Below are 139048 nucleotides of genomic sequence, written 5' to 3' on the forward strand. Positions count from 1 at the left end.
GTGGCAACGTCAATTGCGGTCATCCGTATTCCAGACCGACTTACGCAAACAACGTAAAAATTTGAAACTCGGCGCGGGAACGATGGCCATACTTAACATTAGCTACCCCTCATATAGCAGGGGTAACTATCCGCCGGAAAAAGCCAAACGCAAACGATGTAAAAAAAAGCGACGGGCGGGCGTTCGTTTCTGAATCGGCGGTTCTCCTCATTTGCATATCCAACGCGTAAAAGACCGAGGCGACACCTAGCGGCCGGCGGGAGATTGCAGCCTAAGATCCAACGGTGTAAGTCACTTACACCAGTCGGATCTAAGGGAGATCTATGCGGAACTGATTCTTATGAATCAGTCGCATAGATTCGACCGTCGGATCTCAGAGATACGACGGCGGATCAGGAGATCCGCTGTCGTATCTCTTGATGAATCTGGCCCAGTAAGTTCAAAAAAGATCCAGATAAATGGAGCATAAAGACCAGAAAACAGAGGCACCCTACTGGTAGAGATGCCAAAAGCAGGCCCAACTGTTTATTCCTTTCCTCTTTGGGGTTGCAGTTGGTTAGCACCGTAAAGTCCACATATCCATTTCTTTTGTTTTTGCAAAAAGTGAACAGACAAAATAGCAATAAAGTGAATAAACAGTCCCAATAAATAAATAAATGCAACCATCCTCTACCAACCTGAGTGTGCTGAAGACTGTTTCCCACTGATGAGTGTGCACTCCTTACCGGAATGTCAGCCTTGCTGTCCCGCAGCAAACACAGACTTCATCACTAAAATGCCTCAACGGTCCTAAGTGTCAGACTCGGCAAAGGCACGAAATGAAGCAAATCTCATAGTGTAGTGTCTCCAATAAAATGTATAATGAATTAAAATTGCACTTACAGAGAAGATAATATCGCAAGAGCCAGCCGTGCAGGGGTATCCAGACTTTTTAAACAAAGGCCAGTTTACCGTCCTTCCGACTTTAGGGGGCTGGATTTTGGTGTTAGTAGGAGGAAAGGTACCCTATTGTTGGTCTCAGTGGGAGGGATAGTACCCCATCATTGGTGTCAGGGGGAGGAATAGTACACAATCATTGATAGTGGAAGGAATAGTACCCCATCACTGGCATCAGTAGAAAGAATAGTGCCCTATCATTGGTGTCAGTAGAAAGAATAGTGTCCCATCATTTGTGTCAGTAGGAAGAATAGTGTCCCATCATTGGTGTCAGTAAAAAGAATAGTGTCTCATCATTGGTGTTAGTAGAAAGAATAGTGCCTCATCATTGGTATCAGTAGGAAGAATAGTGTCCCATCATTTGTGTCAGTAGGAAGAATAGTGTTCCATCATTGGTGTCAGTAAAAAGAATAGTGTCTCATCATTGGTATCAGTAGGAAGAATAGTGTCCCATCATTGGTGTCAGTAAAAATAATAGTGTCCCATCATTGGTGTCAGTGGGAGGAATAGTACACAATCATTGATAGTGGAAGGAATAGTACCCCATCACTGGCATCAGTAGAAAGAATAGTGCCTCATCATTGGTGTCAGTAGGAAGAATAATGTCCCATCATTTGTGTCAGTAGGAAGAATAGTGTCCCATCATTGGTGTCAGTAAAAAGAATAGTGTCTCATCATTGGTGTCAGTAAAAAGAATAGTGTCTCATCATTAGTGTCAGTAGGAAGAACAGTGGCTCATTATTGGAGTCAGTAGGAAGAATAGTACCCCATCATTAGTGCTAATAGTAACTATGGTGCCCCATAGTTGGTGGTGTCAGTGGGAGGAATAGTGTCTTGTATCAGTGAGAGGAACAGTGCCCCAATGGCCAGATAAAGACAAGCAAAGGGCCGCATCTGCATCCACTGTTCTAGTGCATCTAACACCACCCTCTCCTCACAATGCTGCTTCCAAATGTATCTCCATTGCTCCTTTATCCAGAGTGGGGTCACTCTAAGGGTGGTAGTGTATTATTGGCTGGATCGCTAGGTGAAAATAATTGAAAAAAGCCTAAAATAAAAACCTAATGCAGCCACCACATTTAACGACTAGTAAGCCATGATATATAATTGCTTTGTTTTTTGGTTTAATACTGCTTTATATTTGATATATTGAAGAAGGTGTCTCTTAACAACGTCCTCATGGCTACTTTCAGTTCAGATGTGCTCATAAAACCTTTACATATGTATCAATAAGAAATACAATATGTTCATTTATAAAAACAAGTTTGGTTGGTTAGGTTTCCTGACGCTTGAAAAAAGTAATTATTACCTTTAGTAAGCACAATATAGTGCGTATGCGTAACGGTCCCAAGGTACTGTAGTATATTCCCATTCATTTCAACAGTAATCATCAATCCAAATCATTTCATACAATGCAGAAGTTTCAATTATATAGATTGGTAGAAATGCAGCACATTAGGTGTGTAAAAGCACTAACGGTAACTGCTAGTAGTTAACTTTCCAGGCATAAAAGCGACTTTTTGTGTTCGCAGCAATCAATACCTGGCCCCCATCATGATGGTTTTTCCCTCTACAATGCTACGTTGTAACACAATTACTGTGATGGCTGTAAAAGACATTGTGAGTCCCACAGAACACTGCGGGGAGCTGCCTGTATAGGGTTAGCTTACATTCTAACTTCCCCTCTTGTTTAGTGTGCGTCAACACAACGTACTATATACTGTGTAGAAAAAGATGATAAAATTACATTTTGCTTCTCTAATATTTACCTTTGGTACTACTCACATTCATCGTCAGAGAAAATCAAAATTGGAAATTGTTTATTGAGTCTCCAACACCACAGATGCAGGGAGTAGGGGGTTTTAAAGGTGCTCTGGGTCTGGGCACTTTAACCACTTAAGACCCGGACCAAAATGCATGTAAAGGACCTGGCCAGTTTTTGCGATTCGGCACTGTGTCGATTTAACTGACAATTGCGCGTGCGAGGTGGCTCCCAAACAAAATTGGCGTCCTTTTTTCCCCACAAATAGAGCTTTTTTTGGTGGTATTTGATCACATCTGCGGTTTTTATTTTTTGCGCTATAAACAAAAATAGAGCTATAATAAATATCCCCCAAAAATATATAAAAAAAAGTTTTTTTTCCTCAGTTTAGGCCGATATGTATTCTTCTACCTATTTTTGGTAAATAGTTTAGGGGATAGTTTTATTGCATTTTTATTAATATTTTTTTTTTTACTACTAATGGCGGCGATCAGCGATTTCTTTCGTGACCGCAACATTATGGCGGACACATCGGACAATTTTGACACATTTTTGGGACAATTGTAATTTTCACAGCAAAAAATGCTATAAAAATGCATGGTTTACTGTGAAAATGACAATTGCAGTTTGGGAGATAACCACTAGGGGGCGCTGAAGGGGTTAAGTGTGACCTCATATGTGTTTCTAACTGTAGGGGGGCGGGGCTGGACATGTGACGTCATTGATCGTGCTTCCCTATATCAGGGAACAGACGATCAATGACAGCGCCACAGTGAAGAACGGGGACGCTGTGTTTACACACAGCTCTCCTCGTTCTTCAGCTCCGGGGACCAATCGCGGGACTCCAACGGCGATCGGGGCCGCGGTCATGGAGCTTCGGAGCGCCCGCGACCCACGGCTGGGCACTTAGAGGACGTACAGGTACGTGCTTGTGCCCAGCCGTGCCATTCTGCCGACGTATATGTGCAGGAGGTGGTCCTTAAGTGGTTAAAGTGTATTTCTATTTGCTGTGAGATTTGAGAAAACCCCACTATATGTTTATGTGTTTCCATTCACAAAACATGGCTAAAAATAAAAAATACTGTATATGCCGGCGTATAAGACGACCCCCTGCTTTTCTTGTTATAGAGCTTTCTTTTGGTGGTATTTGATCACCTCTGCGGTTTTGATTTTTTGCGCTATTAACAAAAATAGAGCGACAATTTTGAAAAAAAAAATATTTTTTACTTTTTGCTGTAATAAATATCGCCAAAAATATATAAAAAAAATATTTTTTCCCTCAGTTTAGGCCGATATGTATTCTTCTACATATTTTTCATAAAAAAATCGCAATAAGCGTTTATTGATTGGTTTGCGCAAAAGTTATAGCGTCTACAAAATAGGGCATAGTTTTATAGCATTTTTATTAATATTTATTTTTTTACTAGTAATGGCGGGCGATCAGCGATTTTTATCAGTACTGCGACCTTATGGCGGACACTTCGGACACTTTTGACACATTTTTGGGACCATTGGCATTTTTATAGCGATCAGTGCTATAGAAAAGCAATGATTACTATAAAAATGCCATTGGCAGGGAAGGGGTTAACACTAGGGGGCGAGGAAGGGGTTAATTATATTCCCTAGTTGTGTTCTAACTGAAGGGGGGGTGGGACTGACTTGGGAAATGACAGATCGTCTGTTCATACATTGTATGAACAGACGATCAGGCATTTCTCCCCCTGACAGGACCGAGAGCTGTGTGTTTACACACACAGCTCCCGGGTTCTCGCTCTGTAACGAGCGATCCCGGGTGGCACCCGCCGGGCACCCCTATTGGCTGAATCGCGAGATGACGTATAGCTACGTGATCTCACGCAGCCGGCGGCTGGTCGGCGGCTCGTCGGCAAGCAGTTAAAGCAGAAGTTTATGTAGCGCCCCCTTACTTTCAGTATGGGCGCTATGCTAAATTTAATGGGAGTGGGAGAGTTAGTTTACTCCCATTAACAATCTATTGAAATTTGGGCTGTTGTCGATTCAGAACTGTCCTGTAGGTCAGTCTGCGCTCCAGGGGTGTGTTACCACCCCTGGGCGACAATAGAAAGAAGGAACCGCCGCTCCAGATGATGTACCTCAGTGGTAAATAAAATAGTCCAAAAATCCAGTGGGTGCAGGCAATGCACAGAGCATAAATGGGAGGAAAGACATTTTGGACAGCCGCACTCCAATCAAAGGTAAAAAGGTGTTGCCTTTTATTCTGGTAAAAAATACTACAAAAGCAAGAAAAAAACAGCAAACAGTGGGGTAATAGAGCTAGCTCTATTACCCCACTGTTTGCTGTTTTTTTCTTGCTTTTGTAGTATTTTTTACCAGAATAAAAGGCAACACCTTTTTACCTTTTATTGGAGTGCGGCTGTCCAAAAATGTTTCTTTCCTCCCATTTACCCCTGGGCGACAGTTGGCGCTAGAGGGGTCCTGACAGACCCACCTTCCCCAGCAGCCAATCAGAGGAGTGTTTCCCTCTTTGGGCGTGCTGGGGGGGGGGGGTATATCTGTGGCAACCGCCATGCTCTGTTCTGTTCTGTGCGGGGCCCGAGTTCCAGGTGCGGCATCCACCTTCAGGGTACGCGCATCCATGGGCCCCGCCACCATGGTCTACCTGACTGACTTGCTGGGTCCCAGACCTTCATTGAGAGGATCCTAAGCTGAGAGCTGCATGGTGGGGGAACGGCTCGGGGAGAACCTAAAGGTAGAGGTTGTCCAGGAGGCCTAGACGAACCATCAAGGATCCAGTCATCACGTTGCATGACAGGTACACTAAAGCTGTCAATTGGTGACCCTTATTTGAACTAACTGGGAGGATTAGCTCCATTCAATCCCTCATATCTAAAATCGTTAAGCCTGTGGCAGAGGCCTTGAGTCAGACCTGTGGCAGAGGTCTGTTCCTCCCAGTGATTTACAAGTGACACTCCGGCTGCCAGGCCCGTGGCAACCGCCTGTCCGGGGGCACTTTACCCACTCTAGCTGGAGTGGCGACGAGTTGAGCTAAATTATTGCCGAGAGCAGGCTTGCTCTCTTTCATATCCAAGGCCTGATACTAAAGTTCTCTCTATGCTCATCAACCTTTCTCTATTGTGTGCCATGTTGATGTTGGCCATGTTGGGCCTTGGAATAAAGCATTGAAAACTTAATTGATGTCTGGACACTCGCTCTGTACCTACACTCACATGTGTCACCCCTAGACCGAATAAGAAGGTAACTCAATACGCCGGTCCCAAACTAATCAGCGGCTCCTTCGGGGGTAAGCACTACATTTAGTTATGGCAATTTGTACATAGTTACATTAGTCCAGCTTGGGCAAATCTAAGTATGTATGTGTCATATGTGTGGGATCTGCCGGGAAACCTGAAATCACTGTAGTAGGCACCGCTACTCCAGTGATCTCCACTATTTTCTGGGTCCCATGCTGAGTGACTGTCCTGCAGGGAACGCTTTGCATTTTTCAAAAAATGTATAGCACTCTGTGATTGGATTCGCTGAGAAGTCATGATGACACCATGATGATGTAAAATTACCATATCTAAACTTAAACTTAAAGCAAAACGACAAACAGATATAAAAGAAAAAAATAATAATGCAGCTCTGTAATCATGAACACATTTTTTTTAAATGTAAGCAGTAGAGCTACTTAAAATTGATGTGGCATTAGCCTTTTGCAGTCTAAAGTACAGTTTGTATATCAGAGCTTAGAGAGGGGAAGGGAGAAGCAGCACAAGGACATGCGTTTTTTATAGCTTTTTGCAGAAACGCACTCCAGTCCATTAAAGCGGAGGTTCACCCATAGAGAACACATTTTCCCCTTAGATGAATGCTCGTTTTGTCTAGGGGAATCGGCTATTTGTTTTAAAATATGACCTGTACTTACCGTTTACGAGATGCATCTTCTCCACCGCTTCCGGGTATGGGCTGCGGGACTGGGCGTTCCTTCTTGATTGACAGTCTTCCGAGAGGCTTCCGACGGTCGCATCCATCGCGTCACGATTTTCCGAAAGAAGCCGAACGTCGGTGCGCAGGCGCAGTATAGAGCCGCACCGACGTTCGGCTTCTTTCGGCTACGAGTGACGCGATGGATGCGACCGTCGGAAGCCTCTCGGAAGACTGTCAATCAAGAAGGAACGCCCGCTCCCGAAGACCCATACCCCGGAAGCGACGGAGAAGATGCATCTCGAAAACGGTAAGTACGGCTCATATTTTAAAACAACTAGCCGATTCCCCTAGACAAAACAAGCAGGAATCTAAGGGGAAAAGGTAAAAAAATAAATAAATAGGTGAACTCCCACTTTAAACATGGTTTCCTATGGGACACCTTCACATCTATGCTTTTTTTTATTGCCTACATTTTTGGAAGGGGCCAGGGACATTTTTTAAAGTAAAACATTGGATTTTTGGTTCAATGGACTTCAATTGAGAAGCTGCAGAAAAGTCTGTAGTGTGTTTTTTCCGCAATTTGTGTTTTTTAATCCATGTAACAACAAATTGGCCAACATTTTCTTAAAAAAGCATAAATAAAATGCAAAATGCATAAAAAAAATTGAGAGAAATGCATCATAAACATTTGTGCAAAAATGCAAAATGCACAGCAAAAACTGATCAAAAGCAAGCTACATTGATATGAACCAAGCTGTAACTGAGTTTCACTTTAAAATGTTGAATTTGAATTTAGCATTTTATTATACAATAAATCTAGATGACTGTAAGGTTTCTTTTTATCTAATTAGTGACCTGCAGCATGTTAAAAGGTTCATTCACGCTTAGTGCACAGACTCCCTTCAAGCAGTATGAAATATCTCAATTAGTACGTGCAGAAAATGACAGAAAAGATGAGGACCAAGTACTCAGAAAAGCAGAAGCATATGTGGAACAGGATCTAAAAAAAGACAAGTCCAGTGCTTCCTCTTGTAGTTGTCAACAGTACCTAATGTTACAGGGTTGGTCATAGCTTTTGAAAACGTGTCCTTAAAATTTTTAGTCTCTGGAAATAGAAATGTCTATTTTCATTACTGATTGACTGCAGAAAAAAGCCACTCTTTTCTGCATGTCAGGTCAAATTTAATTCAAATTTTATGTTAAAGTTCTGACTGCCATTTAAAGAATCCTGGTGAAAAAAGGTAACAAAACTTTTTATGGGAGAGTAACATCCAGTAGCTGGGGGTCCCCATCTTAGGATCTCTATGAATTGGTTGCATATGTAACTGTAGGCTGGCAGGAGAAGGTGCAAGGGCCTTTTTTAGTGCTGTAAGTATTTCTAGAATTGCTAGAATATTGTTTGAAGGAGAGGATAGGATATGGGGCTATAGGACACTTTGGAGGGTCTTATTCTCTACCCTTTGGGGTGCTTGGTGCAATAATTGCCTTTCCTCTGGATCCCTGAACTATCCAATATAAATATAATCATGTACCCATTTATGAATCAGGTGTACCTCCACAATAAATTTCACAAATGGGTTAAAGTGTGGATATGCTCCCCTGCGAAACCGATCAAGATTCAAACCATGTATGGGTAGACTGATTGGACCAAGTTGATAGATTTTACATGCAATTATCGCTAGTAGCTGGTCATAGGTGTGCGCAGCCTATTGCATAAGGGTGTGCACCCCAAAGCCCAAACACACACTACCGATCACTCACGATATTCATTCAGAAAGGGAAGGGGCCGGTAAATTACATATTTACTGTCCCCTTCCCCACTCATAAAACATCCCAGGAGCAACAGCCAATAGGAGAGGAAGGAAGCTGGCAGTGCTGCAGGGGGAAAGATGGGAGCCAGGGAAGTAGGGGGAATGTGTGCTGCTCAGGGTGATTAGGGTGTGCCTGGGCACACCCTGTGCGCACGCCTATGTAGCTGGTATAGCCACTAGCAATAATCACTGTCTTTTCATGATGGGGATGGCTCCCCCCACCGGAAGAATACAATGGCTCAGCTGGAGGGATTCCCTGATCTGTCTGTTGCAGGAAAGAAATTTGCTCCATGTGTCGCTTGCATAAGGCTGGCTATAGCACCCAGCCAGTCCAACAAAAAGAAAAACAAATCAATTCCCCCATCCACACATTCGAGGTATTGTTTTCGGATAGTGAGACACCTGCAGCGCCAGAATATACTGATCAATTGGCTGCAGCGGTGATTGAACCCCAACTTTCCAACAGCCCTGTTCGAGAAGACAGGATCACAAGGTTGACTCCTCTTGAAAGGGAAAGAGGGATCGAAATCTGGCCGTTCTCTGATGAAAAAGGCAAATTTTGATCCATCTATGGCCAGCTTAAAGTGCTTGTAAAACCTCTCCTAAACCCAGTGATATGAATAGCCTCAGATGGTACACAAGGATGAAAGAAATCTCCCTACATAAGTTTTACATGTATATCTGCTGTCTTTCCCTTTCTACACTATTTATAAAGTGCAGATCATGTTAGAAATCTTGTTTCCTTATGGGTGTGGAGTCTAGGGTTACACTGCGTGTGAGCTGATTTGAGGAAAGACACACACCCCCACTCCACATGGCAGAGGAATAAAAGAACATATAGAGCTGTAGTGTGAATAGACCAGCTCTCTGTTTATCTCCTTCTAAGCTCCTGACGCAAATTTTCAGCTGATGCTATTTCATGTGTCGGAGAACTTGTCAGAAGTGACTTTGCTGATAACAGGGGAACGGAGCAGCAGAAAGACACCACACTTAGGGCCAGATTCACAAAGCACTTACGCCGACGTATCTCGAGATGCGCGGCGTAATTGAAAAATGCGCCGCGCGTATTTTTGCGCCTGATCCTCAAAACTAAATACGCCTGAAAACCATTTTTTTCCGTCCTACCTAAAACAATTACACCAGCGCTTCTTCGAGCGCAAAATACGCTAGACACACTATTGTTTTGCTAGGCAAAGATGCAAATGAGGGAGATAAGGCGATCCACAAAATTAAGTGTGTGCGGCGTAGGCTACGCCCTGTGCGCATCTGTTAGTTTCCCGGAGTAAAGTTACACTTTATAAAAGGTGCCTTAACTTTGCTCCAGCCGTGTAAAGGTCAGCTAAAGCAACACCATTAAGGAAGAGCTGAGCACACACACTTGCCGGACTACAATCTGTCTGCCAACATGTCAGGGGCATCCATGCTCATAACTATACTAGTGACTTTAGTAACCGAGGGTACCCCCTCTTCTGAGGGAACAGCAGTCAGGAGACGCCTCGCAGAATGCATCTTTGCACAGTAAACACACACATTAATCATGGCACAATGAGAATGCATGCATGCACACCACTGTGGTCCCTAGCACAGACACATCACATGCACATCTAATTGGATTGGACCCTAGAAAACCACATGGTATTAGGGAGCAGTAACGCCACGCCACGGCTCCAATTATGTCACTGTGCATTCATACACCTTTCACACGGACCTGGGATCACTTCTCCCTGGTCCTGGGGATCCCTAATCCACCAAAACTGAGGGTGACACCCTTTTTCACCAGAAATGTCACCCCCACATTTATACATCATTCACACACATAAAACAAATCAGAATCACACTAAAAATTCAGAAAAATAAAATAAAATAAAGAAAAGTACACCCAAAATCTCAATGGCGGCGGCGTGAGCTACGCCTGGGCTGGCCACGGGCACGGCCACGGGCCCTCAGGGGAGACTCATGGGGGAGGCAGGGGAAGGAGGAGCCTCATGGGGGGAGGCAGGGGAAGGAGGAGCCTCCCCGGGTGGCTGCCCACCTGCTGGCCTGCCCTTCAAGGCCACGGCGATCCTGGTCAGGCCCAGAGTGAGGGCTGCCGTATTGGCCTGGACAGCCTGGGTGTTGTCCTGGACAGCCTGGGTCAGGGCAGTCACCTCAAGGGCCACGCCTGTTGTGGCGGCCTGCAGCTCAGAAAAGCAATTTATAAAAGCTAAAGAATTTGTGCCCACCTCACTGACTGAATCATTGATGGAGGCCAGGCTCTCCTCCATCTGGGCCAAAGTCCGGGTGACCTGACCCAGATGTTGTGTCTGACGAGCCTGGTCCCTCTGCAGATTTGCAGGCAGGAACTCGGCCACCCCCCTGGTCTTCTGGGTGGCCTTCCTGCCTGCAGTTGAGGCTTGTGGCCTGGGAGCAGGGGATTCCCCTGGGGGGGGCAGGCCTGTTGGGGGAGGAGTGGGAGGGACTACCCCTGATGGTGGCCTGACTGCTGTCAGGCGCAAGGGAATCCTGATCCCAACACAACATCACTTCTCGGGCAATGTCCATCCGGTCATCCTCAACCTCCCCCCCTCATCCTCCTCCCCCTGAACCTCCTCATGAGGGGAGTTGTGGCCACTCCCCTGCCCTGGGGACTCCGGCCTTTCTTGGGGCTCCTCAGCAGCCTGTTGTCCTGGGGGTGGTGCAGCCTGGCCTGATGGCCCAGCAACCTCCTGGCCTGATGGCCCAGCAATCTCCTGGCCATCTGTGGAGGACACAAAACATACACAGGTTGGAGGATCCACACACTTGGCACATATTCCCCACACATGCTACTCACCAGATGGAAATAAAAAAAACTTACCTGTCCTCACAGGATCATCAGATTCAAAGCCAGGCAGGCCCACCACTTGCTGGCTGTGGAAGCAATGGGCCACCGCAAGTTCCTCCTCAGTCCACCTTACGGTGCAGGGTGGGCCTTCTCCAGTGCCCCTGGCATGGGCTGCTTGCTTGGCCATCTTGTCACGGACCAAACTCCTCAGATCATTGATCTTCTTCTTAATCCCACTGGGGGTCCTTGTCTCCCCCCCCTCCGCATTGATCCGAAACGTTATCTCCTGGATTATTGCCCTCTTCCTGGCCGGGGGGACGTCCCGGCTGTCAGGGCCATGCAAAAATCTCCCATATTGGGTGATAGCCCTGGCCAGCAAGTGCTTCTCTCGCACCGAGAAGTTTAATTTCCTTCTCTTAGGTGCCATCTCACAACACAGCACTCAGCAACAGACACAAAATTCAAACAGAACAAACAAACACAAAAACACACAGAACAAACAGACAAAAAGACACAGAACAGACACAAAAAGACACAGAACAGACAGCCAAAAAGACACAGAACAGACAGCCAAAAAGACACAGAACAGACACACACAAAAATCAGACAGCAAAAAAACAAAAACACAAGCAGACAGCTAATACAAATTCAAACAAAAAACACAGAAGAAACAGACACAAAAACACTCAGAAAATACACACAGCTTCTACAACCTCCTACTACAATAAATCTTTAATATAACACTACACTCACCAACAAACAGCCACAGACAACAGAGCAAAAGACACTTGCTTTAGGAAGGGAAACACAGGGATGTACTTTTGCAAGGGAAGTGCGTTTGTCTGGGGCTATTTAAGCACAGGGCGATTCTCAAACTAAGTATGCTTGGCCTTTTTCCTATCTCACTGATTGCGCCGAGCCGAGTTCTGCACATGCCCAGTGAGGTGCAGATTTGTGCGCGCATGCGCAGTACGGCCGGCCCTTCATTTGCATGGGGTCACGGCTCATTTCAATGGAGCACGCCCACTTCCTTCCCACTTGCAATAATCCCGCCTTACGCCTCGGTATTTACGTCGCGCTGGCCCAAATTTGGGCGCAAATTTGCTGTGGATACGGCACCTACGTCACAAAATTAAGGCGCCATAACTTAAATGATATACGTTTGGAGTAACTTAATTTGCACCGCTCTACGTGAATCTGGCCCTTAGTGCTTTGCAGAGAGATAAGTAAACACTACAGATACATGTGTTTAGAACAAATATAATGAAAGGGGTAAGCCCCTAAGCCTGACCAGCAGTCTCTTGCTGGTTCTCACAGTTATTTTACTAAATCACATTTATTTTAGGGAACAATATCTATTTTTACAGATAGACTTCAGCCCACCAAGATCTTGAAATGTCATAGCAGGTCTCACTGTTGTCTACTGAGAAGCTGTGGTAGATTTCTGTCTCGTTACTGCTGAAATAATGGAAATGCAACCAGTACATTACATACCCGAATTTTTTTGTTGTTGTTGTTGTTGCTTAACCACTTACCCCCCGGAACATATTGCTGCCTAAAGACCAGAGTACTTTTTGCGATTCGGGACTGCGTCGCTTTAACAGACAATTGCGCGGTCGTGCGACGTGGCTCCCAAACAAAATTGGCGTCCTTTTTTTCCCACAAATAGAGCTTTCTTTTGGTGGTATTTGATCACCTCTGCGTTTTTTATTTTTTGCGCTATAAACAAAAATAGAGCGACAATTTTGAAAAAAAATTATATTTTTTACTTTTTGCTGTAATAAATATCCCCCAAAAATATATAAAAAAACATTTTTTTTCCTCAGTTTAGGCCGATACGTATTCTTCTACATATTTTTCGTAAAAAAAATCGCAATAAGCGTTTATTGATTGGTTTGCGCAAAAGTTATAGCGTTTACAAAATAGGGGGTATTTTTATGGCATTTTTATTAATATTTTTTTTACTAGTAATGGCGGCGATCAGCGATTTTTTTTTCGGTATTGCGACATTATGGCGGACACTTCGGACATTTTTGACACATTTTTGGGACCATTGGCATTTTTATAGCGATCAGTGCTATAAAAATGCATTAGATTACTATAAAAATGCCACTGGCAGTGAAGGGGTTAACACTAGGGGGCGGGGAAGGGGTTAAGTATGCCTGGGTGTGTTCTTACTGTGGGGGGGGGGGGTGGCCTCACTAGGGGAAACACTGATCCTCGGTTCATACATTGTATGAACAGAAAATCAGCATTTCCCCTGCTGACAGGAACGAGAGCTGTGTGTTTACACACACAGCTCCCGTTCCCCGCTCTGTACCGAGCGATCGCGTGTGCCCGGCGGCGATCGCGCCCGCCGGGCACACGCACGGGAGTCGGGGGCGAGCGGGGAGCGCGCGCGCGCGCCTCCGGCGGCGCGCACGCGCCCCCTAGTGGCGGCTATACGATAGGACGTATAGCTACGGGCTCTCGCCCAGGAGAGCCGACCTGCCGCCGTATAATGACGGTGCGCGGTCGGCTACTAGTTAAAGGAGTTGTAAAGGAACATTTTTTTTTTTTTGCTGAAATGACTGTTTACAGGGTATAGAGACATAGGCCCGGATTCACAAAGCACTTACGCCGACGTATCTCGAGATATGCCGCATAAGTGTAAATATGCGCCATCGTATGCGTGCGCCGTGCTCACAAAACTAGATACGACTGAAAATAGGCTTCCTACGACCAACGTAACTTTCCAACGCTGGCGTATCGTAGGCGCATATTTACGCTGGGCGCATTTGCCGCTCCCATTAATTTTCTATGCACATATGCAAATGAGCTAGATACGCCAATCCACGAACGTAGTTGCGCTCGGCGCATAATATACGCGGTTTACGTAAGTCGTACATCCGGCGTAAAGTTATTCCCCATATAGGAGACACAACTCATGCAAAGGTATGGACCAGGGAACACAAGCCGTCGTATCTTTTGTCGTTTTTGTTGTACGTGAATATGACTAGGCGTAGGTTACGTTCACGTCGTAGGCAGTGATTCGATGTATCTTAGGCAGTTGTTTCGACGTGATTCTGAGCATGCGCACTGGGATGCGTCAACGGGACGGCGCATGCGCCGTACGTTATTCGTATCTTTATGACGCTCAGTCCATCATTTACATGGGGCCTCATTAGCATTGGCTCACGCCCACTTCCACTTACGCCGAGAAAACGATTAATAGTTGTCATTTGGACAGATTCTTCCACCTGAGCCGTGGATCTCTGCAGCTCCTCCAGAGTTACCATGGGCCTCTTGGCTGCTTCTCTGATTAATGCTCTCCTTGCCCAGCCTGTCAGTTTATGAAAAACAGTTATAATTTTCCTTCCAAACTTTGTGTCGGTCTATCACATAAAATCCCAATCAAATACATTTACCTTTTTGGTTGTAACATAACAAAATATGGAAAATTACAAGGGGTGTGAATACTTTTTCAAGGCACTTTATATATCATTTATTATTATTTTATATTTACCAATCCTTAGATGTGATGGCAGCATTTGTTTTCTTTATTAGGCTTCTTTTTTTTTTTACCCGGTGATCTGGCCAATAAGTCTGTTGTTTTTCAAAAGATTAAAAGCTACTGCAATGTATCAGTTACAATTTACCACTGGCAGGGGTGCTTACAATGATTAGCTTTTATTTATTCATGTAAAATCTTTTTTCCAAAGGAAAAAAAATGTTGATGTAACTGCAGTGTGAGCTGGAGTTTGACTTTGTATGTGAAGCTAAATCTGCTAGTCCATCTTTACTCCCCCTAGACTGACAATGCTGCTGTCTGCTGTGTCCATTTGCTCCTTCATCCAGATTGGAACCAGGAGGTGCGTTCTAGATCGAGAAAACAGGAGAAAACAGAGGGGGAAAAAAAGGCAACTAATTCAGCCACTACATCTAAGGATTGGTAAACTGCAATATGTTACAAGCCTTACCTTTAAGCCTAGGGGGTAGGGGAACTTACTTACCTTATTCCTTGCTTCCCCAGCTGCCAGCAGTTTTTTTCCTTCTCTTCAATGCTCCAGGCCATGGGCAGGTCACCCTCATGTAAAATTCAGGACTATTGGCACACCATCATATGTGATTATATCATACAACAGTCGGCCAGAGCATCTTACAGAAGAGCCAACTGGTCACAGAGTGTGGAGGTAGCCTGACCTAGCAAGGAATAAGCGGAGTATTTGAGGTTATTGCTCATCCCCTAAAGTTACCAGCATTTAGGAGGCCCCACTGCAGGGGTATTTTGCATTGCTTTTTCATATGTTTTAAAAAATTTGAAATAATGAGCAATCACTAAACTTGTCATAAGAGGAATACATATTATGACGGTGATGGGCTTTTTCTAAACATGTTAGTAATTGAAGAGAAAGGGCATAAAGATCCACCAGGAAGCGCCACTACACCAGTATCCCACTCGGTGTAAGTATCCCACTCTCCAAAGAGCAGAAGGGAGGTCAACAGGAAGTCCCACCCAACATGTTTCGTCTTTAAAAATGGGCATCTTTAGGAGCAGTACTTGTGGCATTTCCTCCACTCATTATATAGAGGGCAACTACCCCCATCTTTTTATTAAATATTACACATCAAATTATATGGTTCCCATATTAAAAGTACAGATCTACAGAAAAACCAAAAACACATGCATGTGGGCAGGGCAACTCGCCCTCTATGAGGGGCTATCATTCGCCTTGCATGCACTCAGTAATGCCCGGGACCAGACAGGGACTGCGGTAATGTGAGAATCAAACATTAAGGCAGTTCCGCAAATTAGATATGAGTCGTGTGCAGTAATAAAAGTGAAGAGTTCCTCTAAAATTGCTGTCTTGTGTAACCAGACACTTTAACTTGATGTATGTTGCATTGAGAGGGACACTGCTGAGCTTGTGCCCTCTCCACGGGTCCAGCATACCTCTGCCACCTCACTCCCAGTGACAGAATGGGGTCCCACTGTCCACATAGCACGGACTCACTTTATGCATTCACTTGTTAACTCTTTCCCTCTTGTACCAAGTGGACAGGCTCTGGGTCTCCAAAATGCAGGGTTTGTCCCGGTTGTTATGGGAAACTGACCCCTGGGTAGGGAGCCAGAATATCAACCCCCTTTGCTACTGGAGGACCCATCACCCATACCCACTACGAGTAAGCATCACATGATGTGAAACATGTTAGCTACCTTTTTCCTTTTGTTCACTTCATTTTGACTGCATCGCTTTGGTTGTTTTTTGGATTTTATTTGTATAATAAAGACATCGTTTTAAGGAATGCGGCAGTCCAGGACCTTTTTCTAACCAAGCTCCATCTAGCTGCAATGTACTGTGCTCTGGTTGCGGGTTGCCCATGGCAACTGCATGACTCTTCCTGCTAGTCTTGCAAAGTAGATGTTTTGTAGTAGCTTTGCTTCATAACAAACTTGCCTACATGCGACTTAAAAAAAAAACGATTTTATCACTATTTAGCACCATCTGTGGCTAAAAGTGGGAACAAAGGAATATATTCCATAAAATATCCTGGCTATATGATACCAAACAAACTGCATCATCGAATGTAAAAAAGGGAAAATACATCCAATGGCAATAATCAATCCAAATGCTCAAAACTACAATCTAAAAATCAATACAATATATATCTAATGAGCAAAATTAAGAATACACAGACTCATATGGGAGACACAAACTATATCTCATACTATGCTGGAACATATTGACAATTTGTAATAAAACAAGTAGGATCTATATCTTTGTTCAATCCCCTGGGATTCAGGGTCCCTAATTTATAAATCCGTGCTTTGGATACGGGTCTGGTATGGATTGTAGGGGGACCCCCTACGTCGATTTTTCGGCGTAGGTCTGGTATGGGTTGTAAGGAGACCCCCCCTAAGGGCCTGGTATGCTCCTGGGGGGGGAACCCATGCCGGTTTTTTATTTGAAAATTGGCATGGAGTTCTCCCTCTCAGGAATGCATGCCGAGCGACGCTGTCAAATTTTTTTAAATTTTTTTTTTCCCGAAGCAACTTTTTTTACCCGGCGCGATCCAAAAAACTCGGCGTAACGGAGCTTTGCGCATTCGAAGTACGGCCGGCGCGGGAGCGCGCCTCATTTAAATGGGACTCGCCCCATTTGAATAGGAACGCCTTGCGCCGGCTGGATTTAAGTTACACAGCCTGAAATTTCTAGGTAAGTGCTTTGTGGATCGGGCACTTAGGTAGAAATTTTAAGGCAGTGTAACTTAAATGGGATTTTTTAAGTTGCGCCAGGTTTTTGTGGATATGCCCCTGTGTTTTTAATTTTTTAAAACGCTTTCTCATATCTGTGCCCCTTTAGTTCCCTTGATGACGATACCACAATTTTTTCTGGAAGCCTTTTTTATATTGTTTATATGCTCCCCTATCTGCAGTGATGGGCACTCCAGAAGATAAGTAACATGGGTGCTAAACTTCTTTATATCATACTGTTTCATTGTGTTTTTTTTATCTAAATTCCTTCCTTTTTGGCTTCTTGTATTCAACTGTCTTATAGGGTACACACCTCCCACATCTGAAAAAAAATTTGGTCCAAAAATGTGACTGCTTTTTTTTTTCAGCCTGAGGCTTAAAATCTACATCATAATCAGTCTTCATGAGTCATATCAATTGTCCTTTCAGAATGCCCTCTATACATTTTTAGTGATGCTGCTGTCAGTCCAACTCCTGGTAACCCCATAGGACACAACTTGCTACAGAGACACCCACAGGAAGGTGTGAACAAGGTGCAGCATGATGTGTGTGTGGGGGGGGGGGGTTTAAACACACAGGGGCAGATTCATATAGATCTGCGGATCTTTAGATCCGCTAGATCTACCTGGTTTACGATCCGCCGGTGCAATTTAGCGAGGCAAGTGCATGATTCATAAAGCACTTACCTCGCAAACTGCACCGTCGGATCCTAACTCCCCCCGGCGGAATGCAAATTCCGCGGCTAGGGGGAGTGTACAATTTAAATCAGGCGCGTTCCCGCGCCGATTTAACTGCGCATGCGCCGGGGCGAAAAAGCCCAGTGCGCATGCTCCAAATGACGTCGCTACGACGTCATTGTTTGCGGCGGGTACGTCGTTTGCGGCCATCGGTATTCCCGATCGCGGTACGCAAACGACGTAGAAAATGTAAAAATCGGCGCGGGAACGTCGGCCATACTTAACATTAGCTACCCCTCATAGAAGCAGGGGTAGCTATCCGCCGGAAAAACCCGAACGCAAACGACGTAGAAAACGAGCGACGGGCGGGCGTACGGACGTGAATCGGCGGTTTTCCTCATTTGCATATGCGACGGGTAAAAAATCGCGACGACACCTAGCGGCCGGCGGGAGATTACAGCCTAAGATTCGACTGGTGTAAGTCACTTACACCAGTCGGATCCAAGGGAGATCTATGCGGAACTGATTCTTATGAATCAGTCGCATAGCTCCGACGGTGGGATCTCACAGATCCGACCGTCGGGTCTCACAGATACGACGGCGGATCAGGAGATCCGCCGGCGTATCTATTGATGAATCTGCCCCACAGAGTCCAAGTAAGGCAGCGAAAATATATTGTAGGTTCAACCACAACTTATTCAGGCCGGAGGGTAGTCAAACCCGTTCGGAGCCACTTAGTGTCAGTGGTTTTAAGACTCAAAGGTACCAACAGCATCTGCAACAGTGAGCGGAAAGCAGCCTGGTCGGTCCACACCCAAAGAGGAGGCTTCCTGAAGAGAGGTAGACATATCCTGTGCACTGTCCCTACTACCTCTAAGCACTGTCCCTGTCAGACTAGGATCTTGTCTCTACTCAATCCACCTGCATAAAGTGCACCAAACCCAGGCTTAAATTTGCTCTGCCTGACCCAAAATGGCTGCTGAAGTCACATGGACCACCAGCGTTCAATCGGACATCTGTCTTCTCTTGACCGCAGGAAATCATAGAGGAACCTCACAACTTCCTTCCCCTTCTACATTGCCACATCGACCAAGTGCCACCTGCAGTGGGAAGTACCTGCCTACAAAAGAGTGGACAGCACTAGCAGGGGATCGCCAAAAAAAGGTAAGTGACTACTCTATGCAATATTGTTGTAGTAAGTTTAACCTCTTTTTTTTTTTTAATAAAACAACTTCAGTCTTTAACCACTTGCCGCCCGCCAATGACAGATTGACGGCGGCAAGGTGGTTTCAATATCCTGAGTGGACGTCATATGACGTCCTCAGGATATTGAGCCGCTGCGCGCCCCCGGGGGCACGCATCACGGCGATCGTTGTTGCAGGGTGTCAGTCTGACACCCCGCTACACCGATCTAGGTAAAGAGTCTCTCACGGAGACTCTTTACCACGTGATCAGCCGTGTCCAATCACGGCTAATCACGATGTAAACAGGAAAAGACGGAAATCGGCTTTTCCTCACTCGCGTCTGTCAGACGCGAGTAGAGGAGAGCTGATCGGCTGCTTCTCTGACAGGGGGGGTTTGTGCTGATCGATTGTCAGCACAGCCCCCCCGAGGATGCCCACTGGACCACCAGGGATGCCCACTGGACCACCAGGGATGCAAAACAAAAAAACACAGGTATGCCACACCAGGGATGACAATGACACAATAATGGATGCCAATCAGTGCCCACAATGGGCATCACTGATTGGCAGGCATTGTTTGGCACTGATTGTCATCCATTAGTAGAACACATACGATAGTGCCACCTATCAGTGCCCATCTATGCCCATCCGTGCCACCTATCAGTGCCCATCCATGCCGCCTATCAGTGCCCATCCATGCCGCCTATTCTGTGCCCATCCGTGCTGCCTATCCGTGCCCATCTGTGCTGCCTATCCGTGCTGCCTATCCATGCCCATCCATGCTACCTATCAGTGCCCATCAGTGCTGCACATCAGTGCCGCATATTAGTGCCCATCAATGCCACCACATCAGTGCCACCTCATCGGTGCCCATCAGTGCCGCCTTATCAGTGCCCGTCAGTGCAGTACCATCAGTGCCTATCAGTGAAGGAGAAAACGTACTTATTTACAATGTTTTATAACAGAAACAAAAAAATAACAATTTTTTTCTAAATTTTCGGTCATTTTTTAATTTATTTTTGCAGAAAATAAAGATCCCAGAGGTGATCAAATACCACCAAAAGAAAGCTCTATTTGTGGGTACAAAATGATAAAAATTAAGTTTGGGTACAGTGTAGAATGACCGCGCAATTGTCATTCAAAGTGCAACAGCACTGAAAGCTAAAAATTGGTCTGGGCGGGAAGGTGTATAAGTGCCCGGTATGGAAGTGGTTAATAATACTATTAATATCTTCCAGTCCCATATCCCCTGGATATACCCCGGCCCCATGCTCCAGGGAGCCCGTGCGAAGGAAGCGGCATATATAGGAACCGATCCCCTCTATTTTTCCTCTCCATGCCGCCCCTCCTATCCACCTCCTGCTGCCCCAAGCTCTTGTGTACCGCTCCGCCACCCCCATCCCCTGCAGCACTGTTGAGTTCCCTCCTCCCCTCTCTCCGGCAGCTGCTGAGGGAGATCTGTCAGAATGGAGAGTGGTGAAGGGGCTGGTAAATGTGTCAGATTCCTATGCACTTCTCTATGCAAGTGATTATCAGTACCGGACCCCAGGTGTCACTCCAATCAGAGAACATGAGTTTGGGGGTTCTCTACATCATATCACTTTACATAAAGGAATGCATTGGGCTACTAAGGGAGGAGGTATTACAACATACCTTCTAACCTTAGCCAAAAAAAGGTATAACGAACATGTTCAGTATTTAAGGGCGGAAGCCCGTATACAAGTAACAACGAATGTCAAGCACGTAGCATATAAAATTACTGTATGCAATTAGCAATTTACTGGAGAGAGGCAACTTTAGCGTAATTGATTTGAGAATGTATGTCGCTTTTAAGATATTCCACAGCGGTCAGCTGAAGATCCCAAGCAGCAGGATAGCATTAATTAAGCCAATTTTAAATACAGTACTTGTAAAGGCTATATGTGAAGCGGGTAACTCTAGAGCAGAAATAGTACTTATCCGTTTGCAGGGATGAATGTTTTCCAGAGTATTGCAGCAGCAATGGGATTTTTTTATGTAGGGTCTCCTGGTGGGGGATAACTTGGGGTGTCCGCAGCAACTCTAGTAAGGTTGGCAGCACAGATCCAGGCATGGGATGGTTTCCAGTTTAGGGAAGGTTAGTAGCTGTAGTTGAATTGGAAAATACTCACACCAGTTGCGGAACTACCAGGGATTGCAAAGGTCAGACTTGGGCCCGGGCCCTGCCATTCTGTCACCGGTGGGGGTCAGGGGGGTCCTTTATGGTTTCTTTCACTGGGACACTGAAGGCTCTAGTTATGCCTCTGAGAAGAACCTCTGCAACAAATATCTGTATATGTGTATACCCTTTTTCCAGCATGCACCACGGACAATAATCCTCTTAGTGATTGGCCAAGAAGCCATTAATATTCATAATTCAGGTTAGGCAGAAGCAAACATTACTAATGACTTTAGGGCAGTGGTTCTCAACCTGGGGGTCAAATGAGAATTTGCCAGGGGTCACCAAAGCCTGGGCTGTTCCTGAAGGCTGCGGCCGCCTACTCAGCCTCTTCACAGCTGCCCATTTAGTTCACGGCATAGCTGGGGGGCAGGGACTAGAGGTCAGCTGACTGGTGAAGAATGTGAAGTGGGAGGGGCTGGAGGAGACCCTATCTGCTGATTTCAGCATAGGTGTCACTGCTACGAGAAATCACAAAGTCGGAGACACAGTGAGTAACACTACCTGTGATTAGAGTTGCCTTTAAAAGTCCCCACTACAGTTCTCAATTCAGAAGATGACCTTGATCAAGAGTAGGGATGAGCTTCGCGTTCGATACGAACGTATGTTCGACTCGAACATCGGTCGTTCGATCGTTCGATGAAACTCGAACAAAACGGGTCGTTCGCGCCAAATTCGAGTGACGCAAAACAACCCATAATTCACTGCGGCGTTGAGCGCTGATGATTGGCCAAGCATGCTGTATATCCCGCATGCTTGGCCAATCACGTTAGTTTCCCGTCGCTTAGTTACACTTTTGTGAGGCAGCCCTATTTTTACACAGCAGGCGTTCTGCTGTGTAAAGTATGGCCGTCCTTCCCGCGTCGAATTTTTAAATTTTACGTCGTTTGCGTAAGCCGTACGGGAATACGGAAATACGCTACGCGCCGTTCAAAAAATGATGTCACATCGCGCAATGCACGTCGGGGAAAAAAGCGTCGAGAGCATGCGCAGAACGTCCGGCGCGGGAGCGCGCCTAATTTAAATGGGACTCGCCCCATTTGAATTGGCCCGCCTTGCGCCGGACGGATTTGAGTTACACCGCCGCAAATTTCCAGGTAAGTGTTTTGTGGATCGGTACCTAACTTAGGAAATTTGCGGTAGTGTAACTTAAATCTAAAAAGTTACGTTGCGCTGCCGGGCTGTGGATCTGTGTCTTTTCTACCAGATAGATAGATAGATAGATAGATAGATAGATAGATAGATAGATAGATAGAGCAGGAAGGCTAGTCAATATAGTTAAATCTACAGTTTGTAGAGAATATATTCACATCCCTAGGAGTTGTCAATATATTTATAAACTGTATAGCTCAGCTAGATCTGCTATTAGTATCTGTCAGGCAGGAGATTGTTCTACATGCAGTGCTCTGACGTGTTGTATTGCCTGCATTAGGGTTTAGCTTAAACTTAGTACTCCGTGTTAGTCAACTTGTGCTAGTTAATTGCACATACACGCATTACCTGTTACTGCACGTGTGCAATTTATTTGCACAGAAACGCAGTCGCTGTTAATGCAAGTGGGTTATTGAATTGCACAGAAACGCAGTCGTTCTTACTGCGTGTGTGCTGTTTAATAGCAACTAAACGCAGTTGGTGTCACTGCGTGTGTGCTGTTACATAGCACCTGAACGCAGTCGCTCTTACTGCGCGGGTGCTGTTTAATACCACCTAAACGCAGTTGGTGTCACTGCGTGTGTGCTGTTACATAGCACTTGAACGCAGTCGCTCGTACTGCGCGGGTGCTGTTTAATACCACCTGAACGCAGTTGGTGTGACTGCGACTATTTTGTTACATAGCACCTGAACGCAGTCGCTCTTACTGCGCGTGTGCAGTTTAATACCACCTGAACGCAGTTGGTGTGACTGCGTCTGTTTTGTTACACAGCACCTGAACGCAGTCGCTCTTACTGCGCGTGTGCAGTTTACTAACACCTGAACGCAGTCGGTGTGACTGCGCCTGTTTTGTTACATAGCACCTGAACGCAGTCGCTCTTACTGCGTGTGTGCAGTTTACTAACACCTGAACGCAGTCGGTGTGACTGCCACTATTTTGTTACATAGCACCTGAACGCAGTCGCTCTTACTGCGTGTGTGCAGTTTACTAACACCTGAACGCAGTTGGTGTGACTGCGCTTGTTTTGCTACATAGCACCTGAACGCAGTCGCTCTTACTGCGTGTGTGCAGTTTACTAACACCTGAACGCAGTCGGTGTGACTGCGACTATTTTGTTACATAGCACCTGAACGCAGTCGCTCTTATTGCGTGTGTGCAGTTTACTAACACCTGAGCGCAGTCGGTGTGACTGCGCCTGTTTTGTTACATAGCACCTGAACGCAGTCGCTCTTACTGCGTGTGTGCAGTTTACTAACACCTGAACGCAGTCGGTGTGACTGCCACTATTTTGTTACATAGCACCTGAACGCAGTCGCTCTTACTGCGTGTGTGCAGTTTACTAACACCTGAACGCAGTTGGTGTGACTGCGCTTGTTTTGCTACATAGCACCTGAACGCAGTCGCTCTTACTGCGTGTGTGCAGTTTACTAACACCTGAACGCAGTCGGTGTGACTGCGACTATTTCGTTACATAGCACCTGAACGCAGTCGCTCTTACTGCTTGTGTGCAGTTTTTTGATGCAATACTTTGCACGTGGCTCCTTGTTGCGCTCCAATTACAGATATTGGGAGGGGTTGCAGTGTTGTATTGTGCCTACGGACACATTTTTGTGCCCCTGTGTAACAGGGGCGTCTAATAACAATTTTTGATGCAATACTTTGCACGTGGCTCCTTGTTGCGCTCCAATTACAGATATTGGGAGGGGTTGCAGTGTTGTGTTGTGCCTACGGACACATTTTTGTGCCCCTGTGTAACAGGGGCATCTAATAACAATTTTTGATGCAATACTTTGCACGTGGCTCCTTGTTGCGCTCCAATTACAAATATTGGGAGGGGTTGCAGTGTTGTGTTGCGCCTACGGACACATTTTTATGACCCTGTGTAACAGGGGCGCCTAATAACAATTTTTGATGCAATACTTTGCACGTGGCTCTTTGTTGCGCTCCAATTACAGTATGTTTGAGGGTATGCCCTTTTTTCTACAATTTTGCTTTCACAAAAAAATAATGGCCCCCCCACCACCCCTAAAATAATCGAGATATTGTTGCCACACAGCACGTGCGCAAGCAGTATTAAATTACTTTGTTCTCATAATAATTTCATGTTTTGCAGGGACATTTCTAAACACGTGCCACTACTATAGACACACAGCAGGTGTGATATTTGAAGGAATGTTTAATTTTTTTTTTTCACTTTAAGCATCATTAAAATCGCTGCTCCGGAAAAACGGCCGTTTTTAAAAAAAAAATTCCATTGATACATGTTCCTTGGGGCAAGACCCGGGTTCTGAAAGACGTTTTTCAACATTAAATTGAATATTGGTCTTTAAAATGATCGTTTTTGAATTCGAACGTTCGAGTTCCATAGACTTCAATGGGGTTCTAAATGTTCGTGCGAACCCGCGGTCTGTTCGAACGTTCTGGTGCGAACCGAACCCGGGTATGTTCGGCTCATCCCTAATCAAGAGCACCCAAGTTGGCTGATCCCAACTCCCCACCAGCACTGCCACTGATCCCATACTCCCCGCCAGGGAATAAGAGAAGGAGTAAAAATAGAGAATACATGGAAGGGAAGGAAAAGAGTGGGAGGAACAAAGAAAAAGGGAGAGAAGGAATAAAAAAGAAAGAACAAGAAAGACGTCTAGAGAGGGATGGGGATAACAAGCACGAAATTAGGATAGAGAGATAAAAGGGAAAGAAAGGAGAACAAAGAGAAAGAGTGGTACATCCTAAAATGTACTATAAGGCCCGGTACACACGAGCAAACATGTACGGTGAAACCGGTCCGTCGGACCGTTTTCACCGTACATGCCTGCCAGAGGGCTTCTGTACGATGGTTGTACTAACCATCGTACAGAAGTCCGCGCGTAAACAATACGCGGGGCGTGTCCGCGTCGTCGCCGCGACGATGACGCGGAGACGTGGGCGGGCCTGCCATTTAAAGGCTTCCACGCATGCGTCGAAGTCATTCGACGCATGCGAGGGACAGCGGGCGCTCGGACATGTACGGTAGGTCTGTACTGACGACCGTACATGTCCGAGCGGGCAGGATTCCAGTGGACGGTTTTAAAACACGTCCAGGAATATTTGCCCGCTGGGAAAAGGCCCGGCGGGCAAATGTTTGCTGGAATTCGGCCCGCTCGCGCCTACACACGACCGAACATGTATGCTGAAACTGGCCCGCGGACCAGTTTCAGCATACATGTTTGGTCGTGTGTACGGGGCCTAAGGGGTTTTAATATTTCGTACGAGTTGAAGGGACTCAGGGAGTGCTAAATGTCCGTGGGTTAGGGGCGCAAATTACTTGTATTACCTTGGGTGCCGACAACCCACGATAGGAAAATAATTTTACCGTTAGGGGTCCCCACAACTTGGGAAATGTTATCAAGGGGTCACAGCACTAGACAGGTTGAGAACCCCTGCTTTAGGGGAAACCAGAGAAAAGCAGAACTATCAATCCATGCTCAGGCTGACTACAGCCCAGCAAGCACTAAGTTTAGGCTAGGCCAGGGCCGTTTGAAGGAATTTGGGGGCCCCAAGAAAAATGGACATGGAGGCCCCCCCGCAAAGCCTACAGGAACCACAGCACAGCAATCCAAATACGAACAATTGAACATTTGCAAAAAAACATCACTGTACCATAAAATCAGCCACTGTGCCCCATCAAATGCAGCCACTGTGCCCCATCAAACGCAGCCACTGTGCCCCATCAAACGCCACCAATGTGCTTTTGAAGCCTATTAAAGTCTATGAATTCAGCCACCCGGCTTCAGAAAAGGGGCCGGATGCATGAATAGGGGGTGGCGGTGGTGACGGTGTCCATGGATAGATTCATGCAATGCATAAATCTATCCATTATTCATTAAGGGGGTTGCTGGAGAGAGGGGGCAGCCTTAATGGGTGCACCGCCATTGCCTGGGTGGTGGACACAGAGAAACCTCCCCATCAGACCAGCTACATAGCTGTGTTTGATAATAATTGTCACCTTGCAATCCACTTACACCCCTGTGAGAGGAGTGTACATTTCTGGCACCCTGAGCTGGTCTGATAAGGGGAGGGGTGCACTGTATAGATAATATAGCTGTGTCTAGCACCCCCCCCCTCCCCTTATCAGACCAGCTCAGGGTGCCAGAAATGTACACTACTCTCACAGCACATAAAAAAATATAGCAGTCACAGCTATATTAGCTATGTAAATTATATAATACAGTTATATATATATTATAAAAATATAATATAAATAATCTGTGACTGCTATATATTATTATATATGTATAAATAAAAATAATAGCTGTACAGCATCAAAAACTAACATCTCATCATCAAGCCACCAGCGCCCCCCCCATCCCCCCCCCCCCACACACACAAAAACAAGAACAGGGCACCGGAGCTTGACACAAACACTGCACTTATTATCCAACCAAGTTCTCTGAGCGGCTCAACCCACCCAATCACCCATCACAATACCTTGGCTCGGACGGCGAAAAACAGGACACCCCACGGTCCCCACCCATCGCAAGCTGACCCCCGCCCGTTACTGTCTGCACCAGGTACACAGAATGCCCGGGCGGCAGCTGTAGAGGACACAGAGCGTGCAGCCGCGCCGCCCGGGCAGAGAATAGATAGTTACACAGGCTCATCAGCGCAGGAGTGAAGAGAGGAGGAGGAGGACACAGGCTGCGGCGCTGGAGGCGTGTTCCGGGCTGGCTGAAAAAGACTGCCTAAGGGAGCCTGGGCTTGTTAGCTTCATGATGGTGTCACTCCTCCAGCCGGACCACACCCGCCTAGCAACGCCTGTGACCGCAAGGGCCCTGCTTGGGGGGCCCCAGGCCAGCTCGGGGCCCCAAGCAATTGCTTGCATTGCCTCTCCTGTTCCGACGGGCCTGGGCTAGGGACACAATTTTATACCAATACCTTCCAACTTTCTGAGATGGGAATGAGGGACACCTATTAGCAAAAGTATGCAGGCATAGGACACATCCCTTGCCACGCCCCCTTAAAGGAGAATTGTACAAAAAAATAAGATTGGTTAAACATACAAGTGCTTTTTTACCACTACTATTCCTTTATATTGGCTTTTGTAAATTACAAATGCAGACATTTAGATGACAGGTTTTGCACTGGGAAACACTTTTTGATAGATAAAAGGTGCATTTTATATACAGCTTTATAGATCAGACCAAAATGAGGGACAAATGAGGAGGAATGAGGGACAGAGGGACATTGCTCCAAATCAGGGCAAGTCAATCAAAATCAGGGACAGTTGGGAGGTATGCATACCTCCCAACTTTTTGAGATAGGAATGAGGGACAACTATTATCAAAAGTATGTAGATATAGGACACGCCCCCTGCCACTCCCCCCCCCCCCACCCCCCCTTAAAGAAGAATTATACAAAATAAATTATTTTTTAAACCCACAAGTGCTTTTTATAAAAAAAAATTACCACTATTCCTTTATACTGAATGAAAAAGAAAAAGTGCAGCGCTAAATATTCAGTGAAGTGAATCAAAAAATGTGGTAAATAATCAAATTCAGTGAAAAATCAATGAAATTAGAAAAAAAGGGGGAGGAGGACACACCCCCAAGTGGTGTGACAAGTAAAACACAGAGGGTGATGACCATGTGGTAACCTGGAGAACAACTAGGGGGTGGGATCTCTCTGGATAACTATATAATAGGAACACACCGTGATGAGTGATGTGACACAAAAATAAATAATAATGTGAACCTCAAATGAAGTCCATATAAAATATATGTGTAAATCCAAAATGTAAGTGTGATAGTCCAAGGTCAAACTGGCATATACAATCCAAAAAAAAGTGTTTTTTTGAAGTTGGTCAGAAGTTCTTTGTGGAAAGAAAAACCGACAGCAGAGGAATGGAAGATGATGTGATCTTCTCAGGTGTGGAATTCAGGTATTCTTGGTAAATAGTGGGGACCTCATCAGCAATCCATAATGGTATCCAAACAAATAAATATAAAGATGGGTACTCTTACCAGAATATGTGGACATACACGTCAGCGACGGTATGTCAAACGAGCATGCACGAACTCCTAGGCAGCAGTGATGTCAATAGGGAAGCCGTTTGATATGCCAGCCTTTGATCCACCAGGGCGGGTTCGATCCAATGAAAGGAGACAACTCATGCAGGTGAGGTTCTCAGATGAAGGTGTATAATATGCAGGCCAAACGTAGAACCATGTAAGGGAAAACGTAACTCACATAGTGCGGTTAATCCCAAAACAAGCCTTTATTAGGCATAAAAAAGTAAGCCAAAATTAACAGAAAACTGGATAAAAATAAATGTATAAAATAGATAAAAAAAGTACAAGCCCGGTGAAAGACGAGTACAAGTGATCACAAGTAAAAAATGGCGCAATGGGCGAGTAGCGTATGAGCTATGTACCCGACATGTTTCGAGCAGCAGAGCTCTTCAACTGGGGCAATTGAAACTGTCGGTTTTTCTTTCCACAAAGAACTTCTGACCAACTTCAAAAAAACACTTTTTTTTGGATTGTATATGCCAGTTTGACCTTGGACTATCACACTTACATTTTGGATTTACACATATATTTTATATGGACTTCATTTGAGGTTCACATTATTATTTATTTTTGTGTCACATCACTCATCACGGTGTGTTCCTATTATATAGTTATCCAGAGAGATCCCACCCCCTAGTTGTTCTCCAGGTTACCACATGGTCATCACCCTCTGTGTTTTACTTGTCACACCACTTGGGGGTGTGTCCTCCTCCCCCTTTTTTTCTAATTTCATTGATTTTTCATTGAATTTGATTATTTACCACATTTTTTGATTCACTTCACTGAATATTTAGCGCTGCACTTTTTCTTTTTCATTCCTTGTACACAACATTGTCTTTTGTTGGTGCTGGCGGCTACAGGTTAATATTGTTTATGGTTAGCGCAACTTTTTTTCCTAATTTAAATTATTCCTTTATACTGGCTTTTGTAATTTACAAATGCAGCCATTTAGAAATTGGATGAAAGGTTTACCACTGGGAAACACAATTTTAAACATAAAATGTGCATTTTATATACAGCTATATAGATCAGACCAAAATAAGGGGGAAAGAGGAACAGAGGTACTTTGGGCCAGATTCACAGAAGAGATACGACAGCGTATCTCCTGATACGACAGCGTATCTCCTGATACACCGGCGTATCTCTGAGAGTATCTATGCGGCTGATTCATAGAATCAGTTCTGCATAGATAGCCCTAAGATCCGACAGGTGTAATTGACTTACACCATCGGATCTTAGGATGCAATACTTCGGCCGCCGCTGGGTGGAGTTTGCGTCGTTTTCCAGCGTCGGGTATGCAAATTAGGTTTTACGGCGATCCACAAAGGTTTTCGCGTGCGTTACTTCGTCGCAAGTCTTTTTTTCCCGTTGCAAAGTTAGTCATGTTTTTTCATGCCTTAACTTTACACAGCCCATGTTAAAGTATGGCCGTCGTTCCCGCGTTGAATTTAAATTTTTTTTTTCCGGCGTAAGTACGTTCCGCACGTCGCGATTCACAAACAGGTCGGCCCGCCGTAATTTGGCGCAAAGCATGTCGGGAAAATTGCGAACGGAGCATGCGCAGAACGTCCGGCGCGGGAGCGCGCCTAATTTAAATGGTACACGCCCCATTTGAATTGGGCGGGCTTGCGCCGGACAGCTTTACGTTACACCGCCGCAAGTTTACAGGTAAGTGCTTTGAGGATCAGGCACTTACACTGAAAACTTGCGGCGGTGTAATGTAAAGACGATACGTTACGCCGCCAGAGTTTTTTTGTGAATCTGGCCCTTTGTTCCAAAACAGAGACAGTCCCTTGAAATCATCTTTCACGGCAGGTGTCCTTTTGGTTATTTTTTTTGTGTTTTACACATATTTTAGGTAGATCCCTAATGAACCTAATGACCTTTCTGAGCCAATATATGACATGCTTTGTATTATATTCCTTTGGATGCAGCAGGTACTACTGAGATGCATTTGTATTGCAGGCAAAGCAGGTCAAGCGCAGCCTTTTCCTCGCTTTAAATGCATGCGGTTGAGGAGTGCTGCTATTAAAATGCAAAGGACACCATCTACACCTGCCCTTAAAATACTGACGGTAAGTATGAAAAGGGTCAAACGATTTAAATATGTCAGGCTAACGTTGGCACCGAAAATTCCTGGGAAATATCAACATCTGGAACTGCGTCTTGAAAAAGCCGCAGCTGGTCAATACTAAATGTAAAGAGCAGTATCAAAAGAATATGTAAGCACAAGGCTCCCAGTCCCACCGTCTGCTGGTAAGAAGTTGTATGAGCTGGTCGTGGCCAATAATATCAGAGGGTGGGACAGTGCACAATATGAGTTCTACTATCATCACAGTCTATGAGCTGCACAGGCTGCCCACCTCATTGCTAGAGGCATGCTGTATGTAGAGTGCAAAGACTGGAGAGGGTGCAGACACTTCTCTATCAGGAATTCCTACAGCTGATCCAGCATCTTCCTCCAGGAGGCATGGCAAGAGAATAGAAAGCTTTCTTTCCAGCACACAAAGCATTGGGATTAGCCTGCGAATCATGGAAACGGTGTATGATCTGCGAGGGGACAATGACACCGGTTACAATGGGATTCTATGTGAGGTCACAGACAGTGGAGCTATCATCAGCTGTCTGGAGGACTATCCACACAATGCAACTCTCCCTGACAAAGGTATGTACTGACTAAATTGGGGCTTTACAGTGCACAGGGAGCTTTAGCAGTCACTGCTGGGACTTGTAGTACCACATATCCTCACTCTCGCTTAAAGGTTGCTTTTGAGTGAGGTGGCAGCACACTTTAACAAAACAAAAAAAATGCACCTGCCAGTCTAAAAATGAATGTTTGTTTTGCAAACTACAAAGTAATGTGCGTGGCAGCAAACGGGACGTTATACCGCTTATTACCAAAAAAGCATAGCTGTGAAGACTTATGCCGCGTACACACGGTCGTTTTTTGTCTTGGAAAAAAACGTTGTTTTTTATCATGAAAAAAAAACGACGTTTTTCAAACTTCATTTTTAAAAACGACGTTGCCCACACACCATCGTTTTCTGAAAATGCTCCTGCAAAGCGCGGTTACGTACAACACGTACGACGGCACTCTGTTCCATTCAAGCTCGCGTCATAACTTGCTTCTGAGCATGCGCGGGTTTAAAAACGACGTTTTATTTCATCACAAAAAACGACCGTGTGTACGCGGCATTAGCCCCTGTTCAATTTGCCATGCGTTGGCCAAAGCGTGACAATGGGGGTTATTTACGAAAGGCAAATCCACTTTTCACTACAAGTGCAAACTACAAGTGCAAAGTGCACTTGGAAGTGCAATCGCTGTAAATCTGAGGGGAAGATCTGAAATGAGGGGAAGCTCTGCCGATTTTATCATCCAATCACATGCAAGCTAAAATGCTGTTTTTCATTTTCCTTACATGTCCCCCTCAAATCTACAGTGGGGTGGATTCAGTAAGCAATTGCGTCTGCGTAACCATAGTTACGCAGCGCAATTGCTTAGTTGCGCCGGCGTAACGACTTTTCTGTATTCAGAAAGCTCGTTACGCCGACTGCAGCCTAAGATATGACTGGCATTAGGCTCTTATGCCGTTGTATCGTAGGCTGCATTCTTACAATGGCCGCTAGGTGGCGTTCCCGTAGTGGTCAGCGTAGAGTATGCAAATTGCATACTAAGGCTGCATTCACACCTAAGCGACAGCCGCGTACGCGTGTAGCGGCAGATTTGCCGCGATTACAAATGTTTCTTTTTTTTTCTAAAGTATTCCCATTGCTGTCTATGGGAAAACGCGCCTGTCGCGTGAAAAAAAGGGTCCGGGACTTTTTTTCAGGCGACAGGCGTTGCGCGTCTATGAGATGTGAACCATCTCCATAGACGGCAATGGGAATTCTCCCCTCAAGCGACAGAAGCGTCCCGCGTCGGGCGTTTTGTCGCTTAGGTGTGAATGGGGCCTTACGGCGATTTACAACCGTACGCGCGCCCTGCGTACGCAGTTTACGTCGTTTGCGTTCGTCGGGTTCCGCGTAAGGCTGCTCCTGCTATTAGCAGGGGCAGCCAATGCTAAGTATACCCGTCGTTCCCGCGTCGCGATGTTTGAAAATTACGCCGTTTGCGTAAGTGAATCGTGAATGGCGCTGGACGTAAGTAAATGACGTCCTTGCGACGTCATTTGCCGCAATGCACGTCGGGAAAGTTTCCTGGCGGAGCATGCGCACTACGTTCGGCGCGGGAACGCGCCTAATTCAAATGATCCACGCCCCCTACGGGATCATTTAAATTACGCGCGCTTACGCCGGCCATTTTTACGGAGCGCCCACGCAAATTACGGAGCTACTGCTTCGTGAATGAAGCGTAGCGCAGGTAATTTACAGAGGCGCAGTGTTAAAACGGTACGCTGCGCCTCCGTAAGAGGGCGCAAGTCGTACCTGAATCCACCCCAGTGACTGCACTTCCAAGTGCACTTTCAGTGCAATTTCAAGTGCACTTTGCACTTGTAGTTTGCACTTGTAGTGCAAAGTGGATTTGCCTTTAGTAAATAACCCCCATTGCACGAAATGAGGTTGACCGGCATTGACTATGGGGACCGTTCGCACCTGTGCATTTCTTTTCTGTGCAACTTGGAAAATCAATGCAGGTGCTTTATTTTTATTTTTTTTTTGGGTGCGACAATGCACGTTTTTGACCCCATAGATTTCAATGGGAGCATGAGAATTCAGGTGTACAAGTGTGAACCTAACACCTGTACGAAACTGGAGCTGCTGTCTATAACATGCCCCCGTTTCCCAGTGTAGGTCCACAATGAAAGCCGAAAACCTGTTATGTTTTTTTTTTTAACTGATTAACTTGTATTATTTATACAGATTTCTTTTTATGTTTTAGATAAATGTTTGATTGTGATTGACTTAATGGAGTGAAATGTGTGGCCTGATATTGCTTTTTAAAATGCTATTTGACGCAATGACTGCCTATATGTTTTTCTCAGCACGGGATTCTTTCATGTAAATATTCATCTTAAAAAAAAGATTGTTTCTTTGTACTGGTTGTAACTACTGTATATATTTACATTGGATGCAGACATATTTGTCTATTACATATGCAGGCTCTACTTCCTGTTTAGTAGTGATGCATAGTGACCATTTTACCTCTCCTGTACTAAAGTATAAGTAAAGGCAACACTTTAACCCCTTCAATACAGGGCTTTAATACCCACCTCCCTGCCTATTCTGGTACTTCTCTCCTACATGTACAAATCATCATATTTTGCTAGAAAATTACTCAGAACCCCCAAACATTATATATGTTTTTTTAGCAGACACCCTAGGGAATAAAATGGCGGTCTTTGCAACTTTTTATCTTGCACGGTATTTGCGCAATCATTTTTCAAACGCCTTTTTTTTGGAAACAAAAATGGCTTCATGAATTAAAAAATAACAAAACAGTAAAGTTAGCCCAATTTTTTTGTAAAATATGAAAGATGATGTTACGCCGAGTAAATAGATACCTAACATGTCATGCTTTAAAATTGCGCACACTCATGGAATGGCGCCAAACTTCGTTACTTAAAAATCTCCATAGGCGACGCTTTAAATTTTTTACAGGTTACCAGTTTAGAGTTACAGAGGAGCTAGAATTGTTGCACACGCTCTAACACATGCGGCGACACCTCACATGTGTGGTTTGAACGACGTTTACATAGGTGGGCGGGACTTACATGTGCGTTCGCTTCTGAGCGCGAGCTACCAGGGACAGGGGCGTTTTAATTTTTTTGTTTTTTTTTACTTATTTATTTATTTTTTACACTTTATTTTACATATTTTTTTTGATCGCTTTTATTCCTATTACAAGGAATGTAAACATCCCTTGTAATAGGAATAGTGTGTGACAGGTCCTCTTTAAGGAGAGATAAGACCCCACATCTCTCCTCCAGGCTGGAAAGCATGAGATCGTGAAAAAAAATTCACAGATCTCATTCTTACTAGCCGCAATTGCGGTTTGTTTACTTAGGGTACCCGGGCGTGACATCATCACATCGCGCCCGGGCCTCCGACGGTCATAGAGATGACTGGTGGACCATCTGGTCACCAGTCATCTCTATGCCTCCCATCCGGCGATCATCTCTCCGGGCCCCCGATGGCACGGGAGAGCCCGGAGAAGCACCGGATGGCGGCGGGAGGGGGGGATGTCTGAATAATGTGTCCGGGTCTCAGACAGTCTGAAACCCGAACTGTCTGGGTGAATTCCGAACAGGTGGCAACCCTACTGACCATTGGAATGAAAAGTGCTTTGAAAACACTGCAAAACTGGGGTTTAAAGCGCCCCTCTAGTGGCCGAAAAGTGGCACTTAAACAGCGGTAAAGTGCTGGTAAAACATAGTTGCATAGTTACATAGTTAGTCAGGTTGAAAAAAGACACAAGTCCATCCAGTTTAACCATAAAAAAATATATATATACCGTATTTATCGGGGTATTGCGCGCTCCGGCGTATAGTGCGCACCCCTAAAGTGGACCAGCATTCCTGTAAAAAAAAACATTTTAGTACTTACAGTTTTGGTGTCTTGCGCGGCGGCCTCGTCGGGTCCGGCGTCCATCTGCGGCTTCGGGTGTCCTCTTCGTCGGGTCCGGCGTCCTTCTGCGGTGTCCTCCCCGCTCGATCCCTGCTTTCCCGCGCCGAGTTTGAACACTGCGCCGGCATATACCGAGCGCAGTACACTAGTGTATAGTCGGGCAGGCTCGGCTACTCTCGCGCTCACGTCCTGTACGTCCAGGACGTGAGCGCGAGAGGAGCCGAGCCTGCCCGACTATACACGAGTGTACTGCGCTTGTGTTCAAACTCGGCGCGGGTATCGGCGTATATCGCGCACCCACTATTTTGCCCTGATTTTCAGGGCAAAAAAGTGCGCGGTATATGCCGATAAATACGGTATATATATATATATATATATATATACCTCTCATTAGGGCCGAAACAACTAATCGATTAATAGACAACTAATCGATTATGAAAATAATCGATTACAATTTTCATAATCGATTAATCGGCCAGTAACACAATGGGGTTAAAAAAACTAAAATTAGCCCTATATAGTACAAAAAAGCAAATCGCTACTGTAAATATTACTTTCACTGTCCCACAGTAAAAAAAATGAACCCCTTATAGTATCTATATTGCTCTTTTTGTACTTATTTTTGTTTTTTTAACCCCATTATGTTACTAAACATCTCAGGCCTGGGGTCACACCTCTGCTTTTTGGTGCTTTTTGCAGAAACACACTACAGTTCATTTACATGTTCACATGCATGATTTCTTTTCAGCTGCTGCGTATTTGGAAAGGGCAAGGACTTTTTAACGCAAAACGGTGCTATTTTTTATTTTTTTTTGTTCAATATGGAGAAGCTGCAGAAAAGCATGTAATGTGTTTTTGCAGCAATTTACCATTTCCTTTGATTCCCCTTCTAATTTTTTTTTTTAAGGCTATTATCCGATTAATCGAAACAATAATCGGCCAACTAATCGATTATGAAAATAATCGTTAGTTGCAGCCCTATATCTCATACAATCCCATATACCCAATTCTTTACCCACAGTTGATTTAGAAGAAGGCGAAAAACGACTGGCGCTTTAGTGCTAACGTGGCCACGGCCCCAATGTGAAAGGGGTCTTATGGTGAAAATGGATTTAAATATCTGTCAGTTTTAATTGATGTCTGTGCTCCCTTGGGGAGGTTCATGTCTCTATTTGTCCTGTTTACTGTTATCACTAAGAGTGAAAGTGAAAGAAAATCCCAAATGTTGGGTTGTCTCTTGAATATGAATTGGGGGAGGGGGGGGGAACCTGACCCTGGTGACATCAAGGTATTTCACTTGGAGGAATTTCCTCTTACTTCCTGTTTTGGCTATGGGACAGAATGTGACGGGAAGTCTCCCCAATGGGACACAGAAGAGAAAAAATAAAAACTGACAGGCACTATAACAAAATAGTTCTATTTTAAAGTGGTTCTAAAGGCTGAAGGTTTTTTTTTTTTACCTTCAAGCAGCCCCCCCCCCCAATCCTTTCTCAAGTTCCCTCTGATCCAGCAATGTTCACAATAGCTTTGTCTCTCCTCCTATTGGTTCTCACTGCTGTCAATCACAGCCAGTGAGCCAATGAGGAGAGAGAGTCTTATGCACGCATAGAGCAGATAAGTATAACATTTAGAAAACAAAAAAACAAAACTTTAATACTACTTGAACACAAGTCTTAAACTAGCCTTAGGCCCCATACTCACGAGCAAACATGTCTGCTGAAACTGGCCCGCAGGCCAGTTTCAGCAGACATGTTTGGTCGTGTGTGGGCGCGAGCGGGCCGAATTCCAGCAAACATTTGCCCGCCGGGCCTTTTCCCAGCAGACAAATATTCCTGGACTTGTTTTAAAACAGTCCGCTGGAATTCAGCCCGCTCGGACATGTACGGTCGTCAGTACAGACCTACCGTACATGTCCAGGCGCCCGCCGTCCCTCGCATGCGTCGAATGACTTCGACGCATGCGTGGAAGCATTTTAAAGGCGGGCCGCCCACGTCGCCGCGTCATTGTCGCGGCGACACCGCGTCATCGACGCGGCGACACCGCGGACACGCCCCGCGTATTGTTTACGCGCGGACTTCTGTACGATGGTGTGTACAACCATCGTACAGAAGCCCTCTGGCAGACATGTATGGTGGAAACGGTCCGACGGACCGCTTTCACCATACATGTTTGTCCGTGTGTACCCGGCCATACACAAATAGATTTTTTAATAGATTCCTCAATCCACCATGATTTTGCAAACTCAAGCGGCCCTGCCACAGTAAATGTATGTGGGGTGGTCCCGAAGTGGTCAAAAGTGGTTCTAAAGTCAGAGGATTTTTTTTTAACCAAAGTGTATTACCTGCATTAACAAAAACAGAATAATTCTGCACTGTCTAGTGAGCGGGGGGGGGGGGGGGGGGGGATAGTTGTACTACCGCGGGACGGCGACATTTTTTAAGCTGCAATTTCAGTTGTTGAGCGGGGGGGGGGGGTTCTACCGCGGGGGACGGGCGGGGGGGGTGTCACGGGAAATTTCTGCCGATTGGTCAACATCACAATTGGTAGGGGAGGGAGGTGCTGTTCTACCTCCCCCTCCTGTGCTGCCACCACTGGCTCCTCTTCCTGTGCAGGAAAATTACCGCTATCGCGGGACTGTGGCAAAGAAGTGTCTGTGCGGGCAAGTCCCGCAGAATCCGTGCGGGTTGGGAGGTATGTCACTAGGGGCACGTGCGATGCTGGAGCCGATGCGAGTGCCTGGCGGGCATGATGATCACCCGGTTCTCTCAAGGGAAAGAAAACACAGATCTCTCTCTCCTCCTAGTCAGTCCCATCCCCCCACAGTTAAACCACTCCTGGGGAACACAGTTAACCCCTTGATCGCCCCCTAGTTTTAACCCCTTCCATGCAGTGACATTTATACAGCATTTTTATAGCACTGATCGCTGTACAATTGTCACTGCTCCCAAAAATGGGTCAAAAGTGTCCGATCGCAGTCCCGATAAAAATCGCTAATCACCGCTATACTAGCAAAGCGACCAGCGTTAATATGCACCTTAGATCCGACGGCGTACTAAGACGTACGCCAGTCGGATCTAGCCCAGCTTCAGGGGTATCTTGTTTTGTGGATACAAAACAAAGATACGCCGGAGCAACCTAGCAGTTACGCGGCGTATCAATAGATACGTCAGCGTAACTTCTTTGTGGATCTGGCCCATTGTGTTTTTATTTCAAAATTGTCACTCTTCTTTTGTTTATAGTGCAAAAAAAAAAAATGCAGAGGTGATCAAATACCACCAAACGAAATCTCTATTTGTGGGAAAAACAAGGAAGTTTGGGTACACAAAATGGCCTTGCCATTGAGCAGCAAAATCTTCCGGGGCTGAAGTGGTTAATGTAAAAAAAACTTCCATGTGCTGTTCTACCCAAGCGCCCCCGCCCCTTTCAATACTTACCTCTTGATCCAGCACTGTGCCTGTCTCTCTGAGATCATCGGAAGCAATTGGCTTCTGCTTCTGTCAGCCAAAGCCTGTGAGGAGGGAACGGGGGACTTGGCTGAGCCAGGCTGTGTGTGTCTATGGACACACGCAGCCCGGCTCAGGACCATGTCTGCATGTGTGCCCCCATAGCACACCACTTGCTATGAGGGCAAATCGAGAAGAGGAGGATCGGACAGCTCTGGCAGGGCACCACAGAAGAGGAGGTGAGGGTCCACTCTGTGCAATATCATTGCACAGAGCAGATAAATATAAACCTCTTTTTTAGGTTTGGAGTTTAAGGGAAAAAACAGGAGCCTTTAGTGTCACTTTAAATATGTGTAATGCTATGTAATTATATAATAATAATAATAATAATAATAATAATAATAATAATAATAATAATGATAATAATAATAGTAATAATAATAATTATAATCATATTAATTATTATTTTAATGGTAATAGTAATAATAATTGTTAGTAGTAATTGCTTTAAAGTGGAGTTCCACCCATAAATATAACATTACATCAGTAGTTTAAAAAAAAATCATTAGTCCTTTATGAATTTTTTTTTTTTTTAGATGCCTTCAAAGTGTTGTTGCTAGGCAGAATAGTTAATCTTCCCACTTCCTGTACCTAGGTGCTTAATGCTTCCTAACCTACACCGCACAGACTCCTGGGAATGTAGTGGGTGTAACTTTCCAGGAGTCTGTGCACTCCCCAGTCTCAAAGAATCATGTGACTTGGACAGCACAAGTGGTGAAACCTGATCTGACACTGCTTGTGCAGCACTGAGCATGTGCGAGATCTGCAAGGCTGAAATCCAGGAAGTTATACAGTCTGGCTTCATGATGCCCACACTTAAGATGGCCCCAGTCAATTTCTATTTTATAAAGTGTCTAAATGCTGTAACAACCTAACAAAACGGACCTTAGTTTACAGACTAACTTTACTAGAATACATTAAGCTTGTGTATTACAGGGGTATTTGTATTTAAAAAGTGAAATTGTGGCCGGAACTCCGCTTTAATATGCCATTAAATATATGTAATATTTAGCAATTATAAAATAATAGGAAGAAAATAATAATAATAATAATAATGATACATTGTATTAATATGATATTAAATATACAGTATGTAATATGTGTAATTTTATGTAATTATATAATAGTAATGATAAATTGCCTCAATATGATACAAACTATATGAAATATGCTGTATGTAATTTAGTAGTACTATATATTCATGTGTAACACATAAAAAGGTATGCATGTATAGACAAGACTGGATATGGCTGTATATCACACAGGCAAGCTAAACAGATGTAATAATCATCTACCAATGGAGGATATAAACATACTGAATAAATGTTTTAGTCTTCTGCAGCCCTTAGGTTCCAGTTTTGTAAGATCATATGCCAGATATGGGTATCTGATAGAAGACATTACCCTGCTGTGTGCCTCCTGGGAAATGTTTTCCATATCCCATTTATAATGAAGAGCTTAGTGACTGCTAACTTTTAATTAACTTGCCACTATGGTTGGCTGCAGTTGATCTTTATAGCTTGAAGCCATACGAAGAAATTCAGTACATTGCAAATTCAGAGACAATGTATAAGGGCATAGCTAACAATCCATAGAACGTGATTGAAAACAAGGCAATTTAGTCGTGTAAAGAGGAATCCACAATCAGAGCTTCCATTTATTTTGTATAGCCAATGTGATTAAGATGATAAGTTTCAGTTATGTAAAAACCGCTCATTTGGCACCAACCGCTGTGAACACGCTGCAATCAAAATCACTCCCGTGTCCAAGACATAAAGGCGGCGTGAGCTAAAATCTAAGTCAAGTGATTGTACAAAGTCATTTGATATAAAGTGATCAAAACACATTGTCATAAGGATTGGAATTTTTTCATGTAGCGCCATGCTCCCATTGAGTAGGCGCTATGTGTTAAATTTTAGTTGCCCGAGCTGTAGTTTATTTTAGAAGGATTATGCTAAATTGTTGGTTCTGTTTCAGTTCAGCTGAGTTGCACAATTTTCCGCTTGACGGTGAGTGTCGCTGTTACCACAGGTCAAGGTTGAAAAGGCAGCAAGCTGGATGCATTGGGTATCTCATTTCCAGAAGCAGCTCAGGGGGCGTGGTCAACCCACTGGGCATTCTGGGGAGGGGTACTTAAGGAACAGACGCCGTTTTGGCGGGGTTCTTCCGATCCTGACCTGATGGCCCTCCTGGCCTCAGGGATGAGTGAGCTGTTTCGTAGCCTCGGGGCCGGCTGGTCCGAGGCCTCGCAACTGAATGTAGGCCCAGGAGTTTCTGGGGCCTACTAATCCAGGGATGGCCCTTCGCTACCTTACCTACGGAAGGAAGCTGAACCAGTGGGATTCAATTGAAGGACGTATCCTGGAAAATATACCTCACTGTGCTGCCGGCCTCGCTGAAAGATTCTTGGCACCGTGAGTTGTGTACTTTATTGGAACTATACAAAGTGGTTACACGATCTTGTGGCAGAAGATCGTGGGATGGCCTGACAACCAGCGCCGATCCTGACCTCCCAATTATTTGTCACATCACAGTTGAGAAGAGGGGGGGGGGGCTGCCGAAAATGACATGTCACATTAAAGATTAAAGTTGAGAAGCCGGGAGGGGGGGTGTTCTGCTGTCGGAATTGTCTGTCTAGTAATTTGGGGGGCCCGTCCCGCAGCTTTTTTGGGGCCCTAAGCGGCTTGCATAGTGAGCCTATAGGGCTCAGACTTATCAAGTCTGTGGCAGAGACTTTGATGAGCTTCAGACCAGCTGCTAGGCCAGTGAGAGTAGGCCTATCCAGGGCCGTCTTAATAGCATCATGGGCCCCTGGGCAAAGTAATGCTCTGGGGCCCCTACAATGATGACAGTGCAGGTAAACAGACATCAAGTTGGTAGGAGGCAGACTCAGTGCCATCATGGGGCCCCCAATTTTGGGGCAGCGTGGGCTTATGGACCAGCTGCTTTGGAGAAAATGCAGGGGCCCCCCATGCTGCTTGGGCCCCTGGGCAGTGCCCAGGTGTGCCCTCTCATTAAGGCAGCCCTGGGCCTATCTGGTGAGTTAATCCTCTGGATCTAAGTTGTATCTGTGATCCACAAAGCAAAGGTACCCGAATCTTTCCCTATCCCTCTACCCCTCTGTTGGAGAACTTTATTCAATAAAAACCTTGAAAGAGACTTTGTGTTTGGTGCAGACATTTTTGTGGACAACTCTTCAAGGTGAACCCCTGAAACGAGCGTATGGAACAGTAAGGTAATGGCAGGTCCAAATCTAAACCAGCAGCTCCTTCGGGGGTAGTGCTACATTCAACTATATGACTGTCATTGTCAGCTCTCACTGGTTCTGATTGCTGAAAATAATTATAGTTTAGAATATATAAATATTCTTATCAATAGTTCTGGAAATTTCCACAACTTTTAATTTCAAAAAGTAGTCAAATGGATTAGTGCTACTTACTAGGATCCCTGTCATATAAATATTCAAACTGTTGGCGTTAGATTGTCTTAATCTGTTTTTGTGATCTAAAGCATGAAATTGGTAGAGAATTTCTTCATGTTGGGTCCTACTTGATGGTGGGCGGTCCTGGATGGCGCAAAGGTCTGTGCTGACTTGATGACATTAATACAGTGCAAGGCTCCCTACACTCACAGTCTTTCCTCAGTTTTCTTGGTGTAGTGATGCTGATTCTGATTTAAAGTGGTTCTAAAGCCTGGGCATTTTTCTAAAGACTGGACATTTTTTACCTTGCATTAAGATAAAAAAATGTCCCAGTGTTTGTATTGCACCCTCACCCCTCTAATACTTACCTGAGTCCTATCTCGATCCAGTGATGTGCCTGTCTGTAGTGGCTCTCTCTTCTCTCTCTGCTCACAGAGGCAGCATCGGGAGCCACTGGCTCCTGCTGCTGTCAATCAATTCCTGTGAGCAAACGGATACAGTATCAGAGATCTGGGTAAGTGGTTAATGAGCTAGAAGTTTCTGATATAATCAAAGTGTATGTACAATGTCTTGAAAAAATATTTCCTACCCCTTAAAATTTTCCACATTGTATCATGTTACAGCCAAAAACATAAATGTATTTTATTGGCATATTATGTGATAGACCAACACAAAGTGGCAAATAATTGTGAAGTGGAAGGAAAATGATAAATGGTTTTCAACTTTTTTTATAAATAAATATGTGAAAAGTGTGGTGTACATTTGTATTCAGCCCCCCTGAGTCAATACTTTGTAGAACCGCCTTTCACTGCAATTACAGCTGCAAGTCTTTTTGGAGATGTCTCTATCAGCTTTGCACATCTAGAGAGTCACATTTTTGTCTATTCTTCTTTGCAAAATAGCTCAATCTCTGTCAGGTTGGATGGAGAGCGTCTGTGAACAGCAATTTTCAAGACTTGCCACAGAGTCTTAATTGGATTTAGGTCTGGACTTTAACTGGGCCATTCTAACACATGAATATGCTTTGATCTAAACCATTCCATTGTAGCTCCGGCTGTATGTTTAGATTTGTTGTCCTACTGGAAGGTGAACCCCCGCCCTGAACCTCCCGGTGATGAGCAGTGTAGTTTTCTGCCACACACAGCGTTTTGCTTTTAGGCCAAAAAGTTAAATTTCGGTCTCATCTGACCAAAACACCTTCTTCCACATGTTTGCTGTGTCCCCCACTCGGCTTTTCGCAAACTGCAAATGGAACTTCTTATGGCTTTCTTGTAACAATGGCTTTCTTCTTGCCACTCTTCCATAAAGGGCAGATTTGTGGAGTACACGACTAATAGTTGTCCTGTGGACAGATTCTCCCACCTGAGCTGTGGATTTCTGCAGCTCCTCCAGAGTTACTATGGCCCTCTTAGGTGCTTCTCTGATTAATGCTCTCCTTGCCCGACCTGTCAGTTTAGGTGGACGGCCATGTAAGTTTGCAGTTGTGCCATACTCTTTGCAATTTCGGATGATGGATTGAGCAGTGCTCCGTGAGATGTTCAAAGCTTGGGATATTTTTTTATAGCCTAACCCTGCTTTCAAATTCTCCACAACTTTATCCCTGATCTGACTGGTGTGATCCTTGGCCTCCATGATGCTGTTTGTTCAATAAGGTTCTCTAACAAACTTCTGAGGGCTTCACAGAACAGCTGTATTTATACAGAGAATAAATTACACACAGGTGGACTCTATTTACTAATTAGGCGACTTATGAAGGAAATTGGTTCCACTAGATTTTAGTTGGGGGTATCAGAGTAAAAGGGGGCTGAATACAAATGCACGCCACACTATTCAGATATTTGTTTGTAAAAAGTTTTAAAAAACATTTATCATTTTCCTTCCACTTCACAATTATGTTCCACTTTGTGTTGGTCTATCACATAAAATCCCAATACATTACATTTATGTTTTTGGGTGTAACATGACAAAATGTGGAAAATATCAAGGGGTATGATTCCTTTTTCAAGGCACTGTATCATCAAAACTGTTCTTATTTTTGAAAAGCATGGAAAGCGATTAGAGCTTGTAGGGTTTTTTTTGTTGTCTGTGCCCCAGCTGGATGACCATTCTCAATGTGACATAAAGTGATAGAAAAACCAAGAAGGAAAAGGAGGCGTGAGGGTAAATCTTCAAACAAGGGCACTCATTCTGGTGAATGGTACGGGCAGGACCATTAATAAGGCAGTACAACCCGTCCTGTTGTACTCTCCCCAAGCCCCATCAGCTAAACAGGGGGGCCCAGAGCTGCTGTACTGTTCTTTTCTGCCTAAATCAATAATTGGATTTTACTAGACCATACCCCCACTCTTACTTGCTTACCAGAGCTTAAATTACATTTCCCCATCAGGCCAACAGGAGGTGGCAGCAGAAGAGGGACTTTTTTCATTTTTGGGGCATAGGTGGATAAAGTCAGTGGCACTGTTCTACTGCACCCCAAGGGGGGGTGTAGGCACGGTCAGGGGGGCCCGTCAGGAAGGCTATACGGGACCCCACAAATTCTTATAGTGGTCCTGGGCAGGGCCGCTGATAGAAATCATGGGGCCCCGTACAGCCTACCTGACAGGGCCCCCTTCAGCTCCACCCCTGGTCCCGCCTTTAGCTCCACCCCTGGCCCCGCCTTGAAACTGTCTCTGCAGCACGTTACGGGATTGGCGGCATTGGTAGGCACCTGTAGCAGAGAACTGGGGGGGGGGGGGGGGCTGCCGTCTGAAATTGAAATTGAGAAGCGGGAGGGGGGGGGCTTCCGCGAATTGAGAAGCGGAGGGGGGCCCTTTACAAATTATTAAGAAAAATTAAAAAATTAAAATAAAAAAATATATTAAATAAATAAATAAACATTTATAAAAAAAAAAGGGGGGGGGGGTTGCAATTCAGGGCCCTGGGGACCTCTGGGCCCTTTAATTTAAAAAAAAAAAACATTTATAAAAAAAAAAAAAGGGGGGGTTTGCCACATGGAGACCTCATGAGCCCTTTAATATATATATATATATATATATATATATATATATATATATATATATACATATATAAGGAATGAAAAAAAAAATGAAATAAAATAATATGAAAAAAAAAAGAATTTATAAAAAAAAGGGGGATTGCCTCCGGGGCCCTGGGGACCTTTAATAATATATATATATATATATATATATATATATATATATATATATATATATATATATATATATATATATATATATATATATATATAAAAATGTATTTATTTTTTTATAAAAAAAGGGGTGTTTTCATCCCGGGCCCTGGGGATCTCCGGGCCCCTGGGGACCCCCGTACCCCTAAGAAAAAAAAATTGTCCCTTTAATAAAAAATTAAAAAAAATATATATTAGAAAAAATATATTTTTTTTTATAAAAAATAAATAAAAAAAAGGGGGGTTGCCATCCGGGGCCCTGGGGGCCTTCGGACCCCTGGGGACCCCGGACCTCTAAAAAAAAAAAAAAAAATGGCCCTTTAATAAAAATTTAAATAAAAATATATTAAAAAAAATCTATATATATTTTATAAAAAATAAATGAAAAAAAGGGGAGTTGTCATCTGGGACCCTGTGGGCCTCCGGACTTCTGACCAATGCTCCTTTGCTTGATACCCCGACCATGGCTTCTTTTGGACTTCTCTTCAGCCTCCTCCTCCTGTCTCTGCTTAATCTGTCTAAATGTTACTGACCCAACTTGTCTCACCCTAGGCCTCTTTATCTTGTCCACTACGGCTTCAGCTCATCAAAGCTCACCTCGTTCCTGCTCCAGTTGTCTACGACGGTCTGCCATGGCTCTGGTTCTGCCTACTCACCACCAGTCAGCCTGCTGTACATCTACCTGTTGTCGTCCTGCCACACAGACTACCAGAATGATCTCAGGCACTCCTATGCCACCGTGCTTCTGTGACTGCTGTCTCACTACCAGTAACCCACAAGCCGGTGAGGCTGTCCTCTACACATCAGGCTCACTGACCACCAGGTACATGACAGTACCAAACAGCCATTGCGGAGCCTGCAAGAGGACCCTCTTGAGATATGCCAGCACCTCGCTTCACTTACTCAAGCAGTTACATTCCTGCAAGAGGGTTATGCTCGACTGGAGGAATGCATTCAGTCGTTGGCCACACCAGCAGCAACTTCTGCTGCGACTTCCACTTCATCCACACCTACTTCATCAACCAAAGCTCCTGCAAGCCTGCAGGTAATGATGCTACCCCCAAACCTCGAGTGCCAGCCCCTGAGAGGTTCTCCAGCGATCAAAGTACGTTTAAAGCATTCCGCAATGCCTGTCAGCCAGGGGAAGAATTGCTAGGTGGCAAAAAGACCAGGGTCTTAAGCCCGAGGTCGAAGGCCAGAAGCGGGGGGGGGGGGATGGTGTATGTGATGCAGGCTTTTTTTTTGGCTGGCCCGTGACCTACATACACTGACCTACATACACTGACGGTAGTGACCTACCTACACTGACGGTAGTGACCTACCTACACTTATGATAGTGACCTACCTACACTGGCGGTAGTGACCTACATACACTGACCTACCTACACTGACGGTAGTGACCTACATACACTGACCTACCTACACTGACGGTAGTGACCTACATACACTGACCTACCTACACTGACGGTAGTGACCTAGATACACTGACCTACCTACACTGACGATAGTGACCTACATACACTGACCTACCTACACTGACGGTAGTGACCTATATACACTGACCTGACCTACACTGACCTGACCTACACACACTGACATTTACATACACATTACACTGCGTGTGCTGACTGTAGTGACCTACATACACTGACCTATCTACACTGACGGTAGTGACCTATATACACTGACCTACCTACACTGACGGTAGCGACCTACATACACTGACCTACCTACACTGACAGTAGTGATCTACATACACTCACCTACCTACACTGACGGTAGTGACCTACATACACTGACCTACCTACACTGACAGTAGTGACCTACATACACTGACCTACCTACACTGACGGTAGTGACCTATATACACTGACCTGACCTACACTGACCTACACACACTGACATTTACATACACATTACACTGTGTGTGCTGTCTGACCTACCTCCGCTCAACGGTGTCACAGCAGGCACTACTGCAGTCAGACAGTCATTCCATGAGGGGAGGAGAGCCGGGGGGAGAGGAGAGGAGAGCTGCCCGCCCGAGCGCCGAGAGGGGATGTGGCGCGGCGGCCACATTGTAATTCCCGCCTTCTGGAGTCTGCAGCGTTTATGATGGACGTCACACATTACGCGGTTCCGACATTGGACCAGTGGGACGTCCATCATAGGCGTTGCCCAGGCTCCAGAGGGCAGGACCTGCTATGAAGCTCGTTGAGTCGGCAGGACTCGGCCACATTCGGCAAGGCTCGGGTCTGGTCCGGATCAGCTCGGTCCCGGCGACTCGGCCGCACTTGGCGGCTCTCGGGATCAGATCGGTCCCGGCACTCGCCGCTTGGGGGTAATAATGGAGACCTAAATGCCGGAGACTCTGGGCTTTTCGGGGACCCATTCGGGGCTCCAACCTCCCAAGCCCGGGTCTCCCGACGCCCCTGCTGTCAGCTCTACTTTGCGCTTCAGCCAAGGACATTTTCCCTAGAAGCTACAAAGGTGGGGTTCAGCATTTCCCTACTCCATGGATGCTCAACCTGTGGCCCTCCAGCTGTTGCAGAACTACAAATTCCATCATGCCTCTGTCTTTGGGAGTCATGTTTGTAACTGTAAGCGGCTTGCAATGCTTCATGGGATTTGTAGTTTTGCAACAGCTGAAGGGCCACATGTTGCACACCCATGCCCTACTCCAAAGTTAACCACAGACCTGGAGAAAAACAGTGCACAGCTAAAATCACCACAGCTGAAGCCGCTTTGCATTTACTCCAGCAAAGCCGCAGAGCAGTTAAAGACTACGTCACGGATTTCTGACGTTGGAGTGCAGACACTGCTTGGAGCGATGCAGCCCTGTGTCACCAGTTCTGTTTGGGCTTAAAGATGAACTTGCTTGAGTTGGCGTACCAAACTCACTGGAGGCTTTAATTACACTCTCTATTCAGATTGATCGTCGCCTATGCAAAAGCAGATCTGAAAGATCCTCTTGACAGTTCAAACCATTATGGATGTTGCCCAAGGCACCCGTTACTTCTAACCCTGTGTTTGGAAACTCTGCTCCATCTGCTCTAGAGGCACCTAAACCGATGCAATTGCACCTGATCCGCCCGTCACTGACACCGGAGGAACGCCAACGCCGATGTCTGAACAATCTCTGTCTCTACTGTGGGGCAGCCAGTCACTACGTACGCACCTGCCCTGCTAAACTACATAAGTGTCTTTCACTTTCTTCAATTAAACACCCCAACATGTCTGCCCGCTCTGCTCACATAGCTCTGCCTATTTTACTCCAGTTCCGAGAAAGAACCCTGTCAGTGACCACAATTATTGACTCAGGAGCTTGCAGTTGCTTCATCGACCTGTCCTTTGCATCTCAGCAGCACATCCCACTACGACCTAAGACACAAGGACTCACTGTATTTCTGGCTGACGGTTCTTGCATCTGGACTTGTGACCAAGGAGACCCCACTGCTCCTGACCATCACTGCTCCCAACCATCAGGAACTGACGTATCTTTCCTCTGTCTGAGCGTGAGTTTGGGGTGTAAAGGATTATATTGAGGAGAAACTACAGAAAGGATTCATCCGCCCCTCTACCTCACCGGCCAGTGCAGGTATATTCTTTGTGGATAAAAAAGACCAGTCACTGAGGCCATGTGTGGACTACTGTGATATAAAGAAGATCACATTAAAGAACCATTACCCCCTGTCTTTGGTTCCTGAACTTTTTCAAAGGCTTAAATCTGCAAATGTCTTCACCAAATTTGACCCAGAGGGGCCTATAATTTGGTCCGTATCCGAGAGGGCGATGAATGGGAGACCGTGTTCTGTACTATGCAATGCACCGACCACCTTCCAGTACTTCATTAATGATATCTTCAGAGACTTCCTAGATATTTTTGTCGTCGTTTATCTAGATGACATTCTGATATTCTCCATATTATTAGAGGTGCACTGGGGACACTGAGACTGATCTCAGGCACTCCTATGTCACCGTGCTTCTGTGGCTGCTGTCTCACTACCAGTAACCCACAAGCCATTGTGGTACGAGAGGCTCTCTTCTACACATCAGGCTCACTGACCAGGTACATGACACTTGGGTTAGGCCCCAAGTGCTTTTGGGGAACCAACTGCTAGGAAGGAGATAAGAATACCGACCCCCTTGCTACCGAAGAACCCATCACCCATGCATGATACCACTCTCTGCTGTCTGGTTGTTATTACACTCCCATTAATTCATGACTACCTATAGCAACTACATTCCTCCCTCCAACTCATTTGCTGAGGCCTTCCATGCTTTCATCTTAACCCCCTATATACTTACAGGCCCTGTTCTTCAATACACTGTGTGCCACCATGCACCCCTTTATATTAACTTCAGACCAGGCTTTTTAAAGTTTAACAACTTTACTTATGACACTGCAACAATGCACTCCAAGTGCTTGTAGTTCCTCTCTGATTATCTAGTCTCAGGCTGCCCAGGCATACCTTTCCAGTTGTACTGCCAATGACTCCTTCTGCTGCATGAAGGGAAAGTTAGAGGAAAAGCAGCGGTGTACAGTGCTGGATCTCTTCTGCCCTCTCTTCTTCCTCACACAGGCAAGGGGGAGGACAGAAAGCTATAAAACATTTTTACCTTAATTCAGGCAATGCCTTAAAGCGGTTGTAAACCTTGTGTTGTTATTTTTACTTACAGGTAAGCCTATAATAAGACTTACCTGTAGGTAAAATGAATATCTTCTAAACGTGCACACTACTTGCAAACTACTGCTTTAAGGTTAAAAACATTTTTTTTAAGGTTTGTATCATAAAAACTTGTAGTAATTTACAAAAGAGAAAGGAGAAAAAAAAAAGAAACAAAAACTCAATTACCAACATGAAAATTTACAATAAGATCCATAGATGACAGAATTACAATTCCAAAGGCAGGTAAAAAAAACTCCCACCTATGCATCCTGCCTGTAAATGTGCTCCTATCTTATTTGTAAAAGAGCTCACATATATGTACAGTATCTTATCTGTATCTTTTTATGTGTGGAGTTAGTCTACCGGGCATCATCAAATATCAAAATGTCAATATATTTTGTATTACAGATTTGCACACGGCAGTTCGGATAGTCCTCTATTCTCTGATCTTTCTGCTGGGAGTTATGGGGAACAGTCTGGTCATCGTGGTACTCATAAGGAATAAGCGGATGAGGACAGTCACTAATATCTTCTTACTCTCTCTGGCGGCCAGTGACCTCATGCTCTGTCTTTTTTGCATGCCCTTCACTCTAATTCCTAACTTGCTGAAGGACTTTATCTTTGGGAGCACTGTCTGTAGAGCCGCCTTCTATTTCATGGGTAAGTCACCAGCCTTCAGTGTTGTAAATACATATCAACATACAAAGAGCAAACCGAAAAGACCTTGACTTGTACAAAACTTAGTAAAGGCGTTCAATAATTAAACAAGCTGTCCATCAGCCTAGCCAACCAAAAAACGTAGTGCTGTTATGTACTGTATTTTAAACGACATAAACATAGTGTAGCTGTGAAATATTTAAGCTGGCCATACATCTATTGAATAACTTGTATACAACCATCCTGTTGAGTTTTTCCCGAATGACCCTTTTTGTAGCCTCAGGGCAGGGAAGTTTCCCCACTGTCAGAAAACAATAACACAGCGGTAAGGATTCCCCCATTCACCTCAAATGTGTGATTGGATATTTTTTTTTCATTCAACTCGCTGGCTAAATGAAAAAATATGATCAATGTACTGTATGAGCTCAGAGCTGCGGTTAGAAATCACGGGGCCCTACCTGGCAGGCTCACCCTTAGACCCCTTTCACACTGGTGCCACCCAGCCTATAGCATTGGCGGTAAAATAGCGGTAAAACACCGCCATTTTACCGTTGGATTTGCGGCGCATTTTCGGCTGCTAGCAGGGCGCTTTTAACCCCTGCTAGCGGCCGAGAAAGGGTTAAAACCGAATGCAATGCGCCGCTACAGCGGGTTGTAAAAAATGATCGTGTGTGGGCTAAAACGACGTAAAAAAACCCGCGCATGCTCAGAAGCAAGTTATGATACGGGAGCGCTCGTTCTGGTAAAAATACTGTTCATAATGGAGTAAGCACATTCGTCACGCTGTAACAGACAGAAAAGCGCGAATCGTCTTTTACTAACACGGAATCAGCTAAAGCAGCCCAAAGGCGAATGGAACTTCCCCTTTATAGTGCCGTTTTACGTGTTGTACGTCACCGCGCTTTGCAACGTCGTTTTAATGATGGAGTTGGGAAAACGTTGTTTTTTGGACATGCTGAAAAACAAATTTTTTTTTCATGCTGAAAAATGATCGTGTGTACGCGGCATGAGAACCAGTTACACTCCTTTTTATGGAGGGAAGGAAGCTAATATTTGACTGTGTGTGCAGCACATTGTACCATCTGCCAGTTCTGAGACGAGACCACAGCTGTTCCCAGCCATCCAGTATAGATGGCCAAACATTTCCTCAACTGTCATTCAGAGTGAGCGATCTGATCATTTGTGGTAACCCTAAGATCCTATACACACAGGTGTCAAAAGAGTACTCATGGCACACACATCATGTATCCAACAAGCACTTCTCAGATAATGAATCTGATAGGATGAAAGTTGCTAGCTGCCCTTACACTTACCCTTCCACGTCGATTTCTCCACTGGGTGCTTCTGCACCTACTGTATGTTTTTTTATATAAATCCCAAGTCAAGGCAGTGAGCACCCACAGAAAGTATAATTTGTTTAGTTACCTTTTGTCTATACTGATTCTTAAAATATCTATTATGCCTGTAAATGTCACTATTTGCCTATTGTAATGTCGTCTAAAAAATGAAGCCTTTTCTGCAGAATCTTCTTCTAACAGTTCTCAGCATGCATAACCACCAAATACACCTGAATTCAAGATAGATTTAAAAAATTGCTATATAAGGGCCCTTTCACACAGGCGGACGAACGGACCGTTTATTAAAAGTCAGTTTACGGACTTGTAATGTATCCCTATGGGATTGCAGACGTTAGCGGATGATGCATCCGCTAACGTCCACCACGATCCGCGTCCGCAAAGTCCCGCTTTTTCAGACGGAAGAAAACCCTATTTTTCTTCCGTCTGACGGAACGGATCGGATGAATACGGACACACGGTCCGTATTCATCCGATTCCCCATAGGGGAGAGCAGAGCAAAGACAGGGCGGTCTCTGCACAGTGTGCGGTGACCGCCCCTGTCAGCCGACAGCTCAGCGGGGATTAACGGAGGAATCCCCGCTGAGCCAAATGGGCTAACGGAGCGGATCAATACGGATCCGCTACGTGTGAAAGAGCCCTAATCCTCATACATCCTCTCCATGATAAGGGCATGTGGCCTGGTATGGTTCAGGAGGGGGGGGGCGCTCTCTCGTCCCCCTCTCTTTTCCTGCAGCCTGCCAGGTTGCCTGCTCAGATAAGGGTCTGGTATGGATTTTTTGGGGGAACCCACACCATTTTTTTTTAATTTGGTGCAGGGTTCCCCTTAAAATCCATACCAGACCCTTCATTTTTTTTTAAATGGTGAGGGGTTCCCCTTAATATCTATACCAGACCTGATGGGCCTGATATGGAATTTAGGGGGTCCCCACACTTTTTTTTTTTGGTTGGTCAATATTCATACCAGACCCAAAGGGCCTGGTAACGGACTGGGGGTGGGGGGACCCCTGCTGTTTTTTTTTATTACTTTGATCTGTATTGCCGGGACCGACAGTTCATTAATAGCTGCGAGTAGTTTTAAATGACTTTGTTTTCCTTTAGAAATTACATTTTGTGCAGGGACAGTTCTAAACACAGGAAACATGCGCTACTTTACAGGCATACTATACACACCCCCCGGTACGAACTTTAAAGGAATATTTCATTTTTATTGTTTCACTTTAAGCACCATTAAAATCACTGCTCCTGAAAAAACGTAAATTTGTAAAACTTTTCTCTGCATTGATACATGTCCCCTGGGGCAGGACCCGGGTCCCCAAACACTTTTTATGACAATAACTTGCATATTAACCTTTAAAATGAGCACTTTTGAATTTTCATGTTCGTGTCTTATAGACTTTAACAGGGTTTGCGTTTTTGAACAAATTGTTTGCCGGTTTTGCATGTTCTGGTGCACCCGGGGGGGTGTTCGGCTCATCCCTACTCCTCTCCAGCAATGCAATGCCCCAAGCCTCTTGGCTAGCATTGGCATATTTATCAAGTCTTTTTCTGGGTTACGGCTTGTTTTCCCATGTTCAGGATCATGCAACAATGTCGCGACAATAACTTGCATATTAACCTTTAAAATTCCCACTTTTGATTTCTCCCATAGACTTTTAAAGGGTGCTCCGTGGCTTTTCAAATTTGCAGCGAACACCCCAAATTGTTTGCTGTTTGCCGAACAGCCAATGTTCGAGTCAAACTCATGTACGACTCGAACATAAAGCTCATCCCTAGTAGTTAAAGGAGTTCTCTAAGCTAAAACTTTTAACCCCCGCTGTGCCCGGGCTGTAAAACTATACAAAATAAACTTTCACTTACCTGCCTACGATCCCCCGTTGTTCCGATATCGCCGTCCCGTTCTCCGGTCCCGGTCTGTTCCACTTCCTGCGGGTCGGTGACTCACAGTGCGCTCAGCCTATCAGCAGCCGCGACGGGACATTGCTGCGGCCGCTGATAGGCTGAGCGCACTGTGAGTCACCGACCCGCAGGAAGTGGAACAGACCGGGACCGGAGAACGGGACGGCGATATCGGAACAACCGGGGATCGTAGGCAGGTAAGTGAAAGTTTATTTTGTATAGTTTTACAGCCCGGGCACAGCGGGGGTTAAAAGTTTTAGCTTAGAGAACTCCTTTAAGTACACATAAAGCTACATTACAACTATATGGTAGCAACTAAAATATGTGCCATTGGGGATACAGATACTTTTACAATCTTCTCAAAAATCTGTGCTACTTTTCAAACTGTATTATGTCAATGAGGGGCTTTACAATATTATGGAGAGGGAGGTTGGGCTTTAAATGTATTATCCAATGAACTTCCCGCCAATCATCATTACATTTAATGTCAGCAAAGTTATGAGATGAAAATGAAGTTGAGTGATCACAATAATAATAATAGCAAAACAGATAAGATAAATGTAATTACACGCTCCAACTGCTATTAAGTCCATCTGACATTCAGTGAAGGTTATGCTAATATTGGATTACGTCGTTTATATGTTACATTATCTCCTTTGAACTAATAGATGGTGCTTGTTTACACCTATATAGAAATTTCCGTATATTTATTTTCAGAGAAGATACAATATATGACACTTTTGGAGTGGCCAATTAGAAAAATGTACTCAATTTAAATTTAACTTCTGCCATTTAGATGGAACAAACTGATTTTAGCATATTTATAGGAGAAAGGTAAAGCTTTCACATCTAGGTAAACTATGCATTATATACAGTATAATAAATTGTAATTGTGAATATGTTATAAAATATGTTATAAAATAATATAACGTAGATAAGAGATCCAGTGGCATGACAATAGATGTTGCAGTTATGATAAGCCCACACCAGGGTTACCAACCAAGTTTTTGGCCTCTGACGTTTCAAATTGATGTAAGTTCCTTTCGTCTACAGGCCAGTGCTGAGACCTGGCAGGTGGCAACTCGTGTCTGCACTGCACCTAGAATCCCTATTCCTGTAAGCATAATAACTTCAACCTTGTTGATTGGGAAGTGTAACATTTGACTGTATTGTGGCATAATAAATATGTTTTTTTACAAGGAAGGCATGTATATTGTTTGATAAAACTTCTGACTATTTTTGGCTGATAATCTGAAGCCAGAATTGTTTAGGTTCTTACAACTTGGTTTTGTTCAGCGCTGGTAGCATGACTGCTTAAAGCAGGGTTTGACAACATTGCTTGGAATCTAGGAGCCAGCTAAAAAAAAGTTAGGAGCCAGAAAACGCACCCCGTCCCACCAAACTCGCACGCAGAAGCGAACGCATACGTGAGTAGTGCCCGCATATGTAAACGGTATTCAAACCACACATGTGAGGTATCGCCGCGATTAGTAGAGCGAGAGCAATAATTCTAGCCCTAGACCTCCTCTGTAACTCAAAATATGCAACCTGTAGAATTTTTTAAACGTCGCCTATGGAGATTTTAAAGGGTAAAAGTTTGTCGCCATTCCACGAGCAGACGCAATTTTGAAGCGTGACTTGTTGGGTATCAATTTACTCGGCGTAACATTATCTTTTACAATATAAAATAAATTGGGCTAACTTTACTGTTGTCTTATGTTTTAATTAAAAAAGTGTATTTTTCTCCAAAAAAGTGCACTTGTAAGACCGCTGCGCAAATACGGTGTGACAGAAAGTATTGCAACGACCGCCATTTTATTCTCTAGGGTTTTAGAATAAAAAATATATAAAATGTTTGGGGGTTCTAATTAGAGGGAAGGAGATGGCAGTGAAAACAGAAAAAACACATTAGAACTGCTGTTTTACTTGTAATGCCAACGGCCACCACAAGATGGCGCCAGATCACAGAAGGAAGCTTAGGCCTGCAGAAGGGCGCAAAGCCGCGGCCTCAATTACCGGCGGGCGCGGGCCCGCTGCGACTGCGCGGCGGGGGCGCGCGGAGACACAGGATCCTGTGTTTTCGTGCGCCCCCACCTCCCCTGCAGCGCGATCGTGGCGGGCCCGCGTGCGCCGGAAATTGAGGCCATGGCTTTGCGGCCGTCTGCAGGCCTAAGCTTTCCCGGGCGCCAGGTCACAATTTCTTGTAGCAATTGCAACCGGGCGCCCGGATTTTGTCGAGGCCTGGCTTAAAGGGTCACTAAAGAAAAAAAAAATTTTTGTTTAAAATAACAAACATGTTATACTTACCTCCACTGTACAGTTCGTTTTGCACAGAGTGGCCCCGATCCACGTCTTCTGGGGTCCCTCGGCGGCTGTCTCTGGTCCTCCCAGCACGAACTACACACATTAATGCGAGAGAGCTCGCATTGTGTGTAGTCCTTGCGGGCGTGCTCCCGTGATACAGCGAGCGGCCATAGCTGCTCACTGTATTACTCGGCCATGCCCTTGGCGCGCCGTGTCATTGGATGTGATTGACAGTAGCGCCAGCCAATGGCTGTGCTGCTTTCAATCCATCCGCTCTAGCCAATCAGCGGCCAGGCTGAGCAGCGAAGAGGATGCCGGGGGCCGAGCGTGAGACTTTCGAGGGGTCAGGTAAGTATAACGGGGGACGGGGGGGCTGGTATACACTGAAGTTTTTTCACCTTAATGCATAGAATGCATTAAGGTGAAAAAACGTTTTCCTTTACAACTCCTTTAAGCTATGTAAAGCTTTAGTTTCATGCAACTCTCAGGGTTGTTCCAAGAGCCACACATATCTGAAATTAAAATTCTAGTCACTTGGTAGTGAGAGAATAGGCACCCCCATTCTGCATCCCTTAATGCAATGTTCCATGCCTTAAAAGGGTTGTTGCATCCTATGCATTAAGGTTAAAAAAATTCTGGCAGTGACCGGCCCCCCAGCCCCCTGTTTTACTTACCTGAGCCCCGTATTTCTCTCGGCGGAGACATGCTGTCCCTCTCTGCACAGGGGGTCCTGGCTCTTGATTGGATAGATTGAATTACACTTTGCCACTTTGCTACAATGTAAAGTAGTGAGTGTACAGCTTGTATAACAGTGTAAATTTGCTGTCCCCTCATTTTTCTTACACAAAGCCACAGGTTTTTATTGTGCAGCATTACAACCTTGGGCATTGTGTGGACCGGCCACTGGCATCCTAACTGACAATGATATCATTGGTTGATAAGGAGGACATCAGGCACTTGCACATCGTTTTGTTTGCCCCTCCCCCTCTCCATCATCACTGGGGTAAAAAATGCAAAGCAGGCCATAGATTATGCATTTTATTTTCCTGCAACCACAGGCTGGAGTCGCCCCTGCAAATAAACAATGTTTATTGCTAGTGGTTATAGCTGCTAGCAATAATTAGCCTTGGGTACAATCAGCCTGCCCATGTATGGTTCGAATCTCAGCCAGTCCCTGCTGAACCGGCAGAGATTTGACCCATCTATGGCTGGCTTGAAGTGGTTTTAAAGTCAGTCCATAGCATTACTGCCGAGTTTCAATGTTATACACAGTGTCAATGTTTTTTTTAAAACGATGCAGCTTATTTTAGAGCGCCGCTGTGCGTTCACGTGACCTCCCACCACTCTCCCCGATCTCATACCTCCAAATTCTTTGAGATGGGAATAAGGGACACCTATTGGCAAAAGTATATAGACATAAGTTACAACCCCTGTCACACCCCCTTAAAGGAGAATTGAAATAAAAAATTGTTAAATCCACAACTGCATTATTTTTACCACTACTATTCTTTTATGCTGTCTTTTGAAATTTACAAATGCAGCAATTTAGAAATTGGATGAAAGGTTTAGCACTGGGAAACACTTTTTGTAAGATAACAAGTTAATTTTATATACAACTATATAGATCAGACCAAATTGAGGGACTAATGAGGAGGAATGAGGGACAGAGGGACTTTGCTCCAAATCAGGGACAGTCCCTCGAATCTAGGGACAGTTGGGAGCTATGCCCAATCTAATAACTACAGTGGGAGGGGCTGAGATTGCCCTCCGATGTCAGCTGGTAGGTCACATGACTGCTGTGCTGTTCACTCAGACCCTCCAGCTGTAGTCTGAGCGGCGGGAGGTCATGTGACCGCTCGGCTCGTGTATTAACCTTGTTATAACAGAGGGCCTGTCAGTAATGCTATTCACTGACATTAATGCCACACTAAATAGCAGCAGGAGGGGAGGGCATGAGTTTAGAAATCACTCACACACTAGGACTGACAGGCAGGGAGGGAGGGGGAGACTCTAACACAGCCGAATGATGATGGAGGCGTGTAAACTGACCACGGTATCATGGATCAGCAGCCATGATTACCGTGGTCAGTTCACATAGGGGACACAGGAACAGGCAGGATCAACCAGGTTTTTAGCAGCATAGAAAGAAACAAATTAGACAGCACAAGCACTATGCTGTTTAACCTGTTTTAAAGGAACAATGGCCCAGATTCAAGTAGAATTGCGCGATATTTGCGGGGGAGCAGGGCAACGATTTTGCCCTGCGCCCCCGCAAATATTTTGCGCTGCCCTCGATTCACGGAGCAGTAGCTCCGTGAATTGCGAGGGCGCGCCGGCAAATTTGCCCAGCGTAAGCGCGCGCAAGTTAAATGATCCCGCCGGGGGCGGGAATCATTTAAATTAGGCGCCCTCCCGAGTCGAGCGTACAGCGCATGCTCCGTCTGGAAACTTTCCCGACGTGCATTGCGGCAAATGACGTCGCAAGGACGTCATTTGCTTCTAAGTGAACGTGAATGGCGTCCAGCGCCATTCACGTTTCACTTACGCAAACGCCGTGAAATTCAAATTTCAAGGCGCGGGAAGGCCGGCTATATTTTAGCATTGGCTGCCCCTACTATTAGAAGGGGCAGCCTTGCGCTCAAAGTAGCCGTACGGAAACTCCGTACCTGGCTTGCGCAGGGCCCGCGCAAGCTTGTGAATCAGTGGTAGTATGCAATTTGCATACTACACGCTGATACACAATGGGAGAGCCCCCTAGCGGCCCCCGCAAGAATGCAGCCTAAAATCTGCGAGGCATAAGAGCCTTTTGCCGCACAGATTTTAGCCTGCAGTCGGTGTAATGAGGTTCCTGAATCAGGAGCACTCGTTACACCGGAGCAAGTAAGCACTTGCGCTGCGTAACCTATGGTTGCGCGGGCGCAAGTGCTTCTTGAATCTGGGCCAATATCTTTATTTTTTTTAATTTTTTTTAGATCTTTAAGGGGGAGGAACTGAGGGAGAAGAGAAACACTGGGACATTAGTCTTTACCAGTGTGCAAAGATGTATTTGCTTTGTAAGAATAAATCACCTCTAATGTTGGGTGTTCTATGTGTGTGGATACCGCTGCATTATGTAAAACTATTAATTTAGTTTTTTATATTTTAGAATGAAGTGCCTAATTTTAAAGGGTGCCTTGACTAAAAAAGGTTGAGAAACATTGATTTAGCTCTTCTGATGAAACGTACACATGCATTCACATGCAGTACTACCTACTGAATATTAATGCCCTGTACATACGATCGGTTCATCCGATGAAAACGGTCTGATGGATTTTTTCATCATATATCCGATGAAGCTGACTTTCATCAGTCTTGCCTACACACCATCGGTTAAAAAACTGATCGTGTCAGAACGCGGTGATGTAAAACACAACGACTTGCTGAGAAAAATTAAGTTCAATGCTGCATGCGTCGACTTGATTCTGAGCATGCGTTGATTTTTAACCGATGGATTTCCCCACAGACGATCGTTTTTCGTTTTTTTAACCATCAGATAATTTAAAAACAGGTTCTAAGTTTTTTCACCGATAGGAAAAAAAACAATGGGGCCCACACACGATCGGTTCGTCTGATGAAAACGGTCCATCAGACCGTTTTCATCAGACGAACCGATCGTGTGTATGCGGCATAAGAGTGACCCAAACGCAGGAAATCATACTTTTTGGAGAATTCTATATACAAGACATTATACAGAACAGCACTGTTGCAAGGGTTGCCCTGGTTATACAGAAGCAAAGTTAATATTTTTGGTTTGTAAAAAAAAATCAGGTGGGTTCCGAGTGGAATAAAAGAAAAACCTTTAATAACATTCCATAATCAATGGCTTAGTTGGCAAAAAAATATTAACCACTTAAGGACCGCCGCACGACTATATACGTCGACAGAATGGCACGGCTGGGCACATGGATGTATATATACGTCCTCTTTAAAAGCCCAGCCGTGGGTCGCGAGCGTGCCGGCGGCAGCGCGCTCGCGACCCGGTCCAAAGCTCTGTGAACGCGCCCGCGGGTGTCCCGTGATCGGGTCACAGGAGCTGAAGAACAGGGAGAGGCAAGTGTAAACAAACCTTCCCCATTCTTCTCTGTGGCAGTGTCAGTGATCGTCTGTTCCCTAATATAGGGAACGACGATCACTGACGTCACACGTCCAGCCCTGCCCCCCTACAGTAAGAAACACACATGAGGTCACGCTTAACCCTTACAGCGCCCCCTAGTGGTTAACTCCTTCACTGCCTTTGTCATTTTCACAGTAATCAGTGCATTTTTATAGCACTTTTCGCTCTGAAAATGACAATGGTCTAAAAAATGTGTCAAAAGTGTCCGATGTGTCCACCATAATGTCATAGTCATGAAAAAAATCGCTGATCGCCGCCATTACTAGTAAAAAAAAAATATTAATAAAAATGCCATAAAACTATCCCCTATTTTGTAAACGCTAAAAATTTTGCGCAAACCGATCGATAAACGCTTATTGCGATTTTTTTTTTACCAAAAATAGGTAGAAGAATACGTATTGGCCTAAAATGACGGAAAACTTTTTTTTATATCTTTTTTGGGGATATTTATTATAGCAAAAAGTAAAAAATATTGCATTTTTTTCAAAATTGTCGATTTTTCTGCTATTTCCCGCTATTTGTGGGGAAAAAAGGACACCAATTTTGTTTGGGAGCCACGTCACACGACCGCGCAGTTGTCAGTTAAAGCGACGCAGTGCCAAATCGCAAAAAGGGGCAAGGTCCTTAACCTGCATAATGGTCCGGGTCTTAACCGGTTAAACAAGCTCCCTTAAAATGAGGAATCCATATTCTTTAAGCTTCTCCAAACCCTTTGACATAGAGCAACTTGGTATTATTAGATAAAATATATTGTTATTCTTGTGAACTGGTATGTTGCAGTGTAGCAGTGAACCAGAATAGGAAATTTCTGCTCTTCAGTTCCGCAACAGATGGAGAGCAGAGTATTGCTTTTCTCGCTGTATTCATTACCCAGGGGCTTTCTTCTATTCTATATGTACTGTATATGCATACAGATTCTTGCTAGGAAATCATGACAAAAATGACCTGTATTAGTGTACAAGTGAATCTGTCAGAAGAGCAAATATTGGACCAGTCATTGATGAATTGGTCTGTCATCCTGATCTTGGTTTTACTACTTAGTGAGTCTCTGACCAGTGGAAGTTGTAAATTCCATCCACTTTGATTTTTAGAGTTTAAAAAAAATACGTACTCAGCCAAACGATCAGCCAGGTAATATCTAACTTGCAATTTTCCAAACAGGTGCAATGTTAGAAAAAAACAGGCCTAGGTTGTAAAGAGCATGTATAAAGGACACAATAATACAAATAATACAAAACAGATTATAAAAGCTGCTCAAACGTAAACTCATCACTGTAATAACTCTGTGGTCAATGTATAATGCTCTATGTGGTTATTTCAAAGTACCGGTGCTATTTAAATTTAGAGGGAGATCAGAGTGTAGTTAAACTCTGATCTGGTTAAAATGTTCAAATTGGGTCTCTGTCTCAGCTTGCCTGTACTGTGGGCTCATTCTGTTGTACTGGGGTGTTCTTCCCACCCCAGTGCAGTAGATGGCAGCAGTGGAGTTAAGGTTTGTGTGCTCTTCCCCAGCAGCCAATCAGGAGGGTTGAGCCCCGCTGTGCATGCTGGGGGAGGGTATTTACAGGGCAGACGCCATTAGTTATAGGTCTTTTTCTTCAAGTGCGGCATCCACCTTCAGGATGTCTGCACCACGTTATGGCCAACCTGGCCGGGGTGTGCTTGCCATGCAGAGTTTCTGGTTCCGGGACCATATGGGTCCAGAACATTTGAGTCGTGGTGGACTGGGTTCCCAATCCTGAAGATCCCAAGCGGTATAGCTGTTCGGTTGGGAGTCCATCTGAGGAGAGCCAATGAGAGGCTGGCAATCCAATAGGGTCTCGACAATCCACCGGGGATCGAGGTATCCGGACACTGGGAGGCTGTCTACAATCAGGAGGGCCTGTGGCAGAGGTTCCTTACTGAATTCATTCTAGGAGGGTCTGTGGCAGAGGTTCCTTACTGAATCTATTCTAGGAGGGTCTGTGGCAGAGACTTCTTCTCAAAGGTTCGAGCGATACCCTGGCTGCCAGGTCAGTGAGAGAGGCCTGTCCAGGTACGCTATTCCCAGTCAGGCAGGAGTGGCGCAAAGAAGTGTTACATGTGGGAGCAGGACTGTTTCCCTATTACTACGCCTGAATTTGCTATTCTTCTTCTTCCTTCAACTTTACCTTCTTCACTACAAGTTTATTGTTTTTACCCGGCTGGGTAATAAAGAGCACAGCAAAAGAACACCTGTTGCGGGCATTCCTTTATTTCTGCTATATGCACCATTCACCCCTAGGAATTCCGAGAGCCACGAGGTAAATGTGCCACCCAAAACAAACCAGCAGCTCCTCTGGGGGTAGTGCTACATCTATAACAGTCTTTTTTTCAACCAGGGTGTTTATAGGTTCCTTCAGGGATACCTTGGTAAAATGTCTAAATAGTGGCCAAAAATGGTATACAAGCCAGTGAGTGGATCAAGCAAGGATCAAGCCTGTCTACACAAAGCCACGGGTTTTAATTGTGCACCATTACAATCTGTGTGAAAGTGATCGACAGCTATGGAGCCACGGCATCACTTTCACTTTGAAGCTGGGAGCCGGCTGAACAAAACACACACAAGCTGATGGTTGCTACTGTAGCCATCAGCTTGTGATTAATGGTTTACAAAGGTACATAGTACGCCCAAAGAGCTGAACTAGTTCAAGAGATTTTGTATTTTTTTCATGGATACATATTTTGAGTTTTTAATGTCTGTTTAAAAGTGTTTTATGTGACTTTTTACTGTACTATTTTTTTTTATTTGGTATATGTGCATAGGTGTCAACTGACTATTTAGGGACTCTCTCTATATTGGGGCATCTATGACTGTTCAAGACTGGCAATAACTTAGACACTAAGGGCCCTTTCACACTGGGGCATTTTTCAAGCGCTTTAGCGTTAAAAAAAGCGCCTGTAAAACGCCTGAAAGAAGCTGCATCTGCAATCCCAATGTGAAAGCTCGAGTGCTTTCACACTAAAGCGCCTGAAAAACACCCCAGTGTGAAAGTGGTCTTAGCGTTAAAAAAAGCGCCTGAAAGAAGCTGCATCTGCAATCCCAATGTGAAAGCCTGAGTGCTTTCACACTGAGGCGCTGAGCTGGCAGGGTGTCAAAAAAAGTCCTGCATGCAGCTTCTTTGCAGCGCTTTAGGAGCGGTTAATACACCGCTCCTAAAGCCCCCTTCCCATTGAGGAAGCTTTTTTTAACGCCAAAGCGCCTGAAAAGCGCCTCAGTGTGAAAGGGGTCTTAGCAGCGCTTTACCAGCGTTTTTCGGGCGCTGGCAGTGTGAAAGGCCTCTGAAAGCACTTGTGCTTTCACATTGGGATTGCAGATGAGGCTTCTTTCAGGCGCTTTACAGGCTTTTTTTAAACGCCAAAGCGCCTAAAAAACGCCCGAAAAACGCCCCAGTGTGAAAGGGGTCTTACAGAAATGAGCTAATATGACTGTCTCCAATTACTGTATATATATATATATATATATATATATATATATATATATATATATATATTGTAAGATTGGGGTTAGTAGACTCCAGCGATAGATGCGTTTTCCAGTGAGTACGCCAATCCAGAACTGAGTTTTCAAGGGCCTGGTAGCCCACTTTTATTTAAAAGCACCAAAGTTCACAAATACAATAGCAGCCCTCGCAGGGTGTTCCACCATTCCTGCATCTTGCAAACTCAATAGATTAGCCTCCTGGCTTTCACACTTGCCATCCGTCAGTTTCAGGCCTCTAGCTTAGGCCTAAGGTTCTGTTCCTTCAGAACAACCAGTTTCCTAGAATTAAGCACACACCTAGCTTACTCCTGTCAGCGTCTTGCTGTTCTAGCACAAATGACATCTGCCTCCTGCAGACATGCACACAGCCTCTGACTCCACTCAGAGGGATTGGGAGTCCTCCTGAGTCCCGGGAACAGACTTTCTGTCTGTTGGGTGGGGCCCTGGGCTATAGTCAGGTCAGAACTAAATAGCTGAACACACAGCTGTGTAATTAGTGCGTCTTTCTCTCCAGAATATGGTGTAAACCAACAACCTTTCACATAGCACAGAGTCCCACCCTCACAATATGTACACAGATCAGGCATAACATTATAACCACCCACTTGATATTGAGCAGGTTCCTCCTTTGCCGCCAAAACAGCCTTTACCCGTCTAGCCCTCACCCAAGAAGGTCCTGAAGGGTTACAGTTTTCTTTTGCTGGCCAGGTTTTCCTGGTTTTCCTGATCACAAGACAGGCTAACTCTGTTAGTGTAGCACACACCACGTGGAGCTGCTGAGGCAGGAATCCCCAATGCTACATGGCCAGACACACAGCATTTCCTTTATGCATTCCAACACAGAAAACAGTCCTTGTTTTTGTTGTTTAGGGGTTGATAATTTGGATGGGGTAGGGGATTTATGGAATGCCCAACTTGAAGAAATGTCCAAACTATGAACAAAGGGGACAACTCCCTTCTTATTTACACAAAGGTCTCTTCTTCCTGCACAAACTTGGTCCACATGTGCAGCTCCTTCTGATCACTCCAGGGGAACTAACAATCTTTAATGTCAATTCAGCGACTGCCTATTATAGGCTGGAGCATCTGTCCCTTTGTGAGTTAAATAGCACAATGTGGAGTGAAGAGCATCTCCTTCTGCCTTCCTCTAGTCCCTGAGTCTAGTCCCAGTTTCAGAAGATACCAACCCACCTGGCTGCTTGCTTACCCAGTTCTCCTGACTGACCACTTCCATGGAGATTCCCCAGGGCTAGAGAGCGAGAGCGACTTCAGGAACTTAATATGTATGTATGATAGACTACTCCTTTTTCTGCTGTCACTTTTCTATGTTTCTAATATAAATAAAATATCCATAACATCATATTATGTACAGTATCTCCCAAAGGTGAGGACACCCCTCACATTTTTTAAAATATTTTATTTTATCTTTTCATGTGACAACACTGAAGAAATGACACTTTGCTACAATGTAGTATGTGTACAGCTTGTGTAACAGTGTACATTTGCTGTCCCCTCAAAATAACTCAACACACAGCCATGAAAGGGGTTGCATCCTATTAATGCATCCTATGCATTAAGGTGAAAAGTCTTCTGACACTGACTGGCCCCCTAGCCCCCCCATTTTACCACCTGAGCCCGTTCGTTCTCTCAGTGGAGACACGTTCTTCCTCTCTGCCAGGGGTTCTCGGCTCTTGATTGGATAGATTTATAGCAGTGCAGCCATTGGCTCCCACTGCTGTCAATGAAATCCAATGATGCGGGTGCCAGGGGCGGGGCCGAGTCCGGCATTCTGTGTCTATGCACGCAAATGCTGGACTTGGGAGCGTGCCTGCAAGGTAACCCCCAGGGAGAGCGCTTCTCCCAGGGGGTTTACCGATGCGAGGAGGAGCCGTGAGCAGGGGACCCCACAAGACGATGATTTGGGCCACACTATGCAAAACGAACTGCACAGTGGAGGTAAGTATGATATGTTAGTTATTTTAAATAAATAGAAAAGAGGGTTTACAATCACTTTAATGTCTAAATCGCTGGCAACAAAAGTGAGAAACCCCCAAGTGAAAATGTCCAAATTGGGCACAAAGTTTCAATATTTTGAGTGGCCACCATTATTTTCCAGCACTGCCTTAACCCTCTTGGGCATGGAGTTCACCAGAGCTTCACAGGTTGCCACTGGAGTCCTCTTCCACTCCTCCATGACGACATCACAGAGCTGGTGGATGTTAGAGACCTTACGCTCCTCCACCTTCCAGTTGAGGATGCCCCAAAGATGCTCAATAGGGTTTAGGTCTGGAGACATGCTTGGTCAGGTCAGTCAATCACCTTTACCCTCAGCTTCTTTAGCATGGCAGTGATCATCTTGGACATACCTCCCAACTATCCCCGATTTTTCGAGGGACTTTCCCTCATTCCTCCTTATGTGTCCCTCATTTTGGTCTGATCGATATAGTTGTATATAAAATACACTATTTATCTTTCAAAAAGTGTTTCCCAGTGCTAACTCTTTCATTCAATTACAGTAAAACCCTGATGTGCGAGCATAATTCGTACCAGAAACATGCTTGTCATCCAAAGCACTTTTATATCAAAGCATTTTTTTTTACAGAGTATAAAAGAGAAGAGAGGTACCTCTAAGTGCAGCAATAAGTTGCTAATTGTTGTATCTTCATTAAATGTAACCATATTGCTACACTTAGAGGCTCCTCTCTTCTTTTTTATACTCAGCTGTGACATGACGCTACTCTTATATCAAGACATCGCTTGTATATCAAGGCAAAATGTATTAAAACATTTTGCTTGTCTTGCAAAATGCTCTCAAACCAAGTTACTCTTAAACCAAGGTTTTACTGTACTAAATTGCTGCGTTTGTACATAATAGCTAGTTTTTTTTCCTACCTCTTTTAGTTTTTACAGCATGTGCATATGAACTTTCCTTCAGCTGGCAAAAACGGTCCATTTTCAGTTTGAAAAGTTTCAGGGGGTGTGTACATCTCCACCAACACACCCCCTGCCTCTGTCCCCACTCCCCTAAGAGACGTGGCTGTGCTGATAGATAGGGAGGGGGAGGAGCTATGCACTGTGAAGTCTCAGAAACAAGCAGAGGGAGGAGAGAGGACAGTCAAGCAAAATGACAGGGAGGGGGTGTATCCAGACTCTATATTCACACCATTGTCTGGATGATGCTGTATGAAAATCTGTAGAACCTCCCACAGGTATTTATCTTGATCTTAACAGAATAGGGGCACTTCTGAGAGGGCTGGATAGATATCAACAGTTCACATAGAATAGATGTAAGCAAAAAAAAAGGAAACCCATACTTCTCTTTTAAGGTATAGTAGTGGTAAAAATAAAGCTCTTGTGGGTTTAACTCAGAATTTATTTGTATAATTCTCCTTTAAGGGGGCGTGGCAGGGTGTGTGTCAAATGCCTACATACATTTGCTAATAGGTGTCCCTCGCTCCCATCTCAAAAAGTTGGGCGGTATGATCTTGGAGGTGTGTTTGGGGTCATTATCGTGTTGGACTACTGCCCTGCGGCCCAGTCCCAGAAGTGAGGGGATCTTGCTCTGCTTCAGTTTGTCACAATACATGCTGGCATTCATGGTTCCCTCAATGAAATGTAGCTCCCCAGTGCCGGCAGCACTCATGCAGCCCCAGACCATGACACTCCCTCCACCATGCTTTATTGTAGGCAAGACACACTTGTCTTTGTACGTACCGCCACACATGCTTGACACCAAATAAATCTATCTTGGTCTCATCAGATCACCAGACATGATTCCAGTAATCCATGTCCTTAGTCTGCTTGTCTTCAGAAAACTGTTTATGCATCATCTTTAGAAGAGGCTTCCTTCTGGGATGACAGCCATGCAGATCAATTTGATGCAGTGTGCAGCGTATGGTCTGAGCACTGACAGGCTGAACCCACACAACCTTGGCAGCAATGCTGGCAGCACTCATAATTCTATTTCCCAAAGACAATCTCTGGACATGCACTCAACTTCTTTGGTCAATCATGGTGAGGCCTGTTCTGAGTGGAACATGTCCTGTTAAACCGCTGCATGGTCTTGACCACCGTGCTGCAGCTCAGTTTCTGGGTCTTGACAATCTTCTAATAGCCTACGCCCTCTTTATGTAGAGCAACAATTTCTTTTTTTCAGATCCTCAGAGAGTTCTTTGCCATGAGGTGCCATGTTGAACTTCCAGTGACCAGTATGAGAGAGTGAAAGCGATAACACCAAATTTAACACACCTGCTCCCCATTCACACCTGAGACCTTGTAACACTAACGAGTCACATGACACCAGCAAGGGAAAATGGCTAATAGAAAAGTTTAGCTCATGTACAGTGGCATGTGGTTGCCATCATCCCTTAAAGGAACACTAAAGGTTCGTTTTTTATTAGATCAATTGATTGCTATAAGCAAGAGCATTTAAATATCACTTACCTCGTTTTTACTTTTGACCTCTAAAATACAGTAATCCAGGTTTGAAAATGCCATTTCCTGTCTCTCCTCTTCTTGCTTTCCACCAACATCTGAGCCGTTTTGCATGGTGGAAAGCAGAATGTGCTCACCCCCTCCCTATGACTACAGCCCTGCGTGAAGATGCTCTCTTATCCATCACAGGCATGGAGGCTAAGCCTAATGGGAACTGTTGTTCCCATTAGGCCGTGATGTAGCAAGAATGAATGCGCACCGCAAACCAGGAAGTCAGTGAGAATAACAATTCAGGAGTGCTGGAGGTGAATAAAACGGTTCGATTTCAACAGGTATCAAACTAGTTATAATGCAAAACATTACTTTTTACTTTATCAGCTACTGTCAGACTTTAATTTAAGAGGAAAATATTTTTGTCTTTACAACCCCTTTAAAGCAGGATTCCACCCACAATTTTTTTTTTAAAGTCAGCAGCTACTAACAGTGTAGCTGCTGACTTTTAATAAGGACACTTACCTGTCCTACTTGCCCGCGCTGATGGCCTCCCGATGCCGATCCCACGATCGATGCAGGTCCCTCCCCATTATTCACACTAGGGGAAACAGGCAGTAAAGCCTTACGGCTTCACTGCCCACTTCCTACTGCGCATGCGCGAGTCTCGCGCCGACTTGTGAATGGGCGGCTGCTCTCTGAGAACACACACCAGAAAGCAGCACGCCCCATTCACTAGGAGAAGATGAAGAAGAAGACGGACCGTGGCTACGGAAGAGGCAGATTACGAACTTCCGCATAGCAACAGGTATTTCGGGTGAATATACATTTTTTTTTTTAAATTTTTTAAAGATTTTTGGGCAAATGTTGTTTTCCTGGGTGGAACTACAATTTAAATCAATTATAAACTGAAAACCTCGATAGGAATGGGATTTTTAAGGCAACAAATATAAAACAACAAGATCATAAAAAAAGTATACATGTATTACAACATATAAACATATTATATTAGAAAAAACAATATCAATAATGATTATAAAAACTTTTCGAGAAAAAAACTGTCCGTCACCGCATGCCCAGCGCTGTAGGCGTGCAGGACAGAACGCGTTTCGAATGATTGACATTCTTCTTCAGGGTATTTTTACAGTATCAATTTCTACAATAGAGAAAACATAAAGAAAAAAATCTAATAAATATACATATTTGTTAGGCACAAGAAGAGGGCAATCATCATTACGTCTCACCACCAAAAGTTGACATAAAATGTGACTCACCCTCTCCTCAAGGGAAACATGTGTCAAGGAGCTCGGGTGTGCATCTCAAAGGACCCAAATGATGATCATCATTTGGGTCCTTTGAGATGCACACCCCGTGCTCCTTGACACATGTTACCCTTGAGGAGAGGGTGTACTCACTTTTGTGAGATACTGTATATCTGTTTGCATTCTTTTAGTGGAGTGGAGTTCTCCTCTAAGACAGTAATGTCACTGAAGCACTCAGGCTATCTCGGTTCTGTTTTTCTATAATATGCAAGCATATGGCTTTATTTGTATGGAAAATTGTGTTTGCTTTCAGCGATGGTGTGAGTCCATTAATTGAGAGAGCTGCACATCTCCTATCAGGAGCCTGAAGACATGAAGAATCATTTTTCCTTTTTCCACACCATGCCATTATATCTACATCAGAGTTAATCTTTACAATTTATTATCTATCAGGTTTTCCACGGATTTGTATCCTGAAACAGTGTTGCTTTCTGCTGGTGGATAGTATAATAATATCACACATATTAATGTAAAATGTCTGTATTGCATCTCAGCATCAATACAATATACAGCGTGTACAGTACCTATACAATAGAAGGCAACTAAATGCCTATTTTAAAATTATATATATATTTTTTTCAATACATTTTTATTACATTTTTTCACATTAACAGAATTAAGATAAGAGGGTTACTGATAACATATTACAAACATTATAGTATTACAGAAAAGATATACTACAACATATAATCAATAGGCATGTGCAATTTTTTTAGTTACGAATACGTTTTCCGTCAATTTTCGTTATTTTAGTTGATTCGTTAACATACGAATGAACGAACGGTTTAGCGCAATTAATAACGAATAATGATATTTTCAAAATAACGAATATGGAAAACAACGTAGATACGAAAGAAGAAAGAAACGAAAACATAGAAACAACGAAAATACTGAACCCAAAAAAAAAAAAATTACGAAAAACAAAATGAGCGAAAATGCAAACTTACTAATATTCGAAGACCGAAAAGAAAACAACCGAAATGCCGAACAAAGAATAAAAAACTAAAATCAAAACTAACGAAAAATAAATTACGAATCTTCAGCTTTCGTTAGTACTGAAATATTTCTGGACATTGACCAATAGCCACTGGGCGCTGTCCCTTTCCTCTGAAGAGGTTTGTTCCTTCCCCCAATGAGCTTCTTTCTCATTACCTCCTGGCTCCTTGTGTCTTTTTCTGTGTTAGACTGCAGTGCATCTAATTTCTAGATTTGTATTTGTAATATCTGACATATTTTAGTTTTCTTCTACGTCAGACTTCATTCTAGACAGGGTGTGTGTGCTAACTAAGACAGTCAAGTCAATCACAGTAAAGTACGAATTACAAAATTACGACGAGTAGTGTGTCGAATAAACGTAAAATGTATTCTAACAGAATTACGAATGCAATAAAATCTACAAAAGTACGTTTTTACAATCAAAGGAAATTAGACACGAAAATACGAATGATCATAAAGCAACGAAAATATATTTCTTACGAAAATACGAACGCGGCATGATGGAAAATATAATGTAAATATGAGTAGCAAATCAACGAAAATTAAACCAACGTAAAAACGAAGGAACAAATAAAATCATTTTAAAAATACGAACGCGGCAGAATACAAAATATAACGAAAATACTAATCTCGATTCAACGAAAAATAAACTAACAGAAAAAAACGGAAACGGAAAAAAGAGTGTTACGAAAATACTAAAGAGTACGAATACGATAACCAACATCTTACGAAATTACGACTCGTTACGAATCACGATAAACGAACAGAAACGAAACAGAAATAAACGAAAATTTTTGCTGTGCACATGTCTAATAATCAATTTTAAAATAATATTAACAATAATAATAATAATAATAATAATAATAATAGGTACAGTGTATACAGTAGTTTATTTGTTAATATTTATTGTCGTTTAGTGTTGAAAGTGAGATTTATGATGCACTTGGATAGTTTTGCCAGTCGCTGGGAAACGTATGTAGTATACAGAGTAAAAGTAATTTCCCAGTAATTACATGGAAAGATTTAACAGACTGCTGGTCATTTAAAATATATTGCCAGCACATTTTAATCTTCTGCAATAAGAACCATCTTTATTGATGTTCAATCAGCATGTCATTCAGCAAAGTGCAATATTTCCAGCCATCAGGGGTCAGGCAAAGTGACATCATGTCTTCTTGTCACTTTGCATGATGAAGAGACCCCAGTGGTTCTAAAACGTTCCATTTTGCTGTATGACATGCTGAACGAATATCAATAAACAGTGGCGGCTGGTGCTCAAAATTTTTGGGGGGGGGCGCAAACGAAAATTAAAAAATTGCAGCCTCACTGTGCCCATCAAATGCAGCCACTGTGCCATCAATTGTCACCACTGTGCCATGCCATCAAACGCAGCCATTGTGCCATCAATTGTCACCACTGTGCCATGCCATCAAATGCAGTCACTGTGCCATGCCATCAAATGCAGCCACTGTGCCTTTAATTGTCACCACTGTGCCATGCCATCAAATGCAGTCACTGTGCCATGCCATCAAACGCAGCCACTGTGCCATCAATTCGCACCACTGTGCCATGCCATCAAACGCAGCCACTGTGCCATGCCATCAAACACAGCCACTGTGCCATGCCATCAAACGCAGCCACTGTGCCATGCCATCAAACACAGCCACTGTGCCATCAATTGTCGCCACTGTGCCAATTGTCACCACTGTGCTCTTTAATTGTTGCCACTGTGCCCATTGATGTCACTGTGCCCTTTAATTGTCACCACTGTGCCATGCCATTAAATGCAGTCACTGTGCCATGCCATCAATTCGCACCACTGTGCCATGCCATCAAACGCAGCCACTGTGCCATGCCATCAAACGCAGCCACTGTGCCATGCCATTAAACGCAGCCACTGTGCCATCAATTCGCACCACTGTGCCATGCCATCAAACGCAGCCACTGTGCCATGCCATCAAACGCAGCCACTGTGCCATCAATTCGCACCACTATGCCATGTCATCAAACGCAGCCACTGGGTGTACATCAGTCTGGTGTGTGATGAAGATATAGAAATGCAAAACGAACCAGTAGTGGTTGAGACTTTGGAAGCACCTCCAAAACAATGCAAAAAGAAAAAAAATTATATAAAAGTTTATAAATTCCTTACAAAAAACATGAGGATATTCCTCTCTGGACCTCCACTGATGCAGTTGCTATTTGGTCGTCAAAAACAAATTAAATTTTTCCATATAAAAGCTTATACATTTACAGTAAAACCTTGCTTTGAGAGCGTTTTGCAAGACAAGCAAAAAATGTTAATACATTTTGCCTTAATATACAAGAGATGTCTTGATGTAAGAGTAGCGTCAAGTCACAACTAAGTATAATAAACTGTAGCTCCTGCTGGGTTTCGCGTCTAATCCACTTGTGGAGGCTTCCATTTGTGGATGGACATTTTATGGTTACATAACCGGGTCACATTGCTATAATCTTTTTATATGGACTATAAACTGAAGGACCTATGAATAAATGGTTGTGGAACAAATCATTTGAGTTTCCATTATTTCTTATGGGGAAATTTGCTTTAATATACAAGTGCTCTGGATTACAAGCATGTTTCTGGAACAAATTATGCTCACAGTCCAAGGTTTTACTGTACTGTAAAAAACATAAAATCCATAAAACACAACAAAGATGGCTAACTCATCATATGCATTAACCCTTATTAAACATTCATATGACCTATCCACTTTGGAATTATTGTCCAAATATTTCTCATTGTACAAAGTAGATGGCTCCATTGGAGCTGACTCAACACATCTCAATATAACATCTTCCTCAGGGGTTTGAAATAGTCGGCCATTTGGAATATAAATTATATATATATATATAAGTGTAGCGGGATATGACCCTTTTATGTGATATAAAAGACTACCATCTGCTGATCGTGAAGGATCTCAGCCCCCTCCTGTGGCCGAGTTGTGATATAGCCACCTGCTGTTCGCTTCTTGTCCTGGTACCGCAGAGGATGTTGGGAATTTGAGTACAGGGAGAAAAGAGACTCCATTTGCTCTGGCTTGTTATGAACTACGTTACCCAGAGAGCAACTGTGCGATCCCAGACTGCTTTGCTTCTCGCAAAGCCTGCTGGGGGAGGTAATTTAAGGAGGAGGGCGTGTTTGGCGCGCTCTCTCCACACCGCCTCTTCAACCCAGGAGGACACCTGTGGAAGTGTCCCACGGAAGTCTAGGCCGGAGTGGAGGCCTACCTACGCCCGGGCCGAGTGCCACTCATAGAGAGAGACAGACCCCTGAAGAAGTGATCGGACTGGTTCCTATTACCCCAGTCACTTGTCTGAGGACCGGAGGCTGTCATCTTGAAGGACTGTGATCGGAGATCGCGGACGGAGTGTTTCGGAAGGACAAGGCCTGTACTGGCTGGGTGAGACGGCACCTGCCCAGAACCTACTCACTGTGTTGTTGGAGGGTGGATCGTTCACATTAGCCACAGGCTTCCTTCACATTTTTTTTTTTGCTACCCTAATGGAAAAAATATACTGCGCTTACTCTAAATAAACTAATAAAAAATACGCAACATAAAAATGTTATACAACATCAAAACACAATATACAAAAAAAAAGCTGCGCTAATGTGCATATTAATAAGATGCACTGACACCAGCGCAAAAACAGTATTACAAAAAGTGAATGACAAACAGTGATCACACCGTGAGCTTGATAAAAAAAGACAAATGAACCCTTATGGGTAGAGTTGAGCGAACCCAAACTGTACTTTGGGTTTTTCCCAAACCCGGACCCGAACCCGAATAATTGCTGAAAGTTCGGGTCCGGGTTCGGAGTTCGGGAAAAAAAATGCGCGGAGGTCCCCCCAAATTCAATAACCAGACCCTTTAGGTCTGGTATGGATATTAGGGGAACCCCGCCGTCAATTTAAAAAAAAAGATGACGTAGGGTTCCCCCTAAATATCCATAACCAGACCCTTCAGGTCTGGTGTGGATTTTAAGGGGAACTCCCCCCCAAATTTAAAAAAAAATGGCGTGGAGTTCCCCCTAAAATCCACACCAGACCCCTTATCCGAGCACGTTGACCTGGCCGGCCGCAGAAAAGAGGGGGGACAGAGTGCGCCCCCCCTCTCCTGAACCGCACCAGGCCACATACCCTCAACATTGGGAGGGTGCTTTGGGGTGCCCCCCAAAGCACCTTGTTCCCATGTTGATGGGGACAAGGGTCTCATCCCCACAACCCTTGCCCGGTGGTTGTGGGGGTATGCGGGCAGGGGGCTTATCAGAATCTGGAAGACCCCTTTAACAAAGGGGACCCCCAGATCCTGGCCCCCCCTGTGTGAAATGGTAATGGGGTACACTGTACCCCTACCATTTCACGAAGGAAGTGTAAATAGTAGACGTGTGGCCCGCCTCCCCTATAAAAGAAACATCAAAGCATCGGCGCGTTATTCGCTGAGCTGTGCTCTGAATGGATGGATGTTCTCATCGCTGGACCAATCGCTGGAGACATCACCCGTCGCTGGAGACATCACCCGGCGCTGGAGAGATCACCCGACGGTGGATAGAGACAACGATGGAGCAGCGAGCAGCACCGATCGTCTATTTTCACCGCTGGATTTTTATTTGGTTTAATTAATAAAGTAATTTGTTCTACTGTGTGTGTGTGTTTTTTTTCTGAAAACTACTATTTACACTTCCTTTGTGAAATGGCAGGGGTACAGTGTACCCCATTACCATTTCACACAGGGGGGGCCAGGATCTGGGGGTCCCCTTTGTTAAAGGGGTCTTCCAGATTCTGACAAGCCCCCTGCCCGCATACCCTCACAACCACCGGGCAAGGGTTGTGGGGATGAGACCCTTGTCCCCATCAACATGGGCACAAGGTGCTTTGGGGGGCACCCCAAAGCACTCTCCCAATGTTGAGGGCATGTGGCCTGGGGCGGTTCAGGAGAGGGGGGGCTGCACTCTGTCCCCCCCTCTTTTCTGCGGCCAGCCAGGTCAACGTGCTCGGATAAGGGGTCTGGTGTGGATTTTAGGGGGAACTCCACGCCATTTTTTTTTTAACTTTGGGGTGGAGTTCCCGTTAAAATCCACACCAGACCTGAAGGGTCTGGTTATGGATATTTAGGGGCAACCCCATGTCATTTTTTTTTAAATTGACAGCGGGGTTCCCCTTAATATCCATAACAGACCTAAAGGGTCTGGCTATTGAATTTGGGGGGACCTATGCGCATTTTTTTTTTTTTAACTAAAAGCCTGTGTCCCATTGACTTCAATGGGGTTCGGAGTTCGGGTTCGGGTTCCCGAACCCAAACTTTTTTTTTAAAGTTCGGGTTCGGGTATGAACCCGAACATCCAGGTGTCCGCTCAACTCTACTTATGGGTTAAATCACAGTCCACCATAAAGTCCATAACAGATTGAATAATCATGGTCTCCAAAGTGAAAGAGAAATATTCCCAACTCCTGAAGAAAGTGATGATAGAAGCACATCCACCTTAGTCACACACTGCCTCTTACCGGAACTCTATGATCTCTTATTACAGGAGATCACAGACAGCTTGTAATAACAGTATCCTCACAGCATATCACCAGACTGGGACAGTCACAGTAATGGATGGCCTCAAGCAGTGTACCGATATATATTTAAAAAGAAAAGAGCTCCCATAACATAAAATCCTCAAAGTTTTTTAATAGGTTAAAAAAGATGTACACTTACATCAAAGTAGTTGTCATACAGCATATAAAAATCGAGCTGGCTGGCTCCTCGAACGAACAGCCCGTATTTTCCGGGTGTAAACACTTGACGCGGTGACATCAGAATGTCGCCTCCCAACGTTACGTCTCGATGGGGACGTGGTCAGGCGGCATTCTGAATCACCGCATTTTAAACACAAATGGTATAGTGCAGCCTCGCTGTAAGTCCCAAAACAGCCGCACCAGCGCCATTTTAACTGAAGAAAAAGTATGTATGTGAGTAAGTTTATACTGACTAACCTACCCCAAAAAAAGGGCAAAAAGAAGAAGAGAAAAAAAGGCCCAGGCAATCGCACACACGATCACCTAGCATCCACATATATCCCTATATCGAATGAACAGCATAAACAATGGATAAACATATATATATATATATATATAAAAAAATATCTTATTAAAACTAAATATTTAAAATATATAAAAGGCAAGTTATATTAAGGTCCATCAACCTATATAAATCTCCCAGTTTGGTAGATCCACATGAAATTTGCATATTAAGCCATGTGGATCCTGACATGCCAGATGTGTTTAGGCAGATCAAAGCAGAATTCAACAACTGCCAATAATTTCTAATCTAATAAAAATGCTAGAAGGAGAGAAAAGGGAGCGCAAAAAGAAAGTATATATTAACCCCCTGCGCTCAAAAACATCCCATCATGTCATAATAAATTAAATTTTATTGTAATTCCAAAATCTAATAACAGCTGGATGGGACTCACATCAAGCTCACATATATTATAAATACTAATTCATATAATTATCTCCCATGCCAGTGGGTGGCATGGAAAGGACCAATTCAAGGGAAATCAATTAATATATTGAATAATATCAACAAATACTATAAAAAAAGTCAGACATTGTATAAACCCTATGAATTGTCAATTAAACAGTTGATGTCATAGTCTATGTTTAAGCCGAAGGGTGTATAACATTTAAGTTTGTACAGACATTTCTAATTTAGAAATGCTACGCACTAGATTACTGCACCTCCAATGAGGGCTAAACTTGTCGATCCCCAAGAAAATAGTATTAGTCGGATCCCTACTATGTGCAGTCAAATAGTGCTTGGACACTGAATGCTTGGTGTAACCTCTTCTAATGTTGTTAATATGTTCATTTAGGCATACCTGCAAGGGGCGTTTGGTTCTGCCCACATATTGCAGGCCGCATGGGCACTGGATCATATATACTACCCCAGTGGAAAAGCACGTAATGAATGGCTCAATAGGATAGCTCTTTAAAGTGCACGTAGAACTAAACATAGTAGTTCTTCTATCCCTGCATCCATTTAGGGAGAAAACCTGGCATCTTCTGCATTGATAATATCCAGTGAGAACCTTGAACCAATACTGGGAGGATTCAGTATGTTAGGGACTAATTTGTCTTTCAGAGAAGGTGCTCCCCGAAAGACCACCTGAGATATATCAGGTAATATGTTACTAAGAATTTTATAATTTTTTAAAATGTGCCAATGTTTGTTAATTATATGTTTCACATTGGCATGTTGGCAAGAATAATTAGTAACAAATGGACTCCTGAACTTCTTATCTCTCTCTCTGTCCATTTTTTCTCTCAATAAATCAGCTCTATCCACATTGTTAACTGAATCCAAGGTGTTTGACAAAAAGTCAGTGGAATAGCCCTTTTCCACAAACCTCTTTGTCAAAACCTTGGCTTGTTCCACAAAGGTTCCTTGTTCAGTGCAGTTACGCTTTAATCGGAGATATTGGCTTTTGGGCACTGACTTTAGCCACGAGGCATGGTGGCAACTTTCTTTGGGTATGAACGCATTCCTGTCTGTAGCGTTAAAAAATGTTGATGTAACAAAGCTATCATTGCTGACAGAAATGGTCAAATCCAAGAAGTTAATCATCTCTTGACTTGCCGCGTAGCTCAAATGGATCCCCCTATCATTCCTATTGAGGGATTCCATGAAGATAGATAAGTCACTCTCCCTGCCATCCCATAGGTGGAGGATGTTGTCTATGTACTGGGCCCACAGGCCAATCTGGGGCCTAGTTTGAACACGGACGACATCCTCCTCCCACTTGGCCATGAAGAGGTTCGCTAGGCTGGGGGCATATTTAGCCCCCATAGCGACACCCCTGTCCTGCCTATAGAAATGTCCATTGAACCAAAAAAAGTTATGAGTAGCTGCATATTCCAGCAGCTCCATAATGTACAATACCTGCTTTCTTAATAAACCAGAGTCCCTGTTCAAAAAATGTGAAACTGCCTCCAAACCTAATTAAACCCGATAAAAGCGTAACTGCACTGAACAAGGAACCTTTGCGGAACAAGCTAAGGTTTTGACACAGTGGTTTGTGGAAAAGGGCTATTCCACTGACTTTTTGTCAAACACCTTGGATTCCGTTAATGTGGATAGAGCTGATTTATTGAGAGAAAAAATGGACCGAGAGAGAGATAAGAAGTCCAGGAGTCCATTTGTTACTAATTATTCTTGCCAATGTGAAACATATAGTTAACAAATATTGGCACATTTTAAAAAATGATAAAATTCTTAGTAACATATTACCTGATAAACCTCAGGTGGTCTTTCAGGGAGCACCTTCTCTGAAAGACAAATTTGCCCCTAACATACTGAATCCTCCCAGTATTGGTTCAAGGTTCTTTTCCGGTCTCACTGGATATTATCAATGCAGAAGATGCCAGGTTTTCTCCCTAAATGGATGCAGGGATAGAAGAACCACTATGTTTAGTTCTACGTGCACTTTAAAGAGCTATCCTATTGAGCCATTCATTACGTGCTTTTCCACTGGGGTAGTATATATGCTCCAGTGCCCATGCGGCCTGCAATATGTGGGCAGAACCAATTGCCCCTTGCAGGTACGCCTAAATGAACATATTAACAACATTAGAAGAGGTTACACCAAGCATTCAGTGTCCAAGCACTATTTGACAACACATAGTAGGGATCCGACTAATACTATTTTCTTGGGGATCGACAAGTTTAGCCCTCATTGGAGGGGCAGTAATCTAGTGCATAGCATTTCTAAATTAGAAATGTCATGGGTGTACAAACTTAAATGTTATACACCCTTCGGCTTAAACATAGACGTTGACATCAACTGTTTTATTGACAATTCATAGGGTTTATACAATGTCTGACTTTTTTATAGTATTTGTTGATATTATTCAATATATTCATTGATTTCCCTTGATTTGGGCCTTTCCATGCCACCCACTGGCATGGGAGATAATTATATGAATTAGTATTTATAATATCTGTGAGCTTGATGTGAGTCCCATCCAGCGGTTATTAGATTTTAGAATTACAATAAAATTAAATTTATTATGACATGATGGGATGTTTTTGAGCGCAGGGGGTTAATATATACTTTCTCTGTGCGCTCCCTTTTCTCTCTTCCTAGTTTTTTTTTTTTAGTTTAGAAATTATTGGCAGTTGTTGAATTCTGCTTTGATCTGCCTGAACACATCTGGCATGCCAGGATTCACATGGCTTAGGCCCCGTACACACGAGAGGATCCATCCGCTGAAAAATCTCAGCGGATCGGTTTCAGCGGATAGATCCCCTGGTGTGTACGTTCCAGCGGATATTTATCCGCAGATATTTCCGATTTCCAGCAGATAAAAATTTGTAGACATGCTTACAAATATATCCGCTGGAATCGGCACCAGCGAATCGATCCGGTGGTCTGTACAGACTCACCGGATCGATCCGTCCGAACCCATCCCTCGCATGCGTCGTAATGATTCGACGCATGCGTGGATATCCTTATATGACAGCGTCGCGCACGTCGCCGCGTCATCATCGCAGCGACAGCGCGACACGTCACCGCGATGGGAATTCGGCGCGGATTTCAATCCGATGGTGTGTACACTCCATCGGATTAAAATCCGCAGAGGATTTATCCGCGGATACGGTCCTATCGTGTGTACGGGGCCTATATTTAGTTTTAATAAGATTTTTTATTTTTTATATATATATGTTTATCCATTGTTTATGCTGTTCATTCGATATAGGGATATATGTGAATGCTAGGTGATCGTGTGTGCGATTGCCTGGGCCTTTTTTTCTCTTCTTCTTTTTGCCCTTTTTTTGGGGGTAGGTTAGTCAGTATAAACTTACTCACATACATACTTTTTCCATCAGTTAAAATGGCGCTGGTGCGGCTGTTTTGGGACTCACAGCGAGGCTGCACTATACCATTTGTGTTTAAAATGCGGTGATTCAGAATGCCGCCTGTATCCCGTGACCACGTCCCCATCGAGACGTAACGTTGGGAGGCGACGTTCTGACATCACCACGTCAAGTGTTTACACCCAGAAGATACGGGCTGTTCGTTCGAGGAGCTGGCCGGGTCGATTTTTATATGCTGTATGACAAATACTTTCATGTTAGTGTACATCTTTTTTAACCTATTAAAAAACCTTGAGGATTTTATATAACAAGCTCTGTTTTCTTTTTAAATATATATCGGTACACTGTTTGAGGCCATCCATTACTGTGACCGTCCCAGTCTGGTGATATGCTGTGAGGATACCTTTATTACATACTGTCTGTGATCTCCTGTAATAAGAGATCATAGAGTTTCGGTAAGAGGCAGTGTGTGACTAAGGTGGAGGTGCTTCTATCATCACTTTCTTCAGGAGTTGGGAATATTTCTCTTTCACTTTGGAGACCATGATTATTCAATCTGTTATGGACTTTATGGTGGACTGTGATTAACCCATAAGGGTTCATTTGTCTTTTTTATCAAGCTCACGGTGTGATCACTGTTTGTCATTCACTTTTTTTAATATTTGCGTGTCAGTGCATCTTATTAATACGCACATTAGCGCAGCTTTTTCTTTTGTATATTATTTGCTACCCTATTGGATTACAAATTACCCCTTGCGCGCCACTGCATGCCAACGCATCAGTGCACGGACTGTTGGGATAATTTGAACTGAGGTTTGGTCTGATCAACCAAACCACACTAGTTAGGAATACTATTTAAAGACTGCCTATTTAGTCATTGCAGACTGTTGATGTCCATCTTTATGCTCTTTGATTGAGTAATCTTGTCTATAATACTGTGTAGTATTGTTAGTAGTGAGAGCTGGGTGAGGCTTGGCAAGGAGGTGCTTCAGTGTGGATGTTTTATTGAGGGGGTCCTCTTGCTTAGTGCTTACCCAGGTCTGCATAGCCTTTATAACTTAACGTGTGTTTATTGGTTATTACTGTTTCTGACTCTTGCAGGGCTCTGCAAGCAGTCCTTTACTGTTTTACCTTTGTTTCATTTGCTTTATCCTTCCAAGTAAAGAGTTACATTGCTTAAGCTGAGATTTGTGTACAGTCTCTCTGTCATCCTGCGGCATCCATTCAACTCAAGGTAACCATTAATTTACATAATTTACTGTGGTGTGCCAGGGTATTGTGCCCTCCAACAAGTTATTGGGGTCCACAATTCCCACTATACCAGTTGTATAGTGGGAAGGGAGGGTTTTGAGCCAATTTCAGGGGTTGATGACCAGAGCGTAGACCCAAAACAAACCAGCAGCTCCTTCGGGGATAGTGCTACACAAGCCTTTAATACGACATAAGGCAAGAGCATACACATGAATGCAATCCCTCACCATCTAAATAGGCTTCAGTAATAGTCACACTTACATCAAGATAACATGGTATATCGAGTCCGACATAAATATAAAAAAAAAAGGTCCATCTCTCCACATAGAAGGCAGAGAATCCTGTCAACGGCTGGGGAATACAAGGGTATGCACAGGAATCACCAGACTTCAGGAGAGGCCCAATCTTGTGAACTGCAAACCAAAACAAAATGTATATTACAATGGAACCTTGGATTACAAGCATAATCCGTTCCAGGAGAATTCTCGTAATCCAAAGCACTCGCATATCGAAGCGAGTTTCCCCATAGAAGTCAATGGAAACAAAAATAATTGCGTTGACTTCAATGGCATGCAATACTGCATGTGGCCAGATGTGGGAGGGTCCTGGAGAGCGTCGGAAACACTCGGAAAGGCCAGAGGACCGCTCTGGAACAGAGTATTTTTACGAGTATTTCCGAGCATTTCCTGAACAGCTCTGAATAGCTCCGCTCGGCTCTGCTCGGCTCCCCGGCACCTCAGGCCAAATGCGTTACTGCACACCCCATTAGCTTGAATTACGCTCATTTTTTAGAAAAAGTTGCTCGTCTTTCAAAATGCACGTTACTCATAAACTGAGGTTCCACTGTATATGTAAAACTTATGTAAAATGGGCTCCCATTCACTGTATGTAGTGACTCCTGCCAAGTTCACAGTTAATAAATCTCAAATGTAGCTCATAAAATTAAATAAGCATACTTCTAGTGGATGTGGTCATATATGTTATATCAGACAGAAATGGTTTGGACCAAATAGCAACTACATTGGCGGAGGTCCAGAGAGGACCTCCTCCTGGGTAAGCCTCATATCTGGAAAATCTTAAATAGCCTCTGTAGGGGAGAGTGTACAAACCATGTGATCAATGAGGTCAAACAATACTCCAGGGTGTGGTCTCCCATTTTCTCTACTGTCATCAATGGAAGAGATGGAAGACAACACCCCAGAGTATTATTGGGTTACATTGATCGCATGTAAACCTCTCCAAACCCACGAGGAAGATGTTATATTGAAACATGTTGGGTCAGCCCACACGGAACCATCTACTTTGTATAATGAGAAATGTTTGGACATTTCTTCCGTGTGTCATGTGAAGTGGAAAGGTTGTATAAATGTTTAATGAGAGTTGAAGCAAATGATGTGTCAGCTGTTTTCCCTGGCCCAGATTCAGGTAGAACTGCGCTATATTTGCGCGGGCACAGGGCAACGATTTTGCCCTGCGCCCACGCAAATATTTTGCGCTGCCCTCGATTCACGGAGCAGTAGCCCCGTGAACTGCGAGGGCGCGCTGGCAAACTTGCCCGGCGTAAGCGAGCGCAAGTTAAATGATCCCGCCGGGGGCGGGAATCATTTAAAATAGGCGTGCTCCCGCGCCGAGCGTACAGCGCATGCTCCGTCGGGAAACTTTCCCGACATGCATTGCGGCAAATGACGTCGCAAGGACGTTATTTGCTTCAAATTGAACGTGAATGGCGTCCAGCGCCATTCACAAAGCACTTACGCAAACGACGTGAAATTCAAATTTCACGACGCGGGAGCGGCGGCTATACTTTAGCATTGGCTGCCCCTACTATTAGAAGGGGCAGCCTTGCGCTAAAGTTGCCGTACGGGGCCCGCGCAAGTTTGTGAATCAGTTGGTAGTATGCAATTTGCATACTACACGCTGATCACAATGGGAGCGCCCCCTAGCGGCAAGCACAAGAATGCAGCCTAAAATCTGCGAGGCATAAGTGCCTTATGCCGCGCAGATTTTAGGCTGCAGTCGGTGTAACGAGGTTCCTGAATCAGGAGCACTCGTTACACCGGAGCAAGTAAGCAATTGCGCCGTGTAACTTATGGTTACACGGGCGCAATTGCTTCTTGAATCTGGGCCCCTGTGTTTTATTGTTTTTATACTTTATTTGCAGTAAACCTATACATTTGTATATGGAAACATTATATTTGTTTTTGCATTGTTTTGTTGATGCCTCCAAAGTCCCAACCACAACTGTTTTTTTTTGTGTGATATGATAGAGATATCTCCAATGCCGCGTACACACGATCGGAATTTCAAGACTAGAAAAGTTTGACGTGAGCTTTTTGTCGGAAATTCCGATCGTGTTTAGGCCCCATTGGACATTTTCTATCGGAATTTCTGACAGCAAAAATTTGAGAGCTGGTTCTCAAATTTTCCGACGGGAAAAGTTCTTGTCGGAAATTCCGATCGTCTGTATGCAATTCCGACGAGCAAAAATCCTACGCGTGCTCAGAATCATTGAACTTCACCGCGTTCTTGGCGGTCGGAATTTCCGACCACATTTCTGTGACCGTGTGTATGCAACACAAGTTTGAGCCAACATTCCGTCAAAAAAAAACCCCAAGGTTTTCTTGTTGGAAATTTCGATCGTGTGTACGTGGCATAAGACTGTTGGAGGTGTCACGTTCAGCTTCAGTTATCCTCCAAAGAACTTGAAATCAGGTGCATTTATTAACGTGGATATTTACCCATAACAACTTTATAAAAAAATATTTTTAGCAAGGAACATGCATTCCAAATTAAAGCGGTTGTATAGTCTTTTTATTTGCTTTTACCGACGCCTATAATAAGGCTTACCTGTAGGTAAAATATATCTCCTAAAACTTTACCGTTTAGGAGATATTCCCCTTGCAATGAGCCGCTGAATGACACCGGACCTTGCCGGAAAGAAGTCTCCCGTGCGCATGCGCGGGAGTGACGACATCGCGGCTCCAGCCACTCACAGCGCTGGAGCCGCGATACACGGAAGACACTCCGAGGGAAAATGTAATCTCCCCTCAGGGTGGACCGGCAGAGATACCGACGCCTCGTTCTAAGGTAAGTATTTCATAATGAGCTAGTATGCGGTGCATACTAGCTCATTATGCTTTTTCCTTTACAGGTGGCACTATACAACCGCTTTAATAAATATGCTACCAAAATGAGTGTGTGCTATAAATTGCCTCCAGCATTGTTCCTGTTTCATGTCGCTGGAAGCTGCCATTTTGCTGAAGCCCAGAGCCCCTGAGCAGAAATAAATCATAAACAGTAACTTAACCTAACGATTTACCTGTTTTAAAAAACAGTTACATTCCTGGAATGCCGAGGATGGTTGCTAACTGTCACATTTGGTTGTTTCCTCAACCAAACCATCAAATGTCTGGTGTCATAACTGATCACAATTGCAACACCATGGCAGTGAGGCCACGTACACACGGTCGATCTATCCGATGAGAATGGTCAGACGGGCCATTTCCATCGGTTCACCGCTGAAGTGGCCTGATGGTCTGATGTGCGTACACACCATCAGTTCAAAATCCGATTAGGTCAGAATGCGGTGACGTAAAACACACGACGTGCTGAAAAAACCGAAGTTCAATGCTTCCGAACATGCGTTGACTTGATTCTGAGCATGCGTGGGTTTTGAACCGATGCTTTTGTGTACTAACATCGGTTTGGACCTATCGGTCAGCGGTCCATTTATTCGATTTTAAAGCAAGTTCTCTAATTTTTGTCCGAAGGACAAAAGACCGATGGGGCGTACACACGGACGGTTTGGACCGATGAAACTGAACTTCGGTCCGTTTTCATCGGTTTGGACCGATGGTGTGTACGCGGCCTTACAGATCAAACAGAAGCAGCTTTCTTGGTTGCAGAGGCTAGGAGGGTTTAATTCCGCTTTAATGCCGCATACACACGATCATTTTCCGTCATGAAAAAAACTTTGGCAGCGGGAGAGGGCCCCCCCCCCCCTTCCCGCTGCTCTCCTGTGCCCTCCGCAGCGGCGGAGGTGATCAGGTGCTTACTGTGGCTGGGTATGGAGATGAGTGAGGGGAAGATGGCCCCCACCCATCTCCATACCATAGCAGGGTGTAAATATGAGATGTGAGGTCTTTTTGACCACAGATCTCATATTTTAGAGGACCTGACATGCCTTTTTCTATTACAAGGAATGTTTACATTCCTTGTAATAGGAATAAAAGTGACACATTTTTTTTTAAAGCACAGTGTAAAAAATAAAATGTAAAATAAATAAATAATAATAAAAAAATAATAATAAACGCACACGTGAGCAGCGCCCACATATGAAAACTGTGTTCAAGGCACACATGTGAGGTATCGCCGCGATCGTTAGAGCGAGAGCAATAATTCTAGCCCTAGACATCCTCTATAACTCAAAACATGCAACCTGTAGGATTTTTTAAACGTCACCTATAGAAATTTGTAAGGGTAAAAGTTTGTCGCCATTTCACGAGCGGGCACAATTTTGAAGCGTGACATGTTGGGTATCAATTTATTCGGTGTAACCTTATCTTTCACAATATAAAAAAAATTGGGCTAACTTTACTTTTGTCTTATTTTTTTATTACAATAAGTGTATGTTTTCCAAAAAAGTGTGCATATAAGACCGCTGCGCAAATACGGTGTGACATAAAGTATTGCAATGACCACCATTTTATTCTCTAGGGTGTTAGAAAAAAAATTATAATGTTTGGGGGTTCTACATAATTTTCTAGCAATAAAATTTGTATTTTAACTTGTAAACAACATATCTGAAAAAGTGGCTTGGTCCTTAAGTGGTTAAATTATTTTATGCAAATGTGTAAGGGGGGATGGGGGGAGGCAAGAGAGAGGACCTTGCTAGAATGGGTAAAAGTCAGTTTTAAAGAAGATAAAGATTTCCCTTAATGTATAAAAGGGTTTTAATTAGGGCTGTGCAAATTTACTTTTAATTAATCGATTAATCTTTAATTTTTTTGATCGAGCAAAATCTTTTTGATCAATTACAATTCTTTTGATTGGTACTCACCTCTCCGCCGACTTCCGGGTCTTCAGGGAGTTCCGTTGGAGATCCAGTAACGTCACGGACACCGGCGGGGCTTGCCGTGTCCATCTGAAGGGCTCCTTTGCTGTGCCTTCATATCTGCATGCCGGTGGGACCTTCCTATCTGCCACACGCAAGGGCTGTTACACTTCCCTCTATCACTTCCCTCTATCAACCTGGGATTCTACAACCATCCACTGGGAGTTGTGATAGTTCCCTTCATGGGACATCTACATGCCGATGGACTGATGTTAACCCCTCCTCATCTGGATTCAGCAGTGGTATCGTTGTACACATTTTTATACCAGTATCATACTTAGCTACATGTTTTTATGACTGCTTTCGCTACCGTTTGGTATTACTCGCACCATTTTTACAGTTTATGTAGCTACATCGATTTTATCTTTAGTGCAATATTTATTTGGTTACCTACTTGAAGACTATAAAAGTTTTAATGCTATTCCCATCGAGCGCTGCCTTTGTATCCTGCTATCCATTTTTCCAGTGGTTGATAGCTGCACTGGGAATCAGCCTGCAAGGAGATCATCTAAAAGTAGTTGGATCTGTATGTGCGTTATAATTAATCGAAATTAGTCGATTAATCAATTAAAAAAAACGATTAATCAAACAGAAAAATTTTGATCAGTAACAGCCCTAATTTTAATGTGTTAAAACATTGTTATTCAGCTACACTGCAAAATTATTGTGAAAGGAAACATCAGCTTTTAAATGTAAATGAAAAATTCCCTTATTTTATCCAAAACGCGTAAAAGGTAAAATGTTCAATATTTGCTTAACACAAAGTGTATTGTTTTTAGTAGGTCAGGGTACTTATGGACATTCTCAGAAGAAGCAGCGAAGCACAATCACTGTGTGTTACTGCAAAGCTGGATGCAGAGCCTTAGAATCTAATAAGAAAAAAAAACACAATATAACGAGGGCTCAAAGTCCACAGTGGGGGCTCAGTGATAAAAGGCAGGCAGATTCATCTTGACCACATATATAATTATTGGAGGTCCATAGCCAACATGTTTCAATGCAATTACAGTGTCAATTACTGAGCTGTTTGCTTGGTTTTTTTGTTCCAAGCAGATGCAGGGGGCTGATCATGCGTGAGATGTGTATACACAGCACCAAAGATAAAGAATACAGCACAGGCACCATCATATACATGAGCCATCTGAGACACAGAGTTTTAGTCCAGGTAGTAGATATTAACTATGGGCGATGCCTATCCTGTGAAGAAAGGGGCTTTTTCAGGGTGAGCATTGTGGTCTCTCTGAGAGGTAATAAATATATATAAAGCTTACTCTTATGTATTATCTTTACAACTGCTAAGTCCAGTTTTAAAGGTAACAGGTAATGATGATACACTATATTGTCCAAAGTATTGGGACGCCTGCCTTTACACGCACATGAACTTTAATGACATCCCAGTCTTAGTCCGTAGGGTTCAATATTGCGTTTTCCCACCCTTTGCAGCTATAACAGCTTCAACTCTTCTGGGAAGGGTGTCCACAAGGTTTAGGAGTGTCTATGGGAAATTTTGACCATTCTTCCAGAAGTGCATTTGTGAGGTCAGGCACTGATGTTGGACAAGAAGGCCTGGCTCGCAGTCATCCCAAAGGTGTTGTATTGGGTTGAGGTCAGGACTCTGTGCAGGTCAGACAAGTTCCTTCACCCCAAAGTCACTCATCCATGTCTTTATGGACCTTGCTTTGTCCACTGGTGCACAGTCTTGTTGGAACAGGAGGAAGCCATCCCCAAAACTGTTCCCACAAAGTTGGGAGCATGAAATTGTCCAATATGTCTTTGTATGCTGACGCCTTAAGAGTTCCCTTTACTGGAACTAAGGGGGTAATCCACAAAGATCTGGCGTAACTTAATTTTTCCCATTTAAGTTACACTGCCTTAAAATTTCTACCTAAGTGCCCGATCCACAAAGCACTTACCTAGAAATTTACGGCTGTGTAACTTAAATTCCGCCGGCGCAAGGCGTTCCTCTTTTCATGGGGGCGATTCCCATTTAAATTAGGTGCGCTCCCACGCCGGCCGTACTGCGCATGCTCGTGACGTAATTTTCCCGACGTGCATAGCGCGAAATGACGTTACGCCGAGCTTTGTGGATTGCGACGGGTCAATAAAGTTGCGTCGGGAATAAAAAAGGATATGGCGAAAAAAAAAATTCAAAACAAAAAAAAATCGCGTTGCTGGACAGAAGGGTCTGTTTTTACAAGGTGTAAACAGTTTACACTTTGTAAAAGCAGCCCTAATTTTGCGTTTGCAAACTAAAACTTACGGAGAAAAAACAAAGCGTAAAAGCTTCGTGGATCTCCGTAAGTGCTAATTTGCATACCCGAGGCGGCATTTCGACACGAAATGCCCCCAGCTACGGATGCGGTACTGCATCCTAAGATCCGACAGTGTAAGTCCCTTACACATGCCGGATCTTCTGCTTAACTATTGGAAACTGATTCTGTGGATCAGTTCCATAGTTAGAAACAGGGATACGACGGCGTAACAGCAGTTACGCCGGCGTATCCCTTTTGAGGATCTGGCCCTAAGAGACCAAGCCCGACCCCTGAAAAAACAGCCCCACACCATAATTCCCCCCTCCACCAAATGATTTGAACCAGTTGACAAAGCAAGGTCCATAAAGACATGGATGAGTGAGTTTAGGGCAGAGGAACTTGACTGGCCTCAACCCGATAGAACACCTTTGGGATGAATTAACGCAGAGACTGAGCCAGGCCTTCTCCTCCAGCATCAGTGCCTGACCTCACAAATGCACTTCTGGAAGAATGGTCAAAAATAGTTACATGGTTAGTCTGGCTGAAAAAAGACACAAGTCCATCTAGATCAACAAATAAAAAGGGGGGGACTTGTGGACTTCATAACCTTGTGGACAGCCTTCCCAGAAGAGTTGAAGCTGTTATAGCTGCAAAGGGTGGGCCAACTCAATATTGAACCCTATGGACTAAGACAGGGATACCATTAAAGTTCATGTGCATGTAAAAGCAGGCGTCCCAATACTTTTGACAATATATTGTACATGCAGATGAACATTGCAGCAGAGTCTAGTAGTAGGGGCCTCTGAAGATGATCACAGTGCTGCGTCCACTTTGGCATCGGAGATCTAAACACAATAGAGCAGTGATCCGGAGATCCTCCAGCCATTGTCCAACCAGTCTGGAACACCATGAAAGAAGGACCTCAAACTACAAAAGTGTCCGGCAAACACCTAATATATCCACACAGCCATGTAATCTTATAACCTTATCTTGATCTGTGCTTTAAGAGCTGTCCTTACCGACTTGCACCAGTAAACACATTGGGCCAGATCCACGTAGCGGATCGTAATTTTCAGCAGGCATAGCATATCGTATTAACGCTACGCCGCCGCAACTTTGCGAGGCAAGTGCTGTATTCACAAAGCACTTGCCTCTAAAGTTACGGCGGCATAGTGTAAATCAGCCGGCGTATGGGCGCGGAATTTAAATGTTAAAGATGTGGGCGTGTTTTATGTTAATTTTACTTGACCCGACGTAAATGACGTTTTTTTCTGAACGCGCATGCGCCGTCCGTAGGGGTATCCCTGTGCGCATACTCGAAATTAACCTGCAACAAGCCAAAGCTTACGACGTGAACGTCATTCTACGCAAAGCCATATTCGCAAACAACGTAAAATTTGCAAAATTCGTTGCGGGAACGACGTCCATACTTAACATTGAGTACGCCTCATATAGCAGGGGTAACTTTATGCCGAAAAAAGCCTTATGGAAACTACGTAAAAAAATGCGCCGGCCGGACGTACGTTTGTGGATTGTCGTATCTAGCTAATTTGCATACTCAACGCGGAATTCGACGGAAGCGCCACCTAGCGGCCAGCGTAAATATGCACCTTAGATCCGACGGCGTACTAAGACGTACGCCAGTCGGATCTAGCCCAGCTTCAGGCGTATCTTGTTTTGTGGATACAAAACAAAGATACGCCGGAGCATCCTAGTAGTTACGCGGCGTATCCAGGGGCGGACTGACCATTGAGTCACTCGGGCACTGCCCGAGGGCCCCATGCCGCTAGGGGGCCCCATCAGGGTTGCCAGGCTCAGTAAAACCAGGGACAGTATGTAAAAATCTATGTTTTTTTTAGATCTGTCCCTGATATGTCCGAAACCGACATGCTTTTGATGTGAAAATCCTCGAGATTTTAGCTGCCCCCCCTCTGCACTGCCTCCTGGCGTGGTGGCCATCTGTAAGCCCAGGGGCCCCATAGTCTTCTATTGCCCGGGGGCCCCATGAGTTGTCAGTCCGCCCCTGGGCGTATCAATAGATACGTCGTCGTAACTTCTTCGTGGATCTGCCCCATTGCATTGTTTACACTCAACCTGCCTGCAGTCTGTGCTGTACATTGTAGAACTCGGCAGCATGTAGATTAGGAATGAAAATAAAAAAGAATGCATCAGTTCCACATGCCTGTTTGTTATCTCTATTGAGAAGAGGCATAAATGATTATTTCTATAGTGCATTGCATTGCAGCCATTGAATATTGAACCCTGCGAACTAATGCTACAAAAAGTTCGATGGGAGCTTTTTCCGTCAGAATTTCCGATTGACTTTAGATAGAGAGCAGGTTCTGGGGTGCCATTAAAGTTCATGGGCCAGATTCACGAAAATGTGCGGCCGTGAAACGTAACCCGTTTACGTTACACCGCCGCAAGTTTTCAGTGTAAGTGCCTGATCCTCAAAGCACTTACCTGGAAACTTGCGGCGGTGTAACGTAAAGTCATCCGGCGCAAGCTCGCCCAATTCAAATGGGGCGTATACCATTTAAATTAGGCGCGCTCCCGCGCCGGACGTTCTGCGCATGCTCTGTTCGCAATTTTCCCGACGTGCTTTGCGCGAACTTACGGCGGCCCGACGTGTTTGTGAATCGCGACGTGCGTAACGTACTTACGCCGAAAAAAATTATAATTCAAAAGCGACGCGCGAACGACGGGCATACTTTAACATGGTGGAGTAATTTTACACAATGTTAAAGCACACCTAACTTTGCGACGGGAAAAAAAGACTTGCGCCGACGTAACGACGGGAAAAACCTTTGTGGATCACCGTAACTGCTAATTTGCATACCCGACGCTGGAATACGACGCAAACTCCCCCCAGTGGCGGCCGAAGTATTGCATCCTAAGATCCGACAGTGTAATTCAATTACACCTGTCGGATCTTAGGGCTATCTATGCGGAACTGATTCTATGAATCAGCCGCATACCCTGTTTCCCCGAAAATAAGCCCTACCCCGAAAATAAGACCTAGCTTTATTTTTGGGGATGGCTGCAATATAAGCCCTACCCCGAAAATAAACCCTAGTTAAAGTCGTCTTAAAAACATGTAATCCATTTTGTAAAAAGATTATATAATAAGAAAGGGGGCACATTAGGAGCCCACTTGAGTGGGATTGTGGCCAGCACGGGGTTAATAGGTGATTAAGTGCTGAAGTTAGCTTGTAATTGGTTAATGTTTGCCTTGTAATTCCTATGTACTGTGCCTTTAAATTTGGGACCATCAGCCAGCCAATGGAAGGTGTCGGAAGCTTCTGGGAGCAGCAGAGGCTATAAAAGGTTTGGCTGGGCTGGGAATCTCCCTCTTTTCCCCTGGCAGCAGCAGCTGAAGAACTAGGACTTTTGGTTCCTGCTGCCCCCCTTCTCTTGGTAAAGTATGGAGTCTCTTTTAAGAAGCTTTTGGAGAAGGCAGGCAGTGAGGGGGGTGAAGAGTGGCTGAAGCGCTGCTTAGTTATGGGGGACATTGTCCCTGCAGACCAGCCAGCTGAAAGGGCTACAGGCTTTGGGTCTGTGTCTCCCTCAGAACAGCTGAGGGAGAGCGCGTCAGTGAGTGGGGTTTCCCCTGTCAGAGCGCGGAGGAGCCAGCCTCCGGAGCGTGCAGGGGAATCCCAGCAAGCTGAGGAGGCGGAGAGAAGGCGCGGCGCGTGTGAGGAGGAAGATGGCGGGGGCGGTCCCACAAACGTGCGCCGTTCGGTACGGCAGAAGAGGAACATGTCCCAGTCCCCTGCTAGGGGAAACGCCAGGAGAGGAAGAGCGGTGCAGCCCGCAGCAAGAGTGGGGAGGGGGCGTCCGCTCCCCCCACGTTCACCTAGGCAGCCACAGGTCTCCGTCTGGGGACAGGAGCAGCACATCTCACCTATCAGGCAGGAGCCTGCAGCAGGCATGCTGAGAGAGGAGCCTGGTCCAGCCATCAATGCACAGCCTCCAGCAGTGGGTGAGTGTGTGCAGCTGCAGACTTTAAATGCTATTATGGATTCACTGTCTTCCCTGGTTAGAACACTGACCCCTGCTGGTGCTGTGTCTGCAAGTCCTGTGTCACATTTGAACAGTAATACTATACATAGCACACATTCTGCTATTGCTCCAGTGATTCAAACCCCCAACGTGGTTATGGCCCCGGGGGCTTTGGCGGGGGAAGTTAATTCCCCCGGGAGGGTTAGCGTGCCAGAGGCATGCATGAAGGAAGTTATGCCCTGCGAAATGTCTCCCCTGGGGTATCACCTAAGCACGTCAGTGAAGGAAAAAATTTGGAGGGGGGAATTTATGGACATTCTATCCCTGTTACCCTCACAGAAGGATTTTATGGCTAAATCAGAGAAAAACGACAAACATGAGGACGACAGACGCAGACCCATACCGAGGTCATTTAATAACTGGTTGCAAGCGTTTTGCGTTTTTGCAGGTGTCATGACGGACAAGTACCCGGAACGCAGTAGTGGTTTGTTCCAGCATGTGGATCACATTCTGGAGGCTTACAAGTGTTTTGGCGGACTCGGTTGGTTTTACTACGACGAGTCTTTTAGGCAGAAATTGGCGGTCCACCCCTCGTTGCGCTGGGGTATGAAAGACGTTGGCCTGTGGCTAAATCTGCTGGCTCCGCAGAGGTCTGCCATGCCAAAGCCAGCTGCGGTTTCCAATTCCGGCGCAGTTTTCAGGAAAGGGAGCTGTTTCGCGTTCAACGATAGCCAGTGCCGCTGGAATGCGGCTTGTAAATACAGACACGAATGTTCGTACTGCGCAGGGGCTCACCCTGCGGCCAAGTGTTTAAAGAAGTCGGCGAATGCCGGGGCTAGCTCGAGCTCTAGGGATATTTTTCCAAAAAGCCTGCACGCCAGTGAGGCTGGAAAGTATGCGCCCATGGCTGGAAATGTATCCAGACCAGGTGACGGCGCAATTCCTCAGTAGAGGTTTTGAATTTGGTTTCCCCCTCCCTTCATTCTCGGGGGCGGGATGCACAATTGTGGGTAATTTAAAATCAGTCAGTCAGTTTCCACAGATCGTGAGGGAGAAGGTTGGCAAAGAAATTGCAGAAGGGCGCATTGCTGGTCCCTTTGAGCACCCCCCGTTTGATAATTTCCGCATATCGCCCCTAGGGGTGGTGCCTAAGAGGGAGCAGAATGCTTATAGGATTATACAGCACCTATCATTCCCTAAAGGGGATTCGCTGAACGACGAGATTAATGGGGAGCTTTGCTCGGTCACGTATGCGACTTTTGAGGAGGCGATCGTTAAAGTGCGGCAGTGTGGTCCCGGTGCGTTGCTGGCAAAAGCCAATATAAAATCGGCTTTTAGACTGTTGCCCATAGCCCCTGAGGCATTTAATTCTTTAGGTTTTTATTTTGACAGGGCCTACTTTTTTGACAGATGTCTGCCTATGGGGTGTTCAGTATCATGCTCGTACTTCGAGGCGTTTTCGTCTTTCCTGCATTGGGTGGTTGGTTTTCAGTCAGGTAGTGACAAGATAGTCCACTACCTGGATGACTTTTTGTTTTTAGGACCTCGGGATTCGTTGTGTTGTCAGGAGCTATTGCAGGCTTTCCAGGAAACGGCGGCGCAGTTTGGCGTTCCGCTGGCGGAGGAGAAGACATGTACCCCGGTGACATCGCTCGAGTTCTTAGGCATTTGCATAGACACATGTAGGATGGAGTTTCGTTTGCCGGAGGCAAAATTGGTGAAATTAAATTCATTAATATCTTCCTTTCTGTCAAGAAAGAAAGTGCTGCTCAAGGAGATGCAGTCACTGTTGGGCGTCCTGGCGTTTGCTGGCAGGATTATGCCCGTTGGGCGGATTTTTTCGCGTCGTCTGTACTTGGCAATAGCGGGTTTAAAGTCGCCGTTTGCCCACGTTAGGCTGACTAGTTCGATTAAGGCGGATTTGTTGGTCTGGGCACGTTTCCTCGAGACGTATAACGGGAGATCGTTTTTTCAGGAGGAGTTTGTGGCGGCGCCGGATTTCAGGTTATTCACGGACGCGGCGGGGTCCAAGGGCTTTGCTGCAATATGGGGAACGCACTGGTGCTGCGCAGCATGGCCAGAATCTTGGGTGGTTCAGGAGGTTACAAGAAACATCGTTCTGTTAGAGCTGTTCCCGATATTAGTGGCGTTAACTTTGTGGGGAGCTCAGTTTGCAAACAAAAGGATTCTGGTGGAAACAGACAATAAAGGGGTCCTCTTTGCCATAAATTGCCTTTCATCAAAGTCTTTGCTGGTGGTCAAGATCTTACGGCAGGTTGTGTTTCTTTGTTTACACTTTAATGTGTGGCTGAAAGCCAAGCACACGCCGGGAGTGCAAAATAATCTTGCCGATGCGTTATCTCGGTTTCAGATGGACCGTTTTCGCCAGCTGCTGCCAGATGCGGATGTGGAAGGGATTCGTTGCCCGGAATATCTGTGGGACCTAATCTGGACATAGTTTCAAGAGCAATACAGGGTTCGGTGGCACCCAAGACATGGTTGTGCTATGCTGCTTCTTGGAAGAGCTGGTTGTCCTTTGCAGAAGGGTTAGGAGTTAGTGATGGCCGCCCTTCCGAGGGGTCATTATTGGCGTTTGTGGCTTCCCTTATGGAGCAAAGTTTTTCTTTTAGCCATATCTCAAAAACCTTGGCGGGAATATCCTTTTTTTGCCGGCTGCGGGGTTTTCCGCCGTGCACGGCTTACTTTTCAGTGAAACAGGCCTTAAAAGGGTACAAGAGGGCTCATTTCGTTCCAGATGACAGAAGGCCGATTTCACTGGATCTTTTGGGTAAACTGTGCGAGATAGCGTCGTCCGTTTGCTTTTCGGGTTTTGAATCCCTGCTTTTTAGAACGGCGTTCGTGCTCGCTTTTCATGGGGCTTTACGGATATCAGAGCTACTCCCAAAATCTAAACGGGGTGGGTCGGGAATTTTAGTCGATCACGTAAGGGTAGACCCCACGGGAATTCAGTTGTGGTTAAGTCGCTCCAAGACCGACGCGTTGGGTAAAGGCGTTGGGATTCGGTTGGTGGCGAACAACGATAAGTCGATTTGCCCCGTGGACACGGTGTCTCAATTTTTAAGCATTAGGCCCCCGGTTCCGGGTTTGTTCTTAATCCACCAGGATGGAGGGCCACTTACCAAATACCAATTTGGTGCAGTGCTGCATAAGTGTCTAAAAATTTTGGGTTTGCAGAACATGCGTATATCCTCCCACTCATTTAGGATAGGCGCTGCATCAGAGGCGGCCCGCAGAGGGGTGTGTGAATCGGCCATTAAAGAGATGGGGAGGTGGAAATCAAATTGTTTTAGGATTTACGTTCGCCCTAACCTGTTTATTTAAATTTTTCAGGTCAGCCCCGCACAGTTTGGATTCTGGGACACTCCTATATTCACTGGGCGCATAAGAGAGCGGCCTTGCGTAGGTATTCAACTAATTTATCTTTTCGTCCGGAATCATTCCAGGTTTATTGGAAAGGTGTGCGGGGACTTCAGTGGCATCAACTTTATTTTCACTTAAGTGGGCTTAGTCAGCGATGGCCTAAGCCGGATGTATTATTAATTCACGCAGGTGGGAATGATTTGGGTAAAGTAAGGACTTTGGATTTGTTATTTATGATTCAAAGGGATTTGCAGCGGTTTTCACTAGCCTCTCCAGGTACAATTTTGATTTTCTCAGAAATCGTTCCGCGCCTCTCTTGGCTCTCCTCTACTCAGAGGAGGGCCATGGAGAAGATGAGGAAGCGTATAAATCGGGCCATGAGCAAGTTCATGCCCCAGCTGGGTGGTCTGGCATACAGACATGTGGATCTAGAAGGGGGTTTTACCAGGTTATACAGGCAGGATGGCGTCCACCTCTCGGACGTGGGGATTGATATATTTAATTTGGGATTGCAGTACGGTATTGAGCAGGCCGCGGAGGTGGGGTGGGGCCGGGCATGATGCTCATGCCCGGCTTGTGGGACGTGATATGTCAATTAATGAGTTAAATGCTGCTTGAGTGACAAAAACTGAGCAGTTGCACTTATTTGGTTTTGCTTTATTAATGGCAATTTTTGATGTTGAAGTTATGGAATAAAATTGATATGATGATTTGAAATTATTTTGTGTTTAAACCAATAAAATTACCGCGGCCTTTATTCGCCAATGATGGGTCAGTGTATTTATTTATGTTTGTACCTGGAGTATGGTTGTTGGGTGGAGTGTATGGCCTACAGTCCCATAAGAAAGGGGGCACATTAGGAGCCCACTTGAGTGGGATTGTGGCCAGCACGGGGTTAATAGGTGATTAAGTGCTGAAGTTAGCTTGTAATTGGTTAATGTTTGCCTTGTAATTCCTATGTACTGTGCCTTTAAATTTGGGACCATCAGCCAGCCAATGGAAGGTGTCGGAAGCTTCTGGGAGCAGCAGAGGCTATAAAAGGTTTGGCTGGGCTGGGAATCTCCCTCTTTTCCCCTGGCAGCAGCAGCTGAAGAACTCCCTCCCTCCTCCCCTGTCGCGGTAAATTTATGTGGTAGGCGTCACCTTGGGATCCAGGGGGGACGTGATATGTCAATTAATGAGTTAAATGCTGCTTGAGTGACAAAAACTGAGCAGTTGCACTTATTTGGTTTTGCTTTATTAATGGCAATTTTTGATGTTGAAGTTATGGAATAAAATTGATATGATGATTTGAAATTATTTTGTGTTTAAACCAATAAAATTACCGCGGCCTTTATTCGCCAATGATGGGTCAGTGTATTTATTTATGTTTGTACCTGGAGTATGGTTGTTGGGTGGAGTGTATGGCCTACAGTCCCATGTGCAGTGTCTCCTTTTGTAACTTTGTTTTGGAAAATACCTTACTTACAGTGCCGCTGGGCGCTCACGTGACCGGCTGGAGATCTTCTCCTCTCCGACGTCAGCGGTCCCTTCCTCTGCAGTGCTCAGAGTGGAGAAGAAGAGCTACGGCGGGTCACTGTGCTGGCTATCATGCTTTAAAGGTTCAGGATATATTTTTTTCTTTTTGGGGTTACAACCACTCTAAGATCGTCATGATGACATGACTGTATTTGAATAAATGTAGATTATTGTACATACCGTAAACAAATAAGACATCCCCTGAAAATAAGCCCTAGTGTGATTTTTGTACCCAAAATGAATATAAGACCCGGTCTTATTTTCGGGGAAACACAGTAGATACGACAGGAGATACGACGGTGTATCAGGAGATACGCCTTCGTATCTCCTCTGTGAATCTGGCCCTATGTGCCTGTAAAGGCAGGTGTCCCAATACTTTTGACAATATACTGTATATGACTAGCCTTGAACATTTGTGCACCTCTGTGGCCTGCCATAATCATCGTCCTAATTCAGCCCACAGATCGCTATGAAAATGATTCTGTAATAGGGGACTATCAGCTTTGTAGTAAACTGTAGAAAAAAACCTTCATGTGCAATAATGATCAGACCTGTAGCGCTACATAGCCAGATTATCACAAGTGTTGCTTAGATCAGTAGCAGCCAATTTAACAATCCCATGTATATCCATGTACACGGCGACCCACGTTGATCCTTTGATAGAAGCTGAAGACCTGATTGTTTCTTGTTCAGACACCATGTCTTATTAATCTGTGCTTACCAATGTCCTTTGATAACATCAGTTGTGTTTGCTAATAGGGTCGCGTGATGTCAGTTTGTGATGTATGCTGTGTAGATCTCTCGTTTTCTTCTGTTAATTGACCAGAGGAGATAACAGTGTTTTCTTGTTTCCTTGGATAGGCATCTCTGTGAGCGTGTCAACATTTAATCTGGTTGCCATATCTTTGGAAAGGTACAGTGCAATTTGCAAGCCATTACAGTCACGAGTGTGGCAAACAAAGTCACATGCCTTGAAAGTAATCGCGGTAACCTGGTTCCTCTCCTTCGCGATCATGTTACCATACCCAATTTACAGTACATTGGTGCCATTTCCAAAGTCTGAGAATGTGACAGGCAACAATTGTAGGCTGCAGTTGCCCAGCGACCTCACACAACAGTCATGGTAAGTGTGGATCATTATTATACTATTGTTATATATTATGATATCCACCACATTCTACAGTAATGCCTCGTACACAAGATCGAAATCTCCAATGGAAAAAGCCTGACGGAATTTTTTCATCTGATATTCAGACCGTGCGTATGCCCCATCGGACTTTTTCCGGTGAAAATTCCGACGGAGTTATGCCCCGTACACACGATTATATTGTATTTCCCATCGGAATAAACTCGGAACTCGGAATTCCGCTGAAGCTGTCTTGCATACACACGGACACGCCAAATTCCGACCGTCGAAAATGCGGTGACGTACAACACTACGACAAACCTAGAATAATGAAGTTCAAGGCTTCTGAGCATGCGTCCAATTGTTTCCGAGCATGCATGTTTTTTCTCCATCGGAATTCCATACAGACAAACGGAATTTCCAACTAAAAAAGTCCGATGGGACATACACACGGTCGGAATATCCGATGAAAAAATTCAGTCTGACTTTTTCCATCAGAAATTTCGATCGTGTGTATGAGGCATTAGAAGTAGAACATGTTTCCGACGGAAAAAAAATTTCGATCAGAAATTTTGTTCGTCTGCATGGAATTCCGACGGAGAAAAAACCATGCATGCTCAAAAACAATTCGACGCATGCTCGGAAGCATCAAATTTCATTATTCTAGGCTCGTCGTAGTGTTGTACGCCACCGCGTTTTGGACGGTCGGAATTTGGTGTGTTCGTGTCAGCTTGAGCGGAATTCCGTCAGAAAAAACAGTCAGAGTTTTTTCCGACGGGAAATCCGGTCGTGTGTACGGGACATAAGAAAGTTTACTGGCACTGTTCTGTTATGGTTCCCCCAGTTTATTTTGCAGTAGAGAGACATAGCTCCCAACTGTCCCTGATTTCGAGGGACTGCCCCTGATTCGGAGCAATGTCCCTCTGTCCTTCATTCCTCCTCATTTGTCCCTCATTTTGGTCTGATCTATATAGGTGTATATAAAATGCAATCTTTATCTATCAAATTGTGTTTCCCAGTGCTAAAACTTTCATCTGATTTCTAAATTGCTGCATTTGTAAATTGCAAAAGCCAATATAAAGGAATAGTAGTGGTTAAAAAAAAAGCACTTGTGGGCTTAACCAATCTTGGCCCGGATTCAGATACGAGTTACGACAGCGTATCGCAAGATACGCTGTCGTAACTCTGAGTGTGCGGGGTCGTATCTATGCGCCTGATTCTTAGAATCAGTTACGCATAGATTTCCCTAAGATCCGACCGGCGTAAGTCTCTTACGCCGTCGTATCTTAGTTGCATATTTACGCTGGATGCTAGGTGGCGCTTCCGTGTATTTACGCGCAGAATATGTAAATTAGGTAGATACGCCGATTCAGAAACGTACGTCCGCCCGGCGCATTTTTTTACATCGTTTACGTAAGGCTTTTTCCGGCGTAAAGTTACCCCTGCTCTATGAGGCGTAGCCAATGTTAAGTATGGACGTCGGGCCAGCGTCGAATTTTGCGTTGTTTACGTTGTTTGCGTAAGTCGTTCGCGAATAGGGCTTTGCGTAAGTTACGTTCACGTTGAAACCAATGAGGCTTTGAGGCGTAATTTGGAGCATGCGCACTGGGATACGTCCACGGACGGCACATGCGCCGTTCGTAAAAGTGTAATTTACGTGGGGTCACGAGTAATTAACATAAAACACGCCCACCTCCTCCACATCTGAATTAGGTGGGCTTACGCCGGCCCAGTTACACTACGCCGCCGTAACTTACAGCGCAAGTTCTTTCTGAATACGGGACCTGCCGCTGTAAGTTACGGCGGCGTAGTGTATCTGAGATACGCTACGCCCGCCGAAAGATACGCAAATGTATCTGAATCCGGGCCCTTGTTTTTTTTGTACAATTCTCCTTTAAGGGGTGTGGCAAGAGGTGTGTCCTATGCCTGCAAACTTTTGCTGATAGGTTTCCCCCTTATTTCCATCTCAAAAAGTTGGGAGGTATGGAGATACATTACTATCACCTTGTCAATGCAGGGTACTGTGACGTGTCTCTGTAAAGTTCCCCCCAACCCCCTATATTTAGCTTGCCTGTGCCCCCTTGCTGCTCTTCTGGGTATAGGGGAGCATGTGACCTGCTGTCCTGTGACTATTGTCACATGTCCAAAGGCGTGACATCATTGCTCCCCCAGGTCACCAACATTGCTGATTTCAGAGTGGATAGCAACAGAGTAAGGAACATCAAGGAAGCATGGGCAAAGTGAGAATAGGCTGGTCAGGGGTACCCTTTGCAAAGACAGTGTAAGTTTGCCCTGCATTGGCAAGGTGATAAGGTCTTTTCGAATGCTGTATATCTATAGTTTCCAAACTCTAGCCAAACCTCTATTTTTTACTTGAATGAATGAATGAATACAGTGAGAAATGCTAGAACTTATATTAGATTTTGTTGCTGTCCCTAGTCAGGAGATTTTCCCTCACTTCCTGTCGAGGACAATAATATTGTCTCTGGGACAGGAAGTGGTGGATGCAATCAGCAATAAAATCTAAACAGAGGTAGTTTAGTTTTTGTCCCCACTACTGGGACAAGAACTAAGGTGACTTTCCTAAATGAGAACATGGACAGCAATGGAAAAAAAAACTCTACACCTTCCCTACACTGTACAAATGAAAGAAAAAACTTTCTTTCGACTGGACTTTGACTAAAAAAGCTATTCCACTATTAATATATAATATATAGGGCCAGATTCACGTAGATCAGCGGATCTATAGATCCGCTCGATCTACGTGATTTAAGATCCGCTCCCGCAAGTTTGAGAGGAAAGTGGCTAATTCACAAACCACTTACCTCCAAACTTGCGGCGGCGGATCCTAAATCCACCGGCGGAATTCAAATTCCGCGGCTAGGGGGAGTGTACTATTTAAATCAGGCGCGTTCCCGCGCCAATTTAAATGCGCATGCGCCGTCCGCGAAATTTCCCGGCGTGCATTGCTCCCACTGACGTCGCTAGGACGTCAGTGGTTTCGACGCTTACGTAAACGACGTTCGTCCGTATTCGAGAACGACTTACGCAAACGACGTTAAAAAATTCAAATTCGACGCAGGAACGCCGGCTATACTTAACATTGGCTGCGCCTGATAAAAGAAGGGGTAAGTATACGCCGGGAAAGCCGCTACGGAAACGTCGTAAGAAGACTGCGTCGGGTCCGCGTACGTTCGTGAATTTGCGTATCTCGCTGATTTACATATTATTCAACGTAAATCAGCGGGAACGCCCCCCGGCGCCATTTTTAAATGGAAAAAAAGATCCGACAGTGTAACACAGTGTAACACTGTCAGATCTTAGCCCTATCTATGCGTATCTGATTCTATGAATCAGGCACATAGATAGGACCAGTGTAAGTCAGAGATACGATGGTGTATCTGTAGATACACCGTCGTATCTCTTTGTGAATCTGGCTCATAGTGTCTGCATAATATATATTAGTTAAAGTGTAACTAAACCCACAACAGTAAAATCAGTCTGTATATGCAGTAAAGCATGCGTATTCTACTCACTGTGGAACCTAAGGGGTTAATCCTCTGCATTGTGTAAAAAGGCTGCTTGATCCTGTCTTCTCTGATCCTCCTCTTCTTCCACAGTGCCCAATTCATCTGCACATGCTCAGTTTGGTATGTATTGCTAGAGAGTTTTTTTTTCTTGGGAGGGTGCATGTGATCAGCATAGGGCGAATCAGCAGGCTCCAGACAGAGGGTCAGGGGTCATACAGCCTCATAGGACAATAAGAGGAGAATGAAAACTCCTCCTACAAGCTTTACCAGTGCTCTGCCGGATGAGCAAGACTGCTATTTACTGCGGATGAGAAAAGGTATTTAGAAGTTTATATTTACTAAAATAAAGATGGTTTACTTCCTCTTTATTTGTACTCATCATGGGCACAATTACATACAGCGCCAGCACACTCCCACTCTCAGACTGTAAGCTCAAACACTGAGCAAGAAATTGACAGCCCCCTGAAATGGCATAAAATGTCACTATAGACAGACCTTGATCAGCCATGAAGGACACACAGCAGCACTGCATTGTAATTATAGTGGAGGTTATACTCATTCAATAATAATTGCTGATAAAAAAAAAAAATGTTTAATTTACCAGAATGGCATAACTTATACAAATCAAAGTGTTACTAAACCCAGCACTCTGCATTCACTATATTTGGTCTCCCACAGTACATAGAACATGGAAATTCCATTTATTTTTTTAAAACACCCTACAAGGCAAAGGCATTATGAAGTACTTACCTGAGATCGAAGCCCCCACAGCAGGGCTCTGTCACGGTCACCTCCTTTGTCAGCACCATCTCTCCATGATTCACTTCCGCATATCGCGGCTCCGGCGCTGTGACTGGCCGGAGCCACAATGACGTCACTCCCGCGCATGTGCCGCCACTAACGGCATGATCGCCTTCAGTAAAGGCACGCTCAGTGCACCTGCGCCATAGACATCGGTGTCTTTCTTTTGCAAATATCTACTAAACCGTGTAGGTTTAGGAGATATTTGTTGCACCTACAAGTAAAGCCTTAATATAGGCTTACCTGTAGGTTAAAGTGGTTGCAATGGGTTTACAACCACTTAAAAACTCATCGGCCTCCATAAGCATGCTTTATATTTGTCAAATATCTCTTAAGCCCTAAGTTCATCCTCTAATTTAGGCTGAACTAAAAATTCTGGGCCAGATTCTCAAAGAGATACGACGGTGTATCTCCTGATACTCCGTCGTATCTCTGAGTTAGGCCGGTCATATCTATGCGACTGATTCATAGAATCGGTTACGCATAGATATGCCTAAGATCCGACAGGTGTAACTGTGTTACACCGTCGGATCTTAACTGCAATTTAAAAATGGCCGCTGGGCGTGTTCTCGCTGATTTAAGGGGAGGATATGTAAATCAGCACGATACGCCAATTCACAAACGTACGCGGGCCAGACGCAGTCACTTTACATTGTTTACGTAAGCGTTTTCCCGGCGTATACTTACCCCTGCTTCTATTAGGCGCAGCCAATGTTAAGTATGGCCGTCGTTCTCGCGTCAATTTTTTTTTTTACGTTGTTTGCGTACGTCGATTCACAAAAGCGCTGGACGCAAGTTACGCTCACGCCGAAACCAATGACGTCCTAGCGACATCATTGGGAGCAATGCACCCCGGGAAAATTCGCGGACGGCGCATGCGCATTTAAATCGGCGCGAGACGCGCCTGATTTAAATACTACACTCCCCCTAGCCGCGGAATTTGAATTCAGCCGGGGGATTTACGATCCGCCGCCGCAAGTTTTGAGGTAAGTGTTTTGTGAATTACCCACTTGCCTCTAAAACTTGCGGCGGCGGATCTTAAATCAGATTACGCGGATCTAAAGATCCGCTGATCTATCTGAATCTGGCCCTAGATCTTTCCTTTTTCTAATGCTTCTTTTGACCAATCCTAATATATCTGGCCAGAGTGTCTGTTTCTGACACATTTTGAAACTGAGCCTACCATATCATTGTATGGACATTAGGAAACAGTGGCATTATGATCACTTTCATTGGCCAGTGTGGTCATTTTACAACTGTATCTGCTGTCAACGCAGTATGTAAGCAGATGTTTTTTGGCTGCTGTGTGTACCACATATATGGATCGTTGAATGCCAAATGCACCGCAGTGATAATTTGTCCATATACGAACATTTTTAGCTGATCACAGTTAATGTGGTTAAAGAGCTCTATATAACAGTCCAGCCTCTGAGCTGCTTCGTGCTATCCACGTAGAGTGCAGAACTGTTCATGTACATTGTGTAAAAAAAAAGTGCTGAAGTGCCCAAGCAGAGTGAAAAAATGCTAATGTCGCGTACACACGATTTTTGGGTTTTCGGGTTGTCAAAAATGAATACATTTTTTTTTTTAAATGTCATTAAAAATGATCGTGTGTGGGCTCCAGATCATTTTTCACGATGTAAAAAATGGCCATTAAAATTTAGAACATGCTCTAATTTTTCACGACGTTTTTAACGTTGTCGTTTTTAACGTTGTAAAAAATGGTCGTGTGTGGGCTTTGACGACGTGAAAAAAACACACATGCTCAGAAGCAAGTTACGAGACGGGAGCACTCGTTCTGGTAAAACTAGCGTTCGTAATGGAGTAAGCACATTCATCACACTGTAACAGACAGTAAAGCACGAATCGTCTTTTACTAACACAAAATCAGCAAAAGCAGCCCCAAGGGTGGCGCCATCTGAATAGAACTTCGCCTTTATAGTGCCATCGTACGTGCTGTACGTCACCGCGCTTTGCTAGAGCATTTTTTTTTCACAATCGTGTGTAGGCAAGACCGTTTAAATCAGTGGTTCTCAACCTCTCTAGTGCTGTGACCCCTTGATAAAATTTCCCAAGTTGTGGGGACCCCTAACAGTAAAGCGTGGCGTGGGTTGTCAGCACCCAAGGCAAGACAAGTAATTTTAAACCCTAACCCACAGACATTTAGCGCTCCCTAAATCCATCCAACTTGTACAGTATTAAAACCCCTTATACGTCATTTTAGAATGTACTACTCTTTTTCTTTGTTCTCCTTTCTTTCCCTTTTATCTCTCTCCATCCTAATTTCTTGTCTCCCCCCCAGCCTTCTCTCTGGCCATCTTTCTTGTTCTTTCTCTTATTCTTTCTCTCCCTTTTTCTTTGTCCTCCCCCCTCTTTTCCTTTCCCTTCCATGTATTCTCTATTTTTATTCCTTCTCTTACTCCTTGGTGGGGGGGGGGGCGATGGGTGAGCGGCAGTGCTGGTGGGGGTGGGATCAGTGGCAGTGCTGGGGGGGAGTTCTGATCAGCCAACTTACTTGGGTGCTCTTGATCAAGGATATCTGATCTGAGAACTGCAGTGGGGATTTTTAATGGCAACTCTAATCACAGGTAATGTTACTCACTGTGTCTCTGACTTTGTGGTGTCTCGTAGAAGTGACACCTATGCTGAAATCAGCAGATAGGGTCTCCTCCAGACCCTCCCACTTCACATTCCTCACCAGTTAGCTGACCTCTAGTCTCTGCCCCCCAGCCAAGCCATGAACTGAATGGGTGGCTGCAAAGAGGCTAAGTGGGCGGCTGTGGGCTCCAAGAACAGCCCTGTTGTGCGGCCATGGGCTCCAAAGACAGCCCTGATGGGCGGCCATGGGTTCCAGGGACAGCCCTACTGGGCGGCCGCAAAAAGGCTGGGAGAGCGGTGAGGGCTTCGGCAACAGCCCAGGATTTGGTGACCCCTGGCAAATCGTCTTTCGACCCTCGAGGGGGTCCCGACCCCCAGGTTGAGAACCACTGGTTTAAATGATCGTGTTGAAAAAAACGTTGTTTTTTCTAGACCATTAAAAATGAAGGGGCAGATCCACGTACCCCGGCGGGGTATTTCCGCCGGGCGCAGCGTATCTAAGATACACTATGCCGCCGTAACTTTTTTTTTTTTTGAATCCTCAAAGAATTTGCGACGTAATTTACGGCGGCGTAGTGTATCTTTGGCGGCGTAAGGGCGCGGAATTCAAATGGATGTGATGGGGGCATGTTTTATGTAAATACGTTGTGACCCGACGTAAATAACGTTTTTTTTTAATGGCGCATGCGCCGTCCGTGGGGGTATCGAAATTAAACCGGAACAAGCCAATGCTTACGACGGTGACGTCATTCTACGCTAATCCCTACGCCGGATTAGCGGGGCAACCAATGCTAAAGTATAGCTGCGCTTCCCGCTCGTGAAATTTAAATTTCACGTCGTTTACGTAAGTGAACCGTGAATGGCGCTGGACGCCATTCACGTTCACTTAGAAGCAAATGACGTCCTTGCGACGTCATTTGCCGCAATGCACGTCGGGAAAGTTTCCCGACGGAGCATGCGCTGTTCGCTCGGCGCGGGAGCGCGCCTAATTTAAATGATTCCCGCCCCCGGCGGGATCATTTACATTAGGCAGCCTTACGCCCGGCTGTTTAGCATATCGCCCGCGCAATTTACGGAGCAACTGCTCCGTGAATCGCGGGCAAAACGCAATATTTGCGTGGGCGCAGAGAAAAATATTTGCTCCTTGCCCACGCAAATATTGCTCGGATCTACCTGAATCTGGGCCTATAACTTTTGCGCAAACCAATCAATAAACGCTTATTGCGATTTTTTTTTATGAAAAATATGTAGAAGAATACGTATCGGTCTAAACTGAGGAAAAAAAATGTTTTTTTATATATTTTTGGGGGATATTTGTTACAGCAAAAAGTAAAAAATATTCATTTTTTTTCTAAATTGTCGCTCTATTTTTGTTTATAGCGCAAAAAATAAAAACCGCAGAGGTGATCAAATACCACCAAAAGAAAGCTCTATTTGTGGGGAAAAAAAGGACGCCAATTTTGTTTGGGAGCCACGTCGCACGACCGCGCAATTGTCAGTTAAAACGGCGCAGTCCCGAATCGCAAAAAGTGCTCTGGTCTTTGGGCAGCAATATGGTCCGGGGGTTAAGTGGTTAAAGCCCAAATGAACTTGTGCATCAAACCAAAAGGTGTGTAAAATGTTGCAGTTCATTTTCTTTAGAAAGTAGCCACTACCTAAGTAGAAAAGCCTATCACCTACCAGAATGCTCCAGAGAGGAACCAGTAGTCTCTCTGCAGAGGTCTGACATGCACCCTGCTGAATCCAAGCGAGAATTATCCAATAAGAAAGAAGCATGAGATTTGCTGATTGCAGAAATATAGGTCTGACAAAGCATTGCTGGACCTCTGCAGACCACTGCTGTTCTGCTTTAGCTGATCTGTGGTGTAGCTAAAGTCCAACAAACAAAACATGTTTTCCCCTACGTGATTTTTCCTTACTGTGTATAATGAATGGCTTGGTGCCATGCAATGTACATTATTCTTGGCATGCTGAGAATAGAGTCAGTAACTCCTGCATTGGCATAGCATGCATAGGCGTTACTTCATCAGTGACCACTGACCACCCAATTACCAAAGAAGATTGAACCTAGATGAAACAGCAGCAGGGGACACAGCAGTGATAAGACCCTTGACCCATCATCACTGGAGGAGGCCACAATAGGATGTAGGTGTGACATCATGTGTAAGTTGGCTGTATATACTTAAAGGAGTTGTAAAGGAAAACATTTTTTTACCTAAAATAAATGTCTGCAAGGTAGACAGACAGAATAGTGTAATGATTCTGTTAAAAAACGAGTTAATACCTATTAAATTCCTTCATCTATATCACCTCCGGCATTCTAGTTTCTGTTCTCTCATTCACTTCCTGGTTTGCATCGCTCCTTCATGTAAGAACTACATTTCCCAGTATGAATTGCGGCACGCCCAGTAATTCACACCATCTTGAAGTCTCTAACACGTAGAGAGCGTCCTGCCGCACAGATGTAGTTCCCAGGAGGGGGTGAGCACGTTACTGGCCACCGCAGTAAAGCCTCCCCTTACGGTGGTCAGTAAAATCAGACAAGCAGGAAGTGAACAGAACAGAGAAGAAATAGAGCAACTTCTGAGCAAAAACGAACAATGAGGAAGTGAAAAGAGGAATGTCTGCAGGTAAAGGATGCTTATTATGAAAAAATGTTTTTCCTTTACAACCCCTTTAAAGTGTTACTAAACCCAGGACCCTGCATTCACTATATCTGGGCTCCCAAAGTACACAGAGCATGGGAATGCAATTATTTTAGTAAATATAGGGCCAGATTCTTAGAGGAGATACGACGGCGTATCTCCAGATACGCCGTTGTATCTCTGCGTCCGGCCGGTCGTATCTATGCGCCTGATTCTTAGAATCAGTTACGCATAGATATCTATTAGATCCGTCTTGCGCCGTCGGATCGTAACTGCATATTTACGCTGGCCGCTAGGGGCGTGTACGCTGATTTACGCGTCAAAATATGTAAATCAGCTAGATACGCAAATTCACGAACGTACGCCCGACCAACGCAGTACAGTTACGCCGTTTACGTTAGGCTTTTCCCGGCGCATAGTTACCCCTGCTATATGGTGGCATAAGTGCGGCGTAACAATGTTAAGTATTGCAGTCGTTCCCGCGTTGAAATTTGAAAAAGTTACATTGTTTGCGTAAGTCGTCCGTGAATGGGGCTGGACGTAATTTACGTTCACGTTGAAACCAATGACGTCCTTGCAGCGTACTTTGGAGCAATACACGCTGGGAAATTCCACGGACGGCGCATGCGCCGTTCAGGAAAAACGTCAATCACGTCGGGTCAAGCCTGTTTTACATAACACACGCCCCCCTCTTCACAATTTGAATTAGGTGGGGCTTACGCCGGCCTATTTGCGCTACGCCGCCGCAACTTTTTTTTGAGAATACAGCACTTGCCTGTAAAAGTTGCGGAGGCGTAACGTAAATAGTATACGTTACGCCCACACAAAGTTACGCGATTCTACGTGAATCTAGCCCATAAACTTTTAAATAACATTTCTGATCAGCAGTATATAGCAGACTTCTATCAGTGTCTGGCTAAAGTTTGTAGGAGGAGTTTTCATTCTCTTCTGACTGTCCTATGAGGCTGCATGACCCCTGACCCTCTGTCTGGACAGTGGTAATTAGCCCTGTGCTGATCACATGCACCCTCCCAAGAAAAGAAAATAACTCTCTAGCCATAAACACCAAACTGAGCATGTGCAGAGTGCCCCCAAGGCTCTGTTCTCTTAGGAAATGTACTGGGGACAGTGGGAGGAGGAGAGGATCAGAGAAGACAGGATCAAACAGCCTTTATACAAAATGCAGAGGATTTACTCCTTAGGTTCCACAGTGAGTATAACAATCATGCTTTACTGCATATACAGACTGATTTTATTGTTGTGGGTTTATTAACACTTGAATGTCAAAAGTTTACCCCACCAATGAAAGTTTATTTACACCTTAACCTGAAAGTTAATCTGAGTTTTAAATCATCTGACAGTTAAAGTACCCCTGGCAATATATAGGCATATGGGGGGGGGGGGGGGGGGATTTCGAAAATCGGAAATGACAGTTGTTTGGCTGTGTTTGGCTTCAATGCTTTTTTTTTTTTTTTTTTTTACAATCAGGAGTGCTTTATTGAAGGATAACATACACAATAATATATCAGCAGTACAGACATTTCGTCAAGTAAATATGGCTTAATACAAAAGCGTGCTAAAACACAGGTTTCACATACTACTCGTTCACCAGTACAACAATACAAATCAAAATATATGAGGAAAAAGGAAAAAGAACTGAAGGAGCCTGGCCAAAAACTCCGAACCCAGTGAGAGCGAGAAGAGGGGGGGCAGAGGAGAGAAGAGGGGGAAAAAAAGGGGATGAGGAGAGAAAAAAAAGGGGGGGAGAGGAGGGAGGAGGAGGAATCACAACCATGGCAGCCGTCCATGGCAGCCAAACCTTGACATACTTCCAGGGACAGACAAGACTAATATATCTTAATTTATACAAGGGTAGAGCTGCATTGATTTTGTTTTCCCATGAGGACACAGAAAGGGGGACAGAGGAGGTCCATTTACCTAATATTTCCTTTTTGGCATAAAACAGAAGAATATGAAATCAACAACTTACTATGGTGGGACCGTTGCTCGTCATCAATGACATCTAGCAAAGCTAGTGCAGGTGTCATGAGGACGGAAAGCTCAAGGCGGACATTCAAGTGATCAAATACCCCCGACTAGGGTTGCCACCTCATCCCTTTAAAACCGAACACATATGAATTACACAGGTTCTGAGGCTAATTTAATGCAGGTAAGGCACCAAATGAGTCTAATTACCACCTTAATTAGCCACAAAACCTGTGTAATTAATATGTGTTCGGTTTTAAAGGGATGAGGTGTCAACCCTACCCCCGACCAAAAGGATACCAGAGCAGGACATGTCCAAAACATATGCAGGTATGTGCCCCAATCCATTTGGCACAGCGGGCATTGTGGCTCTCTATCAGGATAAATCCTGGAGAGGCGCTCCGGGGTAAAATAAACTCTATGTAAAAATGTTGTTTGTACAAGCTTATCACCAGAGGCTGGACCAGGATTGACATCGTTCCCTGAGGAGCTGGAGCAAAGGGAGTATATTAAGTGGATAGTATTGGGAAGGAGTCCTAGCTACCCTTACCCCAAGATACTTGAACTCTGTAAACCCATTGCAACGGTGTGGGCTGGACAAGGCAACAGTTTGAGTTACCAAAGGGAAAAGAACTGACTTCGACCAGTTAATACGGATACCGGATAGGGAACAAAATTTATCAAACAATTCCAGAGCAGCAGACAAGGACGGGCCCGCGTCATTCAGGTATAGTAGGGTATCATCCGCGTAGAGGGATATCCTCTCCTCTAGCCTACCGATCCGCATTCCCCAAACCTCCAGAGACTCCCAGGGGCTCCAGTGCCAGGGCAAACAGACCGGGAGACAAAGGGCACCCCTGATGCATGCCCCAGTGCAGGGGGAAGGAGTCAGATACCCAGTCATTGGTACGCACCCTAGCCCTCGGCGCCCGATATAGCAGCTGGACCCAGCTGAGGAAACCTGGGCCAAAACCAAAGATATTCCCACTCCACCGAGTCAAATGCCTTCTCGGCATCGAGGAGGCAATGACCCGGGATCCAACATTCTCATGTTGTATAGCAAGGTTTAAAAAAAAAAGAGACGCCTGATATTGATGTCGGTGCCCTTGTCCGGCATGAACCCAGTCTGATCAACATGAATCAGCGTGAAAATCACCGTAGACAGGTGGGTGGCCAGTATCTTCGCCAATATTTTTGCATCAACATTAAGTAACAAGATGGGCCTGTATGATGCACATTCCTGGGGGTCCTTACCAGGCTTAGGGATCAGGACAATGATAGCCTCCTCCAGAGACTCAGGCACTGCGATGGTCTCCGCAAGTCCAGAGAAAAGGGCTTTAAGCCTAGGGACAAGGATGTCCGCATGCAGAGAATAAAACTCAGTAGGAAGGCCGTCTGCACCTGGGGTCTTGCCACTCTGTAGACCCCCAATCGCAGCCTGAACCTTCTCCAGAGAAATGTCCCCAACTAGTCGTGTCCTATGCTCCTCTGACAAAGTAGGGAAGGGAATGGCATTCAGATAGTCCTGCAGTTCTGATGCAGAAAAACAGGCCCTAGAAGAGTAGACACCCTGAAAGAACTCAACAAACCTAGTATTGATATCCTCAGGGGATGACACCAGCCCTCCCCGGGCATCCCGGATACCAGCGATGCGTGTGGAGGCCACCTGGGCCCTCGTCAGCCAAGCCAACAGCCTTCCATTTTTATTGCCATACTCAAACAGTTTTTGCCTGGAATACAGCATAGATTTTTGAGTTTGTTCAACATTGTGTAGGGAAAGATCCAGCAGAGCCCCCTGCCACGCCAGGTGAGTAACATCGCTGGGGGATTGAACATACCTCCTCTCACATTGTCTAGCTTCCCCCTCCAGCGCCCCCAGCAGTGGCGGTGCATCCATAGGGACGCAGGAGCGCCGCCCCCTCTGGCTCGCTCACAGCCAGTAAAATATACAGATTCATACACTGTATGAATCTGTATATTTTCGCCGCTGCCGTCCACTATTCAGCTGGCCGGAAGTTGAGCGCCGGTCAGCTGAATAGCGGCAGCTGACTGGCTGTGTGGAAGTGCCTATCAGGGCCAGCGGCCCTGATAGGCTGTCCGAGTACAGCCCTGAGGCTGTAGTCGGCTTCCTGAAGCTCATCCTCGGGGCGTACCGGTGCATTGATGCACCGGCCGTACGCCCGAGGATAAGACTGACAGGCGTCTCAGCCAATCAGGTAACCTGATTGGCTGAAGCGTCATCGAGGGCGGGACGAGGGACATCGAGGGACATAGAAGCCATACAGGTAAGTGCCGGGGGGGGGTACTGGGCACAGTGGCTACAAGTGGGGGCATAGTGGCTACAAGTGGGGGCACAGTGGTGACAATTGGGGGCACAGTGGCTACAATTGGGGGCACAGTGGTGACAATTGGGGGCACAGTGGCGACAATTGGGGGCACAGTGGCGACAATTGGGGGCACAGTGGTGACAATTGGGGGCACAGTGGCGACAATTGGGGGCACAGTGGCAACAATTGGGGGCACAGTGGCGACAATTGGGGGCTGTGTTTGATGGCATAGTGGTGACAATTGATGGCACAGTAGCTGCGTTTGATGGTATGGCACAGTGGCTGTGTTTTGATGGCATGGCACGGTGGCTGCGTTTTGATGGTACGGTGGCTGCGTTTTGATGGCATGGCACAGTGGCTACGTTTTGATGGCATGGCACAGTGGTTGCGTTTTGATGGCATGGCACAGTGGCTGCGTTTTGATGGCATGGCACAGTGGTTTTGCGTTTTGATGGCATGGCACAGTGGCTGCGTTTTGATGGCACGGTGGCTGCGTTTTGATGGCATGGCACAGTGGTTGCGTTTTGATGGCATGGCACAGTGGCTGCGTTTTGATGGCACGGTGGCTGCGTTTTGATGGCATGGCACAGTGGCTGCGTTTTGATGGCATGGCACAGTGGTTGTGTTTTGATGGCATGGCACTGTGGCTGCGTTTTGATGGCATGGCACAGTGGTTGTGTTTTGATGGCATGGCACAGTGGCTGCGTTTTGATGGCATGGCACAGTGGTTGTGTTTTGATGGCATGGCACTGTGGTTGCGTTTTGATGGCACGGTGGCTGCGTTTTGATGGCATGGCACAGTGGTTGCGTTTTGATGGCACAGTGACTGCATTTGATGGCATGGCACAGTGGTGACAATTGATCGGTACAGTGAGGCTGCAATTGTTTTTTGTTTTTTTTTCGTTTGCGCCCCCCCAAAAATTTTGAGCACCAGCCGCCACTGGCCCCCAGGGACCTAGAGGCCTCTCTCTGCAATGAAGAAATACAGGAAATATATTCCCCCCTTATCCAGGATTTAAATGCATCCCACAGAGTAGCAGCATTAGCAGAGTCCCCATTCATCAACCAATACTTACAAATGGCCTCCATCATAGATTCTTGTATTCTCTCATCTATGGCCCAGAACCTGGACAGACGCCAAAGTTTCAAACTCGGGAACCTAGTCAGGGAAATAGTGAGGTGGAGCGGGGCATGGTCTGAAATCCCACGAGGCGAGTGTTTGGCCCCTCTTTTCCAACGCATTCCCCCGGAGGAGGCATACGCTAGGTCAATACGGGACAGGGCCCGGTAGGAGGTGGAGTGACAAATGTACTCCCTGTCCCTGGGGTGAAAGTGTCGCCATACGTCGTGAGAGCAAATGTGTTAGCCCAATTTGGCAAACCTGAGGAGGGGCGGGTTGCAGCGTGCAGTCTGTCCAGGTCCTGTGAGGGCACCATGTTAAAATCACCAAAAAGAAAGACTTCCTGAGTATTGAAACCCAACACGATCTGCATAATATCATACACTATTTGTACATTTGCAGGAGGAGGAAGGTATAGGCCCACCAAGATCATTTCTTTATCATAAAGCAGGGCATGTATAATCACAAATCTGCTGCCAGGGTCCGTCCAGACATCCAGCACCTGGAATGGGAGGGACCTGCGGACCAGTAAGCTCACCCACCTGGCATAAGTAGAATAGGTGGCATGGTAATGGGCCCCCACCCACGCTATATCTCTGGAGGTACTTAAAAACTAACGACCTTTTAGTAGCTGAATTTAGGCCCTGAACATTCCAAGAAATTATAGAGATGTTTGCCATAGGTCAAAGAGCGTATACAATGAGCATGATCCACAAGTCCCCCCCATCCAAACCAGACCCCAGAAGCGCATAGCCAGACCAACACACATTTCCACTTAAGTAGAGAGGCAGTTCATGAAATTCAGCACTGTAAGCATAGTATACACATGAGGCAGCACAACTATAATTGCGGTAGGGCAACTCCTGACATAAAAAAACAACAAAAACTTCCCCCAATGTCTGCAACGGCAGAAACCTCCCCCTCCCACCCCGCACCCCCAATAAAGTTTGGCGATGCTTCATATCCCCCAACCCCAACATGAACAATAGTCAAAAGAGGGTGTGCTCTTAGAGCGAAAAGTATACTCCAACAGGTCAACAGAGATGCTGGTAAGCAAATGCATAGTCATTCTCCTGGGTGATCCCAGGGTAACAAAACGTGGTTACTCATCCACTTGTAGAACAGTAGAGCAGTCACTTGTGTCATAAAAAAAAAAAAGAGGGGCAATTTTCATGGCATAGAAACAAGGGCCAAAGGGGCCCTGCAGTCCCGTATCTACCAAGGCGAGTCCCGGCAGCCAGAGCCCTGACGCCGGTGACACGCTCCATCAGCTACCCGACCTCAGCATCACCCCCCCCCCAACCACCCAGCACCTACCTGGCAGTCCCAAGTCTGTTCCATGTATTCCGGATCTGTGACCAGGAATAGTGAGTTTAGGAGCAAGGTGGTTTCCGCGAAGATGTTAGGTGATACAAACATAGGCAAGGAGGGGAGAGAGGCAGCACGAAGCGATCTACAACAAGGACAAGTCTCCGACCGTACCACCTCATGGACCACCACCCCTCGTGCGATCAGGAAACCTGAGCCTGGGTAGCGGGGCCCTCCAGACTGGCATTGTGACAAAAGGAGAACAACGAGGTCATCCACAGGTGTCACGGATGGCGCCGCCAAAGTCCAACAGCAGTGCAGGAAAAAAGGAGACAGTAACGATGCTGCAGCACCGCGGTCCACAACCTGCAGAGCCGGGAAGGGAGTTCAAAAGGAGATCACGGGCTGGTAGAACACTGCAGCAGGGATAAGTCCGGGTCGGTATAGCCAAGAACTGCACTCAGAAACAAGTAGGTTGAAAACGCCCAAACACTACAATGTGAGAGATGAACTGCCACCCATCAGCGAAGAGGAGGCAGCGACTCCAGCCAGGCCGTGACGGCTCAGGGTGCAGTGAAGAACTTGACTGTCTCTCCGTCCTAGACCCTCAGTTTGGCGAGAAAGTGGGTGCTATACTTAATATTCCACGGTCGCAGCCCCACTTTGACCTGATCAAAAGATCTGTGGGCTTTCTGAGTCTCAATAGAGTAGTCAGGGAAGAAAAGTAGGGTACTGTTTTGAAGTTTCAGTTCACCCGCCTTACGAGCCGCCCGGAGGATCTCGTCGAGGTCCCTGAAATTGAGCATCCGAAATATAAAAGTACGCGGACGGGTTCCAGATGGTCCAGGCACTGGGGGATCCGATGAGCATGCTCCACCGTAAAATGCGGCGAGAACTGGGCTGCCGGTAATAGGCCCTTCAGCAGGTCTTCTACAAATACCGTAGGGTTTTTCCCTTCCACACCCTCCGGCATGCCAACAATCCGAAGATTGTTCCTCCTATTACGGTTTTCTGCATCGTCCAACTTAAACTCCAAGGCCCGGACCCTCGTCTGGAGAGTGCGGGAAGACGCGGCATGCTCCTGGACGGTGTCCTCTGTCTGGCCAGTCCGCCGCTCCACCTCCGACATCCTCGAGCGGAGCTTGTCAAGGTCCTGGCTGACAAGGCCCACATCCAGCTGCATGGCCTTGATTTTGCCAGTCAGTGCAGCCTGGCAGGTAGCGATCGCCGCCATCACCTCCTGGAAGCCGGCTGTTCCTCCATCTCCGTCTGCGACGCAATATTGCGAGCTCCTGTAGCGGGGGCCGCCACGTGCAGGTCCACTAGCGGTGTCACAGCGTCCACGTTCAGCGGAAAATACAGCTTCTTTCCCCTGTGTCTAGTTTTAGCGGACATCCGGAGGCTAACAGGGTGGTTTTGGCACAAAGAATCAGACAGGAGCAAGGATAATAGACGATCAGTCAGCAGAGCTCTGGATCCTGCTACCTCTTAGATCGCCATCTTGACTACACCCCGGCTTCAATGCTTTTTAATTACAGAACCAGAAAAAGCCTGCAGAAAATTTAAATTGAAAGAAACTCTATTCTTGTTTCAAAATAGTGACTTAGAAATTATCAGATTCCTTTCACACAAATTGTGTCCAGTCCGTTTTTGAACAGATGCCCTGCTGAATTGGAGCAGAAGGGGATGGCTGTTACTTTGTGATCTATAGGTAGTCATTTAAAAAGGGACTTGTATATATTTTGACAAGTTACTATGAACATCTCTATTTAATGTTTTATTATAAATACGCCTTTTTGTATGTTGTTGGTGTTCCTGAGTCACTGTACAAATAACGGAATATTATCCTTGATTTCTAGGTATATCTTCCTCTTGTTAATTCTGTTCCTTCTTCCTGGGATTGTAATGACTGTAGCATATGCTTTTATATCCTTGGAGCTGTACAGAGGAATCAAGTTTGAGGTGAATCAAAAGAAAGGTATGTACTGCTATATTCCAAGAAGCATTAAAGAGGATCTATAACCTTAATTAATCTTATCTTTTATTTAAAACATTTTTTATTTTTGTATAGTTTGTAATTATATGTTCATAAGGGTATACTTTTATTTTTTCTAAAAGTAGTTTTGTATCCTGCTGGCACTTATCTCGTTAGTAAAGCTTGGCTGATAGCAATGTAGAGTGTAATGCAAAAAAAAGTCAAAACAATATTATACCCAATTTTTGGGTTATGCCCCTGGAATTGCAAAAACCTATGGTACCCAAAATTTCCCATAAAAAATGCTTTTAAGGCCTTTACAGGTACAGGTGATCAATTTAAAGTCAACCATGAACTATGGCCCTACAATTATTGCTCTTACACTTGCGACAATACCTCACATGTGTGGCACAGTTGATGTGTACATTCACATGCTCACCCTATGCTGTGCTTTTTAGATGGGGTGTGTAAGCGGGTGATGGGGGTGCTTTAAAATATATTTTATTTATTTTATACAATCAAAGTATGCTAAAGTATGACGGCACTGAAATCTGGCCAGGACAGGAAGGGGCGAAAAGTGTCTGGTATTGAAGCAGTTAAGAACATTTTTCACATATGTGGTTTTTAGTTCAATCTAATTTTATTAGTTTTATAAATTTCAAAGAGGCCATCCATCACAATTTTCAGAAAGTCTGAAAACACCACACAACAAGTATGAGTTACAGCGATTTGAAGCGTTCTAGCGACTTATATCAGAACACATTCAATAAAATATGTAACACTAAGGGCTCTTTCACTCGGAGCGGACCGTTTCTGGGTCCGCTCCGTGTGTCTCCGTCGGCTCTGCGGGGATCCCCGCTGAGCTGTCGGCGGATAGGGCGGTCCCCGCACACAGTGCAGAGACCGCCCTGTCTCAGCTCCGCTCTGCCCTATGGGGAACCGGATGCAGACGGACCGTCTGTCCGTCTGCATCAGTTCCGTTCCGCCGGACGGAAGAAAAATAGGGTTTTCTTCCATCCGAAAACCGGATCCCGACGGACGCGGACGTTAGCGGATGCTCCATCCGCTAACGGACGCGATCCCATAGGGATGTATTACAAGTCCGTTAACGGACTTGTAATAACGGACAGGCGGAGCGGACGTCTGAAAGGGGCCCAAGAGATAAGCTCGTAAGCTTATCTTACGAAAGTGGATTGCCACAATGCCACCAACCCACAAACAATGGTGCAACAAGGTAAATTATATATTAAAAAGAGAAAGACTAGCTTACAAACATAGAGGAGCTCCCCATAAATGTAATAAAATATGGTCTTATTGGCTCGATTTGAGTAACTTGTTTCATGATGGTGTGTATGAGGAGAATGGGGAGGAGGGGGAGGGAGGAGAAGACTAGATGGGAGTGAGGGGATCGACTTATAATAAATCTAGAAACAGAAAATAGAATGAAAACTGACTCCTATATAGAGGTGTATGTTTTATGGTTATTGTCGTACTGCCCTGTTAGTTTTTTTTTGTAAACTAGATATCTATTATAGTTTTTGATTCTCACACAGCATAGAGAAGGTGAAACAGACAGCCCCACATCTTAAGGCCCATACACACGATCAGACTTTTTAACAACAACAGTCCGACGGATGTGTTTTATTGGACAATTCGACCGTCTGTATGCTCCATCGGACAATTGTTTTTGTTTTTTCAACAGACAAATGTTCGCTGTGAATGCTCTCAAACATTCCGACAACAAATGTCCTTTGGAGGATAATCCGATCGTGTGTAAACAAGTCCATTGGGCTTAAATCCAAAGTTCAAACGAGCATGCTCAGAAGCAATGCTAAACATCAGACAACAATAGCAGAAGTTGTCCAAAGGGTGGCGGTAAAGAGCTGAAAAACCATGTGATTTGGTGAATGTTGGCTGAAAAAGTTCTGCCGTGTGTATGCAGAACAAGGTCACGGCCAACGACCCCTTCGGACAAAAATCCACGGAAAAGTCTGATAGTGTATATGAGGCTAAAGACACCTCTGCCCTTCTTGTAACAGTTTCTTTATATACCAGTGGCCAGATTATCTGGATAGAAATGAGGGCTTAGCTACTGACTTTTGACAAAAAGTCAACGTTTATAGATCAGTAACAGTTCTGTTTAGTCTGTTTAAGCTGCACATTTTGCTGAAAGGAAGAGTTCATATAGTTGAAATAGCAGATTATGATGATGCCACTATGTTTACGTACTTGGAAAAAGGAAAGGTTTACTTTAAAGAGAATCTTCATGGCATATGGACCTTTATATTACCAAGAATAAAAGCAACAGTAACAGAACTAATATTGTTATGATTTTTATGCTTCCTCTTTCTCTTTGTCCTTTTTATTATTATGTATATTATTTATTTTTCTCTGTATTTCCAAAGCATATTCAAGTTATGAATCATACTGAAGTTGTGTGTAGGTCATGCTGCTCTTTACTAAATATCAGGCTCATTATTTTCATTGAGTTTGTGTTGCAGAAATTGTTACTTTCTATATAAACAGATGCCCGGATGTCTGTGATTGTGCATACTGAGAATAATATATTTTCTCTTTGTATTTTCATTATTCACGGTAATTGTTCTGTTTTTTTCCCTTGTCTGAACAGAACGGACAAGCAGTATAAGCAGTAATCAGTTTGAGAATGGAGATGGTTGCTATCTACAGAAAACAAAAAGGAAGAAAAAAGTGGAAATGCGCCAGCTTTCCGTGCCCAACAGCACCAAGATTGAGAGAGTGAGGAGCAATAGCTCTGCTGTCAACCTAATGGCCAAGAAGCGGGTGATCCGGATGTTGATTGTCATTGTAATATTATTTTTTCTTTGTTGGTCACCAATATTCAGTGTGAATGCCTGGAGAGCCTTCGACGCTACCACTGCAGGAATTCTGCTTTCTGGAGCACCGATTTCCTTTATTCACCTGCTGTCCTACACATCTGCTTGCGTCAATCCCATCATCTACTGCTTCATGAACAAGCGTTTTCGTGTGGGGTTTCTGGCTACTTTCACCTGTTGCTCAGGCAGAAATGTACAAAGCAGAGGGATGGTGCAGGGGGTTGGAGAAGAAGAAGGAAGGACCACAGGGGCTTCGCTGTCCAGGTACACCTACTCCAACATCAGCATCTCTGCAACTGCATCGGCTCCAACATGAAAAATGAACTCTCACCATATAGACTACTTTACGGGCATGAGAAATAGTATCATTGAGTTGCTATCCGAAAAGACTGCACAGTGCCGTGGATTATGTTGCCACTTTTGGGGCCACTGCCACCCTCTGCACTTTAGGACGCTACATAAACTGCACCTAAAGTGCTTGGATTGTTCTTTATCATCATCTTCAACAACAAAGTTCTCAGCTAAATGTTTCATTGGGTATTTTTTTGTTGTTTTTTTTTATGTCCTGCTCACTTTCTTCTTTGAGCAATTTGGAGCAAGCACATTTTTTTTCTTTTTTAGATGAATGATGCCCTATGTAAAACACACTACAAATAAGTTTAACATATGTTTGAGGGCACAGAGATGCATACCCTACCTCTGGAAACCCATCGAAAAATGCTTCAAAAAGCCACCACATTGGTTGTCCCATGTTGGAAGACCTCTCCCCCCCACCCCTTCTTTTTACTGGTCCTTTTTTTCTTTTTGCCCCATGTACTGCCCATTCTTCCCTTTATTGTTCGAGACTTATGCCGCATACACACGGTTGGAATTTACGACAACAAATGTTCAATGGGAGCTTGTTGTCGGAAATCCCATCCGTGTGTAGGCTCCAGCGGACATTTGCTGTCGGAAATTCTGAGCATGTGTACACAATTCCAAAGCACACAATTAAACACATGCTCGGGAATCAAGCAGAAGAGCCACACTGGCTATTGAACTTCATTTTTTTCCGCTCCTCGTACATCTTGTATGTCACCGCGTTCTTGACGTTTGAAATTTCTGACAACATTTGTGCGACCGTGTGTATGCAAGACAAGTTTAAGTCAACATCCGTGGGAAAAAAATCCACGGAATGTCCGATCGTCTGTGCACAGCATTACACTTTTATTACTTGTACATGGGATTTTTATTGCTCATAGTTCTTATCTCTTGGTGTTACATATTTTATTGAATGTGTTCTGATATAAGTCGCTAGAACGCTTCAAATTGCTGTAACTCATACCTGTTGTGTGGTGTTTTCAGACTTTCTGCAAATTGTGATGAATGGCCTCTTTGACATTTATAAAACTAATAAAATTAGATTGAACTACAAACCCACCACATATGTGAAAAATGTTATTAACTGCTTCAATACCAGACACTTTTACCCCCTTCCTGTCCTGGCCAGATTTCAATGCCGTCATACTTTGAATGACAATTGCACGGTCATGCAACACTGTACCCATATGACATTTTTATAGTTTTTTTTCAAACAAATAAAGCTTTCTTTTGGTGGTATTTAATTACCACTGGGTTTTTTATCTTTTTGCTAAATAAACTAAAAAATACTATACATTTTGAAAAAAATATGCATTTTTCTTTCTTTCTGTTATAAAATTTTTCAAATAAAAAATCTTTCTTCATACATTTAGGCCAAAATGTATACTGCTATATTTCTTTGGTGAAAATAACCCAAATCAATGTATATTATTTAGTCTGTAGGAAAGTTAGTCCACAAACCTATGATATATATACCAGGAAATCAATCAGTATTGGTACTTATGTGAAAAAACACATAGTAAGAGGCATGACAAGTTTTTCAAAGTTGTAATTGTTTTTGTCTCAATTTTTTGGAAAATTAAGAAATTAAAAAAAAAAAGTTTTTTTTTTCAAATTTTTTTAAAGATTTTTTACATACTATCATCAGTCCAGTACAGCATCATCATACTATTGGTGTGGCGGTGGTCAGGGACAATGACTGGTGCCAGTATGTAACAAAATTAATCTTCTTTCCTTTTTTTTTTTTTTTTTTTTTTTTTTTACATACAGTGACCAAAGAAATACTGTGTTACCACAGTAACACTGTACTATTCTGGGGAGGTGATCAAGATTATTATTATTATTTTACACACTTTGCTTATAACTGTAAATTTTACAGTTATAAGCAACCATTTTTTCTGAATGAAAACTATTAATTCAGTGTTTACTATTGTGATTAGCTGCAATTGGCCACAGCTAATCACATGGTACAGATGCGCTTACTATGTAATCACAGAGCTTATCACAATAGTATAAATGAATGGCTTGAAACAAAGCCATTGGGGTTGATTTACTAAAACTGGAGAGTACAAAATCTATTGCAGCTCTGCATAGAAACCAATCAGCTTCCAGGTTTTATTGATAAAACCTAATTGAACAAGTTGAAGTTGAAGTTAGAAGCTGGTTGGCTACCATGCACATCTGCACCAGATGTAGCATTCTCCAGTTTTAGTGAATTAAACAATTGTCATATGATCTGGTGTGATTGGCCACAGCAATCACATGGTACCGGCAGCGGGCCAGTACAGTGATCTGTCATCAACCGTGACAGAGCAGATGACAGAGGCGTGATCCTGGGAGGACATCACCTGATGTCCTCCCAGGATCTGTCATATTACAATAGGCAGGGCAGGAAGGGGTTAAATAGAAAATCATATCTAAAATGGTAGAGGACTGGTGTGACTGAGCCTGTATAACTGTGTATGTAAGGAGTGAAAACACAACCAATGAGTCCTTTGCAATTTACTTTTATTTTACCGATACAGAAAAGGCCACTATAGACCACCTCCATTGCCACTGCCTTGTTGGTAAGTTGTCTTCAGTGAGCTATTTAAAAGTAGTATTAAACCCTTATACAAAGAAAAAGAGCCGCTGCTCCTGGTGTATAATGAGAACCTGAGGTGGAATGTCTCGTAGAGTGCTAGCCCCGACCCGCCTCCGTAGGAAACTTGTAAGAAAAGAAATGGCTGCACATCCAGGAATTCCGATTGCCTTTTATTGTTCAAAGTGATAACACCAAAGACACCAACACAAGGTCACGTAGGACACGTTTCACACATACATCTTGTGCTTAATAATGATTAAGCACAAGATGTATGTCTGAAACGCGTCTACGTGACCCTATTTTGGTGTCACTTTGAACAATAAAAGGCAATCGGAATTTCTGGATGTGTAGCCATTTATTTTCTTATAAGTATTAAACCCTTAGCGTTGTTTAGCTTAACACATTGAGAACAAAAAAAAATACATTTCCTGGTGAACTATCCATTGCGGTCTATTCCTGCTCTCTTAGTACTGCTTCCATAAACTTCCAATATTCACAGGAAAAGGTTAACAATGCACTTTCCAGACAATCTTTTAATTAGGAGAAGAGAAAGTGGAAGGAAGGAGGGGCAAGAGAGTGCCTTACCATCCTAAGATTTGGATCTGTGTGTTTCTATTGATGCACACAGTGTAGGGAGACACGTCTTTAGTCCCTGCATACAAGGGTGACTACATAGGATGTTGCAAGAAAAAGGAGCCACCCTGAAATGCAAAACCCGGAGCGACAGTAATTGCACCAGCCTGGAGTATAAGGTGAGTCACTGCATTTCAGGAATCTGTGTCCCCTTCATAAAAATGAAAAATACAGCAAGACAAGGATAAAAGATCAGTTTTGGGTCATACTAAATAATGACACTGTAAAAGACAAAAGCATCATTTCAATGTAAGTATCTAATTTTTACATACTTTTAAGGAGATACATACCGTATTTTCCGGCGTATAAGACGACTGGGCGTATAAGACAACCCCCTAATTTTCCAGGGAAAATGTTGGTTTTGGGATATACTCACTGTATAAGACTACCCCCTTCCTACCAGTCTTTCTGGAAGCTGAGGGGTAGCCAGAACCGCTGACAGAAACAGGCTTTTTTCAAATCTCACTGTGCCATTACATTACATTCCTCATTGTGTCATTACATTACATGCCCCGACTGTGTCATTACATTACATGCCCCAACTGTGCCATCACTTGCCCCCACTGTGCCATCACTTGCCCCTCACTGTGCCATTACTTGCCCCTCACTGTGTCATCACTTGCCCCTCACTGTGCCATCACTTGCCCCCTCTCTGTGCCATCACTTGCCACCTCTCTGTGCCATCACTTTCCCCCTCTCTGCGCCATCACTTGCCCCTCTCTGTGCCTGAACTTGCCCCTCAGTGCAATCACTGCAAACAGTGCCATCACTCACTTTTTTTTTGAATAGGCGGTGCAGTGACAGTCTCCGTGCTGCGAGCGTCAATGATTTAAAAGACGCGCCTTCTCCTCAGACTGTCCTTTGTTAGGCGGAACACAAAATTTCCCAGTAGCGCCTCTGTTCTGTGTTCCGCCTATCACGGACGTCTTCTTATCTCGTCCGAGGATGAGAAGGCATCTGTGATAGGAGGAACACAGAACAGAGGCGCTGCTGGGAAGATTTGTGTTCCACCTATCACAGAACACTCTGAGGAGAAGGAGCGTCTTTTAAATCATTGACGCTCTCGCAGCACGGAGACCGTACCCGGCGTATAAGACGACCCCCGACTTTGGATGCATTTTTTTGCATCCAGAAAGTCGTCTTTTACGCCGGAAAATACGGTATCTATCTTTTTATAAAGTGTCCAGAAAAAATGATAATATATTCACATGGTTTAAATTAGGGTTGTCCCGATACCACTTTTTTAGGACCGAGTACAAGTACCGATACTTTTTTTTCATGTAGTCGCAGATACCGAATACCGATACTTTTTTTAAATGTCATGTGACAGTTTTCAAACCACAATACAGACTAAGGATATTTTCTTTAGAATTATGAAGAACTCTAACTCAAGACATTATAAAAGAATAAAAATGAGTAAAAATGAATAAAAATATTTTATTTGCTTGTCACGCAGTAGTAAAAAACTCAAAGAATTTTCATAGAACATGTTGATAAATACAAAAAAAGTATTCTATTTAGGTATCGGGAGCATTTGCGCGAGTACGAGTACTCCCGCAAATACTCGGTATCGGTCCCGATACCGATACTAGTATCGGTATCTGGACAACCCTAGTTTAAATATAACAAAAAATCCAAAAGTCCAATCCAAAATCCAAAAAGTCTGTTATTCAATGAGATAAAATACATAATACAAATATTAGGAACAAGAAATCCTATTTTTATGTTGATTTTAATATTGGTACAATTAAAGAGGAACTATCCAGAGTTGTCCACTGCAGTAATTTCCTTTTGCCACTAGATGTTGCCAATCTTCTTGGTGAATGATGGGCAGTGTCATTCAACCCACTTCCCGCGAGCCCAGGCTGTCATAAACCTGCCTACTGGGTGGTGTCATCAGATGGCCGTGGCTCACAGTACTGATCATAAGTTGAGAACCACTCAGTCAGGTAGGAAAAACCACCCACTGCTCCCGCCAAGCAAGAAGAGAAAGGGATATCAACGGACTGGCCTGAAGACTGCAGAAAAAAGTAATTTGGGGGGGGGGGGGGTTAAATAAAATAGGGGGAGATTTACCAAATCTGTTGCACACATAATCTAGTGCAGCTGTGCATACTAACCAATCAGCTTCTAAGTTTTAATGTTAAAGCTTAAAGTGACTGTAAAGTCCCATTAGTCCCTAATGTTATACTTACCTGCTCTGTTACAGTTGGTTTTGCACAGGGAAGCCCAGATCCTCCTCTTCTCGGGTCTCTGGCTGTAGCTCCTACCCCCCCCCCCTCCTGTTGCATGCCCCCACAGAAAGCAGCTTGCTATGGGGGCACCTGAGCCAAGCTGCAGCTTTGTGTATCTATTCAGACATGGAGCTGCCCGTGCGATTTTGTACCCAAACAAAGTTGAACTCCTTGTTTTCCTCACAAATAGAGCTTTCTTTTGGTGGTATTTGATCACCTCTGCGGTTTTTATTTTTTGCGCTATAAACAAAAAAGAATTGTAAATTTGGGAAAAAAAGCTATATTTTTGACTTTTTACTATAATAAATATCCCCAAAAAATATATAAAAAAGTTTTCCTCAGTTTAGGCCGATGTGTATTCTTCTACATATTTTTGGTAAAAAATAAAATGCAATAAGCGTATATTGATTGGTTTGTGCAAAAGTTACAGCGTCTACAAAATAGGGGATAGTTTTTTGGCATTTTTATTAATATTTTCTTTTTACTAGTAATCATGGTGATCTGTGATTTTTATCGGGACTGCGACATTATGGCAGACACATTGGACACGTTTGACACTATTTTGGGACCATTGTTATTTACAGGCATACCCCACTTTTAAGTACACAATGGGGTTTATTTACTAATGCTGCAAAGCACAAAATCAAGCTCACTTCTGCATAGAAACCAATGAGCGTCCAGGTTTTATAACCAAAGCTTAATTGAAAAAAGCTGGGGTTAGAAGCTCATTGGTTTCTATACAGAAGTGAGCCTGATTTTGCACTCTCCAGCGATAGTAAATAAACCCCATTGAGTACTTAAAAGTTGGGTATGCCTGTATACAGCGATCAGTGCTATAAATAGCCACTGATTACTGTATAAATGACACTGGCAGGGAAGGGGTTAAACACAAGGGGCGATCAAGGGGTTCTAGGGAGTGATTCTAACTGTGGGGGGGATTGGCTACCACTGACATGACAGCGGTCACTGCTCCCAATGACAGGGAGCAGTAGATCCCTGTCATGTCACTAGGCAGAACAGGGAAATGCCTTGTTTACATAGGCATCTCCCTTTCTGCCACTCCTCACCGCAATCGTGGGCCACCGGCGAACATCGAGTTCGCAGGACCCGCAGGCACACTCCTGAGACGTGTGTCCCTGTTCTCTATTTCAGGGAGGAATCATGGCCGAATCTTTGCCCTGAAGGTATGTGAATCGGCTCCATAGAGACGGTCACATTCTCCTGCTATGTGAATTGGATGCGTTGAAACCCACATCCAATTCACATAGGTGTGAACCCAGCCTAAGTGTTGGTTGGAAGATCATTATTATGTTGAACAGGTGGAATATAGTCACTTGTAAAGGACTTAAAATGGTGGAATTTATAATCTAAATAAGCAACTGAGGGGCTGCAGCCACATCTTTCTACTAACATGAACCTTTGTGGAGCAAACATTTGGAGTTGGAACTTTGCATAATCACTATACATCACTTTATAAATAAACACTTTTTATACAGAAGAAAAAACACTGATCTATGCTGAAACCAAATTCTCCTAAATGATTTGCTGAGACTGGCATTTAGAGAAAGTCAGCATTATGTCATAGAGCTCCATCGTCAGCACCATGGACAAGACCTCACTTTCTACAGGACTTATATGTACAGTATTTGTGAAGATTATTTTCTATGCATATTTTTTTAAACAGATTTTCTTGGTTGTTTATGAAGTAATACTATGTTTGTTCATTGGCTTATTCCAATAAGCTGCATATGCATGTGCTTGTAAATATCAAGGCTTGTGTCACCTTATATGTCAACCTCAAGTTCTGTAATAAAGTTTTATCGTGTTTGAATGGAAGATGCATATTTAGACAAATAATAAATCTTGTTAAGAGAGAAGAATTGCCTCTACTCCTGACCAGCCCAGGTAAATAAACGATAAGCCTACATGTCGCCTACATGTCTCCACCAAACCATACACCTTGATGCATTTGCCCTGCCCACTGGGGGCTTAGTCATAGGGTAAATAATATAATCTTGGGACATAAATTATGTGAATATGCGCCACTGCATTACAGTATATACTGTTCGGATTATATTCTTCTTAAATCTTGAAGGTTAACACCATAGCATTACCAATAGGGTCTAGATTTGGGTGAATCTCCAAAATTCACTGCAAAGTTTGGATCAACAAGATTGCAGGTTTGCCACCAGAAACAAGGAATAACCTATAATACAGAGCATATCGTTTTGCCTTGGGGTAACAAGTGCCAATAATCTAAAGCAGGGGTGTCAAACTTAATTTAATCGTGGGTCACATCAGCATTATGCTTGCTCTTAAGGGCTGGATATATCTGTAAGACCAAATAAATATATCCAGGGCTTTATTTCAAGCACGCTCCTCCCCACATCGCATTGCAATAAAATTGGGAGGATCCCAAAGGGGCAATATATTCCAGGAGTGGATTTTGTGCAGAGTTCAGGAATTTGCTATGTACAGAGTGCAGTTTCAGGGGTGTGCTACGTACAGAGTGCAGATTCAAGGGGTGTGCTACGTACACAGTGCAGAGTTAGGGGTACGCTATGTACTGAGTGCATGGTTAAGGAGTGCACCATGTACAGAGTGCAGAGTTCATGGGTGCCTTAATGCACAGAGTGCAGAGTTCAGGGGTGCACTGTGTACAAAGTGCAGAGTTCAGGGGTGGCCTATGCACAGAGTGAAGAGTTCAGGGGTTCCCTATGCACAGAGTGAAGGGTGCCCTATGCGCAGCATTCACTGTGTACAAAGTGCAGGGTGTAGGGGTGTGCTATGCACAGTGTGTAGGATTCAGCTTTCTTTTACAGGCTGACCCCTGCAACACTTATCCCCCACCTCTACATATATCTCCCTTCCATAAAAAAAGTGGGCTCTCGCCAGCCATGTTGTCAGTGTGTAATGGAGTTGATAGAGAGAGCTAACAGTTCTGTGTAGGGAGATGGGTACATGCCCATATGTTCCTGGGCTTTCATGCCCTTTGCTTGCTTTGCTTATTAGCCCTATAATGCCAGAATTGAATATGTTTCACTCCTATAGGCTTCAGTAGGGTTCTCTGCAAAGTTTGCAATCTCCAAGCAAATCCAGCACCCAGGCAAATTTTCTCATCTCTTATTAGAAATTAGTCCTATGTTCTGAGGGACGCCTAATCATAGGATTATTGAGGGGAAAATGACAATAAAGGAGAAAATTGGTGCACATGGAGAACTATATGCAAAAGTTTTAATAATTACTCAAGTGTTTGTAAACTGTTAGCATTTATTGTGTGAGTTAACGCCCCATATGGCTGGCCACTGAACCGTTACACTGGGCCCCACATAACTTCCTTCTTCCTGCCAGCGATACCTGTCCTGACACTGACTACAAAGCTGTTTTAACCACTTCAATACAGGGTACTTTTACCCACAATTTTCTTCCCACAATTCTTGGAAAAATTAGGAAATATATATATTTTTGTTATTATTTGTAACACACAATTGTCGTAATAACAAGTTATTTCTCACACACAGCGTATGCATACTTGCAATTACACCTCAAAATACATTTAGCAATTCCTCCTGAGTATGGCAATACCACATGTGTAAAACTTTTTCACAGCCTGGCCACATAGAGAGGTTCAACATGCAAGGAGCACCATCAGGCATTCTAGGGGCATAAATTACACATCTAATTTCCTGGAGGAGAGTGGAATTACCCACAAAATTACCCCATTTTAGAAAGAAAACACCTCAATGTATATTCTATGATGCATAATGAGTCTTGAACATGTAATTTTTTTTTTACAAATTTTTGGAAAGTTTGAAAAGAAAATTAAAACTATTATTTTTTTTACACAAAGTTGTCAATTAATAAGATATTTCTAACACATAGCATGTTCATAGCAAAAATTACACCCCAAAACACATTCTGCTACTCCTGAGTATGGCGATACCACATGTGTGAGACTTTTACACAGCCTGGCCACATACAGAGGCCCAACATGCAGGGATCACCATCAGGTGTTCTAGGAGCATAAATTACACATATAATTTCCTGACAACCTATCACACCTTTGAAGGCCCTGGAGCACCAGGAAAATAAAAATAACCCAATTTTAGAAAGAAAACACCCCAACATCTATTCTTTGAGGCATGGGCTGTAGATAGGTACTCGGGCACTGTGATGGGCTGCAGATAGGTAATGGGGTTGTCTAATGGGCTGGAGACAGGTACTTGGGTACTCTGATGAGCTTCAGATAGGTACTTGGGTACTCTCATGGGCTGGTGACAAGTACTTGGGTACTCTGATGGGCTGTATATAGGTGCTTGGGTACTCTGGGCTGGAGACAGGTACTTGGGTACTCTGATGGTATGCAGATAGGTACTCAGGTACTCTGGGCTGAAGCTAGGTACTCTGGACTGGAGACAGTTACTCGGGTACTTCGATGGACTGGAGATAGGTACTTGGGTACTCTCTGCTGGAGACAGGTACTCAGATACTTTAATGGGCTGGAGACAGGTACTCAGGTACTTCAATGGGCTGCAGATAAGTACTCGGGTACTCTGGGCTGGAGACAGGTACTTGAATATTCTGATGGGCTGCAGATAGGTACTTGGGTACTCTGGGCTGGAAACAGGTACTGGGGTACTCTGATGGGCTGCAGATTGGTACTAGGTACTCTGGGCTGGAGACAGGTACTCGGGTACTCTGATGGGATGCAGATTAGTACTCATTCCCAAACTAGCTGCTTCTCCTTCCCTTAACTTGACATTCTCCATACCCCGGGATTAACAGTAATGCCGCGTACACACAATAATTTTTCGGCATGAAAAAAAACATTTTTTAGCATGTCCAAAAAACGTTTTTCCAACTTCATCATTAAAAAGACGTTGCCCACACACCATCGTTTTAAAAAAATGATGAACAAAGCGCGGTGACGTACAACACGTACGATGGCACTCTAAAGGGAAAGTTCTATTTGACTTTGGGCTGCTTTAGCTGATTCCGTGTTAGTAAAAGACGATTTGCAGTTTTCTGTCTTTTACAGCGTGATGAATGTGCTTACTCCATTATGAACGGTAGTTTTACCTGAACGAGCGCTCCCGTCTAATAACTTGCTTCTGAACATGCACGTGTTTAAAACGTTGTTTTAGCCCACGCACGATCATTTTTTACAACCCGAAAAACGTCATTTTTTAAAACGACGTTAAAAAATGCAGCATGTTCGATTTTTTTTTTGTCATATTTCAGAAGCCGAAAAACGTTGTGAAGCACACACACGATCATTTTAAATTACGTTTTTAAAAACGTCGTTTTTTTTCATGCTGAAAAATTATCGTGTGTACGCGGCAATAGGCATACACTTCATTCCCCATTCCCATACACTGTAGGATTTCGCTTGCATTTTGTGTTCACAATAAATCAGACAATTTACTTACCCAGCAACTCCATTTACTGATATATTGGCATGATGAAACAACTTGTCTCCACACACATAGTTCCCAGCTGTCCCTGATTTTGAAGGACTGTCCCTGATTTGGAACAAAGTCCCTCTTGTCACCCTTTCCTCCTCATTTGTCCCTCATATTGGTCTGATCTATAGAGTTGTATATAAAATGCAATATTTGTCTGTCAAAAAGTGTTTCCCAGTGCTAAACTTTTCATCCAATTTCTAGATTGCTCCATTTGCAAATTTCAAAAATCAGTATAAAGCAACAATAGTGGTAAAAAAAAACAATTGTGAGTTTAACCAGTCATTTTTGTCTTGTATGATTCTCCTTTAAGGGGGCATGGCATGGGGTGTGTCCTATGCCTACATACTTTTTGCTAATAGGTGTCCCTCATTCCCATTTCATGAAGTTGGGAGGTATGCGTACAGTTTGTTCCAGCAGGCACATGGCAGTGCAATAGACATTACATAAACAATGTCCCCCTTTAACACATGACTGAGTCTTTAGAGCAATGCTGTGTTGTCTCATACCTTTGGCTTGTATTATTTCCCATTTATCGGTGGTTTGCTCAGTCACTGACAATCCCATTCAGGGTCCTGCCAAGATATGGCCCACTTTGGTGCAGCACTACATTCCTCCATGTATGGTCTCCCTCTGTCCTATGACCAGCCCTACAGGACCGACCTCCTCCCTTTAAATAACCCAGCTAGGCCTAAGGGCAGACACAACACAGCAACTTAAAGCCGAGTTCTACCCAAAAGTGGAACTTTCACTCATTGTACTCCTCCCCTCCCTCCGGTGCCACATTTGGCACCTTTCGGGGGAGGGGGGACAGTAAACATGTCTTTCACAGGAATGCTTTCCCTACTTCCAGGAGCCTCAGCCGCAGGTATTGACGTCACAGCTGGGGCTCCCGCCTCCTCCCCCGGCTGCCAGGCCAGTAGTAGAGAGGAGCGGAGTGGAGCCTTGCGTATGCACAGTAGGGTTCCCGGGCATGAAGCCGAAAGGCTACACTGCCGGATTCCCTTAATTGCAATGGATGCGGCATGCACCCGACAGCTGATAGTAACATTGCTGGACTCCAGGAAAGGAAAGTGTCTGATTATTCAAAGTCAGCAACTGCAGTGTGTGCAGCTGCTGGCTTTTAATTTTTGCAGCGGTGGGTGGACCTCCGCTTTAACCCCAACAGTTTTGAATGGCAGTTTACAGATACAGTATCCAAACAGTACAATTGGCACCTGCATTTGATCATATTTGAGGCTTCTCCAGAAATGCCATTCCCTTGCTGATCTGGATTCCTCCTTGAGCTCAGTAACGTTAACATCTTTTCTGAAAGGCAGACTTATGTGGAACAATGAGGTGAAATGCCATTTGACAATGGATTCAAACAGGGGTGCTTCAATGATAATCATTATATAGTGACAAGAAGTATGCAATACGATGTGATCTTTTTTAGCTGAGTAGTGAAATTATGCTTTGGAAAGATCTTGGATACAGCAAACGGCTTTACTTTTATGGAGAAATACATTACATGCCTTTTATCATCTTGGAACAGACAGGAAGAGAACAGGAACAAGGAGCATACAAGTACATGCACTGAACATAGACAGAACATCCTGTGATCACATTACCATAGAATAACACACTATAACACTGCAGTGCCACCTACTGGATAGATAGGTATAATACATACAGTATTGTCAGTTTATTATCAACTTTACATTACATGCCGTTGTCCTTCAACATTCTTAACTGCATCTCAGTCACAATAATAGACAAACACATTGTGCTTAAAGGGGTTGTAAAGGTTTGTTTTTTTATTTTATAAATACCGTATTTATCGGGGTATTGCACGCTCCGGCGTATAGCGCACACCCCTAAAGTGAACCCGCATTCCTGTAAAAAAAACATTTTAGTACTTACAGTTTTGGTGTCTTGCGCGGCGTCCTCGTCGGGTCCGGCGTCCGTCTGCGGCTTCGGTGGTGTCCACCTAGTCGGGTCCGGTGTCCTTCTGCGGTGTCCTCCCCGCTCGATCCCCGCCGAGTTTGAACCACTGCGCCGGCATATACCGAGCACAGTACACTCGGGCATAGTCGGGCAGTCTTGGCTCCTCTCGCGGTCACGTCCTGTGCGTCCTGTACATCCAGGACGTGACCGCGAGAGGAGCCAAGCCTGCCTGACTATACCCGAGTGTACTGCACTCGGTATATGCCGGCGCAGTGGTTCAAACTCGGCGCGGGAAGCGGGTACTTTAACATATGTCTTCAGAGAGCTCCTTTTTTTGAGGTATGCTTTACATCAATTGTTGCTTCCTATGAACAGCAATCTTAACATTTTTCAGTGTCTTTTATCAATCAAATTAGCTCTAAACCACACAGTCATCTAAAGGGGAGTCCAGGGTGCAGCCATTTGGAGAAGACCCCTGTGCTGTATGCTCTGCCCCTGGGGTACAAACCAGCATCACACCCAAAGCCACAGAGAAGACAGTATGGTGCAATATTGCACATGTCTGGGACCTAGGGGACAGCTTGAGTGCAGTGCAAGACAGCCAGAAGCACCCCCAATATCTCTACTTTGAGCCTAGAGCAGCCAGGTGCTGTGCAATACAGCCAGGTGCTGTCTCTTGGACATTGACTTTCTTGGAATGTTTGCCTTACTGTTTTAATTGCATCATTACTCCCACTAGAGTGCAATGCAGTTCAGGTGAATTTTAGCAGCCGGAGACTTTAGCAGTTCCTCAACCGTTTGTTTGGAGTTTCTTCAGTTCTGAGCATCCTGAGTATCCCAATCCCTATCCAAATTCAAAGTTCCCTAAATAAACAACCTAAACTAAAACCCCTAGACTGTCTTCTTGAGTCAATTGGAAATAGTGGAAAATTCCTGTTGCCTGGTTATGTGTTTTTTTGGGGGGAAATAGGCCTGAAATCCAGTGGCTCCTTTGGGGTAGTGCTTTATTGGGAACCACCCAGATGCCTGACTGACAGCAGTTTCAGGCTCCCAGCAAGTTGCTGTGAACCTGTGCCAGCCATTCCAACCTCCTCCACAGCCCAGCGCTCCAGTGAGCACTGGAGGGGCAGAGCAAAGAGCTGGTCACTAACAGGCACTGTCTCTCTCTGCTCACTGAAGACCAATAACTCAGCAGTCAGTGGTCTTAGACATGGCAGGGGACAGATGCAGCATCCACCTAGGTGAGTATGATTGTTTTTCTTAAATCCCAAACTTCTCTTTTAAGGGAAATCTAAGGTCACAGCACACACTTTATTTTATAATCATCAGCATTGTAATAACAATACAAACAATAGTTATTTTTGACAATCCACTTTCTACAATCTACTTTCATGTTGTGAATTCTGCCTGTTTGCTGGTCATCTCTTTCCACAACTTCCTGGATGCATGCTTTGCAGCTTCCCCTCTGCTGTTTACTTTCAATTGATAAGGACTACATATCCAATGGTACCTTACTGCCTGCAATCATGGATTCCTCTACTGACTCTTCTCCCAAACACTTACTCCCACCATTTCTGTAGTTCAGAAATTCATAAAAGTCACACAATTCAAGTAGGGGGCTTAACAAAGTAGGTTTACAAATTTTAATATTGTTCAAAGTAATAGGAGTAGGCTCGAAAAAAATGAAATACAATGTGGAAATTAATATATGATTTTACATTTTGACCATAGATATGCTTTAAACAAATACAACTTTATATAGGTCTTGTTTAAGTCTAAATCTAACAATGATCCATTGTGTGTCTGAAGCTGGATAGGCTCCCATAAATGACTAATTTTAAAATTAAAAGTTTAAAATTATGAATGATTATGGATGAAAGGGCCTTTTCCCCAAGATGAGTGTAATTTTACACTTCACATGCATGAGATTAGACATAGATAGCATGTGCCTAATCTCATGCATGCACTGTACCACATTACACTTATCTGTTGGAACCCAATCTTGCATTATCTTTCCTGAGAACTCAGGGGGAAACTATTTTATTTTTCTCATAGATGATTGTAGTGAGGTACAGTGCATGCACAGGATGGGGCATGGCTGTCATCAGAGAGCCCACATAGAACTAGAAGAAGCCAGTTGTCAATAATGGCTTTTTTGTTGGCACACTGGAAGAAGCCAGACCACAGACACTGGACAAAACAAAAGGCAAGTAACTTTGAACAACTTTATCCATTCAATATTAAATTGATGTTGTCTGCTTTTATTAGGGTGGGGGAGGGGAGGACTGATTTAAAGCAACCCCTTGCTATGATAGAAAACATTCCAGGCAGCAACCCTCTAAAGTAGAGGGTATTTAATAACTTACCTGCCCTAATAGGTTGTGAGTCCAATCTTCACTCTCAGAAGTAAGAGTACTGCTCCTGTTCGCACTTCCAGGTGCATCAGTTAGCATGTTCCCTGCTACGACCTGGTCCAGGCCCTGACTGGGACAAAAAATAGGCCCGGGCATTTTAGACTGAGCAGCCAGCTTTTCCAGGGATCGGGGGGGGGGGGGGGGCGGTAGACACTCACGGGTGGCTGGTGTTGGTCCTCCACACTGTAATGTACAGGGGACACTGTAATATAAAGGGAACTGCATTGTAAAGGGGCACTACAATGATTACAGTGCCCCTTTACATTACAGCGTCCCAGACTGTGGCCATACAATGCTAGTACTGTCTGTCTCCTATTGTACCCACACTGCCCAGTGACACTGACCTGCTCTCTTTTTGGTGGTGCGGTACAGCCGGGCTCTCTTTCTGGTGGTGCAGGAACAGCGTGGCTCTCTCTCTGGTGGTGCGGTACAGCACAGCATGGTTCTCTGGTGATATAAGTACAGCGTGGCTCTCTCTGGTGGTGTGGTGCAGTGTGGCTCTCTCTGGTGGTGTGGTACAGCGTGGCTCTCTCTGGTGGTGTGGTACAGTGTGGCTCTCTCTGGTGGTGTGGTACAGCATGGCTCTCTCTCTGGTGGTGCGGTACAGCGTGGCTCTCTCTCTGGTGGTGCGGTACCACGTGGCTCTCTCTCTCTCTCTGGTGGTGCGGTACAGTGTGTCTCTCTCTGGTGGTGCGGTGCAGCGTGGCTCTCTCTGGGGGTGCGGTGCAGCTCTCTCTCTGGTGGTGCGGTACAGCGTGGCTCTCTCTGGTGGTGCGGTACAGCATGGCTCTCTCTGGTGGTGCGGTACAGCGTGGCTCTCTCTGGTGGTGCGGTGCAGCGTGGCTCTCTCTAGTGGTGCGGTGTAGCGTGACTCTCTCTCTGGTGGTGCGGTACAGCGTGGCTCTCTCTGGTGGTGCGATACATCGTGGCTCTCTCTGGTGGTGCGGTACAGCGTGGCTCTCTCTGGTGGTGCGGTGCAGCATGGCGCTCTCTCTGGTGGTGCGGCGCAGCATGCACTCTCTCTCTGGTGGTGCGGCGCAGCGTGGCGCTCTCTCTCTGGTGGCTATCTCTGGTGGTGCGGCACAGCGTGGCTCTCTGGTGGTGCGGCACAGCGTGGCTTTCTCTGGTGGTGCGGCACAGCGTGGCTCTCTCTGGTGGTGCGGCACAGCGTGGCTCTCTCTGGTGGTGCGGCACAGCGTTGCTCCCTCTGGTGGTGCTGGGGCTATTAGTTCCCCCAGCACAGTCTCCTCTTTCGTTTTTCATGTCTCCTATAATAGATGCTATAAGCACTCCTCAGCATGTTTCTGGTTTTCTCTCTCTCTCTCCCCCAGCAGAGTGCATGTTGGGAAAAGTAGTCAGCTCCCTGCTGAAAACAATTGGGCCACCTATCTCTGGGACTGCATTTCCCCTGATGCCCCTCCATTTCTTCCGATTGGCTGCTGTTGTGGCCAATGGTGAGGGGAGAACAATAGCTTTCTCCTCACATGTGCTGCCGAGTCCCGACAAGAGAAGGGGAGGGGGTTAAGGTGACCACGTGTCCCGGATTGCCCGGGACAGTCCCGCATTTTGCAGGTCTGTCCCGGGCACCTTCATTCCAAGACAATACAGTGTCCCGGAATGAAACTGACACAGCCACCCCCCGGGCCAATCTGATGCCCCCAAAAAAGCCGCCACATCACTGATTTACTTATTGACAGTACTTGTCCTGGCCAGGAATGCCTGGAGGAGCACAATCCCGCCCCCTGCTTGTGATTGGAGAAATCATAAGTCCTGCCTCTTGTGTCCAATCACTGTGCTGTGATTCGTTACAGCACAAGCTGATTTTTGGGAAGGGAGGGTGTCCCTGAATGGTAGTTTGGAAATGTGGTCACACTAGAGGGGGTGAGCGGGGGAAACGTCCTGCCAGCAGCCTGCAGCTCTCCCCCTTGCCCCACCATGCAGACACCTTGGCTGGAGGAGGAGCAGTCCCTGGGAGCAGAGCTGAACTGTTTGTATCGGCTCTGAGGCTGAGCTGTGTGTGAGAGAGACACACAGCTCAGCCAATGCAGCCGAAAGTTCCGCTGATGACACAGCCGCATAGCGGTAGCAGCGAGCGGCGGCCACGGCCTGTGTTAACCATGTTCAGGCCGCAGTCGGCGCTTACCTCCCGCTGTGCGGCCTGAACAGCTACAGGCTACAGAGCGGGTGGCCCTGGCCGGGCCGGCCCACCGGGCATATGCCCGGTCTGCCCTATGGCCAGTCCGGGCCTGCCCTGGTCGCTTCCGCTAGGCACTGCAGGACATAATAGTGACATAACAGCTGGCAGGAGGAAAAACAATGCCCTGCAGGGGATTTTTTTTATCCTAGTGAAAGGGCTGCTTTAAGATCATTGGCAATATGCAGGAGACACACAGGGGTAGATTCAGATAGATTAGCGGATCTTTAGATCCGCGTAATCTATCTGATTTACGATCCGCCGCCACACGTTTTTGAGGCTAGTGCTGTATTCAGAAAGCACTTACCTCAAAACTTGCAGCGGCGTTGTCAGTATCAGCAGCTAAGGTGACCAGACACGTAGCTACACAGAGGAACTGAGACCAAACAAAGGATATATGTATTAAGAGATATTTATTTACAGTGAACATACACCAATAAACATACACAGCAACCAGTGAAAACATAAACCACTCCAGCAAACAAGAATAACTAATAAACCTAACAGCTATCTATATACAAAATCTACAACATAAGGGAAAAGGCAACAGGGATGCAAGGAAAGGGACACGGCTGGGGACAAGAGCAAAGAACAAGGCAAGAAGGGTGCAGGATGGATCAGGATAAGGATAAGGATAAGGGCAGGTTATCAGGCACAAGCTGGTAGCAGGCAGACAGGAAAGGACCAGAATTGTGACGCACTGGGGAAAGGGAGGAGCAGCCTTAAATATCCACCTGGCAGTTGGAGCCAGGTGTGGCTGATCAGAACCTGCTGGCTTCTAGGAGACACCTGCTGGTGGACACTGGAACTGCACCAAACAGCCCAGAGCAGGATAGTGCCACCAGGAGGTGAACTTAATCCTAACAGATTCCCCACCTTAAGGAGCGGCCTCTGGACGCT

General features: G+C 44.7%; 1 protein-coding gene across 1 annotated transcript; it reads left to right on the top strand.

Annotated features, from left to right (window-relative positions):
* The first annotated feature begins 30977 nt into the window (after positions 1-30977).
* CCKAR (cholecystokinin A receptor) lies at positions 30978-121423 on the top strand. The gene is made up of 5 exons (XM_040335158.1): positions 30978-31376; positions 50462-50713; positions 98932-99193; positions 117371-117489; positions 120116-121423. The coding sequence occupies exons 1-5, from the start codon at positions 31244-31246 to the stop codon at positions 120655-120657; spliced, it is 1308 nt and encodes a 435-aa protein (XP_040191092.1). The 5' UTR covers positions 30978-31243; the 3' UTR covers positions 120658-121423.
* Positions 121424-139048: the final 17625 nt, after the last annotated feature.

This window comes from Rana temporaria, chromosome 1 (assembly GCF_905171775.1).
Source record: "Rana temporaria chromosome 1, aRanTem1.1, whole genome shotgun sequence".
NCBI lineage: Eukaryota > Metazoa > Chordata > Amphibia > Anura > Ranidae > Rana > Rana temporaria.

Coding starts and splice junctions, on each gene's coding strand:
- CCKAR (XM_040335158.1), top strand. CDS start 31,244: ATGGAAACGGTGTATGATCTGCGAGGGGACAATGACACCGGTTACAAT. Junction 31,377..50,461: donor TGCAACTCTCCCTGACAAAG/GTATGTACTGAC, acceptor TTTGTATTACAG/ATTTGCACACGGCAGTTCGG. Junction 50,714..98,931: donor AGCCGCCTTCTATTTCATGG/GTAAGTCACCAG, acceptor TTCCTTGGATAG/GCATCTCTGTGAGCGTGTCA.